The sequence below is a fragment of the Sarcophilus harrisii genome, chromosome 2 (genome assembly GCF_902635505.1).
Source record: "Sarcophilus harrisii chromosome 2, mSarHar1.11, whole genome shotgun sequence".
Lineage (NCBI taxonomy): Eukaryota > Metazoa > Chordata > Mammalia > Dasyuromorphia > Dasyuridae > Sarcophilus > Sarcophilus harrisii.
The window spans coordinates 615,764,450-615,892,147 of record NC_045427.1 but is presented as its reverse complement, the minus strand read 5'-3'; the positions used below and the strand labels follow the sequence as shown (position 1 = coordinate 615,892,147).

General features: G+C 42.8%; 3 protein-coding genes across 5 annotated transcripts; 2 read left to right on the top strand and 1 right to left on the bottom strand.

Annotated features, from left to right (window-relative positions):
* The first annotated feature begins 6,081 nt into the window (after nt 1-6,081).
* On the top strand, nt 6,082-18,638 carry ODF3L1 (outer dense fiber of sperm tails 3 like 1). 2 transcript variants are annotated; one of them, XM_031956559.1, is made up of 5 exons: nt 6,082-6,222; nt 6,362-6,501; nt 6,810-6,920; nt 8,153-8,266; nt 17,857-18,638. In XM_031956559.1, exons 2-5 carry the CDS (start codon nt 6,372-6,374, stop codon nt 18,336-18,338), a joined length of 837 nt encoding a protein of 278 aa, XP_031812419.1. In that variant the 5' UTR covers nt 6,082-6,222; nt 6,362-6,371; the 3' UTR covers nt 18,339-18,638. The 2 variants fall into 2 exon arrangements, with proteins under 2 accessions (XP_031812419.1, XP_003755043.1); XM_003754995.4 differs by having other exon boundaries at nt 6,307-6,501.
* Nucleotides 18,639-34,627: 15,989 nt separating this feature from the next.
* On the top strand, nt 34,628-106,260 carry SGPL1 (sphingosine-1-phosphate lyase 1). 2 transcript variants are annotated; one of them, XM_031956557.1, is made up of 16 exons: nt 34,628-34,696; nt 34,830-35,312; nt 42,068-42,122; nt 61,996-62,161; nt 71,142-71,209; nt 79,817-79,964; nt 82,346-82,425; nt 82,918-83,046; nt 90,341-90,429; nt 91,587-91,692; nt 92,194-92,292; nt 99,584-99,733; nt 101,106-101,344; nt 101,846-101,992; nt 102,781-102,901; nt 103,877-106,260. In XM_031956557.1, exons 3-16 carry the CDS (start codon nt 42,096-42,098, stop codon nt 104,012-104,014), a joined length of 1,707 nt encoding a protein of 568 aa, XP_031812417.1. In that variant the 5' UTR covers nt 34,628-34,696; nt 34,830-35,312; nt 42,068-42,095; the 3' UTR covers nt 104,015-106,260. The 2 variants fall into 2 exon arrangements, with proteins under 2 accessions (XP_031812417.1, XP_012402959.1); XM_012547505.3 differs by lacking the exons at nt 34,628-34,696; nt 34,830-35,312 and adding an exon at nt 40,850-41,023.
* A 2,352-nt stretch (nt 106,261-108,612) lies between these two features.
* PCBD1 (pterin-4 alpha-carbinolamine dehydratase 1) lies at nt 108,613-113,709 on the bottom strand. The gene is made up of 4 exons (XM_031956560.1): nt 113,300-113,709; nt 111,237-111,368; nt 110,252-110,332; nt 108,613-109,201 (listed from the first exon to the last, which is right to left on the bottom strand). Exons 1-4 carry the CDS (start codon nt 113,300-113,302, stop codon nt 109,103-109,105), a joined length of 315 nt encoding a protein of 104 aa, XP_031812420.1. The 5' UTR covers nt 113,303-113,709; the 3' UTR covers nt 108,613-109,102.
* Nucleotides 113,710-127,698: the final 13,989 nt, after the last annotated feature.

The window sequence follows — 127,698 nt, the reverse complement described above, 5'->3', positions numbered from 1 at the left end:
TAGTGAAGTCTATCAAAGTTGATGATAGCACAATTTTTCTGTTACTATGTACAGTGTTCTCCTGGTTCTTCTCACTTCACTTTGCATTCCTTCATGTCTTCCCATGTTTTTCTGAAATTATCCTTGTCATCATTTCTTATAGCACAAAAGTATTCCATTACATTCCTACACCACAACTTGTTCAGCCATTCCTCTAATTGATAGGTAGTCTCTCAATTTCCAGTTCTTTGCCACCACAAAAAGGGTTGCTATAAATATTTATAATAAATATGGGTCCTTTCCCTTTTTCCATTGTTTTCTTAAGGAAACAGATCTAATAGTGGTATTATTGCTGGGTTGAAGAGTATGCAGTTTTATAACCCTTTGAATGTAGTTCCAAATTGTTCTCAAGAATGATTGGACAACTGGTTCACAACTCCATCCACAATGCTCTAGTGTCCCAATTTTTACACATCCCTCCAGAATTTATCATTTCCTTTTCCCGTCATGTTAGCAAATCTGATAGATGTGAGATGGTGCCTCAGAGTTGTTTTAATTTGCATTTCTCTAATTTCTCATGACTATTTTCACATGACTATTGGTAGTTTTGATTTTTCCTTTTCATATCTTTGACCATTTATCAGCTGGGAAATGGCTCTTATTTTATGTATATCTGACTCTTTTTTTTCGGGAGCTGTCCAAGGGAAGAACAAGTTGCATGTTTCAGCTGCAGTGGAACGAAGTCACCGCCACTAGTCACCGCCACTATCCATATCCCTAACCCCAGAGGTTACTCTGACTGCTTTTAGCATGGTGAGTAGGAAGCATCCATCTCAAGATCAGGGCAACAGCAATCAATCACTGCCATCAGCAAATGTCTCTCATGATTGAAAGGAAGGAAAAACATTACTTTCTAGTGTCTCACAATTCTGTTCTCCCACTTCAGAAACTTCCAGGGGATCCCAAGTCCACCACAGAGATCTCTCAGAAACATTGAAGTAGAATGGAAATGTACCATAGAAATTACCGCTATATTTGTGTATATTATAGGCTTGGGGAAAAGGCCTTTAAAGGGTGGAGCTATGCTAATGTGGCAGAGTTATGGCAGAGTCAGATGTTGGTGGAAGGAAATCCTCTCTCAATTTCCATTCCCCAGGGACCAAGCTTTCTATAGATGCTAGGTTCAGCATTGCTGAATGGGTAGGAGGGGGTTCAGTCACTATGTTCCCTGAGCTACATCTGAGTAGATGACAGGCTCCTAGGGCAGAGTCCTCCAATTCTATAAATTGATATTTCTACAATTCTTGTTTTATGCATTTTTTCCTTTTCCTAAATTGCTTCCAAGCTCTTATGAAAATGCATTTACTGCTTTGGAATTGAGAAGGGTATCCATACCTGACAGAGAGGCAGATAGTAAGAGAGATTGAAAGTGTGGATAGAGGGGCCACTCCAAAACATATTGGGAGGGCTAATTATTAAATTATTGAGGTTACTGAATGACTGGAGAGGGTAGCAGGTAGAAAAGCAGATTTGAATTTTGTTTCTTCAGTTCGACACTTAGTTCCTCAGGGGGCTTGAGACAGAGCCTACAGTTTTGCTGTGAGTTAAGATTTTGAATTTCAGAGTCATTGTGAGATTGAGTCTGAGAAGAAAGTTCCAAGCCTCAGTTTTCTAAATGAGACCAGCTTCTGGGAATGACACAGAGGAAGAGGTAGGGGGCAAGGGTGGAGTCTCATGTGGAAACATTTCAAGACAGGACAGGGGCCAGGGAATCTGGTGGAGAAGATGGGGGGTGGGGGGGTTTCCCTCCATCTCCTTCCCTTCCTTTCCCCCAATCCTCCTTTCCTCCTTCATCAGGCTCCCTTCTTTCTTCTTTTTTTCTCTCCTCTCTCTCTCTCTCTCTCTCTCTCCCTCTCTCTCTCGTCTTTCTTCCTTTTTCTTTTCTTCCTTCCTTCCTCCTCCTCTTCCTTCTTCTCTTCTCTCTTCTCTTCCTCCTCTCTTTTCCTTTCCTCTTTCTTTCTCCTTTCTTTTCTTTTTCTCTCTCCTCTTCTCTTTTCTTTTCTTCTCTTTTTTCTCTCCTCTCCCTCTCCTCCCTCCTCTCTCCTTCCTCTTCTCCTTCCTTCCCTCCCTCCTCTCCTTCCTTCCTCTCCTCTTCTCCTCTTCTCTCCTTCCTCCCCTTTCCCCCTCCCTTTCCCTCCTCTCCCCCTCCCTTTCTCCCTCCCTCTCTTTTCTGCCCTTTTTTCTCTTTTTTGTTCTTTCCTCTCCCCCTCTTTCCCCCTGTTTGCTTTCTCTCCCCCGCCTTTCTCTCCCTTTTCCTTCCCCCTTCCCCCCTTTCCCCTTTCCCTCCCTCCCCCTCCTTTTTTCTTTCCCCTGGCCCTTTGTTCTCTTTTTTTCTTTTTTTTTTTTCCCCAATTTTTTTTCTAAAGTTAATTGGGAAGCCAAGGGCCTTCTCCCTGGTAACTGGGGCAAAGGTCCTTTTTTGGGGTTTTTGGTTTTTTTTTTTTTTTTTTTTCAATTTGGTTTCTTTGGTTCCATTTTTTCATTTTCTTTTTTCTTTTCTTTTCTTTTCTTTTTTTTTCTAAGTAATAATGAAGCAGCTTCTCTGTACTGAGTTCCTTTGGGCTTGTTTTCAATTTGGTCTTGGTCCATTCATTTTTTCTTTTTTAAACATTTTAATTAAAGTTTATTGATGCCTTTTCTTTTTATACATGTCATTTACAGTCAAACTACCTCTCCACCCAATAAGCACCCTTGTAACAAAGAAAAATAGTTAAAAGAAAACCAAACCACAAAGCAATCACATCTGATAGAAAATGCAACATTTTGTACTCATGATCCTTCACTTCATCAAGAGAAATACAATTTATTCATTTCTTCTCTGTGGGCAGGAATGGTCATGTCAATGAGTGATTAAGCTGTTTTTAAAGAATCAGGAAAATTCGTTGGTCTGGCAGTGATTTGAATGGCTTCATCTGGTGTTTTATTTTCTTAATGAGAACAAAATTAAGTGTGGTTTGGTTCATGATTCTGTAAAGATGAATTCAAGTCGCAAAATCCAAGTTGGAAAGGGTGGACCTTGGCCATTGTCTAGTTTACCATCTTACCTCTTTCAAGAATCTGGTTTACAGGATTCCTAATGTGGAATCTTAGGTTTTGCTTAAACTCTTTCAATGACAGGGAGCTCACAATCCCATTATGCTTTCTGTTCCCTTGTCAGACAGCTCCATGTGCTAAAGGGGTCTTCCTTGACAGATACTGTCTCCCTGTAACTTTTTCCTTTTTGGTTCTGAGGATTTATTAGAAATCTGAAGGCTAAACAGCTCCCATTCCTTCAACTGATCTTCATGTGGCTCACTGTCCAGGTCCCTCAACAACCTAGTCACCAGTCTTTGCAATAATCCAGCCAGTTTGTCAGCATCCTTCCCCAAACTGAAAGGTATATACCCTCCAGTTGTACCAGGAGAGAGTAAAGCAAGATGTTCTTCTGTGTTTTCTTTATGATAATTTGCCATTTTGGGGGGTTCTAGCAGATTCATGTGATTCAGTCTGTTATGGCTTTCTAGACAGGTTGGGTCAAGTCCCTGGTTTAGGTCTTGTGCTTCCTTTTCTGATAGAAAAGGCAACTAGGTAGGTGGTGCAGTAGATAGGATATTAGTCTTAGTGGCAGAAAGACCTCAGTTCAAATCCTGCTTCTGTGATGACTGCGTTTAGCACCCAGAGTATATTAGAATCAGCCAGAGTCAGAATAAAGGTAAATGCTTGATCTTTATTCTTTGCGGAGATGAAGGGGAATGGCAATATGAAGTGAGAGCAATAGTGACATGAATCTGGCCAGCAGTGCCTCTGTCTCTCACTCCACTCACCAAATCATTTACACAATTTCCTATACAACACATCAAACTTGCACAGAGAATGGGCGGGGCCATTCTTTCTCCAAGTATATATTAATAGAGTATTGTCCAATTGCTAATTAGCCTCAAGTGCTAAGAGGGACCTTAGTGCAACAAGAGCTTCAGCCCTTTACATGCTTCAAACATTTATTGTTTGATGACAGGCTAGTCTCTTAACTGCCATCTATTATAATTTTCTTATCTGTAAAATAATCACTTTCTTCTCCCCTTTCTCCCTCCATTTCTCTCTTTCTCTCTCCCCCCCCCCTCTCTCCCATAATATCTACCTTCTAGAATAGTGTGAGGATAAAAATAAGATAATACATGTAAAGTGCTTTGCTAATTTTAAAGGACTGTAGGAATGCTGTTGCTGATGGGAAGGAAAGGGGTGGGTACTCTTAAAGAGTTCCTTAAGAGAAACAACAGTGAGGGAGCCCTGTGCCAGTCTTGTGCCTCCTCCTGGGGCCCCTCAGTCATCATAGAATTACAGTTTAGAGCTAGGATGGACCTTCCATCTAATCTTATAGATGAGGAGATTAAAACCCAATAGGGCAAAACGGTTCACTAAGGTCCCATAGGCAAGAAGTAGGTTGTTATCCTCATATTTTTTTTTTTCTTTTGCAGTTGAGGAAATTTAAGCAGAGGTTTATGTGATTTATTCAGAGTCACAAAACTAGTGTCTGAGTCAGATCTTCCTGACTCCAGAATTTACCCACTGTGCTTAGTTATTGAATACCAAGTTTATGAAACTTGAGTTTTTCTGAGTTTATGATACGGTTTGGCCAAAGCAGTGTTTGTAGTGGGCAGCCTGTGTGAAGATAGGGAGTCTGAGGAAGAGGCAGATCAGATGGTAGAATAGAAAGAAATCCCTGAATTGGATGTTCAAGATGTGTCTGACTTCTAAAAGGATTGTCAATGCATGAGCTAATGCTGAGTGAAGGGAGTAGAACCAGAACATTGTACATAGTAATAGCAACATTGTATGATGATCAACTCAAGAGTTAGCTCTTCTCAGCAATATAATGTTCTAAGACAATTCCAAAAGACTCAGGATGGAACATGCCATCCATATCCAGAGAAAGAATTATGGAGAACTGTGGAGCAGATCAAAGCAGATTTTTTTTTTTTTTGTTTTTCCTTTCCCTGAGTTTTTCCCTTTTGTTCTGAGTCTTCTTTCACAACATGATTAATGTAGAAATATATTTAATATATATATAATGTGTTTAATATGATTGTATACATGTATAATCTAGATCAGATTGCTTGCCGTCTTGGGAAGGGGGAGGGAAAATACAGAACTCAGAATCTTATAAAAGCGAATGTTGAAAACTATATTTACTTGTAATTGAAAAAAAATAAAAGTATAAAAATAAAAAAAAAAGGATACTCAAATTGATAGCTGTCAAATCAACTAACTTGCTGTGAGATCTTAGGCAATTCATTTCCATTTTCTGTAGCCTGTAAAAATAATGCTAGAATAGACAGTGGATCTCTGATTTCACCTAGGGGAGGGAATGCTTATACCAAATTACAATCCCTCTGTGATTTAGTAGCTAAATCCTAGGGAATTGCCTGAGCACATGGAGGCTCTTTCTTATTCAGAGTCAAAAGGCTAGGGAATGTTTGAGGCTGTATTTGCATTTAGGGCTCTCTGACTCCAAGCCCAGTATTCTCTCCTCAGTATCTTAGGGAAAAATGGAAAAGATCATTAATTAATTAATACCAAGATGGTGACATTAGACTAGACTCTAATGTTGAAAATGTTGCAATTGGATAGGATCTTAAATGTCTCCATTCTACCCCCTTCACTTGTAAACAAAGAACTGCATCCTTGACATATCTCTAGGGTCTCTTTTAGTTCTGCTAATATTCTACAATTCCACTTGCCTGCCTGTCAAACTCTTTCCCCAACCTTATAAGAAGTACATGACCTAGTTTTCTGGTAACATGACTAATCTCCATTCTAACTCCTGGCTATGTACTTGCTGCACCACCATTCCTCCCCTTCACCCCAATTCTGGAACATCATCTCTTCTTTATCTCCTATTCATTTATCCTGGGAGGCATTGATGGTTGAAGAGAGTGGGCTGAATTCAAAGGCTTCTGCAGATGGGGTCTGCACAGGAACCTCCAGGACATTGTCTGGACTCCATGGCAACAGAGAAATAAACACACCTCCAGATTCCAAATTCCAGTCTGATGTCATTCCCCTACAACTTTTGCTGAACTCCAACTGCCATTTTATTTTCTAGAGAGTTGGAGAGCTGGGCTCTGCCCAGGCCCTAATGGATGGGCCAGAGGAATGTAGCTGAGAGAGGCAGAATTTTGAGGGGAGTGAAAGAGAAAGCGATAGGTGTGTGTGTGTGTGTGTGTGTGTGTGTGTGTGTGTTCCCCTTCCATACCACAGACAAATCCAGCTCTCTGCTTGTTTGTTTAGGGCCTGAATTCTGGCTTTAGTCCTTGCTGATTCGTTCCTTCTACCTGTAACACAGGTCCCTCATCATGGGGACCAGAAAACTGACAAAACTGAAGAAAATTGAACTCAGTGATGAGAGTTTCAGGAAGGATTCCTCATCAAGAAACCAGAGGCAGCAAATTTTGCGGACCCCAGTCCTCATGGCCCTGATGAAGAGTGAGTAGAGACATCCATTCCCATTTAAAAGAAGGTTCCAGGGATTTGAAGATTATGTTATATTATAAGGGACAAGGCCAGAAGCCAAAGAAATAAAAATTTAATGGTAATATTTCAGTGATGGGGAAAATATTGATGGAAAGAGTGGGATTTTCTTCTTGGTTCCTTGCTATCATATGACATTGAAAGCTAGTTGCTTCACCGGTGATGGATAAGGATGTTCTTGTTCATTGTACCTAGGAAGATGGGGGTATTTCAGATTGGGTTGGATTGACTTTTCTCCTTGCCTTCTCCTTTCTCCCTGCTAGGTCCTGGGCCTGGGAGGTACCTCCTTCCAACTTGCATAGGCTACCAAGGCCATGATGTCTCCATGCACAGAGCACCAGCCTACACTTTCCACACCAGGCACTCAGACAAGTGTGAGATTCTGGGGAAGAAGTAGGAATGGAGAATGGGAGCAAGAGGGAGGTGGGATGGGGAGGACAAACTATGAGGGACAAGCTGAAACTACTTTTCCTTTCCAGATTTGGTATAACCCTGTTTTCTGGAGAAGAGTATCTTCAATGCTTCTGTAGGATGTGGATATGGGAATAGGGGCTTATAGTGTTTGTGGAGGCTGAGATTGCCCTTCAATAATCCTGGTCCTGAGAAGATGGACTAATGTTTAATAAACAGGAGGCAGTATGATCTGCTGGAAAGAATTGAGGTCAAAAGCTCTGGGTTCAGATTCTGACTGATACTTCTTATCCCTGTGAGAGAGGGCAAATCACCTGACCTTCCTCTGCTTTTAATTTCCTTATTTTAAAATAAAAGAATTGGATTAGTTAATCTCTAAGCTCTTTCAGCTCTAAGTGTGTAATTTTATGTTGCTCTCAGCCTAGTTTTCTCTGGACTGGGAAGATTTTATCATTTAAATCTATCCTGGGAGTGGTAGAATTAAATTTGTTAACTCACACCTTATGGACAAGGCTTTCCAAATGTAAATTCTCCTTCTCCTCCTTCCTCCTTCCCCCCCACCCCCACCCCCCAAACTCAGCCAGAAGGGTTTTTATCCAAGTTTAGGACATAGTGACAAAACTCACTTTTAACAGATTTCATGGTACTCTGGGCTGAATGAGTCATGTCACTATGTCTTTGAGGAGGTCACTAACCCACTTTTTAACTCTGCTGGAGAAATTAGAACAAGGCTGGGGCCCTATCAAGGAAGCCTCACTTAGGATTATGATTTAGTGAAGTATTATTTGCTTACAGATTTTTTTCTATGAATCTGTAATTTCTTTCAAATTAGTTCTCCACTAATCTAAGTTTGTGACATTTATTAATGGTGTATTCTCAGAGGCCTTTTGGTCCTGCCATCTCTCCTTTAGCAAGACATAGAACAATGGAAGAATTCAAACCAAGATAAGTGACTCCTTGTGGTGGCCAATCCTGCCAGGAGCGGGCACAGACATAGCCTGGAAGTCTCGTTGTTACCCCTCATATGCGTCCTGAGTGCCAGCCTATTTGTTCCCCTAAGAACCCTTGAGAAAGGGGTTGCTGCTGTAGGGCAGGGGTGTATGGGCTGTCCATCCTTGTCTGAGGAAGTTACTATTATGAACCAGAGACTGGCTTTCAGTTTGACACACATATTGTTCTTTCATCCCCTCCACAGGTGTTGCTGACACATACAGTCCTGGGCCTTGCTATTACTGGGACCCCGGGCTCACCCGCTTTGGGATGTCGAGCTGCCCCCAGGTTCCAATGGAAGAGCGGATTCCAAACTTACGTAAGATGGTGTTGGGCTGTCACTAGGGACTGGAAGGTGTGGGCTGGTGAAGCTTTCGGTTAGGGTTTTGTAAGAAGAAGAGGATTCAAGAGGGACCTCATGTTGCCATCTTGGCTATGTCCCAGAGTTGGGGGCAGTCTGATTCCCCTCCTCTGGAAGGAGGTGGAGAAATGGGGCATTTGCTGGGTGAGAGAGAAGTAGAGGAAGAGAGAGGACCAGAGGTTGTAGTTCATCCAAGTTTCCCAGAATCATCCAATGCAGGGGAGGTGCTGGGGAGCAAAAAACAGAATCAAAGCAATGGTGTCTGAAGCTGTGGAGGTTAGCACAGAATCAGGGAGCAGCAAGCATCTAGGAAATGACATTTTGTCTTAAATAACTTCTTTTCCTGAGAAGGTGCTCTTATGGGGGCGCTGACACATTGGTTCACCATCCTGCTTCTTTCTTGTCTATTTGCATCCACCGTGCCATGGATGAGAGTGCCAACCCAATGCCCTCTGCACTCTGCTGTGGGCATGTTACAGAATCATGGGAAGCCAGAAATGGCCTGGGAGTACTTTTGGGTAGTGGTGCCATGGCCAGTTTACCGGGCATCCCATCTCTGCAATCTGCTGCATCTGTGCTGATGAAGACTTAAGACTGTAAATGTGCCCATGGAACACTCTCTTGGTTTGTGTGGAGAGTTTCCAAAGCCCATGTCCCAATATCTATATGTCGCCAGTCTTGATGCCATCATTGCAATGTTCATGGATGCCCTAGGGCTGATTCCCTAGTGTCAGTGTAATGTCATCATGGACGTTGCCATAACAACATGGACCCCTTGGGTTCCAAACTCTCTCTCTGAGTATACAGAAGGGAACAAGCATTTGTTAAGTACCTACTATGTGCCAGGCTCTGTACTAATGCATTACATCTATTATCTCAATAGTAGGATAGTATCTTCAACACTTCTGTAGGATGTGGATATGGGAATGGGGGCTTACAGTGTTTGTGGAGGCTGAGATTGCCTTTCAATAATCCTGGTCCTGAAAATATGGACCAATGTCCTCAGGATCTCAGATCTCAGGATCTAGTTGATCCTCACAACAACCCCAGGAGATAGTGATACTATCATTCCCGTTTTTTTGCAGTTGAAGAAACTGAGGCAGATAGCAGCTAAATGAATTGCTCAGGATTTGAGGCAAGATTTGAACTCAGGTTTTCCTGATTGCAAGCCTAGGGTTCTATCCAGTGCTCCTAGGTGCTGCTGCCTCTTGAGGAAATGCCTTTTCCCCACTCATACCCTGATCCTTGGCAGCAGGCGTAGTTCAAGGTTGTCCATGACATAAGGAAAGGGAGAAGGGCTGTGACTAGCGAACTGAGGGGAGAAGCATGCAAGCAGAAAGGGGTGTTTGGGTCGGGAAACTGAGACCGTGTTATTAATTATACTTAGAGGAGAGATCCAAATAGGTTGGGATTAGGAGGAGAGGATCCTCTTTTTCTGGTGACCAGGGTGTGCCCATCAGTCTCCCATGTAGGGGAAGTAGCTGGAAGCTGTTTCTAGCCTGGATTCCTACTTCCCATCATTCCCTAGGGCAACAACTCTACCTCCTTCCTTTTTAACCTCTGAACTTGCCCCTGCTTTTAGAAATGGAAATCCCTAGTGTTTTGGAAACAACTGTTAGCACCCCACCCAGGACTCTTTCCTTGGATCCTTTTGGGTTGGAATAATGCAAACACTGATGGTGTGTCTGTGGTTTGCCTGATGGGATTTTACGGTCAACAATGAAGTGATGTGTTAGGAGGGAAAAAAAGGCTGATCCAACCAGACATTAAGTGTGCTCTGTAGATCACTCTGGAAACACTCACCAAAGAGCCTGTGGTTGTGCCTTGATTTCCCAACATTCTTATCAATTTTGACTATTTTGTTACACTGCTGGGGATGGTTTGTGATGAGTCAGGAATTCACTATGTCTGATTGTGCAATATCATCCCACTGGAGTCGTTCCCAAGGGAACAGGAATGTAAGAATTATGGTAAGGGATCTAAAAGTTGTGATTGCAGATTCCCATGACCTATGATAACATAGATATGACTAGGAGAATAGGGAAGGGCTTGTAAAGTATCATCAATGATGCAACTATCTTAACAGTCACTGGGACACAGTGCCATTGCCCAAGATCTTTGATGTGCATTATATATCTATCAACTGGGCAGTAAAAGATCATTGCTAAAGAGATCCAGTCCAACAGAGGGGGACCCACGGGCACAGAGGGAAATCCGGTCTCCAGAGCCTCTTGTCTGGCTCTTCTTGCTGACATCACAGCCAACTCTGCAGTGTGAGAACCAATTTAGAAACGCTGGTTCACTCTTGAACTCTCTACTTTTATAGATTGCCTGAAGTCAATCTAAGAAACAGAAACTGGTGTCCTTGTCAGGACTAGGAGTAGACTTTCTAGGTCACAGATAATTATCCTGATTTCCTCTTTCTTCCTTTCCAGTCTTGAAGCTCAGTGGCCACACACAAGTTAGACACCAGTACTGACTGGCAAGGGGACTTTAACTGATCTGCTATTCTGGCCTGGGCTGATAGACAGCCCAGCCTCAGGCAGCCTGGTAGACCTCCACACTCAGGGGCTCACCAGACTTATTATGGAGACCCGGTCGTCTTTAGGTGTGAGGCAGCTCAGCAACCCAGAACTCGATCAATCCATCACCCTCAGCACCTGCCCCACTCCCCTCCATTCATCCCAGGGAGTACAGGCAAGGAGCAGTGCTCCAGACCTTTGACTGCCTTATGGTTATAATTATCTTTGGCACAATGAAATTCAAGTTGCACAAGGATAAACAGGAGGAACTCTTAGGATTTATCAACACTTATGACTCAAGGGACATCTAAGAGAATGGCAATAGTATCTACATTTCTGTTTGAATATATACATACACAGAGATATACATATATGTAGGTATATGTGTGTGTGTGTACATACAGAGGGTAGAAAACAGAACCAATGGCAGAAGTGATGAAAAGACCAACCAAGGCTTGAGCTGACTCAAGGTGGAGTGGGCCAGCTTAAGAGAATATTGATTTCTCCCTTCACCGGAGGAAAGCCCTCTTTAGGCAGAGGCTGAATGACCACTTGTCAGGCCTGTTGGGGTGAGGATTCTTTCCCAGGATGGTTGGGGTCTTTTCCAACAGTCTGTGATTCCATTCTTTTTATGGAGAAGGAAGTTTTCCTGCTGGAGAATGATTAGCATTTTATAGCAGGAGTTTCTGAGTTGTAGGTTGCCTGAGGTATATGACCCAAAGACTGGGAGAGTCAGGAAGGTACTGGTTGCTTGTACCTCAGGTTTTGTCCATAACAGACGGTTCTGATCTGGGACGAGTTATCTAGGAGGAGATACATCTTGAGGTCTGAGGAAGAAACTCAAGAAATGCCAAGCAAGACTTTTGATCTTCAGGGATCTATGAGGAACAATAGATATGATAACTCATTTGAGAGATTGATGGGAGAAGAGGAAGGGCTGGACTCAAGACAGACAACCTAGAGAAGAGGGAAGGGGAGGACAGGGGCAAGTTAATCTGGAGTGGAGACTTCAGGGATCCCAGAGAGCTCAAAGGCAGCCTCTGTCCCCTGAGATTATCCAATTTATCACCATGGGCAGAGCCTTGGATTTTCTTTGTCAGGTTAGTGAGGAGTGAATTTAGCCTGATAGGGAATGGCTTGGTTAAGACAAAGGGTCAGCCAGCAATGTATTAGGAAGCCCTCTTAAGACTGAGGTCCATTAGATGAGGTTTGAGGACTTAGGTGGATAATGAAGTCTCCTCTCATGATAACTCCCATGGTAAAAGTCAATCTGGGGCCTGGGGCCAGTCCACATGGACTTCAGAAACTTGTTTGGTTACTGGGGAGGAGACTTGAGAGTCTTTGGGGAAATTCATCCTTGAATGAACAGTTGGATGGTTATAGTAGAAAATCAGCCTTGACGAATAGGGTTTGGTGAGTTAGGTGACCATTCCCTCTCTATGGCAGGCAGATGTATGGGACAGGGGACCAGCAGTATGGGCAAGGTGGCCATTGCTAGGATGGTGTATTGGGCTGTCTGCATCTGTATGAGCACTTCATCAAGTGGTACTGGCAGCAATTCAGCTTGCCCAAAGAGGAATCACCCAGGAAGGACACATGGAAGTTCCTTCTCGAGCACAGTCACCTTGCCGTTGGAAGGAAAGGGCGTGGGAATCACTTTGATTTATTTCTTAGCAGAGAAGGAACAGATTACTTGGGTCTACAATGTGACTGAGACTGTCTCAATGATCTTTGGCTGGTACCTTGATATCAATGCCACAGACAAGTGTTGTACTAAGTGGGCTCAAAAGGCAAGATCTCAAGGGAGAAAATCAGGAGAATTTGCGCCTGGAATACTTCATCTGACCCTGATGATGAGATTAGTGCCTGAAGGGAGGGAGAGAGACACCATTGCACTGGGACTAGAATGAAATTCCAGTCCATATCCATTACCTGCTTCTCCTAATTTCTGAGATTTTAGGAAGAGATGATTGTGGGAGGGATATAATTTTGCACCAAGCTGGATTTGTGGAGTTTTCTAATCTCATCTGAGTCAGGCTTTTAGCCAGTAGAAGATGAGTTTTCTACAAACATTCTGAGTATGATGAATGTCGGGGTATTGGCAAATATTTCAGCAATACTTTAACATTTAATCAGTAACATTCCTGCAGTATTTCTGGATCAAACTGTATAGTATGTTCAGATGATATCCTCCTTGTCTCTTACCAGGAATAGGAGTATGTACCATGGAGATGAGAAGTAATAACCTGCCTACGTCAGCACAACTTATAATTAAAGATAGAAAAGTGTGCATTCTGTCAGGAACTGGTAACATTTGGAAGAGTCTTCCTAAAGCTGGAAGAGCTAGATCTAAAATTCACCACTGGAGGTCCAGAATTAGCAGCATATTGCAGGTGCTGTAAACTTTTGGATACCAGCATCTCTCCTATTTTGATGCCATCTGTAGGCAGAGAGATCCAGGACCTTTGTTCTAAGACCAGCCTTAATATTGCAGCTGCAGAGCAGATTGTGTTGACAGATGTTGAGAGCATGAGAAGTGAGATTTATTCAGGGTATACTCGTATGGTTTCACAATCTAGAATGCTCCAGGGAGGTTTTCCTTTCTGTGTACGCTTCTGTTCCCCTGTATTGTTTCTATTTCTGATTATATCTGGTGCAACGGATCATAGGGTAGTCTGACTGAAGTTTGGGGCTCAGAGAATACTGGAAGGTTTGGTTAGTGATGATTCTGTTGTTAGGACCACCCTAGCTATGCTTTGGGTAGTGCCTCCTGACCTCCTTCCAATTCTTTGAGGTCACAGAACACTGAGACACAGAAACTCTTAATAGGGAACTGAATAGGAAAAAGATTCACTTTTGAAGGAGGCAGTTGTGAAAACCCAGCAACTTTGCCCAAATCCTTCAAGTTTGTATTTTGTGAAAACCCATAATTACGTCAGCACAGCCTTTGATCTCCAAAGGTTGATAAGAAATAATAGACATGATAATTGTCCATTGGAGAGATTGGTAGAAAGAGAAGAGGAAGAGGACTCAAGACCAAGAATGTGACATTGATGTGTCAGAGAGAGAGGAAGGACTGAATTGGGAATCTGTGGTCCTATTAGTTAATGCTGGTGGAGAACAATTATGTTAGTTAAGGCAGGGAACAATTGGCCATCAAACCTGTCCCGGGAGACATGACAATATTACTTAGAGGGGATATCACTTTCGGGAGTTTGCTGCTAACCAGTTTTCTAGAGTCAATCGTTAACTTTTCATTGTGGTCATTTATAACTTGGAAATTGAGAAACGTTACAAATCAAGGCTTAATTTTATTGTTTATTAACTTAGGCTAAAGAAAGTGATGGAGAAAATGTTAATTCAGATCAAACTTAAAAGTGGAACCAGTTGTTAAACATTTACCAGCATACCCCCAGTTATGATCCATACCGATCACAATAATTCATTTTATTTGAAACAGTCTTGTGTCCCTTTGGGGTGTCATGCTCTGGAGATGCTCCTGTTTTTGAGATTTTTCCCTTGAGGGGATCCTTGTAGGTAGAGTAAAGAATATATGTTGGCTTTATTTTGTGGTTTGGATGCTGGCAGGGGAGGGATGGCTGTGCAGCTAAGGAAGGAGTTTTGGTAAATAGTGAGGAGAAATCTGCATGAATGAGAGGAGTTTGGGAGCTTAGAGTCCTGTTCCATTGAGATGAAAATGTCAGTGCATGTGAAAGCTTGGCTTGGGAGCTTAGCCGGTCCATGGGGATGCAATGTGAGTTTGAAGGCGTTTGTGGTTTATCTCTGTAGTAGGTTCTGGTGTTCTCCCGGGATCCTCGCATTGCTGAGTGGTGATTAGAAAGCATGGTTAGGAACCAGCCAAGATGGTGGAATGGCAAAAAGCAGCAGAGCCAAGGTCTAGCCACATAACTATTTCAAAAATATCTTGAAAATTACAACAGACTGAGATTACACCAGAGTGTGATTGAGAAATATGAGGAAAAAAAATCATATATTTTTTCCAGCTCATTATAGGGAAAGCCAAAAAAGTTCTGTGGACACTAGAATTGGAATCAAGCCAGAAGTGACACTGAGGAACATTCTAGCCCTCAAAGACTGAAAGAGGGCTGAGTCTGTATACCAAAATGAGAAGGATCCCCAGATCTGGAATAGAAGGGCTTGGCATTTCAGGGAACAGGAAGACGTATCAAATGGCGGCGGTCATTTACTTTCCAGGGCTAGATCGTAAATTTAGTGTGAACTCTGACTAGTGGGGTTTTGCTGAGGGTGAAAATGGAGAAAAGAGGTCATGGGCTTCTTGACTGATCTAGAAGTGAGTACAGAGGTGAACTGCAGGTTCCAGAGAGGTGCAGGATCTCAAATTCAGCCTAAATCATAGGGGAGCCTTCTGTTTTGTCACTTTGAACATGCAGAAATTTCTAGCTGGGTGATGGAGTCTTCAAAGCAGTCTGGTGGATCTGGAACCAGGGGCAAGTCTGCAGTTGTGTTAGCTCAGATCCAAACCCAGGTCAGGAACTTGCAGAGTTCACAACATGAGAGTGGTGCGCTGAAAGCTTACGGGTCCCCGGCCTGAGTTTTCTCTGAGATTCTGGAATAATACAATATTGATTACCCACAGAAAGCAGCAGGAGCCAAGAAGACACAAAACAGAACTGAGAACAGCCAGTCATTATCTCCAGAAGAGCTCTTGTCTCTCACACAAGTCCAAAGTCAGAAAGTAAGGCTGAAAAGAAACCATTATAATGTTCTGAATGCAGGTCGTTTTGGAGTGAGGTTAGAACAACCCAATCTTTCAGCATTATTGGCAGCTGGATTGGAGATGTGATAATTGATGTGCTGTGTGTGTGAACATGATTGGAATTGGTAACAAGAAAACTTGAATGCAGTTGGCAATGCCCCATATGACCTCGCTGCCATCCAGGCCTAAATTCTATGATAGCTCTGATTTAATCTCAGAAATAGCCACATGTGCCACTTTTCAAGTATGCGCGATAGATTGCTTGCCTGAAATTGCCTGCAATGTCTATAGAATCTTGTTCCTGAAGGCATAAATCAAACTGTGATTTGTCCCGTCAGAAGTTATTTTCAACCAGAGGTTGCATTTCATAGCTAAGTTTGGGAAGATCTTCAGACATATTAGAAATGTGGATGCTCATTACAAGAACCTACCACTTAACAGGTCAGATGACATGGAGAAAACAAATGTGGAGAAGCTCTAGTTTTGTTGTTTTTCTGTGGCAATTTGCAACAGAAATTGATATATATTTATTTGATTTTTTTAAAAAGAAGAATGATGTTCTCCTTGCTACAGGGAAGTTCTCATTTCAGTTGGACCTCTATTCCTTTGCCTTGTCAATGTTCTGAAGCCCTAGTGATTACCTGTCTCAGCACAGAAGACGTACACGTTCCGTGGTCCCAGAATACTCTGCTGTGATCATGAGACTGGAGAAAATGGCAAGGGAAGGGGTAAAGAATAAGGACCAGGTCCACATCCACATCCCATATGCTACACCTTGCAGGCTATAGACCATAGGTGTTGGCTAACCAAGCATTTACGCAGTGAATATTTCTTTATTGTTCCACTTCTCTTGCTGTAAGCCAAACTTTGTATGACAGTGGAAATGACAGCTCCATTTGTGGGGGGTTGCATGGAGAATTATGAGGTCTTCATGTCTTGGATTGTAGATCATATCTTTGATGCAAGTAGGACGAGTGTTTCACGTATTAACACTAGGAGTTTGACTTGAGGTAGTCATGCTGCCTCAGCTTGGTCATTGGTCATTCTAAATGAAATAGCCATTTCAGTAACTGAGCAGGGGTCAAAACTTGGACTGTTATAATCTTTCCTTTTTGGTGCTTTCTTGAAATGACATTTTCCCAATGGGTTTTCCTTGGCTATCAAATTGGAATATGAATTAATAACTCATAAATATCTCATGGTTCAGATCCTTTCCCACCAAGATTGAAATCTTTCCTCCTGGGAAAGTGACTTGCCCAGAGTCGCACAGCTAGGAAGTATTAAGTGTCTGAGGCCAGATTTGAACTCAGGTCCTCCTGACTTCAGGTCTAGTGCTCTATCCATTGCACCACTAGCTGCCTTTCCCCCTTCTGCTATTTTGCTTGACACCTGAAAAGATTACTCATTCACATTTAGTTTAAATGGATTGTCACAGTGAATAAGAAGTCAACAGCATCAGTTTTAAAGCTACCGAGAAGTGGGCCATCTCTTGTTCCCAGGAAGGTCTGAAATCTCAATTTCTCCTACCTGTATTTTTCCTCAGACAACACTGCAGATTCTCTTGGTAGGGGATCCTAACAACTACTGCTCCTTCCTTCCTTCCACAGGGCATTTTTGCCTTAAAGGTAACTGGCGTGGGGGGTCTTTTACAGCCAGTGGATCCTGTAATTCTCACTTGATGCTATTTTAAGTTCCTCAAGATCCTTCTAGCTACCAGATAGATGAAGCCACTGAGAGCTCTTTCATAGACTGGTCAGTAGAGGTGAGATGGTCTGCAGTCTTCTCAGGGTTCCCTCTCACTGGTCCTCCAAAGCCCAGTAATTCTCTTTTTAAATATCTCCCATATAAGGATGTCTTGGAATGCTCCCAGGGATCATTCAAGGAGTGCCAAGGTTAGCAAATTAGTAAGGATTCTCCCATTCAGCGAGAGCCTCGGAGTCTCTCTGCGTTCCTCTTGTCTGGGTTGGAACCATCCTCCCACTTCCTGGGAATGGAGGCAGGGTTAAGGAGAGAGAGATCTTGATCAAGTTGATCTGTGAGTAGCCATGTCCCCCTATCCCCTCAAGGAGACATGTTCTCCCGGGGAAGGCTTTGAGATGACCTGTGCATCATGGTTAGTCAACAGTCCTGTAGCCGGCTGAGATCCTGCTAGGAACTGGGGGTGGGACCAAGCCAAAAGGGGAATCCATTTGTAAAGGTGGTTCGCTGTTGGGTGCCTTGGACTTAAACTCTCATTCCCATTGCGAGCCCTACTGCTTTGTCTGAATGATGTCCCCTTTGACTTCTAGGTGTGTGGTCTACACCAGCGCCCTGTACATACTTCTGGGAGAAGGTTCATCCCCCTGGTGAGCGCCGGTCACCTCAGTACTCTATAGGCTACCGCTATCCATATGGTGTATCTTACCCTAACCCGGCCCCCAACCACTATCCACAGCCCTCCCGGCTGGGGTACGGCACCCCTGTTAACCATTCTGCTCCATGTTATGGTTTTGGTTCTACTTCTGCCCGAGGGGATGTCAACAAGGATTTATACAGAAGCCCTGGCCCGGCAGTCTACGACCTACCGGAGCCATCAGTTTACAAGACTCGGAGCCCCAGCCACACCATGGGCAAACCCTTTGGATTCCCTCGTGACCAGACAAATTACCCAGGTCCTGGTTCCCATAACGCGGAGACAGTCAACGTTAACAAGCCCCAGGCACCTTCCTTCTCCATGGGTGTCAAACATTCATCCCACCTCACTCCACTGGTCGTGGATATAGAGGACTGATCCTGTCCGCACCCCTCCCCTTTTCCATACCACCGTGACTCTTTTCCTCCACCCTCTTCATGATTATAGGGCAGCAGTAGAAGGGGCCTCTGAAGGTGAGCTTGGTTTCTTTTCTCAGGATAATTTTAGAGCCTGCCTTCAAGCTTGCTATGCCCTGGTGCCAGTTTGTTGATGGGCATCTCTCCAGTTATACCCCCTGCCCAATAACCCTCCCCTCAATTAGGTTAAGAAGGATCTCCATTTTCCTCCCCAAAATGTATGCATTTTTTCTTAAATAAAATTGACTTTGGTACAATGGCAGAAATGGTCTCATTTGAGTGCCTAACACACAGAAGACCCTAAATTAGCTGTTGAATTTAAAATTTAAAATTAGATGAATGGATGAACAGATAAAAGGTGAATAAATGAAAAAGTGAGTGAATGAACGGAAGAGATGAGTGAATGGATTTAAATAAGACCAAAGATTTCATGCCATGTTCATGCTTGATTACTGTCTTTCTCCTCCTTGTGCTTCCCCTCATTGATTACATTAGTCTGAAACCAATGTAATTGAAAAGGACTGGAGGGCTTATTGGCAGATTGAGATGGAAGTGCATGTTGAGTTATTGGGCCATATGTAGACCTTGGCAGATGTGCATTTGCATTATGGTGTATGAAGTATGGATGTGAATCTCTGAATGTCTGGCTAGCTTGGGGCAAAGTTCTGAAGTCCTTATTTTCCTTTGTATTCCCTGTGTTTCTCATAAGGGTTTCTTGTCCAGGGAAAAAAGTCATCTGACAAGCTTTTTCCCCTTGAGGCACTACCTACAACCTAGTTTCCATGAGGCGATCCATTCTGAGTATAAGTTTTGGAGTTTGGGAATCTGGGGAGTATTGGGCTGATCCAAAAGAGAGAAAATTCCAGTGGAAGGGGATTTTTGGGAGAGGTAACTAGGACACGAAGTGGGTTTTTTGGAGGCTTCCCAAGGATCTTCCACAGAGTTTCTGAGGGCCAGTTTCATCTGTCCTTCAGGACTTTCCTCAAGTACAACTGTCCTTAACTTGGCCAGTGCTGCCTGAACTAGGGTCTGGCATTGTCTATGGGAATCACCAAGTTTGCCCATTTATTTCCCCAAGAAGTGGTAGCCTGCCTCTTCATGATGGTGTAACCTGGGTCCCAAAGCCGATTATTATAGGACTCCCTTCTCATTGGTGGAGATCAAAGCCTTGCATATGGATGAGGGGTGGGTAGAGTTGGAGAGATGAGAGATTCAGTCTCTCAGCTACAAATCTTCAGGGCAATTTTGCTTGGGGTATTTCTGGATTCATTTGGAGAGAGAAAATGGACAATTCTAATCTTTTCTGGTTTCCTGAAGAGAGAATTAGACTGGGGCTAATATGAAAAAAGGAGTTTCCATACATCCCCACCTGTAGCCTACTACACTGAAACGGGGAATTTCCCCACTCTCTTGGTTGAGCCAAGAAACTAATAAGAGTGTTTCTCTACTCTTGTAAACTTTCTCTTGATTTGTTTTACTAGTAACTTTGTGATAAATAGGTTTGCTACTTTGTGTGTTCATTGTGGAAGTAATATTTGGTGGGAAGTGAGTCTTCCTTTTCTCATGAATAAAGAATGATCAGGAGTTTAGCTTGAACCCCAAAATCACATACACTAGATATTATTTAAGGGATCAGGGAATAAAATCTACTTGGAAGAAGGGAAAGAAGAGGCTGGAGGCATATACTATTGTTTCCTTGTGAGCCATATGGGAAGCCCCATGCTGCATCAATCCTTTGCATTTCTGTTCCTTGACCTCTACTTCATTTCTGGTAGCCCATGGCTCAGTGGCTAGAGCCCTGGATCGAGAGTCAGAAACACCTGGATTTCTATTTGGCCTCAAGACTTTTTATTATTTTTTAAAAATAGCTTTTTATTTTCAAAATACATGCAAAGATAGTTTGCAACACTGACTCTTGCAAAGCTTTATGTTCCAAATTTTTCTCCTTCCCTTTTCCCTCCTTCCTCCCCTAGACAGCAAATAATACAACATAGGTTAAATATGTACGATTCTTCTGAACGTAGTTCCACATTTATTATGCTGCACAAGAAAAATCAGCTCAAAAGGGGAAAAATGAGAAAGAAAAAACAAACAAGGAAACAAAAAGATGAAAATACTATATGTTGTGATCCATATTCAGTCCCCATGATCCTCTCTCTGAATGCAGATGGCTCTAAAGTCTATTGGAATTGGCCTGAATTACCTCGTTGAAAAGAATAAAGTCCATCAGAGTTGATCATCATAATCTTGTTTCACTTAGTATCAATTCTTGTCTTTTAGGTTTTTCTGAAATCAGCCTATTGTTTATTTCTTATGGAATAACATTCCGTTACATTCATATACTATAACTTATTCAGCCATTCTCCAACTGATGGGCATTCAATCAGTTTCCAGTTACTTGCCAATACAAAAAGGGCTGCTGCAAGTATTTTTGCACACAGGGATTTTTTTCCTTTGGGATACCGACTCAGTAGAGACATTGCTGGATAAAAGCGTATGTACAATTTTATAACCCTTTGGACATAATTTCAAATTGTTCTCCAGAGTCGTTGGATGAGTTCATAACTCCACCAACAATGTATTAATGTTCCAGTTTTCCCACATCCCCTCCAACATCATCTTTTTTTGTCACCTTAGTCAATCTGAGAGGTATGAAGTGATACCTTGGAGTTGTCTTAATTTGCATTTCTGTAATCAATAGTGATTGTAGAGCACTTTTTATATAACTAGGAATGGCTTTAATTTCTTCATCTGAAAATTGTCTGTTCATATCCTTTGGCCATTTATCAATTGAGGAATGACTTGTATTCTTAGAAATGTGCATCAATTATCTATATATTTTAGAAATGAGACTGGATGTAAAATTCCTCCCCTCCCCCAATTTTCTGCTTCTCTTCTAATCTTGATTTTATTTGTGCAAAAACTTTAAAATTTAATATAATCAGAATTACCCATTTTGCATTTCATAATATTCTCTAGTTCTTTGGCCATAAATTGCTTCTTTCTTCACAGACCTGAAGGTAGACTATCCTTTGTTCTCCTTATTTGCTTATAGTAACACCCTTTATGTCTATATCATGAACCCATTTCAATTTTATCTTGGTTGAGGGTGTTAGGTATTGGTTAATGCCTAGTTTCTGCCATATTATTTTCCAATTTTCCCAGCAATTTTTGTCAAATAATGAATTCTTATCCCAGAAACTGGACTCTTTGGATTTATCAAACACTAGATTATTAGTCATTGACTATGGTGTCTTGTGAACCTAACCTGTTCCACTGATCAGTAGAATTTCTTAGCCAGTACCAAATGGTTTTGATGACTTGCTGCTTTATAATAGAGTTTTAGGTCTGATATAACTAGGCCACCTCTGTTCGTATTTTTTTCATTAATTTCCTTGAAGTTTTTCATCTTTTGTTCTTCCAGATGAATTTTGTTATTCTAGTTCTATAAAGTAATTTCTTGGCAGTTTGATTGGTATGGCAATGAATAAATAGATTAATTTAGGTAGAATTGTCATTTTTATTATATTAGTTCTGGCCTAAGGTTTTTTGTTAGCTATGTGACCTTGAGCAAGGCACTTAATTGCTCTCTGCCTCAGTTTCCTCATCTACAAAATGGGGAGAACACCTATCTCCCAGGGTTGTTGTAAAATGCTAGGGAATGCTAATTCCCTTCTCCCATTTTAAGGTTCATTCTCCCTCTCCCCCCCATTATCTCTAGCCATCTTGCTAGTTCACTCATCCCTTTCATTGTTTTTCCCTCATTTCTAGTGTCTTTTATGTCTTTATGTCTCTTTTCCTTTTCTCCTTTTCACTTCACTCCCCTGTTTCTATCACTTTTTTTCTCTCTCTCAATTTTCTATCTCCATTTTTGGCACTGTCCTTACCTGCTCCTAGGGAATGGCAGGAACCTGAAAAGAGAACATCTATGGGAGGAAGACATTAGGGTCTGAAGAAAAAGAAAAGATGGTAAAAGCCTTTCTCAGTCCACAAATATAACAAAATACGTGAAAGATTAGGAATCTAATCCCAACAAGTCACTTTCCCCACCACTGATTAGTATGGGAAGCACAGAGCTATGAAAGTTTTATTAGCTAGCTGTGTGACCTTGGAGGAGACATTTTTCTTCATGAGGGTCCTGATTTTTCCATTTGTAAATTAGGTTATTGAACTAGATAGACTCTACATTTTCTTGAAATACTGACTTTTTAAAAATTCAATTTTATTTTTAGTTCCAAATTCTATTCCTTTCTTTTTCTCTTCCCAACTTATTAACAAGGCAAGAATAATCATTTAAAAATATATATAGATATGTAGAATAAATATCCTCATTAGTCATTTTCCAACTAAAAGAAATAGAAGAAAATATGCTTTAATCTGTACTCTGAGTCTAGTAGCTTTCTTTCTGGAAGTGGAAAACATGAGTATAGGAACCGTAGTTAATCATTATATTGAACATAGGTACTAAGTTTTTCAAGATTGATTATGTTTAAAACATTGCTGTTACTGTATAAATTGTTCTCCTGATTCTGCTCACTTTAGTCTGCAGCTATTCATACAAGTCTTCTCAGGCTTTTCTGAAACCACTCCCTCAATTACATTCATATACCATAATCTGTTCCACCATTTCCCACTTGAACTGGAATTCCCTCAGTTTCCAATTCTTTGCTTATAAAAAAGGCTGCTGGAAATATTTTTCTACATATGTTCATCTTTTTTCTTTGATCTTTTTGGAATATAGATTTGGTAATGGTATAGAACTGGTTCAGAGGGTTAATAAATGGTTTAATAACGTTTGGGGCATAGTTCCGGATTTCTCGACTGAATGGTAAGATTGGTTTACAGTTCCACCAGTATACTTATTTTCCCACATTTCCTCTATCAATTTGTCTTCTTTTTTTTTTTTTTTTTGGTCATTTTAGTCAATCTGATGTATGTGAGGTGGTACCTCAGAGCTGTTTTAATTTATATTTTTCTAATTATCAGTGATTTAGAGATTTTTTTTCCTATTTGGCTTTTGATAGCTTTGATTTCTTCCTCTTAAAACTGCCAATTCATATCCTTTGACCATTCAGTTAATTGGGGAATGATCTCAGAGATAAAAACTTTATCAAAGAAAAAAAAAACTGGTTGCCAGGATTTCATTCCCTGATTAATTTTAGCTTCATTGGTTTTGTTTATATAAAATCCTTTTGATTTTTTTGCAATCAAAATTATCCATTTTATGTCATATGAACTTTTGTTTTCTTGTTTGTTCATGAAATGTTCCCTTATTCATAGTCTGAGCAGATAATTTTTGCCATTCTTCATTAATTTGCTTATATCATTCTTTTAAGTCTAATATATATATCCACTTTGAGCTTATTTTGGTGTATGGTAGTATGGTATATTCTATATGGTATTTTGGTATATGGTAGTCTATACCTAGTATATGCCAGACTACTTACCAGTTTTCCCAATTATTTTAGTCAAATAATGAGTTCTTGAACCAACTAGGATCTTTGGGTTTATCAAACATTAAGCTGCTATGCTCATTTACTTCTATATATGGGATACCTAATATATTTTACTGATCAATCTTCATTTCTTATTGATTACCAAATTATTTTGATGATTACATCTTTGTACTATCATTTGAGATCTGGTACTACTAGGCCCCTTTCCTTACTGTCTTTTTCCCATTGACTTCTTGATATTCTTGATTTTTTGTTCCTCCAGAGGAATTTTCTTATGATTCCCTCCACTTAAAAAAACCTTGCCATTTTGGAGCTCAGTTCCATGGGTGCTGCCAAGGAAGAAATAAGGAGGATGGGTCTATTTCTTTGCAGTGATCTTACATGGAGATAAGTTAGCACAAGATTTCCCTAATTTAGATATGAACATGGCTTCTTCTGTGAGATTCCTCTCTATACTAACATTTCTCATCTTTTCTATCTACTTTGATAATTTTCAATCTCTTCTTCAGGTTGAGTCTCTTTCTGTTGTGGGTCAGAGTATTGGTAGAACTGAGGGTGGGGAATGAGGGAACTCCACAGACTCCCACAATGCCAGCTAATATTGTATAAGCAAGAAGTGATAGTACAGACTTGGGGCAGCTGGAGTTAACTTTGTCCTTAAGCAGATTGATCTGGAACTTCAAGGAGAAGAATAAAAGTAAAAATTTTTCCAGGGAGCTCCTCAACCTCTTGGATTGCTGCTTTTTAACCTTCTGGTCAGCCAGCTTTTATTTGTTTTTATCCTCTGGACTGCTTGTAAACCTCCCTGAGAATTGCTACCAGCTGAGGGTATTGGAATAAAAGGAATAATTGCTTAAGCCTTTTTGGCTCTTGAGTGATTCACTGTATCAGATGCAAGATGGCAGCCCCAACATTTCTCAAAACCTACACTCCTCCTTTCTCCCTGGCTTTTTGTATTTATTTGTCTTTCAGGCTTTATGTATTCTTTTCTGAATCCCTCAATGTCCTTTTCATTGTGTGCCTCATATAGCTTCATAAATTTGTTTTTTTCCTATAGATACATGATCCCTAAATCTAGATATCATCCCAATTCCTGGTACTTGGCCCTTACTCATGATATCCCTTATCACTGATACACTCCCTCTTCCTAAGATTCAGTTTCAATTCTTGATACTTCCCCATTTTGGAAACTCTCCCCCTGGTTCTCAGTCCGTATCCTTAGCACTCACCACTATTCCTTAGATTTCTCCATCCCTAACCAGCCCTATTCCTAATACCCAGATCCTCCTCTTCTAATATATCTGTCTGCCACGGTCTCATCTCATCCCTGATAATCTTATTAAATTCCTGGGTCTCATTTACCTGGGTCTGATGTTAACCTGCACTCTTGGTATATAGTCCCTAATCTCTGGTTCTCATCCCTTTTATTTCCTATTGATAATTCTGCTGGGCTTTGCTCTTGGCAGAATCCCCCTGGAACATTATGTTGAGGTCTGGTCATCATTTTTATCTTGATGACAAAGGGATTGGAGAGCATATCATACAAGGACTAGTTGAAATCTGGAGGGCAATAACAGCTATCCTCACATATCTCAAGGGTTGTCAGTGGGGAAGAGAGATCAGATTAGGCTACCTGGGCAGAACTAGAAATAATGGGCAGACATTGCAGAGAAGCACATTTTCACACAATGTGAGGACAATTAGAGCCATCCATATATGGGTCAGGAAACCTCAGGGGAGATAAAGAAGACCATTAATTCTTGGCATATAGCTATGATGATTGTTGCCTTGGGATTACCATTTAGTGACAAGTTGGACCAATTGGCTCTGAAGTGCCACTTCCCTTAGTCTCTTAACTCAGAGTCTGTGATTCTGTCACGTAATCCTGAAGCTGTCTTCCTCTGTCTCCGGCTCTACTTTACATTCTCATTCCTGATATCGAACCCTTAGTACTGCTTCTTTCCAGGCACTGAACACTTGTCCCCTGCCACTGCTATTAGGTCTTTTTTCCAATGCATGTATTAATTTATATTACTATAAATTTGGTGATTTGACTTATATGTTCCCCAGTTCCTCTCCAAAATATCTGAGCTATCCGTGGCCCCATCCACAGCAGTGTTCCCAACTTCTTAGTATTCTGCCAATGAGAGGATCATTTCCCCTCTTCAATTTAAATTGGTTTTTGATCATCAATAATAATGACAGCCATCTAAACATGAAAGAGAAAAAATTAAATCTTACCTAATCTGCTATGTCATTTTACATAATAGAACTAGACAAATGACCATAAAGAATACAAGAAATACATTTCCCATGTTTGTTTCCAAATCCTTCCAAAGTTCATTCATCTTATGACTTTTTTCATAGTAGACAGTTGTAGTCAATATGGGAATAATTCTGGTATTGCTGATCTCTTTTTTTTAAATCACTAAATACAGGTCTTCCTATCTTTTCTGATATTTAACATTTCTTATTTCTAACTATCACATCATTCTGCTGTATTAATATAATATAATTTATCCATATACTGCTCAATCATTGGCCATGTAGGAAAAATCTCAATTTCCTATTCCTATTCTCCATCTAAGTTGTTTTCCTCCCTAGATATAGCCAAAGTCTGTATTGGTTGTGTGTAGTTTTTTTCCCAATCACAAAAAAAGTGAACATATATTTTTGTATAGCCATGAATAAATTTGCATCCCTGTGTTCTTTTCATTTTAAATGATATTTTCAAGGCAAAGTTTTGTAAAGGAATTCCTGGGCCAATTTTGCAATTCTTAATGTATATTGCCCAGCTGCTCTCCAAAATGTTTGAGCAAATCTATGATCCCCCCCAATAGCAGTGTAGTAGAGTTCTTATCTCCCCACAGCTTTGCCCTTAAGAGATAGGATTATTTCCCCTCTTACTTTTGCTATTCAGATGGTTTGGGATAATGAGTTTCTCTCTGCTATCTGGGGACCAAGTGTTCCAATAGGTTGTAAGGTTCTTGAGGGTAAGTTTATTTTATGTATTCCCAGGGCAAGACATAGTACCTTGAACACAACAGGTGCTTAATCAGTGCTTCATGTTGCTGCTGCTCTCTCATGACTGTCTTGCCAAGGTTGCTCCCTGTGGGGGCCACAGATGGGCCTTTTTTAGCTTAGCAGCACATCTCCTCAGTCCGGGTGAATCAGGACCACACTTGCAGAGGCAAGTTCTGACGCGGTCTGTGGTATTTGCCTCCAGCTTCCCTTTTGTTCTTCCTGTGGACTATCAGCTGCAAAACATCATCCTTGGAGCAGGGCTTACTCTTGGTCCTCCTACTCAAATACCAGATTCTAGAATGATGAGCTGGAATCCTGAGCTACTTCTGTTTAGGAACAAATGCTGATGTAGTAGCTTTATTACTTAACAACTGGCATTTTTAAAGAGTTTTGGCCAGTATTCTAAGATAGCCTAAGACTGTAAATAACCTACTTGCTTCCTGGTCAGCCTATTTGTATTTCTAGCAGTATATATGTTCCCAAGAAGCTCCATGAGAGAGAAAGAAGGAAAGGAGAAAAATTTCAACACTGGATATTTTTCTTTAACAAATAAATGCTTCTTGACTTGACTTATTGACTATCCAGGCAAAAAACAAAAGGACAGTCCCCACAAATTAAACAACATAACATATAAAATGTTCATAAAATATGTGATAGAAATGATCTTGAAGAAAGCTTCCTAGGACATTATATCCCACAGTGTCCTAGGCCAAAAAAGCCTATTGTTTATTGGGGGACATTTGTTGCCTGGGATATGTTGCCTTGTTTACTGGTTTACCATATCTATACATTTCCATGGGCAGATTAGGGACCATACATCAATCAAAGAATCATGGTATCTCAGAGGCCATTTAGCTAAGCTATATTTAAATATGAATTTCTTCTAAATACATTCTCCCAATAGGGTCATTCAGCTTCTGCTCTTAAGCCTCCTACTTGTAAGGCTCCAGGAAATCCATTCCATGCTGGAATAACTCTTTACTTGGAGGCCATTTTTCCACATATGGAGCCTAACTCTACCTCATCTACTCCTGGTTCTGCCCTTTTGGACCCAAGAAATATAAGCTCAATCTTTCTTCCAAAAGATAGTTCTTCAAATACATGAAGATAACTATTAATGCTGTCAGAAGTCTTTGGTCCTTTGCCATCTTTTAGGCTGCTTCTGCTTTGTCATTGCCTTCATACATTTTACTGTTCAGAAATGGTATCACACTCGTGTAGTGGTTTGATTGGAACAGAGTTTGGTGGAGCTTTTGCCTCTTTCCTCCTGGATACAGCTTTTCTTAAAACAGAACTAAATTTACATGAGCTATTTTGATGCCAAGTCACCCCATAGACCCATGTCAAAAGCAGCTGGTTCATGTACAAATTGTGTCCTTGGTTTCCCTTGTCCGTTCCATTCCACTCCATTGGAATCAATATGGGAAGCAAGCTATTGCTCACAACTTAATCTGAGTTGTAGCTAACAAATTCCTTCTCTGCATTCATCCTTTTGCTTGGATGTCCCTCTTAATCTTTGAGGAACTAAAACGTCTTAGAATTATAGCTGGAGATGGTTGGAGCTACTCCAGGAGCAATGTAGGTTCTCATCTGTATATTTTAATTTTATAAATCTTTAAAATGAGGAGGGACCAAGTGACTTCCAGCAAATTCCTTCATCTCTGGGGACCTCTAAATGAGACCTTTCCAAATCCCCCCAGCTACTATTCTCCCTTTTTCCCTTACCTAATACTTATTTTATATGTAATTTTACCTATAAATGGCTAGCATTTATATAACCTTTAAGGCTTGCAAAGCCTGAAAGTTTTATATGATTTTATATTTTTCTAACTTAAATATGTATATATGTATTTACATAACCTTTTATAAGCTTAAAATTTTACATAATTTTAAGACTTTGACATTACTTTGCATGTTTTTTTTGACCTTCAAATCCATTCTGTAAAGAAAGTTGCTATTCTCCCAATTTTATAGGTGAAGAAACTGAATCCAAAAAAGGTTTAAAAGATTTGCTCAGTCACACAGCTAGTAGGTGTTTGAGGGAGAATTAGAATTCAAGACTTTCTGATTTCCACATTCTATTCACTGTGGTATTTTCTTCATAGTCTGTCATTTTTACTTCTGTGTCCACAATTCTTAGCAAGTTCATTGGATATAAAAAGTGCTTAATGAACAATTAAAGATTTCTTGATCTCACTTTTCTCTTTTGTAAAAGGAGGGAACTGTCAGAGGTTCTGAGTTCAGAGAATTCAAAAGAAGAAATGCAAACTGTCAATGTTGATACTAAAACATTTCAAAACACTAGTAATAAGAGAAGTTCAAAATTGAACCAACATGGAGGTTTCATGTCAAACCCATAAATTTTAACAAAGAGGATGGACTGTGGGAAATCGAGTCCTACTGATTGAACTGTGAATTGATCTAACCCTTTTGGAGAAAAATTTGGAACTATGTCAGAACAATTATTAAACTCTCCATGACCTTTGATTCAGCAATTACTTTTCCTCTCCCTACTATAGGCATATAATTCAAAGAATTCAACAACAGAAATGAAGGCCTCATATAGTCCATTAATAAGAATGATATTCATAATCGATGTTCTGTGTTTATCTGTAATAGAATCTCCTAGCAACATAGACCTTAGTGGATTGTAAATTAAGTTTGAATCAGCATTGTGATATAGCAGCTAAAACCCTAATGTAATCTTGGTATGCACTAAGAGAGGCTTAGTTCCCAGAAATAAAGAGGTGAGACTCCTGCTGTGCTTTAGAGACCATATTTCAAGTACTGTTTTCATTGTGGATATGATAGCCAATGAAGACATTGACAACCTGGAGGAGATAGGGGGCCAGCAGTCAGGAGAATCAAAGGGATTTGACTCCATGGCCCTTAAGGAGTTATTAAAGGAACTAGGGATGTTTAATTCAGGGAAAAGAGAAGACTCAATAATCTTTTCAATAGATTGCCTCTTCAAACAGAAGTTGGATGTTGCATTAGGGATTCCTTTTTAGATATGAGTTGGTTGAGATGACTGTTGATAGTCTTTAAAGCTAAATTCTGTGGTCTTGTGATTTTGGAAAAAAGACAAGAATGGGAATTTACAAATCTTGACTCTAGAACAGCATACTATTCACTGTGCACCTAGCTATCTGTCTCTCTTTCAATATTATTTGTCTTGCCATTTCTTTGCAGTGAAGATGAGTGACTTACGAGTAAATAAAATGTTTTAAAAATGAGAATTCAGGGACACCTGGGAAGACCTTATGTTAATTAATGCAGAGGGAAGTAAAGAGAACCAGGAGAGCAGCATACATCGATTGCAATAGTATAAATTAAAAGAACATCAAAACAAGTCTGAACTATGACTAACTGTAAAGATGGTTCTTGGTTTCAGCAACCAGATAATGAAACATACCGCCCCTCAGGAGAGAGGTGGAAGATTCTGATAATGGACTATTTATTTTCTATGCTGTTGGTTGGTGTTGCTGTATTGATGGGTTTTGCCCAATGATTTTTTTCTTGGTTCTAGGGGTGGGTTCCATGGAGTTGGTAAAATTGGGCAGTGATTGTAGTACTGAAAATATAAAATGCCTCAATAAATCAACAAAAAGGTGAAGCAAGGAAATTGGGACAGAGGCTCTTAAGGTCTGTTTTTGACTTTGAGACCAAGATCCTCTAAATCTGTGATATTATCCATCCTTTCATTTAGAGGAATATTGTTAAGGAGAGCCACTTTTTTTTCTTCTTTTAAAGAAAGGACTAAGTAAATAAAGGAGGTACAACAGTCATTCTGTTGGGAGAACCATTTTGGTTCTTTTTTTTTTTTTTTTTAACTTTGTTAAGCCAAATGAAAGCCAGAGCCAGAAAAGTCAGCATTTCTGAGGATTAGAGAGCGCTACACCTCTTGTCCAGGAGCTTGGGCTCTCTGCCCTGCTGTCAGACAGGCTGACCTATTTGATTCAGCCCTGAAAGTTGTTGAGAAACCTGTTTCCCTGGGCCTGGCCAAGCTAATCCCTGGGCTAATGGGATAGTAATTACCAACTTTGTTTATTGAGGCCTCATGTTACCTTGGGCCTCCTTTTTATGTTTCATCTGAATAAATACAGGTATTTGAGAAGGGGGGGGATCCTGCGAAGATGGACTCCTCTCAAGACAAGGTTAAAGCATATATTCTGAACCTTCTCTTCCCCACCCCCATCAATACACATAGTATCCTAAAATATTCTTCAGATAGCTTACTAAAATAATGCCCTCTGGAAAACCTAGGTCAGTGATACTCACTGGGACTTGGGAACTATGAGTGGCCATTTGGCTCAGCTTTATGTTTTTGTTATTGTTCAGCCTTTTTAGTTGTGTTCAGCTCTTTCTGTTTTTCTTGGCAGCGATTTGCCATTTTCTCTATCTCATTTTACAGATGAGGAAAACTGAGGCAGAGTTAAGGGACTTGCCCAAGGTCACACAGCTAATAAGTGTCTGAGGCCAGATTTGGGATTCAGGAAGATGAATCTGCCTGACTTCAGGCTCAGCACTCAATCCACTTTGCCACCTAGATGCTTTATAATTCTCTTCAAAATAAATTTTATTTAACAAAACAAATCCATAATATCTTATTTTGGGCTGAAGCCTCAAGACCACTTTCCTTCTGCTATGAGATTCCTCTTCCCCAGATAATCAATAATTAATTATGAGTTTATGAAACACATACTTGGTGCTAGACACCAAGATAAAAATGAAAATAGTCCTTGTCCTCAAAAAAATTCATGTTGTTTAGAGATAGGCAACATGTATAGAAATTAGTATACATAAAATAAAAAGGACATTTTCTTTTAGGATAGGATCAGAAAAAATTAATGTAGAAAGTGGTTCTCAAAGTGCTTTGAAGGACATAAGGGAATTTAAGACAGAGGTAAGGAGGATCTGAATACTAGGCATGGAGCATAAAAACATGGAAATAGGGAATACCATCTGTAAAAATTAGGAATTACACAAATCTAGTCTGGTTTAACGATGTGTGAAAAGTAAAAGAAAGTATTAAAAAGGCTGGAAAAATGTGTTTAGGCTTACTTGTGACGAGTCTTAATGTCAAGTAGAGAATTTATACTTTATCCTTGACTTCTAGGAAGCCAGTGAAGTAGACAGAAATTGATTACAAAGTAAAGCTCTGCAGTAGTTGGAGATCATTGTATGCAATAATAGTAATATTGTAATGATAATCAGCTATGAAAGATTTGGCTACTCTGATCAATACAATGATCCATTACAATTCCAAAGAACTCATGATGAAAAATGCTATCCACTTTCAGAAAGAACACCAATGAACTCTTATTGTACATAGAAGCAGATTTCCTTTCACTTTATTTTTATTGCCTTTCTCCTCTGGTAACATGGCTAATGTGGATGGCTAATATATATATCATGGCTATCATTTCTTGCCTTCTCAATGGGTGGAGGAGGGACTAGATGGAGGAATTGGAGGGTAGGACTAAAGAATTCAGAACTGAAAATAAAAAACAAACAAACAAAAAAGAACAATTAAAGCTTTGTCCATAGCAGAGTAGAATGGAAATTCTTCTTTTGTAGTATCCTGCCTGTTTTATTTTGTAATGTTGTCACTTAGCACATTGTGGGTGCTTAATATATACTGAGTGGAATAGGATCCCTTAGGTAGGAGAGGTTAGATTAAGATAGTGTAGTATAGAAAGGAATAGAAGGAACCCCAAGGGCCTCCCATTTAACATAGCCCTGGCCATCAAAGTTTTTGAAAGCAAAAAACAAAACAAAACAAAACAAAAAACCCAAACCTAAACCAGTCTCTCTACTTCTGGTGAAACTGCCAGTTTCAGGTTGGGCCAATTCTCTCTCTGTCTTTGTCTCTTTATCTCTCTCTCTTTCTCCCTCCTTCCCTCCCTCCCTCTCTCCCTCTCCATTTCTATATCTATATATACACACATACTTTTTTTATGGCTTGTATTGTTGGTACCTGAAAGAAAAATTCTGAAACAGTGAAGAGTTAGCATATTTTTAAAACCTGAAATGTAAAAGAGAAGAAAGAAGGTGAAGGGAGAGAAGGAGATTCCAATTGGCTACAACAAGGTACAGAAAAACCAACTTACCATTAAGAAACACGTGCTTCAAGCTAATTGTACAATATTTCAGAGTCTGATTCTTTTTGTACAGCAAAATAACGTTTTGGTCATGTATACTTATTGTGTATCTAATTTATATTTTAATGTATTTAACATCTACTGGTCATCCTGCCATCTAGGGGAGGGGGTGGGGGGGTAAGAGGTGAAAGGTTGGAACAAGAGGTTTGGCAATTGTTAATGCTGTAAAGTTACCCATGCATATAACCTGTAAATAAAAGGCTATTAAATAATAAAAAAAAAGAAACACGTGCTTAAAAAAAAAGATTAGGATTTATGATAGAGAAGAGCAGATAACTAGACATCTGCAGAGATAGGGTAGAGGTAATATAGATCCCAACTTCTTAAATTGTGATTCAAGAACTCATATGGAATCTTGTAACTGAATGTGGGGGTCATGAAATTATGATTATCAGTAAATGTTTGATTTGTATACCTATTTTATATACCTATATACCTGTAGACATGTAAAAATTTCTTTGCCCCAAAAGGGGTAGCTAAGTGAAAAAAGTTTAGCCTTGCTATAGATGGTACAGTTACATGTAATTACTGTAGAGAAATATCTATGGGAAAGAAAAAGTACAGGCTATTTCTTCACATATATATTATATCTTGTGCTCACTCAGCAAACCGCAGCCATCCAGTAATTACTTAAAGCCAGAATTAAATTCTTTAAGTTCAAAGTTAAACTCTATTTAAGTGACCTCGGAAGCAAGCAAGTCCAGCTCATCCATTCAATTCAAGCTTTTATTGAATATCTGTTATGTGCTATGTCCCGAGCTGTAAAGACAAAATGAAACAACTCCGGCTTCAAGGAACTTATATTTTATTGAGAGGAAACATCTGATATCTATACAAAGTGATTTCCAAGGGGCAGCTGGAAGAAGGGGTCGCCCAGGCAGATTGCTGTTAAGTTAGAGAGAGTTTCTAGAGAGCGGAATTCTATCTAGTCCCGGCTCTGGCTGTAGGATCCTGAAGAGTGGAGTAGGGATGTCAGTAGGATGGGCCGGCATAGGTGGGAATGAGGCCGAAGGGGTATGGTCAGGGAATAGAGTTGTAGGTTAGACAGCCTGAAAAACAATCAGGGACATAGATCTCCCTTCGCAACATACTGCGATTTTTCATAGAGATTTGCCCATCTGAATTGAAATAATTAGCAATGAGACCCAAGAGGCTCAATTATTTCTGTTGAAAAGCCTCAGATCTGAGAAGACATCTTCCTCTTCCTCCATTCCCTTTCCTCCTGTCCTTCCTGCTCCCTCTCCCCACTAAAAGCTAAAATAAATGATCCGAAAGTCAGGCTGGGGCCCAGGAAAATAAGAATGAGAAGTCAGTAGTACCAGAGCTCAGGCTAGGTGTGGTCCACACCTGTTGCTGTGTCCTAGCAACAACTTCTTGGAAAAATCCCACAGGACTTGGGCCAACTAGAGCAGTCTCATAAAGGCTTTGGATTCGGAAAAAAGGGGGAGTGGGGGTGAGAAATCTTATTTAAAAGGCACCAATCAATTTGCTGGGACAGATTTGAGTCCTAGTGGGTGTTTCTTCTCAGACCTAAACCAATAGGATGAGAGAAATCGGGCTGGGTTCAGCCAATCACACAGTTCCTAGATTGGGAATTTAAATGAAAGAGTAGTTTAGAGGTGGAAAGCTCCTCACGTCAATGTTTTGGTCCGTGAGATCTCGGCTTGAAAGGCCAGGTGAGTGTGGCCTTCCTTCCCTGCTCTACAAGTCAGTGTTTGATGACTAACCTGGCTTTGATTTCTCTGGGAGTTCCTTCCCCTTCAACTGTTTGTTTTTGTTTATTATTCAAACGCTGCCTTTCTCTTGTAGGTCTTTTGATGTCTGCTGGTGGACCTTTTGAAGCCCGGGAGGAACGAGGGGACTTCCTCTGGAAAAAACTCAGTTCCCTAAGGATCTGATCATTGTTTGTGGTTGGAGCAACGAATATTGCTGCTTATCCCCCTGGCTCTTCTGAGAAGCCCCCTGCCAAGCCTCAGAATCCCGTGAAGCTTTGCATCCTCATTCTCGTGGGCACAGTCTTGTCTCTTCCTCCCTTTCCCCCCATCTCCACCTCCAGAGACACATCCTTTCCATCTTCCCCATGGACCCGTAGTGTGTCATCTCTCCTAATTGTAGCTTCTGCTGCTTATGTGCTTCCTGGCTCCCTCAGGGAACAGGAACCTTCTCAGCAATTTGTCTCCTTGTGCAGTGTCCCGTGGCAACGGGAACCAGAAACAAGTCACTGGTGGAAGAGCCTGGCAGGACCAGAATATCACCGTGCCCCAACCTTAGGTGATCTTCTTCATCCTCCAGGTGAGTTGGCTTGTAGAGTCCACTCCATCTTTCTGCTCCGTGTGTGCGCCTTTTGTGTGTGTGGGGAAGCTTTCTTTCTTTCCTGGATTTTCTGTATAGTTGTGCTGAGTTAGATACACAGGGGGTTGCCTTCAGTGGGATTAATCAAGGTAAAGCTAACATTTTTTAGCCTGAAATAGTAAGCTCATTATGGTGAAATATCCCTGGGAAAGGACACATTCACTGTTTGCCCTCCCTTATCTCTGGAGTAGCCAGAAAGCATTAGAATTTGCTTGGGAGTAAACAGCCACTGGTATGGGTGGCTATCTCATCTGAGAGGTTCACATTTTGGGTAATGGAAATGCCTTGCAGCTTTCTAGCATTGGGAATTCTGGGTTCAAGTCTCAGCTTGGCTGCTAGCTGAGTTCCTCTGCAAGTGGAAGGGTCTATGCATCCCTATGGTCCCTTCCAGCTCTTAAAAAAATCCACACTGAAATATATATATAGAAGAATTGCACATGTTTAACATATATTGGATTACTTGCCATCTGAGGGATGGAGTGGAGGGAAAGGAGGGTGTAAACATTTGGAACACAAGGTTTTGACAGGGTGAATGTTGAAAACAACCTATGCATATATTTTGAAATAAAAAAAGCCTTTAAAAATTTTAAAAAAGGAAAATATTTACCAAAAATCTTTTGCACTGAAATAAAATACTTCTAAAAATCCAGAATTTTTAATTTTTAAATTTAAAGTTTTTAAAAAGAAAAAAAAGAGACAATCTATTAGGGAATGTATACTCTCTGAGGGTAAGGACTGTTTCATTTTCTTGTTTCTGAATCTACAATGCCTGACCCATAGTGAGCAGCTTAATAAGTTTAATGAATTGAATCCAACAGACTTTTATGTAGCTTGCTCAAGCCTGATGTTACTTTGGAGGTCCATCGGTGCTTCTCAGACTACTCTTTGAAAACTTCTGAGGGAGGATGAAGGAGAACATCTACTGGATGGGGACAAGGGGAAAAGGTAGAAAGATGGAGTTTCTAATATTAGCTTTTCTTCTATTTCTACAAGAAATTGACTTTGTACTGTCATGTCAAGTCTTAAAGTTTCTGGGGCATTGGGAGGTTAAGTGACTTGTCCTGGATGACAAAGGCAAGACTTCTTCAGAGGAGGAAATGGAGATAGAATATATTGAGATATCTGCTGGCCAGTTTGTTGTTTTTATAATGAGTACTTATTTGGTATGTTCTGGATGCTTGGGGTTACCAAAGTCAAAAACAAAACATTTCTGGTCCTCAAGGAGTAATTCTACTGGGGAGAAACACAATGTATACAGCTAAATAAATACAAATTAACTGTAGGGAGGAATGATAAGGACTGGGTTGGATTAGGTAAGGTAGGAGTGAGTAGGGAGACTATCCCAGGCATGGAGAAGATTAGTTTGTTCAAAGGCACAGAGATGGGCAATGGAATCTTGTGGATGGGAAACAAACAACAAAATGGTACCAGAAATAAAGTTTTGTAACTTCTGTCTCAAAATCTAATGGTATGGGTCTCTTTCCTCACTGGAAAGAAAGCTTTCAAGAATCTTTGCCTTCTGTAATTGTCCTTAGGAGCAAAGATTTAAAGTTGGAAGGTACCTCAGAGAACATCTAGTACAAGCCCAGAGTGACTTAAAATAAGAAGTTGTAAAGTATTCTCCTTCTATTGTATAACTTTGCATTTCTTTCTCATATTGACCCCATCCCAGATTTCTAAGGATGGATCAGGCAGAAGATAGGTCACTTCCTGCTCTTCTAGGCCACTTTTCTATCATTTTATCTCCTCTTGATATCAGCTAATCAATTTACAGGCATTTACTAGGTAACTATTATATGTTGGGAATACAAAGATGGGAATGAAATGTGCCCTCTAGGAATTTGCAATCTACAGGGGACTGGACAAAATAAATGTAGTATATACATATTAGCTTATACATAAGAAATATAAGGTGTTTTGGGGGAGACCATAGATTTGGAGCTCATTACCAGTTTGTTGCACAGATGAGGAAATTGAGGCAAATGGAATGAAGTGACTTGCTCAGTGTAATTTAGCTAGTCATCTGAGGCCACATTTGAACTCATAAAGATGAATCTTTCAAGTTTCAACCCATAGTGCTTGGGGCTGAAGGCACCAGACCAAATCAACAAGGAGTGAAGGAAGGATAAAAGATTATTTGTTTTGATAGAAGGGATCGCAGAATTCTTAAGGGAGGTGCCCCTTGCTTTCATGGGTCTATAATCTGGGATGATGCTGGAAGAACAAGAGGGGACTTGCAGTGAATCAGCATCAGCAGGGTAGCTTTTTACTCTCTCCTTATTGCCAAGAGTTGAGAAGGATGCCCTATGGCAGTGACAGAGGAATGGGATTATCTTGGGGGTAAAGCCAGGCCCTGTGAAATTTAATGATTTGTTGTAGCTCCTTCTGCTCCAAGTACTAGGAATAGAGATGATAGCAAAAGGGGAGAGTAGAACACCTGGGTTAAGAAGTTAATTTAGGTAAGTAAGATCAGGGGTAAAGAGAGAGAGATAAGCAGCTGCAGCTAGCTAGCTTGTCCCAAGAGCCAAGTAAGGGATAGCTACACAAACAGTCATCATAAATTAAATTAATGGTTCCTAAGCTAAAACATCTTTACAAAGGAATCAAATTATTTCCTCTGAGTATTATTATTTCAACATAATTCCACAAACTTAAAAAAATATATATATGCAAGGCTCTATCCTCGGTGCTAGAGCTACAAAACCAAAAGAGTTGGTCCTTGCCTGTAAGGCGTTTATAGTCACTCTGAGGAATACAACCTAGACTCGGGTAAATAAATGCAAAGTAATTTCAGGAGGAAGAACGTATATCTGTATTTGTGTCAGCAGAGTAGAGGTGGATTCGGAAAGACCTGTCTGGAGAGCTAAGACTTGGAGGAAAGGAGGGATTCGAAGAGGTGGAGAGTAGGAGGGAGCTCATTCTAGACATGAGGGACAACCTAGATAGAGGCATGAAGTGGGAGGAGGAATGCTGGATTGAAATGAATAGCAACTAGGCCAGTTTAATTGGAATGTGTCATTCACTAAGAAGTGTATAAAGAGTTTGGGACCAGACTGTTCAAAGTCATGTTAAAGAGCTTGCATTTGATCCTTAAGGAAAGAAGGAGCCATTACAGATTCTTGAGGTGATACAGACAGATCTGTGTTTTTGATTTGGCAGCTGTGTGAAGGCTGGATTAGAGAAGGGAGAAACGGGAAGAAAGGGGGCCAATTAGGAGGATACAGCCATTGTCAGGATAAGAATCAGTGATGAAATAAATCATGGGGGTGGTCAGATGAGAGACGGATAAGAGAGGTGCTTTGGAGTTAGAGGTTATAAGACTTGACCACTGATGGGATGTAGGGGAGAGGCAAGATCTGAGAATGATTCTGAATAACTGGAAGATTGGGGTACTAATAATTAAAAATTTTTTTTTCTTGGCAACTCAAGAGAAAACATTTCCTTAAAAATATATAGGTACAACCATATCTTTTAATGTAACATTTCTCCTTTTGACCAATTAGAATAGTTTTCTTTTTTTATTCAATCAAAAGCATATGGGGCTAGGGATGGATGTCAGGGACACTCAAGTTTTAGTTTGCTATAAGCAACTTGTAGCGATATCCCTTAATTCATGATTTAGAGCTGAAAGGGACCTCGGTCAGCAGGCATTTATCAAGTATTCACTATTTGTTGGACATTAGAGCCAGGGACACACAATAAAACATACAAACAACCAAGTTCCCCTCTCCCCAAAACATATTTTCTGTTTTCCAGGCATTTGTGCTCTTTGATTGATCTTGGCTAAGTCAGAACCTTTCCCCCGCCATCATTTTCTTCTTCTGTCCAGTGGCTGGACTTGATGGTAATTAAGCCCTCTCTCAGTTCTATATTAAACAAGAAAATTTAGCCGTATTTTCTCGTATTTCTCTAGAATTCCATTTTTTTGGGTTTGTTTTTGTTTCTCTTTTTGGTTGCCTCTAGTGCAGGGTAGATGTTTTCGAACGTTTCCGAGGCTAGTTTAAAAGTCATTGCCCACGTGTGTAAGATGGTAGTGTGGCGTAGGGCATTCTTACACTCATTCTTGCCGTTTTGGAAGCTGAGGCTCAGAACAGGGAATAGTCTAAATGATGGGGATTAAAAGGGAGGAGGATGGCGGCAATTGTTTTAACATTTTTTTTGGAGGAAGTCGGTTAAATGACTTGCCTAGGGTCACATGTCTGAAAGAGGGTGATAGTCAAAGAGCCACAAGTAATGCCAGCGGTTAATATAATTAACATTACCTAGTGATTTAAGGTTTTCAAGCTCTGAAGGGGGACCCATTACCGGGTTTTTCTGTTGTTCACTTGTGTGGGTAAATGTTTAATCATCAGCTCTGCAAAAACCTTAGGTTAACATTTTCTCCGTGGCTTTGTCTCGACAATCAATCCGGCCCTGGTGTGTGGGGTAGCGATTTCCAAGGTATACAAATGCTCGCCCTGAATATTTAACAACCGGCTCCCTTCTCTCCCTACCTGGCCGGGCCAGGTTTATTTGCGCGAAGCGGAGCAGGAAGGACCCGAGAAGCCCAGCGGAGCTGCTGCGGGCGTCCCCCTCTCCGTAACGTTCCGCTCCCCTCTTTTTCCTGGTGACTCTCCGGACTCCCCCTCCCCTGCCCCATGAACTTTTTTTTAAATTTTTATTTAATAGCCTTTTATTTACAGGTTATATGCATGGGTAACTTTACAGCATTAACAATTGCCAAACCTCTTGTTCCAATTTTTCACCTCTTACCCCCCACCCCCCCCCCCTAGATGGCAGGATGACCAGTAGATGTTAAATACATTAAAATATAAATTAGATACACAATAAGTATACATGGCCAAACCGTTACTTTGCTGTACAAAAAGAATCAGACTCTGAAATATTGTACAATTAGCCTGTGAAGGAAATAAAAAATGCAGGTGGGCATAAATATAGGGATTGGGAATTCAATGCAATGGTTCTTAGTCATCTCCCAGAGTTCTTTCCCTGGGCGGAGCCGGTTCAGTTCGTTGCTGCTCCATTGGAACTGGTTTGGTTGATCTCATTACCTGCCCCATGAACTTAAGCACGTCCCCTGGGACTGGGATGGAAAACCTGGCCCCCGGCCCTCCGACCCAGTTACTGGGCCCTTGTCTGCAGCCCGGCACTGGGCAAAGGGCGCCGCACCTGCAGCCCCTGACTCTGACAGGTCTCACGCTGCAGAGCCCAGCGCCTCACCTGCGTCCAGTAAAAGCCTCCTGGAGTAAGGATGAAGGGGGAGGGTGCATCTCCTTGGCCTGGCCACCAGATGGAGACGTCGCGCCTTCTCGGTTTTCGGGGAGGGTGGGGGCGCTCTGTCTCTGGTCTCCCGGCGCGGTCGTCAGCGTCGCCTGCCGAGCATGCGCAGCGCTGGCAGCTCGGGCCCGAGCGATAAGCGAGGGCTAGGCGGGGCCATGTGCCACTTCCGGGCTGAAAGCGGCGCGAGCCGCCGCGACGGGAGTGGGTGGGGCCAGAGGGAAGGAGGGAGGGGCCGGAGCAGCCTCGGCTCCAATCTCGGCTGCGGCGGCGGTCCCGGGTTCTGGTCCTGCTCCGGGTCCCGGTCCCGGTCCCGGTCCCGGTCCCGGTCCCGGTCGGACCTCCGGAGGAGGGGAGAGGGAAGCCGCTGCGGGGTGAGGAGAGGCGGAGGCGGGCTTGCCCTGAGGGGTCCCTGGGACCTGGGGGTCCTTCTGGGATGCTGGAGGTCCCGCTCTGGTGGTCCGGGGATCCCTCGGTGGGGGTTCCTTGGAGGTCCCTTCAGAAGGTGGGGGGTCCCGGCTTTTATGCTCCAGGGGCTCCTCTGAGAGGTTGGGGTCCCTCCGAGAGGTGGGAGGCTTCGGTCCCTTTGAGGGGTCGGGGAGGGCGGAGGTCCCGCCTCGAAGGGTCGGGTTACCTCTGCTTTGGGAGTCCCTTTGGCAGATCGGGTCCCAGCTTGGGGTCGGGGCGTTTCTCTAGCGGACCCCTCGGGTTTGGGGGTGGTTGGAGGTCGGGGACCCTTCTGTTTGGGGGTTCCTCTGAGGACTTAGGGGCGCTCGGGTCGGGTCTCCCGGAGGGTCAGAGCTCCCTCCGGATGGGGGTCATGTGGAGTGGCGACGGTGGAGCGGACTCTGAGGGGAGCAGACGCTGTCCTGAGCGGGGGTCTCTGAGGGACCAAGCTTATCCCCCAAGGGCAGGGCGGGAGGCGTGCTACCCCCGCGTGGGCCACCGGTGGGCCAGGTTCCCCGAGGGCCCCGGCGGGGCGCGGCGGGACCCCAGTCCGGGCCGGGCAGGGGCCCGGGAGGTGCGGAGCCCGGGGCACGAGGCGGGGTCAGGGATGACTCGGTCCTGGTCGGTTTCAGGGCACCTGGTCAGCTTCAGGTGGGAGAAAGCGGAATTGAGGGTGACACCCCTCCCCCTTGCGGTGCGCCGCCGAGCCGTGGCGGTGGGAGGGAGGAAACTGAACCCTGAAACTGACCAGGGGCCGGTACCCGGGGGGTCCGGTGTGGGAGGGATCCTGTGGGTGGAGCCCGAGGGAGCCCGCGCCTGATTGGCTCAACCAGAGACTGGGGCGGGGCCGGCTCCGAGTCCCCGGGAGTGAAACTTGAGCTTCTCAGAAGGAAGCGAATCCTTTTTGTGTACTCTGAGCTTGCCGGGGTTCGTCAGGCTCTTAGCTAAACCACTTGACTTCTTTTTTACAGCGAGAAGGCACTAAGGAGGAGGAGGGAGATGTTTGACTGGGACCTGCTCAAGATGGTGAGTCTTTTCCTTAGGCAGTTTTTTTCCACGATGGGAATGGAAATGGTTGAAAGAACGGCACGTTTGCAGCATGAATCGGGACACTTGTATCCTTCGGAGACAGGGGAGCGCTTGTGCCTCTTTTCCCTATTGAAGTTACTTCTGGGGAACGGAGGCTCATAGCGAGACAAGAGAGAACCCTTGGGCTTCAAATTTGTCAACTTTCCTTAGAGGAGTTTTACAGTCTTCTTGCTGGTTTTGGTTTTGTTAAATAGTTTTCTTCTTTACTGACTCTTTCCTAGCCAGTTTTTATTTACTGGTTTCTTTTTTACTTCACTGGCTTCAAAGAATTGTTTGCCGTCCTTGGGAACTGGGCAGAATTTAGTCCTGACATTTTCCTCCTGTGAATGATCATTTATTTTCCCCAGTAACAAAACAAATAGTGGTATTCAGATTTGGATGTAGTTGGTCAATGTGGGTGATGTTAGTGACTCTGTCGTTCATATTTACGCTTGCCCTTTTCACAATGATGATTATAGGGAAATTCTGGGTGTTTTCAGTAGGTTTTATCAGTAGTCAAAACCCTTCCTGAAATACAGGTGTCTGTCTGTATGATTATGTGTACACACACAATACACACTGAGTGTAAATATGCATCCTATCCATGTGCACATGCAATGATGTACACATGTTTATATTCACACATGTATACGCAAGATATATAGATACACACACATATGTGTGTATATTTGCTGTTGACCTGGGGATGTCTTTGTTTTACTATCATTGTTATTTAAAAAAGAGTACACTTTGTAAAAACGTCCTTTTCCCCCTTTCTGTGGTTAAACTCCGGAAAAGCTCTGATTTAACATTGTCTCCTCCCCGCTTGATTTTCATGCTTTCTCCCCCCACTTTTTCCCGGTAAGTTCCTTTGTATAGGATATAACTGAGTGACATGTTCATGAATGGACTTGCTACTTTGTGGATTCTTAGGTTTTGTTCATAGACAAATCCAGTATTAATTACTTCCAGAATACTTCAGAAGGAGTGTCAAGAGTTGGTTTGGAAATGGTAGGTGATTACTCGTTATTTCTCCAGCACTGAGTAATGCTGTTTGTGTTTTGGGAATGGAAATGTTTTACCAGTTGTCCTGGTGTGGATTCCCACAGGTGTATCTAAAAGGTAGCACAACTATTACATGAGATAGTCTTGTGGGATAGAAAAGCGATCCTTTTTGTGAATTTTTGTTTAAGGTGGAATGGTAGAGAATCTATAGCCAGTGCCGAGTACAGGGTGTTTTGGGGTGCCACAGGTGTCAGAATTTGGTTCTTTTTAAGAGCTTGATTATCTGCTCTGTGTGTGTGTGTGTGTCCCATATGCTTAGGTGTTTTGTGAGCAGCAGAGAGGTATAGGACATGATTCTTATCTTCCAGGAGCATGTGACCTAGAGTATGTAAGATATGTTTGTGGGAAAAAATTGTTGGACTAAGTGCCGTAGGCAGTCTGAGAAGACTTCATGGAGGTGAAAGCCCATCTGGGCCTTGAAAACATGGCTTTGGCCTCAAGTAACTCAGACCCTGCGGGAGAAGTGAAGGAGCATGCTAAGTGTATGAGAAAGGAGGTCAGACTTAAGGACGCCTGGCCACCTGAGGGAACCGTAAAGGATGGAGACTTTGTGGGGCAGAGATTGGCCTTTGTGATACCCCTAGGCCCAGGGATGGGAAAGGATGGGATGGATGCTGGGGGCAATTTGGTGGGGATGGAGTTTGGCTGCAGTTTGGCCTTAGTCTAGAAAAGTAGTGTGGAGCCCAGCTGTGAAGGTTCTTGATGCAGGACTAGTGATATTTCACTTTTCATGGAAAAGGGCAAGTGGCCCGATAAAGGGCTTTGAGCAGGATGCTGAGACCTGAGTAGAAGGAATCCCCTACTCTGCAGTCTGGGGACCTTGTCTGGAATATCATCTGCATGACCTGGAACAGGCCCCTTACCTGTCCCTGCAGCAGCAAAAGGGGCAAGTGGCCTAGGAAGCCTCCGAGTCCCTTCCACCACTTGATCTGTGGTGGTCTATTGAGAGGTGGGTAGATGCCCTTATGGTTTCATTAAATGACATCTAGTAAGGGTCCAAGGCAGGTTGAAGTTGCATCTGACTGGCTTCAAGTGACCATTAAGCGGAGCACCCTCCATTAGGAGGATCAGAAGGGATGGAGAGGATACTGGCAGTTGGTGGGGGGGGGAACTTCTAGGTGAGGGCAGGAGAATGAAATGTATATTTTTGGAAATGGTCGATATGGAAATTTGTTTTGCTTGAATATGCCCGGTTGTTACAAGGGTTTTGTTTATCCTTCTCCCTCTTCCCCCCAAGGTGGTGGGAGGAAGTGGAAGGGAGAGAAAATAAAAAGCTTGTTAATGGAAAAGAAATGTGATATTGCAATAGCCTATAGCTCTTGCCTACATGGCTTATAACCTGCGGCTTTATTATTATAGCTGTTTTTCCCATATACATGATATTTTCTCTCTCTCACTGGACCATAAACCCCTGCAGAGCAGGAAGCATGTCTTATGCTTCTTCAGGGCTCCCAAGGCACAGAGTGAGCACTTTTGATGCCTCGAGAGATCACTGCAAGGATGGTGGGAGTGGAAGGGAGAACATGCCAGAGAAGGCACCAGCTTTCGGAGGCTACAAGCCCTTAATCAATGGTGCTCCTGTCCTGGTTTTCATTCAGAGGATGGTAGGAAGATAGATTTGTAGCAACAACAAAATTAGTGCTTCTTATGAGATAGATGCTATCATTATCCCATTTTATAGATGAAAGAAATTGAGGCAGACAGAAATCAAGTGATTTGCCTAGAGTCATACATATAGTAAATATATCTGACATCGGATTTTGAATTCAGATCTTGATTTTAGATTAATTTTAAAACTAATCAGTGAATCTAGCTATCTTTTTTTAAAAAATTAAACCAGACATTAAAGAAATGTGCAAAAATGTGTAAACAGTAACACTGTTCTCAGGTTTTTGTTGTTTTTTTTTTTTTTTGTTTAGGAAAATATAGCTATTTTTCATAAAAATATTCCCTGTTAAATGTGGAATAGGTTAAAATTTTCAGTTTTAATTTCTAATACAGAAATATTGATATGATTAGGATTGTGCTAGAACAATCAGGTTAGATTAAAAACTACAAATCAAAGCTTCATTTGTCATTTTGCGGATTGTTTAGATTTAAGGAGGTGATAGAAAAATGCAAATTAAATAAAATCTGTGTGCATACACTTTATTTTCCCTCAAGAGTCCAGTTGTTAAATCTTTTGCTGCACACCCCTATATTATTCTTTGAACATGCCTATAAACTCTAAACTTAGCAAGAATGCAGCAGGGGGCTCGGGGAACCAAGTCATCAACAGACTGGGGACGAATTGTAACGCTAACAACAACGATCGCAAGCATTTATGTAGTGCTTCAAGATCTGCAAAGGGCTTTCCATCTGCTTTCTCAGTTAAGCCTCACTATACCCCTGCAAATACTCCATAGAAACAAAATAAGATTTCAAGAGGGTCTGAGATTAAAAAGTTTGAGAACTGCCAGACATGTTCTTCTTTGTGCAGATCTTGAATCAGGAGGCAGAAGTGTGATTGTGGTGCACTGATTTGTAGATAAGGAGGAGACTAGGGGACTGTAGCGCCTTTCCACTGTGGCAGGGTCTTTGACTACTGGAAATGAGCTCAGATTTCAGAGAAAATGCTTGTACCCCCTAATCCTGCAGATCAGACCTGGACTACTTTTGTGATTGGTTGGTTGGGGCCCTCTACTCCAGACCGAACAATTGTGGGTTGTAGATGTGAAAAATCAATTGTTTCTCAAAGGGAGATTTATGCAGTTAGACAGATAGAAGGTGCAAAAGCTTGGGTGACCCGATTTCTGATCATTTTCTGCTGGAACCTTTATTAAGTCCCGTTTCTGCCACTATAATGCAAATGTAGAGTCGGAAGTGGGGAGGGAGGCTGTGGAGTAGAGCTGAGTCAAAGTGAATACACAGGGCTAAGTGTCATAGAAGGTATGAGTAGTAATTATTCAACTCTGTTAGTATTCTGCATAGTAAATGACCTAAGTTATTTGTTCCAGATTACATAAGAAGTAAATATGAGAACTAAAATCTTGCCTGAGATCCTTAGATTCTACGTCCAGTGCTTGAGTCACACAGGCTTCTTGTGAGACTTTTCTGGGCTAATCAGACAAAAGACAGTTGTTAACTAGAATTAGATTAGGCCTTTGTGACTTGGGCTTGTTGTTCAAGAGAGGGTGCATTTCTTGAGAAACTGGATGCCTTTCCTGGCCGTAGAGATACCATCTTAGGCTTTTTGATCTTGATTTCTGGGCTCAAAGTCTCACTTCTAAAGCTTGAATTTTGTTAACTTGTTTTCTTTTTTGGGAATTCCCTCATTTCCAGGTCCTTTACAGGGCAGGTAGCCAAAGAGTAGGCTAGGAATGGTGGGTAACAAGTGGATTTAGGTTCTGTGTAAAATAGGATGGATTTCCATGTGGTCACTACTGTAGGCCCTCCCTCTCACTAGTGGCTGGTGAACCACTTGTTGGGTATGATGTAGTGGAGATTTGTATCCAGACACAAATTGAGGCAGGTGGCCCCTGAAACCCCAGAGTTTCTTTGGGAATACTGTTTTTGATCCTCAGTACCTTGTCAGCTCAATTGCCTCTCCTGATGGGAGAACTGGAGGGTAGCACAGTAAACTCCTACCAAAGCCTTTCTTTATAGAGAGCTCTGAACTTGCAGAAATTCCCAGGTAACTCTCAATTCTCCATTTGCTGCTTAGCTTGGTTTTGACTCCATAGAATAACATCTCCTCTCCCCCCATTCCCCTTTCCATCCTTTTGTGTGTTGTCTTCTTGCATTAGATTGTAATCTCCTTGAGGACAGAGAGTATTTTTCTTTTGTTTGTATCCCTTCACTTAGCCCATAATAGATACTTAATAGACATTTATTGAATTGAATATGTGTGCACTGAAAAACCAGTTCTGTAATTATTTCTTCTCCTAAGAATTGGCCTTTTTTTTTTTTTTTTTTTTTTTTTTGGATGAGTCTTATTCAAGATGGTGGCAAGAGTTTTCAGAAGGTTAGAAACTCTTACATTTATATTTGAATATATGTTCTAGGTGGGTAACTATCTATATTTGATATTGTTACAATCTAATGGGAGCATCAAGAAGGAAACAGTCATTTTCTTAGAGGTTTTGATGATGGATGAAAGCAGTAGTGTATTCCCAAATTAAAATTTTCCCAAAATAAAATTATGTATAAATAATATATAGAGCAGTAGTGTATTCCCAAAACAAAACATATTTGGCTTTGTAATTTACTGGGAGTTTTTGGTAACATTTGCCTTCCTAATTGTGTTTTGTCTAATTTCATGTTGTATATAGTTTGTATTTCCTCCCAGAATATACTAATTGAAAGTGGGCAAGTCAGGCTGGGATTAAATATTTGCCCCAGAGAGTTGGTTTAAAATTAAGTCCAAATGCCAAAGTATGTAAACATGTAAATTAGAGTTACAGCATTATACATAGAACTTCAGGGTAGAGAGGAATAAAGTCATAAAATGTTATGACAGTGTAGCAGAGTAATTGGGAAAGAAGAAAAGGGTGGAGGTGAAGGTGATTTATTGGAAGTAGCTTAGCAAATATTTATTAACTCTCCTTCCATGTCTAAGGTACAGGGCTGGGTCCAGGGCACATCTGTGGCTTCTGGAGCTTGTCTTGTGTTCAAGGTGGAGGGCACTTATTTCCAGAGAAGTGATTAGGCTGTCAGTGTGACGGAAGGGGGGGTCATCTCTGAGGACAGCAGTGAAGGAGGGAGCTGGCTCTTCCTGAGGAAAAGATCCTGAGAGCATAGATTTAGGGTCAGAGGGTCAGAGGGGAAATTACTTGCATGGATCAGAAGCGGGATCTTTCTTCAGATCCATTAAGCAGCACTAAGGTGGAAAGGTGGCCCAGAGCCTGCTGAGAGTTCTTAGGGTTGGACCATGGACCATGGTTCTTCCCTGGGGCCATGGAAAGGGCCTCAGCTTCCCCTCCCGTGTCCCCTTCCCCGGCCAGATTGCCATTCTTAGAATACTTCTGAGCTGCAGGTGCTGTGGGCCATGACTTGAAGGTTGGGTTCGACTGCAGGTCCTTGTGTGGTTAGCAGAGGTTTCTGTCTGTCGCATCGTGACCTTGGTTTGGCATAAGGACAGAAGACATGTCCTTGCGGTCTTGTAAGAAAGGAGAGCCCAGAAATCTTCGTTTCGGTCTCCTGATTCCTTGTCTCTTCCTCATTTGCCTCACTTCACATCCTACCAGTCGAGAGTCCTTTCCTTCTGGGAAGGAGAGCCTTACTAGGACTAGGTCCAAAACACCCTTTATGAGTTTTTCCTCTTGGAATTGTGGAAAAATGTAAGAATTTCATTAAAATTTTTAAAGCTAGATCGACTTTAATTCTGAAGCGAGATTCCAGAAAGATTTGATTGCTTCTAATGAATGTCAGGAGCTTGGCAAGAGGGATCCCTTATGAGATGTAACGTTTCATACTGGCTGGCTATGTTGTACCGCTGTCAGTAAAGACTGTGAGATTTTGATTTGTGTCCTGAGGCTGCACCACAATGGGGTTGTGACCCTGGGTGCTCCATGCTGTACCAGTGGAGTGCAAGGAGGACCAGGTGCTGCTGCCCGAGTCTGGAGGGGCTGGTGTCTCATAATGACTGCTTGTTTCTGGCTGTAATCGCTTGTGAAGACTAGCCCCATTCCTAGAAAAGGCCATCATCTGCTTTGCTGCCAGGATCCCTGAAGCACCTCTGAGAAAATGAGGATAGTTGCCCGCCTTTAGGTTAGATCTCCTCCCTCTCCTGGCTCACCAAGAGACTTTGTCCTCCGGGAAACTCTTGAACGCATCAGCTCTTGGTCAAGATACTTTTACTCTTCTAAGTTTATCTTAGAGATAGTAATAACTGATAACACTCATTTAGGGACAGAGTAATGACTCTGCTCCTAGAATGTTCCCAGTAGGTAAGAGTTCAGAGTTTAAATCATGTTTTCTGGTGGGTCATCTTGGGATAGAAATCATCTCTTGACAGGAATCTGAGGGTCCAGTCTGCTTAGTGCTGGAGGAGATGGTTCTTCAGGGAATTTTTTAAAAACATTGACCTCTCTCTCATTGAGAATAATTATGGCAAAGTGACTTAAAAGGAATAGACTTTTTGAGACAGAATTGAATTCTTTTGGTAGCTCCAGATCCTGTGAGATTTAGGCAAAAGGAAATACTCCTTTTCACTTTGTAAGAACAGACCGGAGGCCTGCGGCCTTGGGCATCCCCTTGGACTTGTGCCTTGTCTGGACATTTGGGGGCAGGAGAGAAGGGTGTTGGGGCTCCCTCTAGGTGGCTTGCAGGTCCCTGGCGGCTTCCCCAGGAAGGCGATTCAGCTGCTGGTCTGTTTCTTTATCTGTGGGTTGTCGAGCTCTGGTTCTTGTTGATGGTCTGTTGGCATTCTGGGCCTCCTGAGTGGGTAAGAGGGCACAGCTGGAATTCTGCTGGAATCACTGCAGTTATGGAAAGCCCAACACGTGCCCTCATCTGAGGGATAGTTCTGGGAAGAACCGCGGTGCCCGTTTGTCCGGGCTGGGCTGGCTCGAGCTTATCTCTCCTTGCTGAGAAGCAGGCCGGGATGCCTCGGGCCCTGCCCTCAGCCGGCAAGGTTTGTGCCTCCCCTCCGGGTTTGCCTTTTCGTTCTCCATTTCTGTAGGGTTGGACCCAGGAGCTGGGATGGGAGTGCAGAGGCCTGACCTGGGCAGCCCCTCCCAGCTGAGGCTCTGTGCAAGTCCTCGCTGTGAGAGAAGCGCGTGCACCCCCTCGGAGCAGCCATTATGGGCCTGCTCTGCCGGGCCTCTGAGCTCCTGGGGGAGCCCTGGCTCGTGGACCGCCGCCGGTCAGTTTCCTCTCACTGCCGCGCTGTGATTCTCTTGTTTTGGCATTGGGACCATTGGGGCAAGGCCCCAGTTCTGAAGGAGCATTCTCCTTCTAGTCTACTCTCCGGAGGACACCTAGTTATTGGGTTGGGTTGATTCTATGAATTCCCGTCTATTTGCTGATATTATCTAGCTACTTATCTGGTTTTACCAAGATCTGGTCATGACCAGGGTGAGATTTGTTTGCTCACTCATGAAGATAATAGTAAAAGTCACTACCGAGGCAAGCTTATCAATCATTTTTTAGAAATAGCTTCTTTAATCAATAACTCTTTTTATGGATTACATAGGTAGATAATGGATCTCGAATCTGTTGGCCTATTGTTGACCTTTATTTGGAATAGGGCAGGCAGTCTTTGAGTGTCTAGTGTTTTTCAGAGCTTCTTATATCTCTGGCTCATTTTGCAGTCTTTATATGAGAAGCATTTATCTCTAAAATGCTTTGGGTCAGCCAGATTTAGGAGACATAACTTGAGAAAGAACTTTGTTCCTGATCTGGATGGAGCTTTAACTGAGGATCATGGGCAAAGCAGATTTAGAATGATGATTTTTTTTTTTTTTTTGCCTTTATGTTTCCAACCCCCCATTGATCTCTCTCTTCTTTCCCCTACAAAACATGGACTTGTTTTGATAGAATTGAGTTCCTTTATGAAGCTGAGAAGAGAATTAACTCCTACATTGAAGACTGTGCTAGAATAGCCCTTGCTTTGAATAATTGTGATATTTTTTTATTCTAATAGGAAACCTGGCATCTCCTTAGAGATAGGATTTGTTTTTTCATTCAATAGTGACCTATGGATAATAGGCTTTGTAAAGAGTCACTTTCTAAAGGCTATAACTTTGCAATTGAATAAAAAGCTTTGTAGTTGAAGGTCAGCCAAAGACCTAGAACCGGGAGGAAGTCAGAGTGCCCAATGGAAGTCCATTTTCCTCTATAACTTTAGAATTGGAAGGAAAGCTTTGTAGTTATAAAAGTCAGCCAAAGATCTAGGACCGGGAGGAAATCAGAGTGCCCAGTGGAAGTCCATTTTCCTTTGGATCGGCCTATCTTTAAACCATGGCTTTTCATAAAAACAAAACAAAACAATATATTGGAAATGGGATCTTTACAGCCTTCTTTGGTAACACTTTTCAAAATGTTGTCAATTCCTGCCATCTCCAGAAACAGTAAAACTTTTGAGGGCAATTTTGCAAAGGTTTCAGTGTTTAGAAAAGCTAATTTATTTTTAATGTTAGAATTACTTAGTCCTATCTAATTGCTGAGCTAAGAGACCCAGGAGAAGAGGAGCTCAGATTGTTTCCTCCCTACAAGAGACAACAAGTTTCTTCTCTACAAGAGATTCTTTCTATCCTATTTCTTCCCATTGTGTGGGAAACGCCTGTGAATGTTAGTAATTCAAGTAGTTATTTTAGTTCAGATCTCATAAATGAATCTCAGATAACCCTTTCTTTCTTTCTTTCTTTTTTTTTTTTTTTTTTAACTTACACAATTTACTTTCCCTTGATTGATTTTCTTGGTCAGCCAAATCAATAAATGGGAGCACTCAGTGACTATCAGGTGTCAGTGTGCCCTGGGCCTGCCTTTTGGCCCAGCAACAAAGATGCTAATTGAACTTCCATATTACAACCTAATACTATTTGAGGCTTCCTTTCCTGAGGAGTGCTTAGATTCTACTTTCCAGCCTTCCTTATGATAAGGCCCTTCATTCTTATCCATCTTTGTTTTTTCAGTATTCTTTTAGTATTTTCTCCTATAAAGTACATATAATTATATTTGTGACAATGGGGCTGTAGTGACAATTGCAATACTTCTGGCTTAAGTGGAAGTGATATCCAGAGAGAAAATGGAAAAGCATTTGAGAACTCCAGGTCTAGTATCACCCACTGGCAAATGGGGAAATGAGTGTCAGAGGGCAAGGTGTGTGGATGCTTAAAAGCAAAAACCTTTTTCTTCCCTCCCCATTTGTTACTTATCTGGTGTCTGAATCACAGAGCATATCTCTAAAATCTCATTCCTAGCCCTGACTGCCTTTTCTTTCTGAGAGAAGATAAGTCCTTTGGGGAAATTTGTTTTTCTGATTCTTTTTTGTTCATCCTACCCAGGAAAATAATTATGTAGCTGCAGATGGGCTTTTATTTACTTTTGTTTCAAGGTTGTTTTTTTTTTTTTTTTTTTTTTTTTTTTTGCCCCCATTGGCTTTGGCTGGGGCAGGAGGGGGGAAGATAACTAATTATATAGGGTGATTTTATTTCAGGTATGTTTCATCTTGTTTGTGAATGTGGAAGTGAGTTTCTGTTGCCACAGTGAAGTTGTTGACTCAGTGAAGAGAGCCTTACTTAATTATCATAGTTCTCAGAACATAACAGGAACTTAATAAAGATGTTCTGATGGTTCCTGACAATAAATATCTTCCTATTGACTGTGATCAGTAGCTTGTGATTAGGGGAGAGAACATAGATTGCCAGACTAACTTCATTCTAATACTTTGCTTCCTTAGATTCGATTCATTCTGCTTGATTAGGATTATTTGAGACGGAGGGAAGGGAGGAACTCACTAATCTTGATCATTATAATCCAGTCTCTTTTGAGATACAGCCAAAAGTGTTTTTTGCCCCAGTTTTAGATTTGGATTTTGAAGCTACAAAATTTTATGGTTCAATGAAAAATAAAATAGCCTACCTTTAGCTATATTCTTCTAGGATTACAGTGGAGAAAGTCATTGTTAGCTCCTTGGCTGTTTTCCTGAAGAATTTCTCACTTTGCTGGGTAAATTTAATCCTTACCTTGAAGTTCAGTTCTTATTAGGAATGGGTGTTGTATTTTGTCAAAAGCCTTTTCTGCATCTATTGAGATAATTATATGATTTCTATTGGTTTTGTTATTGATATGGTTGATTATGGCAATAGTTTCCTGATATTGAACCAGCCCTGCATTCCTAATTTAATTCTTATTAATCCATGTAGTTTTCATTAGCTTGTCTTGGTCAGTCTTGCAGATCATTTCCCAGAGCAGTCTGTGAGAAGCTGGGTGGAACACGTTTTTGTTTTCCACGGTATTATAGGCTGTAAAGCCAGAGTTTCCAGCTCTTCTTGAAAAGCTCTTGGGACTTGTATTGTGCAATAGTGATAGAGGAAAAAAAAAAAGGAGAAGCAGAGGAGAGTAAAACCTATTCCCTGATAACACATTTTCAGGGTAGAAGGTTTTGATCTTAGGTAGTATCTTGCTAAAGATTAGTTATCAATTGTAACCTATCAGTGGACTTTTATGCGTGTAATACTGATAAATCAGGATTGACACTGACTTTTGTATTTCTCCCATAAACTCAATGGACTTGGTGCCCCTTCTGAATGGCAGGCCAATCAGTCCGTTGGTACATTCAAAGGGTCATAGAAAAACTGGATTAATCATCTACCTTTGAAATAAAGCAGCTCTTTTTGGTCTCTTTTAACCTCGTGTCACTGTGGATGATCATCCCCTTTTGGATCTCACAAGCAGAATGGAACAGGCAGTGGTATGTAATGTTATGTTCCTCTTTCAGACAATAAGGAATCAATATAAGACCTTGTACAGGTAGTTTATTTGCAATCAGACACAAAAAGAACCCAACTTCAGGCCCACATTCAGGTCATCGCCTTCCTTGGTCTGAAAGTAAGTCAGAGGGTTAGGAAGACTCTTTTTAGGGTACGTGGAATGAATTAGATAAATAGAGCATTTTCTCAGCTAGTAGACCTCTGATCTGTCACTGGAAACTGGACTGGAAAATGTAGCAAGCATGTCATCAGCCAAGTCCAAGGGCATGTTCTGATAAGACGCCAGTGTATCATCTACCTTTCTCTGCTAGTGCTAGAGAGCGAGACTCGAAGAGAGTCTCACAGAATGAATGGATGGGGCAGATCCTCCCCCCAACATTTTTTTAGTCCATGGTTAGTTTTGAACATTCATGATCTTCAGTGTTTGTGGCCCATAAAAATCGTTTTTTTTCCTATTTATTTTCTTCTTGACTATTTGAGAGCTAACTCTGCTCCAGAGTGAAACCGAACCCATAGGGAATCATTTTAAAAAGAAAAAAGGACAGTAGAGTAAACCCAGCTTGTGGGCACCTTCCCAGGACTAAGAAATCTAGTGGGCCTGTGGTCTGAAAGTGACCCTTCTGTGGTTAGATTCCATGACGTCTGCCTCTTATGACCCTCTCCTCAGGGTCCTTGGCTTTGGAGCTCCTTTTTCCTTAGAGGGTCTGCATTTGCATTCTCTTCCTAGAATCTGTGCCCTTTGTGACCCACGAGCTACTCGGGGAGCAAGCCAAAGGTAGGAGTGGAGCTGGGAGCCCAGGAACCTCTGGGCCTGCCATCTTGTCCTTCCGCTCTTGGGAGGAAATGGGCCTCAGATGTAATAGAATCTTACCTCTTTTCCAGAGGATTGGTTTCTGTGACACCTCCATAGGAGTTTCTAGATTGGATAGGAGAAATGTTTTTCTTTGATTTTCAGTTTTATTTTGTAAATGTGTGGAGTTGGAAGAAAGAATACCAAAGGGACCATCTTGCCAGCAACCTACACCATCTTTGTTTTGCTTCAGAGAGGGCAGCTGTGTATGATATGAGGTATGCTAGAATTTTCAAGAGAGCAACGCCGGAATCTTAGCTCTGATGTCTACTGACTGTGTGACACTTGGCCAGTTGCTTAACCTCTCTGAGCCTTAGTTTCTGCATTTGTGAAATGGATATAATATGTATATTTACATTATTTGCAAAGTGTGTTCTAAACTTTAAAGTTATATAAATTAATTAGTTATTAGCAAAATGATGATATAATAATGATGATGATGATGACCCAGGCTGTTGTTTTTCCTTCCCTCCTCCCATTTCCAATTAGCTTCCTTTGGTTAGAATTAGAAGAGGCTTCAGAGGTCATTAAATGTGACTTGGACCCAAATGGGAATGACCCCTGTATAGATATACCCTTGAAGATCTCTAGAGTTGGGGATTCATTATCTCATGAAGTAGCCTATTCTTAGTTTGGACCTTTCTAATTATTAAAACATTTTTCTTAGATTTGCCTCTTCAATTTGTATCCATCCATTCTCATCCTGACCTTTGGAGCCACATGGAATAAATGTCATCCTTTACTGTGGCATGTCCTTTCGAGCACTTACAAATGGTCCTGTATCTGTCCCATTTTCTACCCTCCCCAACTTTTTGTCTTCAGATGAAATATCCCTATTTCATTCACTTGATTTTTCTATAGGTTTTCACCATCCTATTTACCTTCCTCTAGATATACTCGAGTTTGTCAGTGATTTAAAAAACTATACTATCTTTGGCTTTTGATTCACTTATGTGTCCTTTCACACTCTTACTTTCAGAAAAATGATCTTTTGAAGCAGATAAAAAAATAGAGATGGGGGAGGGAAGCTAATTCAGCAAAACTCAGCAATATAAATAAGATACCTAACTTATTGAATGCAGCAGGGACATTGCATAATCCTTTACTTGAGCAAAGGAGCAGGATATAGACTTTTTAGCACATCTCTAGGACCAAGATGGCTTTGTGGTGGTTCTTTCATCATTGAGATCATTTTTATTGCTGGCTATGTTTGCTTTCTTCATTCTGCATCAGTTCATGTAAGTCTTCTCCATCTTTTTTTTATTAACTTATGTTCATTGTTCCAACACGTATAGCTGACACCTAACTTAGGGCAATTGGCTTTAGTTTCTAGTTCTTTGCGGCTACGAAAGAATTTGTAGTAAATATTTTGACGTATATGGGGCTTATCTTTCTGATTTTGACTACCTTGGGTTATATGCATTCATCCTCTGGATCATTTTCATAGATAATTCCAGATTGCTTTTCAGAATAGCTGGATCAATTCTCAGTTCCAGCATTAGTGTGCTTGTCTTTCCAGAACTTTTCCAACATTTTCATTATCCTTAAAATATGAACTGAATATCATACTCTATATTTTGTCTAACCAAAGAGTACAAAGACACTTCATTTTAAACATCATAGTTATGTCAGAGTAATCTTCTATCCCTTTACCTTTTGGGTTGTCTTTCCACACTGTTGAATCCTATGAGTTTGTGGTTCACTAAACTGCCAAGGTCTTTGGGAATTATCCTGACTCTTTTCCTTGTGATTACTCTCCTGCCACTGTAGGATTTTAGATTTAGGCCTGAAAGGGACTTGGAAAGATCTTATAGTTCATATAATTTCATTCTCCATTTAAAGTGGAGAAATAGAAGGAAGGAAATAGAGATAATAAGTCTGTAAGTAAGAGAAAGAGAATTATGTTACTATTTGTAGGAAAAAGCTTAACCTAGTACCATGATGTGTGAAGGGAAGGGTCGCCCAAGATACATGACCAGTCTCTCATGGTATTAATTTTCAATACGTAATAGTTTTTGTACTTTAATTTCTGGAATGTCATTACTTTTAAAGTTTAATTAAAAAGATTTCCCAGTTGATGTTTTGCCAGAAGCAGTTTTATTGCCTCTGAATCATGGTATGATTATCTTGTTTGGAAACTGAAAATGTCTCTTGACATCAGAAAGGGTCACAGCACAATTAGGGATAGTTAGGATCTGATGTCAGCTTTGCTCAAGTGTGGATTTGGGCAGAGTGGACGGCCTCTGGGTCTCCTTTCTTGTTCTCCACTGTCATGGACTGGGCTCTTTACACAGGGAGGCTAACGGCAGATTTCTTCTGGTATCACAGAAGTACACTCGGCAGATTGTTGCCCCTCATTACCTTGTACCTGTCATTGTTAGTGACCAGAGGACTCAACTTTCCCTATCGTGTGTACTTCGTTCCAGCCCCTGCTTAGCATGTGACGTCTGCACAGGAGTTTGCCTTTGTCAACAGTCACTGTCACTGCTGCCAGTGTCTAACAAGGACACTGACCTTCAATTACCCTTTCCCCCTAACTCTGTGGGAAATGGGCAAAAATTTATTAGTTTATGGACTTATTGTCCAGGATCCTGACAAAAACCTGTTAACATTTTGAGCATTGTTGGTATTTTTCCCGCTAAAGTTATTTACTGTGTTTGGGGGATGGCAGGGAGGCTGCAGCACTGTGAAGGCTTAGGGTATCCCTGTGAGTGTAAGAAACTTGGGAGCCACCTGCCCACTCCCAGGACTCCACTGCCATCTCGTCCTAATCACCTTGTGGCAAAGTCCCAGTTCTGGTACTTTATTTTCCAGCTGAAAAAAGATGAAGAAGTCTTCTGGAGAAATTCTATACCATGGCCAGTCTTTGAGAAGTTCCCTCTTGGGGTGAAAGACTTTGGCATCTGACTGCGTAGGAGTTCCAGGAGAGGGGCTATGTCATGTAGAGTGTTGCTGGTGCTGTCACTCGGTGCCCCTGAGATATGGGGGGAGGGCCTTCCCTGTGCCTGGGCCTGCTCCATCCAGACCGTGAAATTCCTGCTAGCAAGTGCCACTGGCCTGAAGTTGGGCAAGTTTCATGCCACCCAGTTGCCTGTGGAGTTTGGCATTGCCATCCCAAATCATGCTTCACTACCGAGATGGGCAACATGTTCTTCTTAATGCAAAGACTGAACATATTTTTATTTGATTTATTCAAATTAATTTCTTATTTGGGAAAAAAAGGCATTTTCTCTTAAATATGTCAAACCTTCCTTGATTCCTGTAAAGTCCTTCTCCAGGAGACTTCACTTTGTGTATTGTTTCATACCTCTCTAATGCCCTTATATGATGTTGTATATTATGGTTATTTAAATTTGTGGCTTATCCCAACTGTGAATGAAAATTTTCTCCAAATTTTTATCTCGTGTAACACCTCACATGGTGCTTTGTTATGCAGTGTGTGATATTGCATTTAATAAACCTTTGTTTCATCATTTAAGAAGATTTTGCTCAAGTATAATTTTAATACATCCAGAGGCTCAAAATTGTTTCCTTTGGAATTCCTTTTAGAGAGGAGAAGTGACTTAATGGGGGTTACATAAGATATTCAGTAATACTTCCAGGATTTGAACTCATGTCTCGTGTACACTCAGAGGATTGCCTGATGTGGAAGTGATCTTGTGCTCTTGAGAGGATCTCTGGAAAGAGCTTCAATTATGCTTTCAGTGAAAGAGCCCTCTGCTTTTCTAAGTACAGAGAGACAGGTCACTAACATGTTGTCAACTAGATAACGAATTCTTTTACCTTGGCAACTTGGGGTCCCCTCCCTCTGCTTCATTAGGACTTAGCGTTATATAAACATGGTTAGAAGATACCTCTGAATGGAAGGTCCTCGTCCAGGAAATGACCAGTGGGCACGCTGCTGGAGGAAATGAGCCATTAAAGACCCAAGACCAAGGCGGGTCTTTCTAGAGACAGAGACATGGTTTTCTCTTGCATCCAGGGTGACCAGAAGTATTGCTTCCTGGGATGCCTCTTGCTGTGTGGAATGCATGATGAGCATTTGCAAAGGAAGGCCACCCTGAAGGACGTCTGTTGGTCGAGAGGGAAAAGAGGCCGCAGAAGGACCCTGACCTGTGGAGGCGAAGGCCCTGGATGGGATTCCTGCTCTGCCCCTCGCCCACAGCCGAGGGATTGAACGGTCCCTCAGGTTCCTCACTTAACAATGAAAGAGCTGGTGACTGTCAGTTCTTAGTCTGCAGTGTATCTGCATGGCCTTGCACAGTCTCTCCTGAAGGCCCTGATTACTGTCTTCTTGGAGGAGGGCCACCTCTGCGAGCTGGAACGCGCCGTCTCCCTCTCTACACCTTTCCCTCCCACAGACTTCTCTGCTGAGAGCCATTGCCTTCCGGCCTCCTGTTCTGCAGGCAGCAGGCTCCCTGGAGAACACGGGCCCTCTGATTTTGGCTGCAGGGCCTCCAATAAGGGCTTTGTGTTTGAGGTAAAAGGCTCCGTGTCCCCCTCTCTTACCAGTATCCAGTTGGCTGCCAAGTTTTACTGTCTCAACAACGTTCTTATCTCATCTTTCCTCTTCTCCCAGGGCTGCCCCCTTAGTATTTCAGGCCTGCTTCACCTCTCACCTGAACTGTTTAAAAGATCTCCTGTTTGCCTTCCCTGCTTCTGGCTTCTCCTGTCTCCGGTCCACCCTCCTCACAGCACAAGGAACTCCTGCCTGAAAACTCCCTTCCCTTCCCCTGCCGCTGGCAGCCTCAGCTCAGCGAGATGCATGGAAGCTCAATAGGCCGAGGGGCTTCCTAACTCGCCTCAGCCTCACTTGGCTGCCTCCTGGCTGTCCCTCCTCTGGCCTTAGGATTCCTGAAGGGGCTGGCCTTGTCTCTCCCCTGCTCATGGAGGGCTCCAGGATTGTTGGCGTTGGAAGCCCTTCCCAACCTGACTCTCGGTCATGCCCTGCTGCCCTCCATCTAGTCCCTGGGCCACCAGCCTCCCTTGGGCCTGGAGAAGTTTTGTGCTCCTCATTCTCTCCATGGCCTTTCAGAGTCCTTGGATTCCTCCAGAGGCTCAGGGGCCACCTCTTTTCCAGCTCCTTCTTGATTTCTCCCAGTTATTCCGACTTTTATCTGCGTTCATCGTTTTGTCCACTAACCAGGAGCTTTCATTTTTGTCTTTGTACATGGCCCTTTCCTTTGTTGGATTGGATGGGATTGCTTCCTGCCTCTTCTGTTTGTTGGCCAGGGCCAGGCTTATGTCCCTCATTATGCAGAAGGAAAATGGTCTGAGCCGTGGTCTGAGTCCTTGACTCCTTCCAAGGAGACCATGGCAGGATATGCACTTGGGCTTGAGAGTTAGAGATATGTGTGTACCTGGTCAAAGAATATACTGCTTTAAGCTAGAAGATGTAGTCAAAAAGGTAATTATTAGTGTGTAAGGTTCTCGGGCTCTCATTATCTACATTCCTGTCTATAAGTCATGCCCTACCTGTGTCATTTAAGCTTGTCCTACAGAACGTTGTCAGGCTTCCCATTTGTAGCACCCAAATTGCCCCCGTGTACATGGTGCTTACTAGGTAACAGTGAAATCATTCAAGACCTTGAAAATGGAGACTCCCGGGATGCCTGTGGCTTAGAAGGGGTTAAAAGATTCCATAAGGCTAGGTTACATCAGGCTTCTCTCTGGGGCGTAGACTTACACTGAAGCATCCAAGAGCAGCCTCCTGCATCCCCCAGGGACACTGTCCTGCCAGGCCCACAGAGCCCAATAAAGTGCTAAGCTGAGCAGCCTTGCAAAGCTCTCCATCCCCAAGGACTGATGCTGTTTGTTTATGCTAAATTAGCAAGGGCAGTGATGTTCCCTATCAATAAGCCCAGACATGGGGTCTGAGAAGGATGTTGTGGGTCCTATTGTGTGACCCATTGTGTGACCATGAAAAATTTCCTCTGAAAAAATGAGGACTTTAGACTGGGTGGTCTTGTAACTAATAGGAGACACTCTATTTGCCAAGTTATATTACATCTTGAGTTTTTACAATAGGGACCTTAGTCACCCATCAAGTTTATTTTCTCTCTCCTATCTGTGACAAATAAAAGGCTAGTTGGACAATCATAACTATGGCGTATATGTTATTGATAAAACTTAGTTTAATTGGAAAAAAGTGATAAATTTTGGATTTTGAATTCCTTGTACATTTGAAAACCCAAGTATCTGATACCTGATCTCCACCTGGCATGTGTATTGTTTCCTGCTGTCTGTCCTGATTGTTGGAGAACGAGGGCGGGTAACTAGGTAGAAACCATGATCTTCAGAATGAATTTTCTCTGAAGGGCTTTCCCTCGCTCACAGTCACAAATCTGACTTCTCAGCTCTAGACTTTCCCACCAAAAACAACTTTTTAGCTGTTGGAAGCTGATAATTTAATTTTGTGGCTTTTGTTTTGTGGACGATAGCTTCTTTAGATCCTGTCAAAGAAGGGCTCTGGCAACTGCCTCTGCCGTAGGTAGTTGTGTTTGGTGGCAGCAGGAGGGCGGCCCTGGGGAATGGCCCAGGATAGACACCAGTCTCTTGAGGAGCTTTGTGTTTCCTCTGGAGAGAGCCTTCTCCTTGCTGTGTGCTAATGGTGTCATCCTTTGCCAGAGCCCTCAGAATGAACCTCCTCTTCTCTTCTCTCTTATGGATCGGAAGAGCACTTGTTCTGAGTCTTTGAGGGGCAGCAGCGGGGATATGACATAACTACTTGTTTCCGTATCACAGAGGGTGATTCTCTGTGGCATCCTCATGTGGGAGAGGGATTTGTCTTGTTCCGCTTGGTCCTGGAGGGCAAACCAAGACCAAGGAGAAGCCTTCCGTGTCATGGCAGAGTGCAAAGGGGGCAGATCATGGTTGTTTTAAAGAGCAGCTTTTAATTCATAGGACCTGAAGCTTGGGCTCTGCAGCAGACTTAGTGCTTCTCTAGTCTGACACACAAACAAGCTGTGTCCCCTTGGAATTGCTATCTCAGAAGGAAGTGCCTTTGTTTGAGCGGGAGGTTTTGGAGAAGAGACCACCTGAAGAGAAAGTTCTTGCTCAAGTTGCAGCCAGATGGACCTTAAAGTTCTCTGATGGTGTATCCCCTTCCCTTTTGTTTCTTGGAGGCCACAAGCCTCGGTGACAGCACTGTGCTTCTTTAAGACTCAGTTCAGGTGCTCAGAGACATCCTTTAACTTCTCAGCTGTTAGATTACCTCCCTCCTTTAGTTACCTTGTCTTCATTTATGTGTGCGTATGTTTAGTTCTCCCTTTTGGGGAATTACGTTCCCTAAGCAAAAAAGATGTGAGCAAAAATTAAAACAGTAGGCCAGACTGGCTGAGGTTTGTTAGGTATTTTGGGATAAGAGTGCGGAGATTCTTAATTGTAAAGGAAAATAGTGGTTTGGGAATGAAATAATCCAAGAATACTTAAATACTTCAGGAAAGACTGAATCCTCTTTTTCTTTCTTATAACAGTTCTTTTTCTTGTGTTTTGTTTCCAGAAAGCCATTGAGCCCTATCAGGAAATCCTGGAGGTATACTTGATCAATGCCAAGAACTATGTAAATGGGCACTGCACCAAATATGAGCCATGGCAGTTGATTGCATGGAGTGTGCTGTGGACCTTGCTGATCGTGTGGCTGTATGGGTTCATCTTCCAACCTGAGAGTAAGTGTCCAACGACCTGTTTTTGGGATGAGGAAGGGCCATTCTGGGGTGGTCAGCTCCAAGCTTTGGAGGGACTAGCCTTCCACTGACACTCGTCCTTCTTGTTCTTGATTATATCTGCTGAGGGTTTTAGTGGTGTTTTTATGGCCTACCTTTTAAATATTCATTTCTTTAATTTCTCAAAAAACAAAATCAGGGTCATTATAAACTTCAAGATTCAAGTCTGAGGAGTAACTTGGGCTGTCAAAAAAGTCCCCCCAAATTGGAGTCTTTATGCAGACTTGCTTGGAATGACAGTTCATGACTGCTACTTTATGCAGGTAGGTGGTGAAGTGTGCTAGCCCCAGGAGTCAGGGATTCAAATCTGGTCTTAGACACTCATAACTGGGACACCCTGGACAAGTCTTCTTACCTCCATCTGTCTCAGTTTCCTCAAGAGTAATAGCACCTATGTCCTGAGTTGTTGTGAGGATTCAGTGAAGCAATATTTGTGAAGTGATTTGTAAACCTTGAGGAAGTATTTAAATGTTAGATCATCATTATTATCTTTTTCTGTGACAGGATAGGGATAGGATTATGATTTTGGGCATCTTCTTTGTAACTGACAGTTTCAGAGAGTTACCGAGTAAGTAGAGATTTGACCAAGCTCATACCCCTGGTATCTCTCAGAAGTAGCACTTGAACTCGGGTCACTTCAATTATTTCTAGAAGAAGAATCATGAATCTATAGATCCAGTCCAAATATTGCTCCTCAGCTCTAATCCCATGCTAGTATCTTCCTGCTGGACATCTCCACCTATGTATCTCCTAAGCATCCCAAACACAATGTGCCTAAAATGAATCTTGGCAACTTTCTCCCTTAAACCCATCCCTCTAAAGTCTTCTCCTGTTGAATTTACCTCCAGAGCCCTCTTCATCCTCCCCTAATTCTCCCTTACCCATAACCATGTCTCGTCATCTGCCATAGCTTGTCGATCTATTTCTGCAATAGCTTTCAAATCCATTCTTTTCTTTTCACTGAGACATTCCCTCAGCCCAGGCACTTGGGACCTCCTGCCTGGATTTACTGTATTCCTTTCTTCCAATCTCTTCCTTCGCCTGGCTCTCTGCCATACGCCTCTCAAAATAATCTTCCTGAAATCCAGGTCTGACCATGTTAGTCCCTTGTTCAAGGATCTTCCCTACATTTGTCAGGGATTATGTAGATTGCGTGGCTTAAGACCAGCTCACTTTTCCCAATTTATTTTCCATAACTCACACATTCCTCATTTCAGTCGTTTGGTTCTACTTTATCCAAATGCTGCATTCTTTCTAATATAGTCCAGAAACATCTCTCCTCTTGAGAGCCTTATCTATCTTTGGACTTCATCTGGGTTTAAACATCTGAAGTCTTGGAGCCATGTTGATTTCCTGTCTCCAAAGCCTTTGAACTTAGGACCTTGTGCATTAGATGTAGAACAATTAATCACATTCAGTGTTGAATAATTGAGAATAATCATTTATTATTTCTGTCTTTTCTCTGTAACTGTCCATCGCATCAACTTACCCTAGTGGAGAGAGAAGGGAAAGAAGATGTGTTTGTTTATTATAGAGTTATTCTGTTTTATGTGCTTCAGAACCCCTGGAAAGTGTCTTTTTAAAATTTGGGTGAAAGGGTATAGGTAGTTTAATAATTCTTTGGGCCTAATTCTAAATTGCTCTCCAAAATGGTTGGATCAGTTCACAATTCCACCAACAATGAATGTGTCACAAATTTTCCACCTCCTCTTCTAACATTTGTTACTCTCTCCTGTTAGTATTTTAGCTAATCTGGTAATTTTTTTTCCCCTAGTAAGTTTATTTATTTTTCAGTACACATTATTTTATGAATCATGTTGGGAGAGAAAAATCAGAGCAAAAGAGAAAAACTATGGGAGAGATAAAAAAAAACAGAAAAAAGAAGTGAGCATAGCATATGTTGATTTACATTCAGTCTCCTTAGATATTTTTCTGGATACAGATGGCATTTTCTGCCCAAAGTGTATTGGGATTTCTCCAGAAGAAGAGCTTGGAAGAACCAAGCTGTTCTTGCTGTTACTATATATGATGTATTCCTGATTCTGCTTGTTTTGCTCAGCATCTGTTCATGCAAATCTTTCCAGCCCTTTCTAAAATCAGCTTTTTCATCATTTTTTATAGAACAATAATATTCCATTATCTTCATATGCCACACCTTGTTCAGTCACCCCAACTGATGGCAGCTACTTGTTTTCCAGTTCTTTGCTATCACAAAAAAGGGCTGCCACAAACATTTTTGCACATGTGATTTCTTTTCCCTCCTTTATGATGTCCTTGGGATATAGAACCAGTAATGGCCCTGCTGGATCAAAGGGTATGCACAGTTTTATAGCCCTTTGGGCATAATTCTAAATGGCTCTCTAGAATGGCTGGATCATCTCGCAGCTCTACCAACAATGCATTAGTGTCTTATGATGTCATAGACTCTTTCCCAGAATAATGTTTTTATGTGCATGAAATCAAATATAATACAGAGAACTACAGAGGAAACCAAGCACATGGGAATATACTTGTCTGATGACAGGGTCCCAGGTGAGCATGTCCACAAAAGGACTACATCCAGAATTCTCTTCTATGTCATGTTGTAAATTTACTAATTTGGTCAATGGCTATTTGCAAAGTAGCCTTAACTCCCTCTCTTTGAGCCTGTAGAGTTTACCTTACTCCAGTTTTTCCAACCTCAAAAGTCTTTTCCAGCAGTTCTGTGTTTTGGTGCCTGTCAGCTTAGACTTACCTTCCCGTAACTCTCCAAAGAGACCCCTCCCCGGTGTGTGCCAACGATGGCCTTCTCACCTCAGGCCCTGTCACAGGGCAGCCTCCCTGTTTTAAAAGATCATCTGCTCCACGGCCCTTTATTCAGATGTGTCGGAGCCTTCTTCAGGGTTAAGAAGCCACCTTGGAGAGCTCTGATTCCGAAAAGGAGCTTCTCCTACAGTCGACTTCCAGGGTCAAGCAGAACAAATCTTGTGTCCCTGCAAAAACTCTTCATGTCACTGGAGACATCTCTCATGGGCACGCCGAGCTTTCTCTTTTCCGAGCCAAACATCTCCAGTTTCTTCCTTGAATTGTTACATGGCACAAACTCGCCATCTTGATTCTCCTGCAGATCTGTGTCCTCTTTAACATGTGATGTCATGTCTCTAGTTCTGAAAGCTTACTTTCTCATTAAGATTACATGTTTTTTGCTTTTTGTTTGTTTTTTGGCAGCTGTATCCCACTTAAAACATTGACTTGAAGTCTACTAAAGCCCCCAGATCTTTTCCTGTTGAATTTTCTTCTCTATCTTGAAGTATTTTTTTTAACCCAATTATAAGATTTTGCTCTATGGATGTAGCATAGAGGAGTGAGGGGAGAATATTGGCTCTGGAATGAGGGGGCTTGTATTATTGTGGACACATCACAACATAATTCAGCCTCAGTTTCCTCATCTGTAAAATGAAGGCGAGGTTTCTTCCAGCTTTGTCTCTTTCTGGTCTGTGATCGTATTTACCCCTATTAAATTTCTTTTTCTTTTTTATTTCTGAGGAAATTAGAGCTAAGTGACTTGCCCAGGGTCACCCAGCTAGGAAGTGTTAAGTGTCTGAAGCCAGATTTGAACTCAGGTCCTCCTGACTTCAGCTCCTCCACTGTGCCATCTTAGCTGCCTCATCCCTATTAAATTTCATCCGAAAAGAATCGGCTTAGTGTTCTAAACTGCCAAAATCTTTAAAAATCTGGTCTCTGTTATCCCATATGTGAGCAGTACTGCCATTAGACTGGATTTTAATCTTCTTTATCTTTGTAGCCTCCCTGGGCTTAGGTTTATTACTAGGTGGAATGTACCTAATAATGAACATTTATTAAGTAAATGCTCCCATAACACTTATATAAAGTATCTTATATTGTGATTTGGTGGGGTTTAAAATTTTTCTTTTATGGGGGAAATTAAGTTTAAAAAGTTTACTTTTGGCCTGGGTATGTTTGGGATGGATTTCTATGGGACTGACATTGGGCCTGACTTATGTTAGCACTGGATCACTGCTTAGGCTGAGTCTTGGTGGAGATATGGGTTTCTCCAAGAAGCCAGAAGGTCTATTCCCACGGTGGGTGGGGGGTGGGGAGGCTGGGCCACCTTATCTGAGGCTTATCTCTCAGTGGCCTTGGGCAAGGCCCACTAGTGACCAGCAGCCCTCCACCTCTGAAGGCAATCCATTTTTCATTCCTGTAGAGTCTGTTGTCCACCAAGTCCTCCAGATGCTTTTTACAAAAACTGTTTATTCTTCGCCAAATCCTGTACTTTTACATCAAATTATTAAAGCAAAATCAAGTTTATTAAATTATGTAGTCAGATGCTGGCTGTCATTCAGAGTACTGGTTCTCAGCTTTATGTCATTGCAAATTTGCTACACTGGGAACAGAAGATTAAACGGCTAAGGATTTGGCATATAGTGGATGCTTTAATATTTCAGGATCTATAACATCTCACACCATTATTCATATAAATTCATATGGACTCATAATTTAGACATAAGAGGTGACATCCTGACTTTTCAGATCTTTGGATAGAGAAAGATGTCATGACCAAAAAAAAAAAAAAAAAAAAAAAACGGAAAGAGAGGCTCACAGGGAATAAAATGAACAATTTTGATTATTTAAATTTAAAGTTTTTTAATAGTGTTAATTTTTCCAATATATGTAAAAATAGTTTTTAACATTCACCTCTACAAAATCTTGCTTTCCAAATTTTTTTCCTCCCTTCTTCCACCCCTCCAAAACAGCAAAGAATCCAATATAGATTAAACGTGTAATTCTTCTAAATATATTTCCATATTCCTCATGTTGCACAAGAAAAATCAGATCAAAAGTATATAAAATTGAAAAGATCTGAATAAGGAACTCTAATGCAATTAAAATTAGAAGAAAAATAGCTAACTGGGAGAAAATTTTTGCATTATATTTCTCCGATAAAAGTCTCATAATCAAGATATAAAAGGACCTGCTTACAATTTATAAGACTTAAGAGTCATTCCCCCAATAGATTTATGGTCAAAGAAATATGAATGAAAGTTGTCAAGGAAAGAAATAAAAGCTATCACCAATGCTATGAAAAAATGTTCCATTTCACTATTAATTAAAGAAATGCACATTAAATCAACTTTTAGATTCTACCTCTCACCTGTAAGTTTGACAGAGATGACAAAGGAAGAAAATTATGTTTGAGAGGCTGTAGAAAAATGGGCACATTAGCACCTCATTAGTAGAGCTGGAAGTTGTACTCTCATTCTGGAAAGTCATTTGGAATAGGTTTCCAAAGTGATTAAAACATACATCCTCTTTGAGCCAATTATACTGCTACTAGACTGACAATCTAGGGCAGTGGTTCTCAAAGTATGATCTAGAGAATCCTGGGGATCTCTGAAACCCTTTTAGAGGGTCTACAAATTCAAAAATAGTTTTTATTTCCAATATGGTAAATGTCTATAAATATAACCCAGATAAACAAAAATACTTGGGAGAGATCCTCAATAATTTTTAATAGGATAAAGATACTGAAAACAAAAGTTTGAGAACCACTGATCTAGGGGATCAAAGAAAGAGGAATAAGACCCCTACAGATAAAAATGACTATGTTGGCTCTTTCTGTAGTAGACAAAAGCTAGAAACTTGGGGGATGCCTACCTGTTGCATAACAACTAAACAGATGGGGGCATATGAAAGTAATGGGATATGATTAAGCAAGTATGAAGGGGGCAGTTTCAAAGGAAAAATGGGAGAAGACTTCAGTGAGCTGTTATAGAGTGAAGTGAGCAGAACTAGGAGAATATATAACAACAGTGGGGGGACAAAACAACTTGGAAAGACTTTAGAACAATGCTTAATGGTGTGATCAATCACTAATCCAGAGGCCTGAAGATTAATCATATAGAGAAAGTTGGAGTTAAAGAAAGGAGATATATAGTTTTGCACATGGCTTTAATGCAGGAACTTTGTTTTGCTATTTTGAATTAGGAAGAATTCTTTTTCTTTTTAAAGATTTTAAATTTGTCTAATTTTAAACTTGTCTAATGTTGGAGCAATAGGAGATAAGTATAATTAAAGTCACATAAAATTAAAAAAAGAATAGGGGAAAAAAAGATGTTTCAGGGACTGTAAAGGAAGTGGAAACTTGGATCATAATCTAGCTACTTTTAGGGAAACTGGTCATAGTCCTTGGGACTACCTCGGGGCTTGGCTCAGGGGAGGCGATGTCCACACAGGCCCTAGACTTGGAATTTGGAAGTACTGGGTCTGAATCCTAGCCCAAACATTTACAAGTCAGTCAGCTGCTCTGTGACTCAGTTTCCTGGCCTTTAAAATGAGGGAGTTGGACTTGATGGGATCTCCACGGTCCCTTTGGGTCTTGTTCTGTCACCCTGTGACTCTTCTCTGTGGGGGGCCTTACTTTATCTGTGAAATGAGAGAGCTAGACTAAATAAGGGCTCCTTAAATTTTTGAGTATGGAGGGAAAGTGGCATCACATGAATAGAAATCTCTGTGTAGCATACATTTAATTCCTATTAAATTTTATTTTGTTATAATTACTCCCCAGCCTATTGTCCTGACAATTATATGGAAAAGTAGGCCCCTCTTCATGTGTGCTAGCTAATTAGGTAAGAATATGTTTTGCTTAAAAATAATCTCATGGAGTAAACTTGGGAGCAGACAGGTATCATTTGGGGCTGGATATTTAAGATACTTTCCAGTTGACATTCTTTGGTTTTCATAATGTGATCTGTCTTGCCTTTTCTCATTTTCACCCTTCCTTTCTTTCCTTGCTTTCATCCATTTGCTCTCATCTTTTTTTCCCTATTCCTGTCTCTTTATATATCTTTGCATTTTTAGGAGTACCTAAATACAGTCTCCTTATCTTGTGGACTTCTCCTAATTCTGTAGAGGCAGTTTGTTTATTGGTAAAACAGAAAATCTTGATTAGATGCATATCATGATCTCATATGTCTCTAATACTCTGTGATGCAAATTAATACCACTTTTCCCCATAAATTCTCATTTTTGGTTTTGGTTGTAGCTATCAAGGTATACCTTATAAAGTAAAGTTTTTAAAAGTGGAAAGAGCGAAAAAGCAACTTTCTGCTATTATACAGTGTTGCAAACAGTTTATGGAAATAAATAAATTATAATGATAGCTACTGTTCATGTGTTGTGTTCCCTAAAGACTAAGCAATCAAATATTCTTGAGCACTTGAGCACAACAATCAAATATTTTGGGCATGGTGCTGGAAACTAGTGTGGGTGGTCAAGGAGATCAAGGTCTAGTTGGAATGATAGGACATATTAATGGAAAAAGATACCATATACTTCCTGGGGTTGGTCTTAGTTAAGTGCAAATAAATGCTAGGAAGCACAACTTCTTTCTTTGGGAGTTGGGATGGCCCGGGCAGTTATTAATATAAGCTGTTATTAGAATGATTCCCTCTGAAGTATTAAGCCGAAAACTTCACACTTCATGCCCTCTTCGTGTGATCAGCTAAATGTGTCATCACTCTTTTGGAAGAGGCATTATATCAAGGGCCAGCCAGAAATTCTTGGTGCTCATTAGAGTCCATCACATGTAATGGAAAGAATGATGCTGAAATACTAGTGATGGGACTAGGTTGTGGCGATGTAAACAACAGTGGCTTTAAGAGCTCTCAAGCCAGAGATGGTAAGGGCAACTGGCCAGCTAGCAGAGGATGCCGCACCAGATGCTATTTGACAAATCTATTGCCTGTACCTACTTCTGAGTCACAGTTCAAGCATTTTCAGTAAAGAGGGAGTGGGAATCCTGAGGAGTAGTATTGTTTTCTGTAATCAGGATTCAAGAACCCTTAGGAATAGTATCATGATCCTAAGGGAGCAGGGGTCCTGAGGAGCAGTATCAGTTGTAATCTCAAGGAATTGGGGGCCCTTCCTAAGTAAAGACCAGAGTACAGAACAGGAAAGCAGTGACCATACCCCTCCCCAGATCATGACACCTTGGAAACCCCCAAAACTTCCAATTACTAAGGAAAACTTCCCCAATATCCTAAAATCAGGGGATATAAAATAGAAATTGAAAAATCTCTTGATCACCACTTGAAAGAGATCTAAAAATGAAATTTCCCAAGAATATTCCCAAGAATATTAGAGTTATCTAGAACAAAAAGAAAATATATAGTCCAAAAACCCTATTCACATACCATGGATTACAGAAAATTTAGCAGTTAACATGTTAAAGGAGTAGGGAGCCTTGGAATATGATATTCTAGAAGGCAAAAAGTTGGAATTATAATCAAGAATAATCTACCTAACAAAACTGAGTTTTCCTTCAAGGGAAAGATATTTAATCAAATGGAGGATTTTCAAGCATTCCTGATGAAAGCCCAGAGCTGAATAGAAAATTAACTTTTAAATGTAAGACTCAAGAGAATCCTAAAAAGGTGAACATGAAAGGGAAATTACAAGGAACTTAATAAGGTTAAGACATTGACCTGTGGAGAAGCAGAGACATGTGGGCTTCTGTAGTGTCCTCTATGGGATTGGTGGGACTCCGTGATTATTAAAGAGCACTCAGGGCCTGAAATCACTGCAAGCTTTTGCTGTTGAGAACAAGAGAGCAGATTCTGTCTAAAAAGATCATGATTGGAATCTTCTTGTTGAGGTAAATGGACATTTGGGGATCCTGGGAAGTAAAATTCTGGATCCATGGGCAGGAGAAACTATCAGAAGCTGTAGAGCACAAGTGTCAAATTGTGGCCTCCATATGATTTAGAAAACCTCAAATTCACATTATCTATGCTATATTTTTAAACTTATGTCAAATATCTTTCAACTCCATTTTAATCTGGTTGTGCTGCTTGTGAGGATTGATATCTGAGTGGAGGGTTTGAAAGCTGCTGAATAATGGGCTGTTTTGTGCTTCTTTCAGGTTTATATTCAAGGGCCAAAAAGAAGTTTTTTAGAATCATCAGAAAAATCCCTATTATTGGTACTAAGGTAAGTGGAATCTTTTAATGTCCTTTTAAAATATTTTTTATTATTTTTTTCTCACCATAGATTTCCCTAGGAATCCTTCCCATCTAAAGACAAAAAAAGGTTAGAAAATCACATAACTGACCAATACATTAAGATAGTATAAAAATATTGCGAACCTCTCACCTCTATAAGGAGTGGGTTGTGGATTTCTTCTTCTATAACTCTTTTCTCCATATTTGTTTTTTAATTATTTGAAACATTGACAGTTTTTTGAGGTTAATCTTTTCATTTACATTGTACACTGCTAGTTGTACTTAATGGGAGTTATAATTTGCAATTAATTGGATTATGCATTATTCAAAAATGAAGCAGTTTTGTGTAAGCAATACAAAATGCAATTAATGAAATGCATGTAAACTTATTGAAGGTTTTGATGTTCCCCTTCCCCCACTCATTTGTTCATCTGAATTTGCCTATGTCAAGTCGGGAAGGAGATAATGTGTTACTGCCTATTCTATTGCCTACAGTTAATTTTAAAAAAGCTTTTTTTAAAATAGACCTTAAAATGGATCAGAGGAAGACTGTTTCAGATGGAGACTTTGCCAGGGCAAAAAGAAAAGACTTGTTATTGTGTTCAGATGAAAATTTGATGTGATTAAATGGCATGAATGTGGTTGTAGTAATTTTAAAATAGGACAGGGGTTGTGGTACAGAAAGTAATCAAGTACACAGCAGAATTAGAGGGAAAGGTTGAGTAGCATTAGCTTTGTGAATAATTACAAGAAATAGATGTGTAACAATAATAGAAATGGAATGCCTTTTAGCTGTGTGGATGAAAGATTTCAATAAAAACATTCTTAGCAGAGCAACCCTGTCAACAAAAGTTTAGACAGTGAAAGAAAATGGAAATGAAATGGATTTTTATTGCAAGGGTTACTTTGTTTGATTGCTTTAAAAATCAAGTTCCCTTGCATAATGTTAAAGTTAAGGGAGAGGTGGCCAGTTCTGATGAGGACACAGAACCTAAATATCCTGATCTTTGAGGAAAACAGCCAAAGAATGTTGATACTCTGATAAACAAATTCTTAATGTGAGGAAGCAGGTTATTATGTTGAATATATGAACACATTATGCTGAATAATGGGTTGCTTATGTTCTAAAAACGAGATAATTCACCAGGGATTTATAGCATCTAAGGATCTTGTTGATGCTTATTGTAAAGAGGTGATGCAGAAGGGGATTCAAAATGAAAACTAATGTTTTTTTTTAATTAGTCTCAAAATCCTTCTGTTTTGAGAGGCTATAATTATCCTTTGCTTCCAGTTTTTTAGAAAGCATGGATGACCAGAAAGTATTTTTAAATTGATTTTTCAAGTTATTTTAACCCAGTGTTTGAAAAATAATTTAAAGATGGTAACATTGCTTTTAAAGCATTACTGATTTTTAGATAATGCCCCAGATCATTCAACTATACTTGGCGTTAATGGGAAAATGTGAGCATGCATGTAAATTTGATGAGATGTGGATAAAACTCTCTGCTTCTCCCACCATTATATCTAAAAATTTGGAAAGACAGAAGACAGTTCAGTCTATGCTGCTAAAATATTTTCAGTGATAATAATAATAATAATAATAATAATAATGTATTTGTCACATCGTCACTGAAGGCTTATCTTTAGATATGATATTCAGTAAGTTTCTAGCTTTTTAAAATTTTTACTTGTTATAACTACTCTATTACTGTATAATAAAGATGAATCAGAAATATGTTTTCTCATCCTTTCCTGTTCTATTCCATTATTAGATTTAAAAACTTTTTAATCCTATTCTATTGGGCTGGAACAAATCATCATATTTGAGATACGATTATAACTTCAAGAAGGAAAACTACCACTTTACTGGATTTATCACATACACTACTTGGGATCTTGCTGTATGTTGTTTTCTTGGCTCTACTTACTTTGCTCCAAATCAATTCATGTAAATTTTCCCATACTTCTCTGTATTTATCACATTTGTCATTTTTAAAAACTCCTAAGGAACCTACTTTAAGTTCCTTCTTCTGAATAGTTTCCATGTTGTTGCCCTGTATGTCTCGTTCCATGGCTTTCTCCCTCTATTGAACCCCTGGATGCTTTGAGATGAGATGGGTGGTCTTTCTGAACCCCAGACCCTTGTAGATCATATGACCCATTGTATGGTCCCCATCTGATCTCTTTTGTTTTGGTTCCTTCCTCTGCCTCTTCCCCTACAGTCACCCTGTAGCCTCTTATCTTTCAGGGAAACTGTAGGAATTATTTCCTTCTTGTTGTCAAATCTTGACTTGATTGGGGTATATTGTCTATTCTCCCCTAATTTCCTTTTCTCCTCTTCTCCTTCAGATGTCCCTTTCTTCTACAGTGGAGTCTCACAAAAGCTTTGATTCACCATTGGGCAAGATGTGAGCCGTATGTTTCAGGCCCATTTCTCCATCCTAACTTCTGTTTCTGTAAATGCTTTTATCTTTTATCCTGGAGTGCTTTTTTTTTTAAAAAAAATATTTATTTTTAAATTACATGTAAAAGTTATTTTTGACATTTGTTGTTTAGTTTTCCCTTAAATTTTGAGTTCCAAATTCTATCCCTGTCTTTCTCCCTCTCTTGCCTTTGAGATAGTAAGCAATCTGATATAAGTTATACATATGTATACCCTCCCTCCCTCTGTCTCTTTCCATCCCTGTCTTTATTTTTTTTCTTTCTCAATAAACCTTTTGTTTTGGATGGAGACAGCTGAAATTTCTTTATATTTGGCAAATAATTTCTGTTTTGGAGAGGTTTGAGAGGTTGAGGGGATCAGAGAAAACATTTAGTTTTCAATCTTGTTGCTCACATGACCAAAAGGCAGCCACTTACTTTTTAATTGAATGTTCACGTTTAAAGCTATTTAAAGGTTAGGCTCAGATTGGTTGCATTTTGAAGTCCTTTGTTCATTGGGACTGATTATTCCCATTTCTGTTTTGGTTTTTGGTGGGTGAAGTATTTGAGTTAATTTTCCTGGAGATCTTCATCATAATAAGATGTATAATTTATTATTTTTGTCATTGCAATTTTTTTGGGGTCATACATTGACATTTATTATTTAAGTTCAAGGACAGGTTGGAAGGGAGTGGGGGGATATTCAGTATGAAGAATCAAAGATGGACGGGGAGGAGGGAGACCAGAGCGGCTCCTCTGTGTCTGCTCTAGATGAGGTCGATCCTGTTTTCTGAGCCTTGATCCAGAGCACATGATGAAGCACACGATAAGGTGGAGTTCCAGGGGATCCAGTCTTAGGAAGAGATTGGCCGGGGGGGGGGGGGGGGGGAGGCGACCAAAGGTAGCCATCCAGCCAAAGGTGGGGCCAGGTTTGGACCTGCAGCCCCTTGTCCTAAAGCAGAAAGTACCTCGTGCATTTCGGCTCTTAGGAGACATGCCTTTGAATCCTCCCATTGCCTCTCTAACTTCTTGTCCTTTGCTTCTGGTTTCCTTGAATGTGCCTCCAACTGGGCTGCCAGCTCAAGAGCTGTTCTGTCCCCCATTTCAGTGATCTGATCGGTGAAAGCTGAAGAGCTGCTTAGGCCTGTTTTAAAGTCCTTTTGGGTAGCACGGATTTTTACTGCGTATCCTTCCTTTCCAGACACTTGAAGCTGGTCTCTTTGTTCGTAGACTTGGCTGGTGGCTTGCTGGGCGGCAACAGGACCATGCTGGAGAACGTGTTCTGGCACAGTCTGTCGTGTCTGTGGTCTTTGGTGGCCGGGGTCGCCTCAGCTGTCTCCAACACTGCATCATTTAGAGTGGGGAAAGGCGGAAGGAGAAAGAATGGAGGGAATGATGGGGAAAGGGATAGGAGAGGGGAGGGAAAGGACTGGAATAGTTAAATTTAACCACTGTGTGTCTTGAAATTTTGAAGTGTAGGGTTTTTTCCCCCTCCTAGCATTGATCTGTGAATCCTTTTGCTTGGCATTGTTTTTCTGTGTTCAGAAATTCTGGGTAGTTTTCTTGTATTATGTTTTACATTATAATGTTGAGATTTTTTGCTTTTCATGATTTTTGTTCTTCTGGAATCTGTATAATCCTTAAGTTTTTCTTTGCATCTTATCTTTGAGATCGATAAGTTTTTCTTAGATCTCTCTCTTCTTCCAGATTCACCTCGACTTCTTTGTGTTTGCATTCTCAATAAATTATTCTCTCTTTTGTCTTTTTGTGAGTCTTGCCAATGTGAGTTCAAGTTTTTCTATTTTGTCAGTTATTTCTGCTCTGCAGGTCATAAATTCTGCTCTCATAATTCTCTTTTTAATGATTCAGGAACATAATGCTGTTGTTTTGTGCTCTATCTGATTGATTAATTTTTCTTATTCTTGGAATATTCATAAATGCCTGGACTTTTGGCTGATTTGATAACTATATTCCCTTTTGATACTAATATCTTTTCTGTTGACATCAGCTTTCAAAGTCTTTAACTGGATTTTCTTCCTGAGACATTTGGCCTTCTTAGTCTTTTCCCTTCTTTTTCCATACTGCTCACTTTCTGACTTGTTCCCTTTTCAGTTTGATTTTTCTGGGTATTGAAATTTATAGCTTTCTTGAGCTTTTACTCTCTCCCTCAAGTGACTTCTGAGATGACAGAAACAGACCCAATTGGATGTCAGGCTCCTTCCCTTAGTTTACCCATAGCCATATACATGTGTTCTTCCCCAGTCCTCTCTGGTCCTCCTTTCTCAGACTGAGTTGCATTACATCACAGAATTTCTTGAACAAGTTTCTGCCTTTTGGTTTTCCCCAGCCCTGGTAGAAGGGAGGGGTAAGTATGTGTTTTTTGGGCAGGCCTACGGATTGGGTTACCCAAATGGTAGCTGGGGCAGGAGAATGGTGCTGAGTGATTTAGAGTTAGGGGTTAGATTTTTCTGCTATTAGTTCATTGCACTATTAGTTCCTTAGTTAGTGTTCTTAGTGTTTCAGACCACGGAGACAGCTGAATGTTATCTCTTGTGTAGAATTCCTATTTTGGAGACATTTTAGAGGTCGTGAAAATCAGAGAAAACATCATTTCTCCATTTTGTTAGTCACAAGATCTGGAAATCTGTGTCCTTTTTTCTCATCATATTTCCTTGTCTCCATCTTTTTCCTTTAGTTTTTATATCTTTAAAAAAAAGTTAAGGGACAGCTAGATAGTGTAGTGCTCTTTCTACTACAGGAGGAAGTTAGGAGGACCTGAGTTCAAATGTGATCTCAGAATTTAACAGTTATGAGCTGACATTTAACCCCCATTGTCATAACCAAAAATAAATACATTTTTTAAAAAAAAGTTAGGCAGGAAGCACTTTATGATTTGGCACCCATAGTGTTGGCCACTCATGTTTGACCAATTTGGATATATTGAGGCAAATTATTTGAATATTATTGCAGAAGAATCCAGTGACCCAGTCAGGGCTAAAAGCAATAAGAGCCTTTGTTTCAACTATTCAAAGAAAGGCCATGTGGCCTATCTGGAGACCCCAAGGGAATGTAGAAGCAGAAGCAGAGGCAACAAAGAAAGGTACTAGGGAAGCACGAACCCCGACCCCATGCCCCCTACACTCACTCGGGTTGGGGCTGACACCTCCAAAGTGGGGCAGGGAAGGAGCGAGAAAGCAAGGGATACTGCCAAGGACGTTGCCAGGGAGTGTTGGGGCAGTGGGTGGGGCATTAGGTAGGGCACTAGGTAGGGTGCTGAGTTTTAGAATTTGGGATCAGAGTTAGGAGTTGGAAAGCCCGAGTAAAAATTTAGTCTCAGCCGCCTTTGGCATGTTCCCCGGCTCCTCCCCATGATTGCCTCAGTTTCCCCATCTGTAGAATAGAGATTCCTTACATGGCTGTTGTGAGATAAGGTCTGAAAGTGCTCGGCACAAGGCTGGGCAGTGGAGGGTGCTTGCCCAGGTCTTCCCTTCTCTCCTGCTCGTCTGCCTGCCGGCTTTCCTTGGGTCTCATGGGTTCTGTGCTTGTGGCTGAGGGGCGGGCCCTGGGCAAGCATCAGATCCCAGGGGTTTGCAGGGCCAGTAAGCGGGGCGGGGTCCCCGGGTCTGTGCCAAAAGGTGTTTTCTGAATAGGACAGGCTGGTCCTCAGCTAGGAGGGGAGGATGATGTTTGTCTCTTGTTCTCAAAGGCGCCGGGACACCGCAACAAGCCAGGGAAATGGGCTGGGAGATAAGCAGCCGGCTCTTTGCCCTCTGGCCCGCAGCCAGATATATTCAGTCCGTGTTGGCCTTTGTACCTTCTGGATGGCCTTTGATTTTTTACAGGTAGAGGTAAACAGGGTCCGTCCCAGGAAAAAGAGGAACCCAACAAGCTAGTTTGCAGCCGTCCTTGTCTTCCTGTCCTCAGGGACAGCCTTTCTCACCTCTCCTTCCCATCTATGAAAAGGAGTCTGGGTTCATCCATTCTCTGTCTGCTTTCAGCTCTAAACTTCTGGAATTCTAATGAGTCTTTCAGGGCCCTGAAAGGCCCCAGTGGGCCCAAGGAGGGGTAGGATGAAGGCCCAGGGAGGATCGTGATCCACCTGAGCTCCCACAGCATGGCACGGTGGGTTCTGGGGCACAGCCCACTAGGCCCAGCTCAGGGAGGACAGGGGGTGCTGGGGGGCTGCCTCAGACCAACTGGGCTCGGAGCGGCCATTGGTTTTTCTGTGGGCTGGAGGGAGCCTGGCATTTGGCGCTGCTTCTAACCCCACTTCCATCTTGTTGTAGAGATTGTCACTGATTCTCTCTCATTCTCACCCCCTGCTGCAGACCCTCCTGGCTGGGCTCCCTCATGGGCGGCCCACTTAGGTCTGCTCTCTCTGTCCCATTCACCACCCGGGTGCCACCATGTCACCGCCCTGCTCCCCAGAGCTCCATGGCTTCTCTGTGCTTTCAGGGCCAGACTGTTGTGGTTGGTGTTTCAGTCTTTCTGCCATCTGGCTCTACCTCGTCTCTCCCTTCCTGCCCCCTTGATCCTGGCCTGGGGCCTTTGCACAGGCTGAACCCATGCCCCAAAGGGGCTCCTTCATCTTTGCTTCTTAGAGGCCTGAGCAGCTCAGTCTCTGAGACGGTCCTGATTCCCCCCCTGCTGCGGCCCTGCCCCAGCAAGATTCCCTTCTATCTTGGGTGTGCTCACACGTGTGCCTTTTGTCTCCTTGGTAGAACAAACCCTTCTTGGGGACACTTGGCTTGGTAGGCCTAGTGCCTGGTCAGGGACACTTGATTAACCTTGGGGATTCAGGGCCTCAGCTTCCACGTCTGTAAGAGGAGGGGATTGGGCCAGATGATCCCTAGGGACTCTGTCCCCTGCAAATGCTCGCATTCCACTGCACAGGCACAGAACGGGGCTGGGAAGAAGGGACGGGCAGAATAAAAATTTCTCCTTTTAACATCTAGGAAGAAGTTATGGTCGAAGGAAGAGGACAGGATCTGGTTCCTCAGTTTGTTAAGATGATAGTGCAGCTTGCACAGGGCATGGCATTAGAAGGAAAATGGTGCTTGAGAATGGTGGGAGGGCAGTGAGAGGATGGGTAGAGGAAGCAGACTAAAGGGACTCTCCTAGGCAGCTGGGGAGTCTGAGTCAGGGGTTAGGGAAAGGGGTAGTTTGTTAGTCATGATAGGAAAGTACCATTTGACTGGGACTCCCCCTCTAAGTGATCCTGGGCTGATGCAGGAAGGGTCCACATGTTTTCTTGCAAACACTGGAGAAGCAAAAGGAGTGTGGCCTTGCTGCGCACTTCCCTGGGGGACCCTGAGCACACCTCTCAGCAGCTTGATCCTCTGAGGCAGGGTCCCGTAGGTGGCCTGTTTGAAGGCCCTGTTGAGTGACAAACCTGATCCTCAGGCGCCTGAGAAAAGCAGTCAGGCAGTGACTGGGGCCTGGCAGAATTCCCATGGGGTGCCTATTCCTCTATCTCTTCTCAAGGTGGCAGAGGAGGCTGCCTAGTCAGATACTGAGTGTAACCTATGCTGGGCTTCTGATTGGACCCACAACCCCCCAAAAAGCTGAGGGCTTCGGGCCTGCCCGCCCTGAGCAGCGCCGCCTTTCTTGGGAGTAGAGACGCTTGGTGGAAATAGAGGCTCGTGATGTGCCCGATTGCCTCAGGTCCCGGTAGCTGTAGATGTCAGGGGCAGGAGGGTTCCCTGGTGGGGTGCACGCTGAGCCCCTGAATAAAGGGGAGCTGTTCGCTCTCCTGGGCCGGCTTAGCCCTTGCCACCCACCCGCGCCCCACATAGAGCAGAAACTGCCCTTGTGAAAGGCTTTTGGTGCTGTCGTTGAGGGAAAGCGGTTGCCTAAGCTGGGACCTTCCCGTCACCACATAAGCCCATTTCCTGGGTGGTCTTCCTTGTTCTGTTGCTGACTCTTCTGTTGTCCAGGCTGTGGTGAAACAGCTTCAAGGAGTGCTGAACCTCAGCAAGTAGCGAGTCCCAGGGGGCATGGGGGCGGAGGGGCTACCTTTGTCCTTACATGGCCTTGTGTGTCTCGGGGCTTCTGAAAGGAAGCAGAGTCTGACCACTTGCCACTTCCCTTTTGTGAAAGCCTGGGCCTGGCCCCTAGGAAAGCATTTTTTATCCTGACACTAGTGGCTGATTGCGTTTCCCCTCCTTCTCGGCAGATCCAGGAGAAATTTAACAAGGCCAGGGAAGACATTGTCAAGAACCTGACGTTCCTGAAAGTGGACAGTGACTATGTGAGAAACCTGCCGGCTGAAGGTTTAAGCACATCGGACATCCTGGAGAGGCTCAAGGACTACAGCTCCCTGGGTATGCGTCTGTGTGTAAGCATGAGACCCATTTCCTCTAAATGGCTGCTACCTATGTTCACAAGTCAAAGAGAGTCACAGAGCTGGAACCCATTAGTTTTAATTTGAGTTTCCTTTTTCTCAATGATTTGGATCAAATATTTCCAACTTGCATTTCCCCCATCTGAATTGCATTTAAATTTAGACTCCAATAACAAATAATTAAGATTTAAAATCTTACGGACCATTACAATTCATGTGGGCATGTGTAAAGTAGAATTTTAAAAAATTAATATAAAAATTAAAAATTAATCAGTATATTTCAAGAGTACCTGATAGTATAGATTATAAAATATACAATTAGACATAGTGCTTATGGTTCTTAAAGCAGGGTTTGATGACTAAGAAATAAAAGTGATTTTTTAGTGGCATGGGACCTGCTCCCCTTTTTGTACCTTTTCAAACTATTTATTTCTTAGTGTTGTATTACCCTTATGAGTGCCAATATAACCGTGCTCCCTGCTCCTCATCTTCTCACCCCACACGCTCGAAGCAGGGCAGAAGAACAGGAATCAGAACCTGAGCCACCTTGCTTGAAATATTACTGAATCTTAGTTTAAAGACTGCCATTGCATAAAAGCAATGTACTCTGGGAGGAAGTGAGCTAGCAGGCTGGGCTTAGGCAGATTCATCTTGAGCAGCACAGATCCTTCCATTGCTCTGCCAGGGTCGTCTTAACAATGAACACTGGCTGCTGATGGGCCATGTTTATTTGGGTGGCAGATGCTGTAGCGATGTGGACATGCACATTCTCCTATTACCTTTTACACTGGGATGGATATATCGCTTGTTTTTGCATCCCCTCATTTCCAAACGTCTCTCTCCTCCTTCCCCTGGCCAAGGAGCTTCCCATATTAAAAACAACTACAAGCAACAAAGGGGGAGGGGAAGCCTGACAGTCCATTGCACTGGACTGAGCTGTAGCTCTTCTCTTCTACCAGAGTGGGGGAGATGTATCCTTCTGTCTTTGTAGGGCTTGGCTGGGTCCAAATGATGCAGCCTTTAATGCTTTTCACAGTCTCTGCGGGACAACTTCTGCCCTTTTTTAGTATTTGTGTTTCTGGATGTGCTGTGAGACTGTTAATGGTTGGAACTGGCCCACGTAGGTAGCCGGGGCTCCCAGCCTGTTCAGGGGGAGTCCGATCTTAGACAACCCCCCACCCTGCTCTCCAACGCTTCCAGGGATTTCCTCCATGTCGAGTTGAATGGCCTCGTCTCAGCCTTTACTCTTCCTTGGCCTTTCTGTGGCCTCGAAACTGCTGACTAACTTCTCCTGGATACCTGCTCTTCTAGTTCTTCTGGACACTTCTGTCTCGTGGCCCACTTCTCTGCCATGCCCACCATATACTCAGGCCCTGTTCTGGCCCTCTTGCCTCTTTTTGTCTTTCTCTTGGTGATCTCGTCAGCTCCCGTGGGCTCCATTGTCCCATCTGGCTGCCTCTTGGACGTTTCAAACCCCAAATATCCAAAACGGAACCCGTCACTATCCCACCCAATCAGCCCCCTTGGGTTCCCTGTGGCTGTTGAGGGCACCACCCTCCTGGCACCCACCCAGCTCACAGCCTCACAGTTGCCCTTGATCTTTGCTCCGACCCCCTCCCACACCCGGTCAGACACCACACCTCCTCACCGGCTTTCACGGCATCGTTCACACGGCCACCATCTTGGTTAAGGCTGGAGTCCCCCTGCCCACAGCTTCCAAAGGGACTTTCCTGAGTCACCTCCCCCTGTAAATCCCAGGGATTCTCTTTTGCCTTGAGGATCAAAAACCCTTCTGTTTGACTGCCAATGCTCTTTCCAGCCTGGCTCCTTCCCTGGCCCCCTCCCCTTCTGGGAACCACAGCTCCTGCTCGGCCTGCTGTTTCCTGGACCGGACATTCTGTCTCCTGTCTCCGTGCCTTTGTCCTCGGGCCCCAGTGCTCACAACGCCCCCTCCTCGTGTCTGCCTTTGGACTTCCTCGGCCCTTGTACAGCCGCAGCGTGTGCTTAGTAGCGCTTGTGTGTGTGTGTTTTGCTGTCTTCGTCAGAGCTCCAGCTCCTTGAGGGCAGGGACCATTTCTGCTCTTGTGTCGTAGCGCGTGGCCCTTGGCCTGGCCCATAAGTGCTTGATTAACGCCAATTGATTGATGGTTTTCTGTTGAATTAGTTCATGTTTCAATTCGGTGCAACCTGCCATTCAGGTCACAGCTGTTCTTTCCTCATACTAGGCTAGGTCTCTTCCGGGATGGTTTTTTTTCCTCCCCTGCTTTTATTGGAATCAAACCCGCTTCCCTTATGTGTTATATAAATGCTTGATGAGGCGCCCAATGACACTGACTTGTGGCTGGGGGCTTGTTCTTTCAGGAAATTCGCACTGGGAAGAAGGGAAAGTCTCTGGGACAGTGTACAGTGATGATGAAAAACTCACTGAGCTTCTTGTGAAGGTAAATGATGTCTACGTCAGGGGAGATACTAACACAGCAAATGTTGTGGGCCACGTATCCCATTTCAAGGAGAACAGAATTGGGAAACATTCAATACTGAGCTCCTGAATCCTGAGGAGTCTTTGTCGGGGTCAGCAGTGATCAAGTTAGCGATCGGTACCTTAGAAAGGAAGAAGGGGGTAATTATATGACGGCATCGATGGATATTAGGGAGTGGAGGGGCATGCTTTGGTGTTGCTGGTGAGCTTGAAAGTGAGTGGTTTGAAGAAGACTGAAAGAGTGTGAAAGCCCAGCTACATTTTCCTCAGATTCTATTTTGTACAAGTTGGAAAACAGATTCTTCAGGATGAATTTCCCTTCTTTGAACAGTACCTTGGGAGCCTCGTGGAACCAAATGGATGCTCAGGCCTGCCTGGCCATTCTGAGACGGGATCAGCATCCTTCCAGAAATGGTCCCCTTTGCCTTTTGTGCTGAGTTGCATTTCTTTACAGGTTTATGGAGACTTTGCATGGAGCAACCCATTGCACCCAGATGTCTTTCCAGGGATTCGGAAGATGGAGGCAGAGATTGTGAGGATAGCTTGCACCCTCTTTAATGGTGGACCAGAGGCTTGTGGCAGCGTAAGTAACTACCCCTCTTGACTTGGTGTCCAAGGCTAGCCTAGATTTCTTTTAGGATTTGCTCAGAGAAGTTACTTTGGTGTTAGGGGTGGAGGGCAAGGTATCTATCCCTCACCCTGAGAGGGGAGCATTGCGTGGCTGCCCCGTCTCTGGGCTGAAGCAGCGTGGAGAGTGGGCTGCCCTTGAGATCGGGAGACTGGAGACGGACTTGTGGCTGGCTCACCAACTTTGTGGATCTGGCCGTGTACTCTAATTCTCTCTGATGTTTTCCTGCCTCCCTTTTCAGCTGGGATGAGGAGGGCCTTTTGGAAGCCTCAAGACCCCCCTTCTTTCCAGTGATGCTGGCTGCTGGGAGCCAAAGCTGGTGAGACCATGCCCCTTCCAGATGATCCAGTTCAGAACCCTGAGTAGGAAAATGCCCAGTGAGCCTCCCCAAGACCTTTCTAAGCATCCACACTGAATGTTTAATTTTTGAGGGAATGCCATTATCTTCCCGGGTTCCTGCTGTCCTGGAGACAAAAGAGTGAAGCCGTGAATTTCTTGTCAGAGCCCCCAGGTTATTCAAAGGTAGAGTAAGCTTCTTGAAGGCAGGGTTTTTTTTTTCTTGTTATTTCCAGCTCCTGACACAGTATTTTGTCCCTGGGAGACATTTGAGAAATAAAAACATGTTGGATCGTATTGTATACATTCCAGTTCATCATTTTTTTTTTTAAATCCAGCCTTAGGACTTTAATTTTTTTCCTTAAAAATGATTTTTTAAAATCTGACTTTTAAAAAACGACATATAGGTGTTTTTTTTTTTTTTTTTATGAAAAGAACAAACATTCCAGGCTAAAAGCTTTTTTATGAGGAATTTATTCATGACTTTGGTCTTAGTGTGATAGCATGAATTTCTGAGCTTAGAAGAATGCTTCCAAACCAGTGATTGTGTTTGGGGGGAAACGGAAACCTTCTTTACCATTCTCCCCCAGCCCTACTACCACGGGGTAAGGAGAAACCATTCTCTGGGCTTTCTGTTCGGGGGGAGTCCTGGGAGAAGTGAGGACCTTCCTCAGAATTGGTGGTTTAGCTTGGTCTCTCCATCTGCTCCTCTCCTCTCTGCAGGAATGGAGGGTACGCTAAGCTTCTCCCAGGGCTTTTCTGCCTAGAGGGCTGGATGTTTGTGTCTCTGCTTGACTTCCAGCAGGTTTCTCCTGGTCTCCTCTGCCCCTTCAGCCCCACCATTTTCCAGTTTCCCGTTGTGGGCTGTCTTGCCCTGTAAGCTCTTTGAGGGCAGGGACTGTCTTCTGCTTCATTGTGTTTCCAATGCCTGGGGATGGGCCTGGTACCTAGTTAGGAGCTTAATGTTTATTGAATTGAATTTTCCAGATTGCTTTGGTTATTGCTGTTTTTTTGGTCTAACTTTAAACTGCATGAATTGGATATGAGAGGACATTTCAGGCTTAGATTTATGTGGATTGGATTAGCAGTCCCTGCCTCTCTTTTACCTCCCAGCAAACACAAGTTTTGTCATGTTGAAATGTCTGTCCATAAAGCTGCTAGAACTGTACCTTAGTGATGATTGTCAGTAATGAAGATACGCACGTTTTCCAAAGACTTTATTTTAGGAACACAAACAAGAATTTTGTCCACTTTATAGGGTTGGAACTATGAACATTCTGTATTCAGATTTATTATTATTATTCAGAGGAATATGATACTATATAGACACTCACATATGCTGTAGGAAGGAAGGAAGTGAGCATTTATTAAGTGCTTACTATGCCTCAGGCACTGAGCTATTTAATATTATTTCACAACAATCCTGGGAAGTAAGTGCTCTTATTCCCCTTTTATAGTTGAGGAAATTGAGGTTAACTGACTTTGAGGGTCTTACAGCTAGTAAGTATCTGATGCCACACTTAAACTTGGGTCTTCTTGGTTCCTTTCCACTCCACCTAGCTGCCTCTCTAGGTAAATAATGTTTGTGGGAGAAAAAATAAAAGGAAATTTCTCTTGACTCCTTCTTGCATCTAGGGATCATAGGGATCATTTGAAGAATTTAAGGTATAGTCTAGAGATAAATTGAAGGAGTATTGGTTTTTTTTTTTTTTTTTTTTTTGTTCAGCTAGAGAAACTGAGACAAGCCTGGTGGGTTACTTAAAACCTGTAAGAGTTTTGAATAAAGTGGGAGTCACTGAGTAGAAAATTGTCAGTTGAAGCAGAGTGTGTGTAAAAGCTCCATCTCTAGGGGTGCAGATTACGGCCTATCCTGGCCCCCTCCTCCAAAACTCGCCCATGCCCTCCGAACCAAGACCCTGGGCCACCCGCCTTCTCAGGGACCTCCTGCAGCTTTCTCACGCCAGCCTCCCTATGTTCCATTGCTCTGGGGGTGACTCTTTAGTTCTTTGGCCACAGAGATTCTCCCTCCTTATTTTCATGAGGATTTTCTAGAGATGAGTAAGTAGGGTTGATGTGTTTCTGTGCCCTTTTTCTCAGGAATATTAATATCCATGTTTTTTCCTCAAGAGTTTATCATCTTTCTCCCAATTACTCCTTTGGCATAAGGACATGACTTCGGCCTCAAGCCCGAATCTTTGTGTCCGTTTGGTCTGGTCCCACTGTCCTTCCTGTCTTGAGTGTTCCTCCTACTTCCTCATACCATAAAACAGTACAAAGATGGTGACTCCACTATCCTTGTGGGAGAAAATAACTTTTCATAGCAATGTCACAGGTATTTTTCATTTTTCATTTATTTCCTGGTCTACTCATTTCATCCTTAAATATATTCTCAAGATCATTGGGTTTCTTGCCATGTTTTCTTATAAACTTATTTTCCCCTCTACTGTTTCTCATTATTTTATAAGCTGCTAATATAAATAATTTTTAATCATCTTCCTTCTTCAGCTGATTTTAAAATGATTTTCTCTTCTAAATTGTGTTGCCTTTGGTTGTCATGTCTTTGCTGGGTCAGGGAAGAGTATTTACTGGATGAAGTAGTTTCTAGACTCTTGGCTTCCTGGTTATGATTAAATGGGTTTAATTCTCTAAAGACTTGTCAGCTCTTTTCTGGCTCCAATTCTCCAATTCTGTGTTTTTAGGAAATGATTGCCGGCAGCTTTAGTGTATTTTCTTTCATTTCCCATTTTTCAGGAGTGCTGCTGCTTATTTTTTGAATCTTCTTTTAGGTTACAGTGGTAGGAAATGAACTATCATTTCATGTAGTATTGTGTCTGGGGCCAGTAATCGCTGCTGGTACTTCACTTGATTTCTCTGATAAGCACATGGCTCATCATCAGACCAAATGAGCTTGTAGGGACCTGTTGATGTGCATGTGGGCCTCACTTCTAAAGCGGGGGCTCCTTCCTCCCAGCTGGCAGGGTGCAGTTTCTCTTTTAAGAGCTTAAGAACTAGTTGTACCTAGTGGTGGGAATTTCTGAACGCACTTGTTTTAAATTCCCTTGCCAGTGTTTGGGACCTGCCAGCCGTGGACAACCACGCTGTTGGGAATCAGTCAAGAAGAAAAGATGTTTCGGATTAGATAGCAAAACAAGACTGGCCCTTTAGACTTTTGTACTGAGGCGATCCAGGGACCAGATGACACATGCGGATTTTATATTTGAGACTATTGGTTCCAGTGTTTTGTTTTTTTCCTTGTAACCAGAGGAAAATAACATTAGCAGTGCTTGTAGATGAGCCAGGCAGTTTTGTAGGTGGGGCTCTTTCCCCTCCTAATACTTCAGAGTGAAGTGACCAGCTGGAATTGTGTGCGTCTGCATTTTGTGCTGGTTTGTAGCTGGGGAGGGGGGAGACATGGGAGGGGGTTGGCTTTGAATGAGTGATGACCTTTACCCTAACAGTGCACTCAGTTGTGCAGTCCGTCCCGACCCAGGCTGGAGAAGCTTCTGTGGGGGATTCCTGATTCTGAAAACCCGCAATCGTGGGGGCGATGAGACACGCGTGGCCAGGGTTCTTCCCTCCGAGCTTGCCGCCTTTCACAGCAGCTCCCCTTGTCCCATCTGGGCCCCTTCTCATCTCCCTCTCCCGGCCTCTTGGCGCCTTCCTGGTCCCCTCTCACCTGTCTCTCCTTCCCTCCATAGGATGAGCCTTTTGGGGAACGCCATGGTCAGTGACTAGAGGAGTCATTCGGCCTGTCTGGACTCACTTTGTGTCAGTGTCAGTTTGTCCACAATGGGGAGGGGGATGCGGTGACATGCAAGTGAGGTGGACTTAGCTGAGGGCAGCCTTACTTTGTCCTCTGGAGCCACCGGGTCTGGGGACCTACAGATTAGGACAAATGGGGACAGCTCCAGGTGGAGTGGGAGGCCGTGGCCTTTTAAACCAAGGTCTTTAACTGGTTGTCAGCTTGACTGAGGTAACGTCCAATTGGAGATTTAGCCTGGTCCAAAAAACAGCCAGCCTAGTTGGCGTCCCAGAGACCCTTGGGAAATTATAATTTTTGATTCAGAGTACTCAGGGCCAGAATGTTCCGGTGGAGCCAAATAGTCATAATCAGCATGAAGAAAGGGGATGAGGATTGATTAAGAGGCCCTTACAGTATCAGGGAGAAAAGAGGCTCTGAGAACTGCTCTGATGCATGGAAGAGCAGATGATTAGCAGTGAGGATGGGGCGTTGTGTTCTCCAGCCTCAGTGGGACACTTACTGTTACACAGAATTCCCTTTCTTAATCACTAATTGATTCACTCTTGAGCTCTCTGCATTGGTGCTTCTAAACTTTCTTTTATTGAGTCCCCATAGTTGCTTTTGCGTTTTTCTCTTTCAGCAGATGGTCTTGCTTCTTACCTCACTCAGGAATTGAAAATACCCACTATCAGCTCCCTCTTTTACCCTAATCTCTTTATTTTTTAAATTTTGTCTTTGTTTTTACATCAGATTTCTAAATAGATTCCCCCAACTACTCAATAGCCTTTTTCCTAGAAGTCTTCTCCTCTGCTCTTTTGTCCCATTCCTTCCTTCTCCGCCCAGCTAGCTCCTCTCTCTGCTTAATTCTGGAGATTGTCTCATCAGTCATATTCCTTTCTCATCTTCTGTCTCCCTATCTCTTGGTTTCTTCCTGGTTCTCGCCTCCTTATGTATTCTGGTGCTGATCTCTCCAGTCCACTGAACGTGCTCTCTCCAGGATTATGAGTTATTAAACTGTTTATGTGTATATTATGATTAAACCCAAACTTGGGTTTTGTGGCTTCCCTTTCCTCTGTGATGGTTTCTTCCCTGTGTTCATTGCTCATTTAGGATGATTCTCTCTCCTTGTTCTCTTCCTATCTGACTGTCTCCTTCTTTTTCCTCCTTGCCTGCTGCTCACACATTATTGACTTTCTTACATCCCAGAGGATGACTCAGTGAGCCTTCTTGCTTTCCCTTCCACTGGACATTCTGTCTCCCATCTCCACTTTCCCCCGGCTGCTCCCAGTGCCTGGAATGCCTTCCCTCACTTCTGCCTCGTGGAGGCTCTTCAAGATTCATTGCAAACCCAGACATGTTTCATCCTGCCTCGGTGTTACGTCAGTGCTACGGGAGGAGTTTATCTCAGGGCACACGTGCCGATTTGAGATCCTAGTTTCGAGTTTTCTTTTTATAGGACCAGGTTGGACATGTGATTCTGGTGACTAGTGATTTGGGGAAGTGGTTTTGCTTAGCTCACGGTCCAGACCTTTGTACAAAGATTGAATTGGAGGAGGTAGAGAAGGGGCTGGTGATTCACTCATCCTCTTGTTTCTTCAGAACTGACTCCTGGAATGACATTCTGAGATTCCACCTGACCACAGGCTACATACCCTGGGGCCTTGCCATAGGACTTGGGGACTTATCTCTGACTCCATTTGCAAATACTTTGTTTTCTTTTGATGTAGGTGGTCAAGGGAACTCTCCTAGTTAGTTCCACTCTCCTAGTTAAGGGTAGGAGAGCCACATGTCTTACAAGGACTTTCCAAGTACCAGTGGCTAGTTTCTCTCTGGAAGGCCTTCAGAATAGCCCTTTGCCCCGGCAGCTTGGGAGCTGAGAGGTCCTTTCTTGGTAGAGTTACCTTCTTTGGAATCCAGTCAGATCTACCAATTACCCCAATCTCACTGAAGCCGAGGGTGCCGAGTTTTCCATCAATGCATAAAAGAAGTTGTTTCTGTTAACATATGTTGTGTAACACATGGATAAGACATATCATCTGTGCATGTTTGACATGATCTGAAAAAAAAAGTATGCTTAGAAATTGTATATCCCCCAAATATCTGCTAAATAGATTGGGGTTTCACTTTGGGGCCCTGGCAGCAGAGGGCTCATGTTTATGAACTTTCTATCGGCACTGCTCCATTGAAGATCAAGGAATCTCTTTACCTTTAGGTTAGAGAGTCATTTCTTTGGAATGGTTGGCTGGCAGTACTGGCTGGAATCCAGGGAATTCTTGAAATAAGCTCCGAGTCAAGTTCTCTCTAGTCTATTTATGGCAAAATTACAGAGAAATATTTAGGGTCCTTCATTACCATGACTCGTATGGTTCCTGTTTTAGATTAAGAGGATATAGAAACCCTTTCCTGACCCAGTGGGCACTACTTCTGTAGTCCCTTCTCTCACTTCAACTCAAGCTGGGCATTCTGTGTCATCTGGAACACTGGCCTCTGAGGTCATTTTTCTTAATATTTATCAGAAGTTACTAAGAGTTTCCTACTTTTTTTTTTATTTTAGCAGGATCTTCTTTTTTTCTCAATAGGTGAGATAGGTTGGTTTCCACTGTAGCATGTCATGATTCATACATTTGTAAATACATGCTTGCATCCACACAAGTACATAGTCTGTACAGGTGTGTCTTTAGGATAATGATCCACTTTCTTGTTGCCATTTAACAGCTATAAAACTTTATTTGCAGCACCCCGTGGAATATTTGTTGCAGGTATTCGCCATATTTTACAGATGAGGAAATGGCTCAAGAGAGGGGCACATCAGAGTGATTGGCCCTGGGCACAGAGCTGGTGCTCACATGAGCCAGGTTTTTAACCCAGAGCTCCTGATCCCTTCAGTCCAATATTCTTTCTGCTCAATGGGGGATGTGGCTACATGACTGGATTTGGGTTTGATTTATTGGTCACTTCTAGCCTCCATATGAGAAGAAAGAGAATATTTTCAGGCAGGTCCAAGCTATTGAAAAACAAAAGTAAGAATTGGCATCTCAGTGGCTTTTGCATCTTGTGGGAAGGTTATCTTTGGCTGATAAAAACTTGCCAGTTCCACAGGGCAGAACAGCCAATGCGTTCTGGAAGCTCCTTTCAGTGGCCTCTCCAGCTAATGTCTCCTCTTCCTTTTAGGTGACTTCAGGGGGGACAGAGAGCATCCTGATGGCCTGCAAAGCCTATCGAGACCTAGCTTATGAAAAGGGCATCAAATATCCAGAAATGTATGTATTTGCTTCCCAGCCTTGATATGTTTCCCCTGCTAGGGTGCCAGGTGGCGAGAACCCCTGAGTAGGCCCAGTGAGCTCTTCTGGTACCCGGGGCCATTCTCATCCTCCAGCAGGAGCAGGCCAGCCAGGAACCCGATCTAATATTCTTTAGAGTTCCTTGCCATGTTGTCTATACCCGAGGCTCTTATGGGTCTAGATCTCACCCGTAAAATGGCAAGAGGAGTTTTTGGGAAGTTTGATTTCTTGTTTGATTATAAGCTTTCAGTTCTTTGAGGAGAGCTTTTTTTTCTTCTTGTTTTGCCTTAGGACAAGTGGCCCTGGTTTACTCCACAACAATCCATCCTTTTGTCTCTGGCCTTTCTTAGAGCTTTGACCTGCTGCCACCCAGTGGATTGACCCTTTTTAGCATTTATTTTTCCCCACTTGCTAGTATCTGAAGCAGGACCAGTTACCATGATTCCCCCCTCACCAGTGGTACTTGAGCATCAGTTGGTGCTGTCCCTTCCCTTCATTGGGTGTGTGTGCATCTTTTGGCCTTGGATGCCTCAGAGTCACAGCTTGGTGGCTTGTCCTAAGGGAAACTCATGGTTATTTCTAAGATAGAAGATAATGAGAATTAATTCAGATAAGTTTGAAAAAGACCTGAACTTGACTGGTTTCCTCTGTTAATACTGTTTGAAATTGATCCCATTTGGCTGAAAAAATATTAACCAAAAGGAGACTAATTTCTCATTTCAATTTTTATTAGACTTTGGTTCATGGATCAGCCATGATGGGTTTACTTTTTAGTTCTTTTAACACTGTCACTAGAGTGTTATTTCCAGAATAATGAGGAAGGGGATTTAAAAAGAAAAATAGACTGACTTCTAATTGTTTAAGATGGTCATTAGTTCTGTTTGTCAGTTCACTCTCTTCCCTTTGCTTTGCATTGATCTAATTTTTCTTGTCCCCTTCAATGTAGAGAATAGAGTTCTGGACTTAGAACCAAGAAAACCTGGGTGTTTCATCCTGCCTCAAACCTTTATTAGTTGTGTTCCTCTGGGCAAATCCTTGATCCTTCCTGGGCCTCAGTTGCTTCATCTGAAAATGAAGGGTTTGACCTTGACCTCTGAGGTCCCATCCAGTTCTAAACATTTCCTTCTGCCTTTCAGTGTGGCCCCCGTCAGCGTCCATGCCGCCTTTGAGAAGGCGGCCCATTATTTTGGGATGAAGCTGGTCCGTGTTCCATTGAATAAGAATATGGAGGTGAATGTCAAGGTAAGTGTCCTTGTCAGAGCTCTTTGCTTCCATCTTGCCTTGTATCGCATCCATGTGGCTCATTTTATTCACTGTCACACGCAAATGAGAAGTGGTGGGTTATGAGGGATAGCGTCCTCAAGGACCTGGGTTCAGGTCCTTGTGACCCGGGCTGGCTTGGATTCAGGTCCAGTTCTCTGCCCTCTCCCTGTCCAAATAGACCCTCCATATTATTTTTCAGTGATCATAGCTGTGAAACCACCTCACGGACTCAGATGTGTCTCCTCATGGAGGGAATTCTTAGTGGGGAGCGCAGAGCCGGGGCTGCCGGTCTCAGGCCCAGGATTCGGAGGGCAGCAGGGGGAGGGCTGCCTGAGACATCTGCCCACCAGCCGACACACTCTCCTCCAGGAAGGGGAGCAGCAGTTGAGGGCAGAGAGTAGGAGCAGGAGTGGGGGGCTCTGGAGCCTTTGGCCCTCGGGTAGGTCTGCTCACCTTCCCTGCTTCTCCTCAAACTTCCAGGCAATGAGAAGATCCATTTCCAGCAATACTGCAATGCTTGTCTGCTCGGTGCCTCAGTTTCCCCACGGCGTGATAGATCCTGTACCTGAGGTGGCCAAGGTATGGTGGGAGTGGGGGACTGTTAGAAGTGACGTGGAGGGTCTTCAGGGGGACTGAAGTCACCTTGGTTGGACATGACGGAGAAAAGGATTGAGCCAGTACCAGAGGGACATGGCCTCTGGGGAGCTGGATTTACATTCTAGAAAGCCCCTGGTGGGGAGGGGGCCTGGCCGCCTTTTGGGAAAGGTGGGCGGGTGAGGGGTTCCATCCTGGTCACACAAAGCGTCCCCTCTTCCTCGCTGGCTAAGGTGGCGAGACCTTTAGTTCCAGGCCGAGCCAGAGCCGCTCTATTCCTGCCATAAACGTACCAAGGACAGGCTTGTATTTTGCTGTTTTAATTAAGTATTGTGTTGGATTTGGCTTCTGGTGGGTGGAGTATCAGGAAGAAGTCTAGCCTGGCTCCCTCCCTGAACCTTCCCGCCCAGATAAGGAAAGAACGAAGCTGGGTTCTGATCTCCCATTGGGAAGTCTGGGGAAGAGCCACAGGGAGCCATTGTTCTGTCTCAGGGTGGCTTAGACAGATAGAGAGGGCCTGGGACAGGGCCTCACAGCACAGGGGCTGACTCCCGTGTGCCTTGTTCTGAAGCCAAGGGCTCAGAGCTGGCCTCCAGCCGAGAACGGAGGAGTGGGGGGAGCGGCCGGGGCAGGAGTCCAGACTCACTCTCTCTGCACCTGCAGAGCTGCCCGGGGACTAATGGCCGAGTCCAGCCGCAGTGCCTGGAAACTCCCGACTAGGACAAGCTGACGTTGCCAGCCCTGGGGTAGGAACTGGCAAAGCCCAGAGGCGGAGAGCAGAGTCCCCTGCACCCCCGCCCCAGTCTGAGTGTGAAAGCAAGAGACGGGAGAGGACAGAATCTCAGATCAGACATTTCCCTAAAAGTGCAGAAGTCCAAAGTCAAGAAGCTCAGGCAGGAAGAGAGAGGAAGCAGAAAGATTTCCAGCAGGGAGAGCTATGATGGTGGGAATCTCAAGGTGGAAATGCAGAAGAATGAATCCAAAGCAATTACAACAAAGCCTCAAAGAAAAATCCAACTTAGACACAAGTCCAATCAGCATTCCTAGAAGAGTTAAAGCATGAGGTTCTTTTGTTTTTAAAGAACTAAAAATAATTTACAAAACTAAATGAGAGTGGCGGAGGAAAAAATGGGAAAAGAAATGAGAGATATTAAAGAAAGGTATAAAAAGGGAATTATTAGCTTGAAAAAAAGTAGCACATACTCAAGGAAGCAAATCCTTAAAAATTAAAAGAAGCTGATGACTACATAAAACATCTAGAAATATTAAAACAAAGTTAAATAACACAAAATAGAAGAAACTGTTAGATTTTTTCATAACAAAAACAATAGACCTGGAAAAAAGATTAAGCAGAGCTAATTTAGGAATTATTAGATTGGGGGCAGCTAGATGGCACAGTAGATAGAACACCAGCCCTGGAGTCAGAAATTTGGCCTCAGACACTTAACACTTATAGCTTTGTGATCCTGGTTGAGTAACTTAGCCCCAATTGATTTGTGTTTCTTCTCCCCGCCCCCCTGCCCCTCCGCACCAACAAAAAAAAAAAAAGGAAAGAAAAGGAATTATTAGACTATTTGAAACAGTGGGCAAAGTAGAAATTGAAAGACTATATCAGTTACTTCCTTAAAGAAACCCCCAAATTAAAACATCCAGGAATATTACAAGCAAACAGCAAACTTAAATAATGAGAAGCCACAGTTAAGATCACTTAAGATTTAGTAGCTGCCACTATGAAGGAGTGGAGAGATTAGAACATGATATTTTAGAAAGCAAAGAATAGTCTTATAACCAAGAATTATTCTTGGTATAATTTTATAGTTGGGAAAAATGGATTGTTAATAAAATAGATGATTTCAAAATGTTCTCAATAAAAACAAAAGTAGAATGGAGTAGAAAATTTGATATAAATCTCGAAGCATAAAATAAGCATGAATGAATAATCATAAGAGTCTAAACAGAGTTAAGCTGTTTATTCTAATACGGGGGCACGATACATGTAGTCCCTCAGAACTATTCTCATCACAGAGGGATTTTTATTAGAGGACCTAGGAGTAATTCTTTTAGTTTTATTGCTATTAAAAGGAATAGAAAGGATGAGGGAAGAGGAGGATAGTGGGAGAAGAGGGAGTAGTAGGGAAAGGAAGAATGGGGAAAATTAGACCACAAAAATGGGTCTTTAAGCAGAAGTCTGGTCAGCAAGGAAGAGGGAGTTGAATAGGGGAACATTTGAACTTCATTCTCATTTGAACAAGTTAAAAACCAGAAGAAAATACATAAACACAGAGTTGGATATACAAATGTGTTTTGTTCAACTGGGAAACAGGAAGGAGGGGGATTAAGGAAAGAGGGACAACAGAGAAGGTAGATTAGAATAGTTTGTCAGAAGCAAAATGAACTCTTTAAGAGTAGGTGAGAAATAGAAGGAAAAGAGAATAGGAAGGAGGGAAATGCATAATTAACAACCATAATTGTGAATTAATGAAGAACAGGTTAGAAACCAAAATCTCTAAATATGTTGCTTACAAGAAACACACTTGAATAAGAAAGATATACAAAGAGTGAAAAAAAGGAGCTGGTGCAAAAAGTTGCTGGTACAGTAAAAAAGTAAAAAACTTAAGAAGCAAGCTAGCAAACATGATTTCCAATTAAGCAACAGCAGAATAGACTTAAAAGAGATGAATAACATTTTTCTGAAAGGCATCATAAACAATGAATGAATATCAGTATTAAACATAATTTATCAACTAACACAGCATCTGAATTTTTAAAGGAAAAATTACAGGGACAAATAGATAATTCACCCCTCTCAGGCCTAGGTAAATCTATCCATGAAATAACAAAAATTGAAGGACCTGAATAGAATTTCAGAAAAGCTAGTCATAATAGACCTCTGGAAAAAATCTAATGGCAGTAGAAAATAGGCAACCTATTTATCAGTGTGCATGACACCTTCACAAAAATAACAATGTACTAAGGCATAAAAATCCAACAAACAAATGCAGAAATATTAAGTGTTGCTTTTACTAACTTTAATGAATTAAAATTGCATTCAATAAAGGGACATTGAAGCAAAGATAAAAAATTAAATGGAACTAAATAACAATCCTAAATAATGGGTGGCTCAAAGAACAAATCATAGAAACATTTAGTGATTTCATTAACGATAATGGAAATAACAAGATAACATACCAAAATATTTGGGAGGCAGCCAGAGCTCTTAGGAGAAAATTTAGAGAAATAGGTTTTTTCATCAGTCAAAGAAAAAGAACAGACCAATGAATTTGGATATGCAACTAAAAAAAAAAAAGAGAAAACCAACAGATTAAAAACAATGACAAGTACCAAAATAGAAATGAATATTTACAAAAAAAACTTCCCAGATTAACAAAAAAAGGAAATGGGGTATTTAAGTAATGCTATTGTAGAAAAAGAAGTTGTATAAGCTATACATGAAGTTCCAAAGAGAAGACTTCCAGGACCAGCTGGATTTACAAGTGAATTCTATAGAACATTTATAATATACTAATTTCAGTATTATATAAACTGAAAAAAGAAGGAAAAGATTCTTGCTAAATTCCTTCTGGACACAGATATGGTCTTGATGCCTAAACCAGAGAGAATAAAAACAGAAAAAGAAAACTATAGACCAATATCCCTAATGAGTGGTGATGCAAAATTTTTAAATAAAATATTAGTAAGGAGATTATTGGAACATATCAAAAAATTACACCGTGATTAAGTTGGATTTATACCAAGAATGCAGAGCTGGTCCAATATTAGGAAAACTATAAGCCCAAATGGCCTTATTAATTAAAAACAACAAAAATCATATGATCACATCAAAAGATGCCCAAAAAAGTTTTTGAAAAGATTAAGCATGCTTTCCTATTTTTAAACCCCATCCCCACCCCAGAAAGTGTAAGGACAAATGGCGCTTTCGTTAATAGAAGAGTACTATCTATATAAGACCAAGAGTCAGTATTATCTGTAATGGGAATAAGCTGCAGGCCTTTTTGAATAAGATCAAGAGTAAAACACGGCTGTTCATTTTCATCATCCATGATTCCATATGGTACTGAAAACGCTGACTATAGCAATAGGGTGGGAGCAAGAAATTGAAGGAATAAGCATAGGCGAAGGGAGAACAGTTATTACTTTTTGCAGATGACATGATATTTTCCTTGGAGAACTCTAGAGAGCTTAAAGACTAATTAAAAAATTAACAACTTCAGCAAAGTCTAAGGATATAAAATAAGCCCACAAAATAATCAGCATTTCTGCATATTAGTAACAAAATCCATCAGGAAGCAATAGAAAGAGAAATCCCATTTAAAATAACAACAGCCAGCATTAATGTCTCGGGATCTACCTACCAAGAAACACTGAGGAACTCTGATCGGTACAAATAAAGGTAGCTTAAAATGATTGGTTGAAATAATAATTGTCCATGGGCAGGCCAAGGCAATAGAGTAAAAATAATACTACTCCATTTTCCTATACTATATTTTCTTACTCAATGCCATACCGATAAAACTACCAAAAGGATTTCACTTTTTTGAGCTAAAAAAAAATAACAATTTATCTGGAGGAACAAAAGGTCAAGAAAGTTAGAGGAATTAATGAAAAACAATTTGAATGGAAGATCTTAGACTTTATATAACAATAATTGTCAGAGTAGTTTGGTGCTAAGAAATAGAGAGGTTGATCATTGGAACAGTTTAAGGACACAATAATCCCTGTGTGGGCAGTTAGATGGCACAGTGGTTAGAATAGGTGTAGAGTCAGGTAGACCCGAGTTCAAATCCAGCCATAGATCCCATTTATGGGCTCCTAGGCGAGTTACTTAACCTCTGTTTGCCTCAGTTTCCTCATCTATAAAGTGGGGATAATAACTCATTTACTTCCCACAATTGTTTGAGGATAAAATGATTTTATTTAATTAAAATGAGTAATTTAACCAAAATACTGGCCTTGTAAGTCAGCTATGAAGATACAACTTCTTCCTAGGACACATCAGGAAGAAGGCATTACACCCCACCATCAACGCCCAAAGCTGATATTCTCTTTAAATTACTTCCTGCACTTGTTGAAAAATTCTTTGCAAAATTTAATTTATATACTATCTCAGTATTAAATTTTTTTTCACAAAAACTTATTACATAATATTAATGTTACAAGACATATTTACATATGCATCCCTATTTTTTTATCCTATCAAGATAATTCTTTTTGTCAGACATATTTCTATATTTGTAGGGCAATTGGGTGGGAGATAAATCATAAGCAGAGAACTTTCAATTCGAATGTTACTCTCATCAGAGGATGTACTTCACGCATGAGCTGTCCCTTCTCTAGGGTTAAAAGCAGACGCTATTCCAGGACGACTGAACCAAGCCACCCTAACCTCCACTCGCCCTGGAGTTTACTATGACCAATGTTCAGAAATTTGTGGATCCAACCACAGCTTCATGCCTATTGTACTAGAGATATTAACCTTAAAATATTATAATAATTGTAAAGTGCTCAGCACAGTGTCTGGTACCTCATACATGCTGTATAAATATTAGCTATTGTTATTTTACAAAAGCAGATAAACACAGAACTCTAGTGTTTAAAAAAACTATTGGACTTCTTTTTATCAGTTCTATATTTGGATGCAGATAAGAAAACTGAGGGACTCGGGGTAGATAGATATGCATTTTTTTCCTTTTGTTTTTTTGTCTTTTTAAAAAACTTGGCTTATGTCAAAATTTGTTTTCCATGAGTATATATATTTATAATGGAAAAAAAAAACATTGGGTAGGAATTCACTATCTGACAAAAAATTGTTGGGAAAACTATAAAGCAACTGGGCAGAAACTAGGTATAGGTCAACATCTTGCACTGTTTACCAAGCCAAATTCTAAATGAGTACATGATTTATACATAAAGCCTGACATTATGAAATAGAGGAATATTGAAGAGAAATTGCTTGTCAGATCTCTGAATAGAGCAAGATTTGTTGACCAAATGAGATAGAGACCAAATGATTACATAAAATTAAAGTTTTTGTACAAATAAAACCAATGCATCTCAAATTAGAAGAGAAGTGGGAAAATGGGGACTTTTTTGGGCAAGTTTCTCTGATAATTCATTTTTCAAATATATAAGGAACCAAATCAAACTGATAAGAATTAGAGCTGTTTTTCAATTGGTATTTTGATCAAAGAATATAAATAGGCACTTTTCAGAGGAAGAAAGAAAAGTTATAATTAGCTATATGAAAACTGCCCCAATCCCTAATTATCAGAGAAATGCAAATTAAAATAATTCCCATCAAATTGGCAAAGTTGACAAAAATGCTGGAGCCATATATGCAATAATATTCACAGCAGCTTTTTTGTATTGACAAAAGAATTGGAAAGGGAGAGGATGTAATTGGAGAATGACTGATCAAGTTCATATATGAAGGTGAGGAAATACTATTGTTCTGGGAGAAATGAGGAAGGGCAGTTTCAAAGAAACTTGGGAAGACTTGTATCAACTGATATAAAGTGAAGTGAGTAGAATCAGGAGCACAATTTGTACAGTAACAACAATATTGAAAAGAAAATCAAGGATGAAGTATCTTGGACCAATAAAATCACCATCCACAGTTCCAGATATCCCATGAGGAAACATTTTGTCCACCTCCAGATACAGAGCTGGTGGACTCAGAGTGTAGATTGAAGTATATATAATATGTATAGATATGTACACACACACACACACATACACACAAGAGTGAAACATGCCCGATACAATCCTTATGTATACTGACACATGCATATATATATATATGTATGTATTTATGTATATATTTATATTTTGGACAAGGCTAATGTAGGAAATTGTCTTGCCATTGTCTTGCCTGACTATACACATTTGTGAGGGGTTTTGTTTTTCTTGCTTTCTCAATGAATGGGGTAAGAGGGAGAGAAATTTGGAACTGAAAATGAAATAAAATTGAATACGAATATTTTTAACAGTTAGCTACTGAAGATATTATTTTGTGGTTAAATAGAATTAAAGGATGAATGAGGTATAATAAAAAGGAAGATTTTGTTTTCTTAAATAACATGCCATTGTTGAAACACTGGAGAGATCCCGGGAGCATCACCGATTTTCGTTTCTTTTTGCATAAAGCATAAATACAGAATAACTTTGTGCTGAGCCTACCTTTCTTGCTGTGTTCCATCACTGGATTTGTCTTGGAGGCATTAACGATTTCTCCTGTACCTTTGTTCTCTTGGTATAGCTGGCTGTGAAGTATAAAATTCCTCTCCACGTCGATGCCTGTTTGGGGGGCTTTCTCATCGTCTTCATGCAGAAGGCAGGATATCCACTGGATCACCTGTTTGATTTCCGGGTAAAAGGCGTCACTAGCATCTCAGCAGACACTCACAAGGTGAGACAAGATGGAGAGAGAAAAATGTCAGCTAAGATACCACTTGACTCTTAGTTGACGTCTGTTGTGACTAGAAGCAAATATGATTCTGGATTATTTCGTATCTCTGAGCAGTCTCCCATTCTGGAAATCTGACTCTTGGTTCTTAGCTCCCAGCAAGGCAGTAGGTCCAGGCAAAAGGAATTCCTTGCATGGTTAAATGGAATGGCTGGAGGTAGTTAATTAGGATTCATTACTTTGCTGATCCGGTTTTTGCTTTTTTGTGACAGTAGGAATCTTGAGCTAAAGTCTATGATCATAAATTGAGTATTGAGACATAAAGTCTATGATCATAAATGATTTCTAGCATAAAAGGTGTCTCCATGCTTTTTGTAGGAAAAAGCTGTTTCTTATGTCCCTGAAATCTTGAGATGATGGGGGTAGGACTGGATATAGAAGTGGGGGGCTGCCAGCCCTGGGAAGTTAAATTCCCTTGCTGCCCGTTTGAAATGGATATCCTGACTGGGGACCCTTGGGGGAGTGTGGTTAAGGGGGCCAAAGACGGGATTAGGTGCAGTCCGCCTTGCTGGCATTTGAATGGCTTCGGCTGCATTTTTGGAATGTCACTTAAACAGCCAAGTCGTGTTTTTTGATGTGTGAACGCTTAACAGTGAATTTTTAATCCCAGCCTGCTGCTTCCTTGTCACCTAACAAGCTTCTCTAGACTTTCCCACCGCCCAGTCAGGGTCTGCTCAGAGGATGGATCAAACGAGGGAGGCAGATTGGCTGGAAGCATATGGATTCTCAGCCAGACACGAGGGATTATGGGATTTTTTGCTCTGTGGCCTTCCTGTTCTCCAAAGATTGAGATCAGGATCATTCCTTCACAGATGAAATACTAGACAAAAAAAGTCAACTTCTTGGCAGGAGGGGACTGTGTGTGTGGAACAAGCTGTAAGCTTTTGCTGCCAGCATTTGGTCCCATACTTTCCTGCTTTCTTGTGAGAATTTATGGTAATTTTTAGTAAGGATCAACCTCAGAGTTCAGTCCCACTTTTCATGTCACAGCCGAGGATGCTGGGGTCACGTCTGTCTCTAAGAGGCTGGGACTTACTCACCCAGGACACTTTTGACTCCAAGTCCTGGCCTCTTTATCACCCTCCATTCTGATTACATGTGAGTGACATTTTCTTAAAAAGAAAGATCACCTTTGTCATCAGCGGAATTCTGAGGGAACGTTACGCCACAGGAGGTACCCGGCGTCTTTACTGAACGGAGCCTTGGCCCGGCGGCACGAGAGCTTGGGACGCAGCGGCCTCCGCAGCCCCCGGGCTGGCGGGGCCCCGGCTTTGTTTTCCTGGGCTCATTTGCTGCCCTTGTGCTCTCTCCCCAGTACGGGTACGCTCCCAAAGGCTCGTCGGTGCTGATGTACAGCAGCAAGGAGTATCGGCGCTACCAGTTCTTCGTGGCCCCCGACTGGCAGGGCGGGATCTACGCTTCTCCCAGCATAGCAGGGTCGCGGCCTGGAGGCATCATCGCGGCCTGCTGGGCCACCTTGATGCACATGGGGGAAAATCGCTATGTGGAAGCCACCAAGAGTATCATCAGAACTGCCCGCTTCCTCAAGTCAGAGTACGTCCATCCCCAGGGCTCGCGCGTCCGGCTCTCTGCCCTCTCGCCTTCTGTGCCCCAAGAACCTCTGACCCGAAGGGCCGCCCTTTGACCTCGGGCCTCTTTGCCCAGGAGTAGGCCGTCAGCTTGGCGATGCCCCGATATCCTGCTGACCTGGATGCCCACCCTAGATTTTGGCAGTGGCTCCTGCCCCTGACACTCTCCCCATCAGGCTGAGGGGCTAGCTCCTCTCCCCCTGAGGTCTGAGGCAGACCAAGTATACACTATCCATTCAGTTTTGGCTCGGACTTGATGGTAGCGTAGGGGAGACAACATAGAATGGAGTCAGGTGTAGGTGTGGCCCCTCCTCCTGCGGGCGTCCTGGAAGCTTTCATTCCCCATGGGCCCTGGAAGCCCTAAGTTTTTATTGAGTGCTTTCAGTGTGCAGGATATTGCTTAAAGTGGATGCTAAAAGGCCCATGTGTGACTAAAGATCTTTCTTTTTGTTTTTCTTTTCTGAAGGTTAGAAAAAATCAAAGGCATCTTTGTTTTTGGGAACCCTCAGGTGTCAGTCATTGCCTTAGGCTCTCACGACTTTGACATTTTTCGACTCTCTAATCTCATGACAGCCAAGGGTTGGAACTTGAATATTTTGCAATTCCCATCAAGGTAAGTCTGCTGCTGGTGAGGGGTTCTCTCCAGGATTGCCCAGGGAAGTCATGGGAGTTTGGCTATGGGCCAGGAGAGCCAAAGCCTCAGGCATTTCTAGGATCTTCTAATGTCCATATTGGCTGGATGGGAGAATGTAATGGTCAACTCGCTCTCTGAGAATCCTGGGAGATAATCTAGTCTATTCCTTTTTTTTTTTTTTTTTTTTTTTTTTTTGAACAGATGAGGAACTGAGGTTTTGAGAGATTATAATTTGCTCACAGTAGAGATTTTAATTGTTCACATTGAAGTTCATAATCAGATATCTGAGTCTGGTTTTTTTTTTTTTGTTTGTTTTGTTTTGTTTTTTGTTTGTTTGTTTGTTTTTGCTCACCCCCAAACTACCTTGGAAGGTCTGGATCTCCTCAACTTAAAGAAACTTGGGCTCTTTCAGAGCGAATTGCGGTGCAAATTTATAGCCATATTTTAAAGTTTGTGACTAATTCCTGCTTCTTTGGAATGTCTCTCAGTTTGTTCACAAATAAAGATGGCATGGCTCCTGGTGGTTTCAGAACCCAAATTAATCTGGAATAAAGGCAACAAAGCATTTTGGGAGTGACTTTTTTCTCCTCATCCTAGATACTTCTTGGCCCTACCTGGGAGTCATAGTGTTGACTTATACACTAATACTTAGGAGACCAGTGACATGAATAACCTGGCTGATCCCATAACCTTACTTCAGGAAAGAATGCAGAAGAGACGAGTGGATTGCTTAATAATTCTCTTTCTCTTGTTTTCTTCCCCCTCAGTATCCACATCTGCCTCACTCTGCTTCACACGCGTCCTAAGGTCTCCATGTTGTTTCTGAAGGACATCCGGGAGTCCGTCACTCAGATCATGAAGAATCCGAAAGCCAGGACAACGGGCATGGTAGGAGCCGTTTTTCTCCATTTTGGAGGAGGTAGTAGGCCATGGGTGACATGCGATCATAGGATTTAGAGAAGAGAGAGTCTTGCAACCTCATCCTCAACAGCCTCATTTGGAAACTTACTCCAAAAAATGACTTTGGTTTTGGTCACATGGACAATAAGTCCCAGAACTAGAATACAGACCTATGTCTTTTGAAATGTTTCTTTGAAGTGGGAAAAGGAACAGCTCAAATGTTCTTTGTGAAAGTTTTTCTGTTTCTTTCTAGGGAATTGTGGAAAGGCTTAAATTAAGAGAGGAAAATTCCTGGGGCTGGCGGGGAAATAGGAGACGGCAATGGTGAATTAGGATTTAATTCAGAACTGTTGATTGCAGCTTCCTTTTCTTTTCTTTTCTTTTTTTGTATTTTTATTTATTTTGTTAAATGTTTTCCAATTAGATTTTTTTGCATATTATATTTATTTAATATTTTCTCCAGTTACATTCAAAACATTATTTTTGCATTTGTTTTTAAGATTTTTGAGTTCTAGATTCTCTCCCTTATCCCCACCCACAATTAAGAAATCACTTGTGAAGTCATGCAAAACATTTCCATAAAAGTCAAGTGAAAACATAGATTTCCCACCCCTAATGAAATAAAAACCCTCAAGAAAAACTAAGTTAAAAGAAAGAGAGAGAGAAAGGGAGAATGCTTCAATCTGTATTCAGACACAATCAGTTCCTTCTCTGGAAATGGATGATTTTTCACCATAAGTCCTTCAGAGTAGTCATGGATCATTATTCTGCTGAGAATAGCAGAGAATCGTACACAGCTGGTCATCCCAGAACATTGCTATCGCTGCAGTACATTTCACTTTGATCATGGAGGATTTTTCAGGATTTTTTATTTTCTTCTTTAGAGCATCCTGTTAATCATTTCCAGAGCTTTTTCCTTTTCTTTGCAGCAACAGTAATGTCCATTCTTGTTTGACTTTCCAGGGTGCCATTTACGGGATGTCCCAGACTGTCCCTGACAGGAAGATGGTAGCAGAACTGACAGAGGCTTTCTTGGACAGTCTTTACACCACAGATGCCCATCAGGGCAGTCAAAAAAATGGTTCTCCCAAACCCCACTGATCCTGTGTCCGGGGACACCTTCCAGCTGTGGTCCTGGACTGATCTCCAGAGGAAGCCGGCCACTCTGAGCTGTGGTGGTTATTCACATTCCACTTCAAGAGCAACGTCAAAATGTCTGCGTTTGAGGGATTCATTCCTTTACTTTTCTTGAAGCCCCAGCGTTGCTTTTAATTTGAAGATAACTGAAGGCTTTCTTCTTGTAATGATCGTGTCCCTGTTTTAATTCTTCCCCCCCCCCCCCCCGCCCCCAGCTTTTTATTAGTTCTCTCCCTTTCCTGTAATCATTGTATGGCTATTCCGACCTCTCCTGGTTCCTTAGGGAAGCGAGGGTGGCTGTGGAGCAGGAGGCCAGCTTCTTGGCCTTCCCTCCCAGCAGCCGCCACTTTTCTCTTTCTTTGTCTTAAGTAGGAACCTTCACCCTCCTTCCTCTGAACTGATTTGGGCTTCTATTTCAACAAGCCCCAGGAGCAGGCAACTGGACCCACTTGTGATGATCGTGACTGATTGCTTTTTATTTCCTAGAAGGCCATTGGGCGAGCCATCCATTGTTCTAGTGCGGTCAGGTTGGATCAGTCCGTTTCTTTCAACAGAGAGTGGCTCGGCTCGGTCTTGCCGTCCCACCAAAGGGAAGATTGAACTGGACTTAACCGCTTCTGCATCAGAAATCCCCCTTTGAGTCTGTGTTTTGCTCCATCCTTGGGACTGCTACTCATTTACTGTGATGGGTTGGGGTCCTCCTTAGATTGGATAAAGAAAAGGCTTACCAAGGTACTATGGAGTTTCTTCCCTGAACTGAAGAAGGTCTTGAGACCTTGCTGCAATCTGAAGCTAGACTCTACCATATTGGAGTGGGATGGAGATCCAGTTTGGGGGTTAAAAAAAGCACTGAAATGTGTTCTCTGTGTCTACCTTTATCTTTTTTTCCAAGCCATTCTGTAGCATAAAACTGGTAAATGAGTTGTAATCCTGGCTACTTGAAGGCACATTTTAAAGGCATTCACCAATTTGCCTTGACTTATTCTGGCTGTTTTTGAGGAGGAAGTGGGATCCCCACTGCAGGCCTAGTTAATGCCCTAAACCTTGCTTAACTCCCCATGGTACTTAAAGCGGCTCAGGGCAACATCCTGGTCCCTGCAATTCTTGGTAGGTCGGTATCTCAGGTGGTGTGGGGTGCCCGCACAGTTCCTGCGCCCACCCCCGCGCTCTAGTGCCCTGCTCTGCTCGAGCCATCCCACTTCCTGATTTCTTAGTAGCGTGCCTTTCTCTGCCATAAGCAAGCAGCTCCTCCAGACCCCAGGCCCTCGGTGAAATGCATCTACTGACGCTGGTGTGGGAATTGTTGCAACATTTTCCTGTGGGCCATCCCCTCCTCCGGGGTCCTGGGAAGGTCCAGCTTGTCCACTGGCACAGACTTGGCAGATCCTGTGACCTTGCAATGCTGTGAATTTGTAGTTCCACACTGCCGGTGAGGAAGTGGAGTCCTATTTTGTCTTGCTTATTTAAGGTACAGAGTGGCGGGATTGCCAGGTGCCCTTAATTATGTGGTGGGATGGCACTTCTGGCTCTTGTGATTGGTTTTGCCCTGTTTACTATACATTTTGCCCCAAGGGATTTGGGAAGGGGAAAAAGTCCCTTGGAGCTGAGAATCTCACCCTTCGTTTTCTTTATCAACCATTTCTCTAACCCATTTAATTACTTGATGCACGGCCCCGCTTTGTGACGGAGCCAGGAGTCTGGAAAAGACAGGCACTGTACTTGCGTCTCAAGTGCTACGGGGGCTGTGGCGCCCTGGAACTGGGCAGCAGGCATCCTGCCCTGCCAGGGGCTGCAGGGAGGGGGGGCACAGAGCTTTGGGGGTCTCTGCAGAGCAAGCCCCCAGGCTCTTCTTCCCTCATGACTCTTCTCCGAGAGACTGAGGGCCACAAGGTCGTCAGTCCTGACTTAGCCTTCATTCCAGGTCTCCTTCCTTCTCTCTTCCTACTTAGGTGTAACTGTATTGTGATGGTGTGTGTGAGCCGGTCAGTGGCCCAGGACAGTGGCCCAGGACAGTGGCTCTGTCCATGGTTCATTTCTTTTTTCTCTTGCTGGTAAAGAACTGTACTATCAACTCACTCTTAATACTGTTTTCAGCCTCAATAATTGGAAAATTGACGGTACTGTCCCCTGTTCCCTCCCCATCTGCCCTCCGATCTTTCTACCAAGCTGCAGCAGTAACCTGTAAAACAATTAAACTCCTAAAACCTTCATCTCTGTGGAACACTGGAGTCCTTTGCGCCCTCGACACAGGGATCAGGAGAATCCAGGTTGGGAGGTGGGACCCACAGGTGGGCTGCAGGGGAGGGGGGTGGCCTTCTCTCAGAACACAGGGAAGGGAGGAATCAAGGAGGGCTTGTACTAGAGAGGGGCCAGTCAGGAGGGAAGAAGCAGATGTAGGAGATGTTGTGAAGGTAAAATCGACAAGACTGGCCATGGTGGGTGGGGAGACTTAATAAAAGGGACTTTAGAAATTTGGAGAGGGTTTGGGGGTGGATGGGAGAGAGACTAAGTTGAGTTTGAGGTCTACTGCAATCCAGTTTGAGATAACTGAAAGGCAATTTAGGGCTGGATAAATAAAATCTGAGAATCCTCAGCCTAGAGGTGGTGATTGGACCCATGGGAGCTGATGAGATCACTTCGGGGAGTAGGATAGAGGGAGAAAGAGCTTTAGCAGGCGCCTTTTGGCCTCCTTAATCAGCCAGTCCTAACTTCTCTAAGCAACCTAACTTTCCATGCCCTCACCTTGATTTGAATACTTCTCTGCCTCCTTATCTTGAAATTCCACAGTGATTAAACACTTCCTCTCTCCCTTCCCCCATCTAGTCTCCTCTCCAAGCCTGTGATTCCTATTGATTAATTCTAGGGTAAGCCTCTTTGTTTCCAAGTCCTGTTGTCTCTCAGCAGTTGCCTTTCTAGAATAGAACTGTTTTAAGGTCGCATCCGTCCAGAGGGCCTGCTCGCTGGGCATTTCCCCCTGCCCTCGCCCATAAGCTGGACTTCCAGGGAGGTTTAGGAGGGACAGTGGTGAAGCAGGTGTGACTCAGTCCGCTGTGTAGTCAGGAAATGACCCTCAGCGGGCCATGGCTGTGGGAAGGCGGGCACAATCTGCAGAGACATCAGGAAGCACCGCGTGACTTCTGAAGCTCTCCTTCCCCTTGCTCCCCACCAGGGAATTGTTGCTGTTCAGTTATTTCAGTCCTGTCCAGCTCTTGGTGACCCCGTTTGGAGTTTTCTTGGCGCAGATATTAGAGCCGGTTGCCGGGCCCTTCTCCAGCTCATTTACAGGGTTAAGTGACTTGCCCAGAGTCACACAGCTGGTCAGCGTCAGGGCTAGCTGCCCTGGGCAGGCCAGAAACTATGGGGGCAGAGCCTAGCAGCTCCCTTTCCTCCTCCTCTTGGGCTATCTCTCCTTGGGCTCTGGAGGGGGAAGCCCCTTCAGGGTGCTTGGATTTGTGAGCCAGACTTTGGAAAAGGCTAGTTAGTGTTCGGGGAGTGGGGCATGGAAAGTGTTCTCCAGAGAAAGGGCACTGGCACTGGGCGTGGATGTAACTGGCTGCTCAGGTGGAAAAAAATGACTCCGCCCGCCTCAGTTAATTGCTCTTTTCTCCCTGGCTCCCGTCCACTTTCCCACGACATCATCTCTAGGTAAACTGAGGGGCCTGAGAGCCAGTCCTTTAGACCAGAGCTTCTTAAACTTGCAACCCCTTCTTGCCTGAGACATTTTATGCAATCCTGGCTATATAGGTATATAAAATAGGTATACAAATTAAAAGTTGTTAATAATGAATCATAATTTTGTGATCCTACTACATCATCTCTAGGTAAACTGAGCCATCTGAGAGTCAGTCTTTTAGGCCAGAGCTTCTTAAACTTTTTCCACTTGCAACCCCTTCTTGCCTGAGACATTTTATGCAGTCTTGGGTGTATAGGTATATAAAATAGGTATACAAATCAAAATTTGTTAATAATGAATCATAACTTTGTGACCCTCACTTTGTTTTGGGGTCTCACATGGGGTCCTGAGCCACAGAATAAGAAACTTTGCTTTAGAGGAGCCATGTACAGGGCCCCAGAAATTTGAAGACCCCAATCCTCGGCTAGCACAGCCACCTCTCTTTACAGATGAGCAATCTGAAGCTTGGCCATGGAAAATGAACTCTCAGATTCCCGAGATGGTGGAGAGGAGGGATTCTAAGTCAGGACTCCGAGTCCTCACAGCCTGGCTGAACCCCCGTCTCCCCATCTGCCTGGCATAGGGCAAGTTAGAGTGGGCTGATTGGAGCTGAGGACTGGGCATAGGGAGCCATTGCGCCTGGGGAAGATGTCTGAGTGACACTCGCCACAGAGCCAAAGATCCCAGGATAGCTTGGGAAGAATAGCACCTGTAGCAGTTGATACTGATAGAGGGATTCATCAAGCTCTTCTCCAAGGCCCTGCCTCCAGACTGATGGCTTTCAGACTGTTTCTGCTTCCACTGATGAGAATATGGACTGGAAGAGACTCTTGGAGGAGGTTATATAAAACCAAGCATCGACCTTACCTCCAGAGAGAGAAACGGCAAGTCCATTTACAGGTAGCTTTATTTGGGGTTTGAGGTCACATTTGTTCATTACAATTGTGTTTTTGTTTCTCCATGTTTCAGTGGATGGGACATTGTTAGCAGCCTCCTAGTTATATTTCAGTAAATTATGGTGAAATGTTAAACAGACCAGCAGGAAGAAATCATCACTTCACTCTTGGACTCACAGGATATGAGAAGGGAAGAAATCTTGGCTGTCTCTCAGCCCAACTCTCTAGATGCCAGAAATTTGGCACAATTTCTGCACAAAACCCGCAGGAGGCGAGGGAACGGGCAAAAATGACAGGGTCTAGTGCTGAAAACGGGAACATTTCATGGTCCACACACTGCCCCTCCCTGTGTCCATTCCCACCTACCCTCCTACAACCACCGAGTCTGATCCATTCACTGTATAGAGTTTCCTGTGTCATCCCTCCCTCCCCCAACCCCTATCTTCCCCGAGCAGCGAGTGGAAGGGACGGCGAGGAGACGCTTTAAGCCAGAGACAGGGCCACCTGTTCAATGAAACTGGCCAGGTCAATGTCCCTTTCCGACAGGCCGGCACACTCGTGGGTACTCAGGGTGATGTGGACCTGAAAAACAAAGCCAGAGGCTGGAGACTGACTTGTTTTAAGTCCGAGTTACTGCAGGTCCTACCTGTCTGCACGCAGCATTCCTTGGGCTCCAAGCAAACTCAGTATAAAAGGTGATAGCCCACCCGCCTGCCTGCCCGCCCGCCCCTTTGGGACCGGTTTGCTTGAGTCACCTGCTTTTAACTTGTTTAAAAAAAAGGAACAAATCTTTTGTCATCTTTGCTCTGATTCTGAATGAACATCACGCGGACCGTTTTAACTATTTCCACTATGATGATGGCAGCAGGGGCTCCTTAAGTGTCAGTCACTCTGTGCTACCCCACAGGCAGCTGCTGGACAGAGATCCATCCAACCCCAACGTGGCTGCCAATTGTCTACAGGAAACAAGGAGTGGATGCAAATAAATTGGAGAAGTCGAGGGGCTGGGGGAGAAAAAGATCAGAACTGAAAAAAATCTCCGCATTGTATGTACTCCATCGAAGCCTCTTAGGAAGACCTGCAGTTGGGCTGAATGCCATTTCTACGGCTTCCTAATTTGGCGGTCTCATTTTGTCAACCAGTCAGTATTGAGGGAAATACTAGCTTTGGAGTCAAGGCCTGGGTTTGAGTCAAAAAGCGTTAAACACCTACTATGTGCCAGGTACTGTGCTGGATGCTGGAAGTACAAGAATAATTTATAGGCTAGTGAGCTACCTCTCGATATCCCTGGGCAGCTCTAAGATGATAAATGTTGAGCTGTATTAGTGGAAGGCATTTTCACACCTGGAGTATCCTATAAGCCTATGAAATTGGGTCCAGATTAAAAAAAACTTGAGCACCTACTATGCGCCCAGAATGGAGCTATCTGAAATCAGTTTTTAAAAGACAGCTCTTCTTTCTCAAAGTTCAGGCTAGTTAGGAAGATAAGCACAGGAAGCAATATAAAAGCAGAGACCCAAATTTTGAGTGAAGTAGCTGGTGAAGCAGGGAGAGCCACGGGGGAAGGAAAGCTCTAAGGGCTAGGGAGGCCATCCAGGCTTTGGGGGCTGGCGGGGGGGCACCCCAGCTCACCTTGTTGTACACGTTGAACCATTCCGGGTGGTGGTCCAGTTTTTCAGCCTGCAGCGCGACTCTTGTCATGAACCCAAAGGCCTGGGGGAGGGAGGAAGAAGCTAGTCTTGTGGCCAGGGCATGGGGAGGAGCAGAGAGCTGGGCAGGTAAGGGTTACCTCCTCAAGGCAGGAGATGGTCTGGGTAACCCAGCTCTAAGGCGCCTTTGGCTCTAAAACTTGGCTTTAACACCTTAGCTTTCCTCTTGTCTAGTGAAGAGGAAACATCATCAACTGTGGTAAACACATGGAAAACTGGGAGAGAGTAATGAATAGCCTAGGTTGTCCCTCAGTGACCGCCAACTGGGTGGTTGGAGTCAGGAAGGTGAATTGGAATCAGTTTCAGACATTTATGAGCTAAGTGACTCTGGGTGAGTCACAACCTCTGCCTGCTTCGGTTTCCCCCCATACCTGTTAGCTCTTTCTTCTCCCTTCCCCAGTTCTCCCAATTAGATACACAGACCCACCTACTCTCTCCCTGTCTACCCTCATCCCTTCTCCCCTTTCATCTTAAGGCTTTGCTAAATTATTTGTAAAGTTTCTTTCAATTCTGAAGTTCTCATTAAATCTTTTGGCTCAAACTGCCTCAGTTTTCTAATTTGTTAAGTGGGGATAATAATAGAACCTACCTCACAAGGCTATCATGAGAATCAACTAAGTGTTTGCACATCTTAAAGGGCTCTTTAAATGCTAGCTGCTTTTCTTATTAGATGCTGGATTACCCAGTGTCCTTTGAGTCACTGTAGGAGCAAGGCAATTAAGCCTGTTTTTTCCCCATCAGTCTTATGTGGGGAGCAACTTCCTCATCCAAGTGGATTAGCAAAGGTCTCCCCAAAAGGCCTCCCATGCGAGGAAGGGGGGCTCCTCAGCTTCTGAATAAACACTCCTTAAAATGAATTCAGGTATCACCCCAGAATGCTCTCTCTGGCCAGGCCCCCGGAGCCATACCCGGTTGAAATCCTTGAAATGGAACTGCTTGAAGATGGCATCTCGGCCCTCCAGCTCATTCCAGCCCACGGCCCGCAGGTTCGGCAGCAGCTGTTCTCTCTCCTCAGCACTCAGTCTATGTACTTTTCCAGCCTGAGAGGAAAAACGGGTACCGTGTTTCCATTTGATTTCTCTGGACCTTAGTTTCCCCATCTGTAGTGGGGGGAGGTAGACTAAATGGGTCCCAATCAAGTGAGGAGAGGGTCTGATTCATGATCACCCACCCTCTCCCACCGATGGGTCTCCATCATAGGAGACTTTAGATCTTAGATCATCCAGTTCAAGCTCTCCCTCACACACCCTCTGTTTTAGAGATGGAACTGAGACTCACAGAGGGACTTGGAATAGGAACCACTTTAGGAGGCCCAGGAGAGGGCCAGGGATCAGGAGGATTTGAGCTGAAGTCCAGCTTTGGGTGCTATGACCCTGGGGGGCCCTTAGGAAGAGGAGGACCAGTGATGACCACAGAAGGCAGGGTTTGGGATGACCTTGGAGGATTTACAGACAGGAGAAGTCATTTCCTCTCCACCACAACAGGGCCTGTGCCCTGCCAGTCTGTATCCCCCACAGTGCCTTGCTGGTGATCAGTAAATGTTGGCTGAATTGAATTATCCTTCTCTCCCCTCTCCTCCTCCTCTCCCTATTGGACAGCTGCTGAGATGGTGGAACACCACGGTGGGAGGAAAGATTCAGAGTAAACACAGCTCTAGAAACCATCACCCCTGGCCTTTCAGACTGGCTGATAAGCTCCGAACGAGTATCTTGGCAACCAGACATCAGGCAGAGCCTTAATATCTGCTGTCTGGTCCTTTGGCAGCTGGAGGATGAGGGTTGGAGGGGGTGGGGAGGCAGGGCTCAGGGCTGGCTCTGGAGGAGGGGCTCTCCACCTCTTGGCTCACCCCCACCAGATGCCCAGATCCAGTAGCCTCCCAACACAAACACCTTTCTGACCTCCGGGTCAAAGGATTTAGAAATGACGACATTTGCAGAGAATCATGGGGAGATTCACCTTGTCCAGCATTCTGGGCTGAGAGAGGCTGGAGGAAAAATGACCCCTCCCCAATTCTCCCCATTAGATACACAGACCTACCCTCTCTCTCCTTGTCTACTCCCATCCCTTCTCTTCCATTTTAAAGGTTTAGAATTGAAAGGAGCCTTAGAGATAAGTTCTGATTAAATCCTTGGGCTCAAACTGAGCGTGCAAATGCCTGTTTGCAAGGCTGGCCCCTTCTGCGGGCGTGGACTTCTTCCTGTCTCCCCCCCTGCCCATATTACTCATCTGGCTCTGAGCTGGAACATGGCGGGGATGAGGGGAAGGCTGATCCCAGTGTGGAGACACCATTCCCCACCAGTGACAGGTTCACCCCTAACCCACCCAGGCAAACATCTCACAGTTGCCTCTTCCTGCACCGGTGGCTGCCCACCTTCTCCAGGGGTCTAGAGATACTGACCCCGCCTCTCTCAAACTCATGCCTCTGGAGTCCACGTCCCCAAATGTAGCCTTTGGGATCACAGATTTCCAAGAGGGAGGGACCTCGTTTTTAATCCATTTTACAGATGAGGAAACTGAGACCCAGAGAGAAGCTGAGATATTCAAGGTCGAAGAAGGGATTTGAATCCTGGACCTCTGCCTTTTTCCTTATTCTGGGTTGTCAGCTTGCCCTATGGATCCGCCTGCCATCCCGACCCCAGGGACGCGGCTGCTGATCAGGGAAGGGTCTGGGACGGGCTCTGCCGTCATCCCCCTCGGACAGGCTCGCGAGGGAGGAAATGGGGCTTCGGTCCCCGGGCTTCTCTCTGTCTCCTGCGGGCTTTTGGTCCCTTTCGCAGCCCTGCTTGTCCCGCTTCTTCCCCTTCCCAGGAGCTGGCTGCAGGAAGCAAGCTGTTGATTAACCCAAGGACGGGGCCGTTTGCCTCCTCTCCCAGCGCTGGGTGGGAGCACGTGAACCCCGTGGCTCGGCCAAGCCTGGCTTTGGGCAGCCCCCTCCCCGCCGCCCCGACCCTCGCCAGCGCGGGACCCTTACCATGTCAGCGGTGGGTGCGGGAGAGACCCCCGAAGACCTCGCAGAGACAGGAGGGAGGGAGGGAGGGAGGGAGGGAGGGAGGGAGTCTCCACCAGCTCGAGACCAGAGCTCCCGGACTGCTCCGCTCGGAGGGGGAGTGGCAAAGGGCTTAAACCCACCCCCCGCCGGCCGCGGTCTGGCTCCTCTCCTGTCCTAGCCGGCCAGGGCCAGCTCCCCGGGGCGGGAGGGGAGGGACGGACCCTGGGGGTGGGGAGAGGACTGCAAGCCTCACCAGGGAGCCAGCTTTAACGTGCTCCCCCTGGAAAAGCCTCTCGTTCCCCAGCTCTCCCTGAGAACCAGCCCTGGACAATGATCTCTCCCACCCCGAGCCCCTCCTTTCCTGCTCCGAGCTTCCAGGAAAGCTTCTCCCTAAGTCTAGGGAAGAAAAAGGGAGCAGCGGTGGAAGCCGGCGCGGCCGCTGCCCTCTCCAGGTTAATGATTACCGGAGGAGGGCTCTCTGCTAGGAGAGACGCGGCCTGCGTTCGCGGCCCACTCCTTCCCAGAGCCAGGAGGGGCCCCCCGGCTCGGGCCTCGTCCTGGAAACTTGTCCAGAGTCACACGGCAAGGGGCTGGCTCGTTCCCACTTAAACCAGGCACCCTCCGCCCCCCCTGGCGAGGGTCACTCCACCCCTCCCTGGATTCGCAATCCCAAACCAGGTACGGAAGGCCGGTGTGAGGCTGGACGAGTCACTTACCCTGTGAGCTTCGAGTTCTTCTCTGTGGAAAAGGCTCATCCTGCTCCCTCCTCTTCCTCGTGGGACATTGGGAGCAAAGTGCCAGAGCTCTGTGAACCATGAGCATGACGCCTTCTATTTCCTTGTAGGACTGCGGGGATTCAGTGAGCCGGGCCTCGTGTTCTGTCAGCTGCGACCGCTTTGCAAATATCTGCTATTTTGGATTTCTCCTCCATTGACCCACGTCTGAAGCGAAGCCTGTTGGGAGTGTGTATAGTGTCATCTCCCTCCTCAGGCCCAACTGAATGGGATTGGAACCCCAAGACACCCCAAAGGAATCCCCATTGTAACATCCCCAATAGGCTGTCCTTCAGCCCCTGGTGGAAAACCTTCAATGAGATGATGGAGCATCTGCTCCCTCTCAGGCGGTGTAATCCACCATGGACAGCTCTCTTTCCCTGGTCAGCCCTTAATTGCCTTCTTTCCTTTCCTACCCTGTTGCTCTTGGGGTTGTCCTGGGGACCCAAGACCTCTCTTCCCCACAACAGCCCTGCAAAGACTTGAATTCTATCATGTTCTACCTTCTCTCCAATTCCTTCCAGAAGAAAGAGCCCCATTTTCTTCAGTGGATGATCATGTGGAATGGTCTTGAGGTCCTTTCCCACCCTGTTGCTCTTGGGGTTGCCCTGGGGACCCAAGATCCCTCTTCCTCACAATACCCCTGCAAAGATTTGAATTCTATCACGTTCTACCTTCTCTCCAATTCCTTTTAGAAGAAAGAGCCCCATTTTCATCAGTGGATGATCACCTTTCTCCTTACGGTGATGAGTCACAATCATAAGTGGCATTTATATGGTACCTTAGAGTATTCAAAGTGCTTTTCAAAAACTATCTCATTTGATTCTCACAACTACCCTGGGAGCCGGGGGGTATTATTATCCCCATGCAGAGTTGAGAAAGCTAATGGCTTGCCCAGGGTCACACAGCTCCTAAGTAAATGAGATGAGATTTGACCTTAGGTTTTTCTGCTTCTAGCGCCAGCATTCTGTCCCCTGTAGCAAAGTGCCACGATTATCACTTCCTCTTTTCCCTTGTGCCTAGGAACCTGAGCTGCAGGAATTGGCCTTCTACCTTTTCCTGCCATCTTGTAGGACTGAGAAAGGCTCATGGGCAGTTTCTAGGGCACTCCAGAGAGCCAGTGTGTTTCCTGGAGCCAGGAACTGGGACTAAGGGTAGGCAAGGGGCTGCTGTCCAGGGTTCAGTACTGTGGTGAGGTTGGGCAAGAAGGCAGCAAAGAACCTATTCCCGTGTAGCTTTAGAAGAACTGCATATTTTGTTCACTTGAGTAATCCTGCCTTCTCCTCACTCCTTAGGTCCCTACTGATGACATATTGCTGACATGTTCTAGAGAAGCTTTAAAACCTACTGGGGCCAATAACACTATTTTTTAAATTTTGAGGTGGGATGTGATGTCTCTTGTCCTGACTTTTTGGGCGGGAATCCATAGGACTGAGCTCTGCTAGCCCTGAACTTGCAATATGGTACCGTGATATTGTCATCAATGTAATGTCTTCTGGAAGTTTTAGAATGGAAGGGGGCTTTATAGGTGAACTAGTACAATCCCTGTCTTTTTAAAGATGAGTAAACTGAGGCTTAGAGAAGTGAAATGCCCTTGTTTAGGGTCACACAGTCAGTAATTGGCAAAACTGGGATTCAGTCCCAGACCCTCTGGTTTCACACTTGGGGATCCTTCTATTTACCTCACACTGCATTTTTTGAGTCTATCACTTGTCATTTGTTAATACAGTCTCCATTACTCAATGAAACGAGCCATCTCTCTCCCCAAGCCCCAATAGATTTAAGTACTGAATCTAACTCACTTCCCAAGGCTTTTGATTTTTCCACTTGGCCTTTTCCCGTATTAAAACTTCTCCTGGGATCATTCTGGATGCCTTCAACATTTCAACTTTCCTTAAACCCACATCACTCTGGCTCTCACAGATTGGCCCCACTGGGCCACTCTTTGGGCCTCATGGTTTCAGAGTGAATGTAAATAGTAATTGTTGCTGTTTTGGCCCCAAACCTGGAGGATCTTCCCCTTCTAGATTAATTGTTTTTTCTGACCAGGTAAAAGAGGCCATTCTCAGTAAAACTGAGATCTTGTTAAAGACCTTAGCTTAGCCCAAATCTCCCATTGTATCCAGGGCAGCTCCTGTCATCCTGATCTTGGCGTTTTGGTGGCTCACAAGCTCAATTAGGACCAACAATGTGACACAGCGATTCCTTTCTTTTTTTCCAAGGCAGTCAGAGACTAACTGACTTGCTGAAGGGTCACACACTCCGAAAGTGTGTGAAGTGGAATTTGAACTCGGCTCTTCCTGACTCCAGTCCCAGCTCTCTGTACACTGTGGTACCACCTAGCTGGGCTTGGAGACAATCCAAGGTTAAATGGAGTGGAGGAAACTCAAGAATATTAGACTTTTGAAATTAGAAGGAACTTCCAAAATGAACTAGTTCAGCCTTCTACCCCATTAGGATCTTCTCTAGAGAGAGATGGGCTCCATTGGTCTCAGTTACATCCCTGAAACCCAGTGTCTGGAGTTCGGCTAGTCAGAAGCTATTGTCTTTACTCTGCTCAGACCACATTCTGGTGGCAGCATTTTGGAAAGGGCCCGGACAAGCTGGAGCCTGCCCACAGGAGCCAGACCTCCTGAGAGCATTTCAGAGCAAGACTGGCTGGTGGGCTCTGGGCTTCCCTCTCTATTGGAGAAGAGAAAATTCAGAAAAGACATGAAAATCCTATCCAAATATTCAGAGATTTTGGCCCAATAACTGGAAGGTCTTCCCACTACTGAGCCTAGAGAATAGTACAGTGAAAAGGCAACAGGATGTTGGACAATAAGCAGCCTGTCTCTCCTTGAATAGCTCTAAGGTTGCAATCCTAGATGTATAACTGGGAGCATGTCACTGGCTGTCACTTCCCTTATCAGTACAATGAAGAGACTGGACTAGTGGACTTCTAAAGTTCCTGCCAGGTTTACAAAAGATATGTAATGCTAAAATGGTCCATACGGCCCTTTCCAGCTCCAAATTCTGTGAATAATGTCATTTATTGTCATGATAAGTAGTGAGCTCTCTTTTCTTGGAAGTGCTCAAAAATGACAATCATGTGGTAGAGAAGGTTCTCGCCCTTGGTGGGAGGTTGGGCTGGTTGGCCTTAAGGGTCCCTTTTCACTTCAAAATTCTAATTTTCTTGAGTATTTTTCACTTTCTCCTCCACTCCATATAAGTTGGCATCATCTCTCTCATGTAGGTAGCCCTAGGGATGGAGCACTGGAAGTCACTCAGAAAACTAAAGGTTCAAATCATTCCTCATACACATGATTTTTGTGACACTGGCCATGTCACTTAATCACTGCCTGCCTTAGTTTCCCCAACTGTAAAACGGGTAGCATGATAGCACCCGTCCTCCCAAAAGCTCTAATATTTATAAAGTGTTTAACGTGGTGACTTGCATACAGCAGGTATGAATGCTTGTTTCCTTCCTTCCAGTTGAAAACTTCTAGGGGGGAGGATTCTTTATTCTTTCCAAGTTTTGCCCAGTTTGGTGTTCTAAATGGGGTTTGCTCAATCAATGCTGTTGACTAATGGAACACATGGGGCTGTCCAATAGATACCCAACAATCCATCTGTGCTTACCGTCTTGCAACTCTTCCTTTTACCACAAGAGGGCAAAGTTGGCCAAGGAAACATAAGGATTTCCTTCAGACAGACAAGATCTTGTCTTCCTTACCAAGGGCCAGAGAGAAGTGTCTGGGGAAGCCCCATTTTCTTCTCTGTAGCCCAAAGTCCAGTCTGAGTCGCTGAAGGCTAATGGGTTTGTTTTACTAAGGGTCATTGCTCCATAACATATAGAGCTGGAAGGGACTTGAACTGCCCTAATCTTCTTATTTTACAGGCAGGGAAACTGAGGCACAGGTTGTCACACTGAGGACTCTAGGAAGGATTCAAACTCAGTTTCTCTGTTACAGATTCAGGGATTTCCTTGCCTTGTCTCTCCTAGACTTTTCCTTCTATTTAAACTCTCTGTCCTGGATTTGGAGTTCCAGAACATGGCTTTTGAATTTTGAGCTCAGTGTATTACATCACTGTGCAAAAGTGGCCATTATCACTTGTTTTCTGCTTGCTTTGGTTTCCTCATACGTAAAATGGGAATAATAATAGCACTTAACGGGACGATAATAATTATAAAGCACTTGGCATAGTGTCTGGCGCTTAGTAAGTGCTATATAAATGTTGACTATTATTATTAATTGCCTCAGAGTCCCACTCTTTCTTTAAGATGCAGCTCAGGTACCATCCATGAAAGTTTCCCTTTCCCCCCAACTTCTAATAACCTATCTCCCAACTAACTACCTTGAGTCTAACATCCTCCAAGAAGCTTTCCCTGATCCTCCAACTTCTAATAGCCTGTCTCCCAGCTACCTTGAGTCTAGCATCCTTCATGAAGATTTCCCTGATTCCCCAACATCTAGCAACCTGTCTCCCAACTACCTTGTATCTAGTCCATTCATGAAAATTCTCAGATCCCCCACCTTCTAATAGCCTGTCTCCCCACTACCTTGTGTCTAACTCCTTTGTATGCATTTGTACTTATTCATTATGATTTATGCTGCCTAGATTTTAAATGTACTTTTCTCCCCTATCAGAACGTAAGCTCTTTGAGCATAGAAATAGTTTCATCTCGGTCCTGTTATCCTCAAGGGCCTTGCACAGTGCCTGGCATATAAAGGATTTTAATAATAAGTGGGAGATATAGGACATGCACAAGAACAATACACATTCTGATACATGCACAAGAACAATACACAAATCACTTAATCTCATTCAACCTCAATTTCCTCATTTGTAAGTTAGTCTCAGTGACTTCTCAGGTTTCTTCCAGCTCTAAACGTACAATCCTTTGATCCTAAGGCAGTATGTGATCAGTGCTATGAGAAGGAAAGGTCTGACAACATGCTGGAAGAGCTCAAGAGTCAGGTTTGCTAGTCCCAGCTTGGCAGGGGTTGGGATTGGGAAGGCTTCATGGAAGAGGTGATCTTAAAGGCTGGGTAGGCTTTCACTAAATAGAGATGGGAGGATAATGATGGTGGTAGTAGAGGGAAGAGTACTGAGTGTTTTACAGGGGAAGGGGAGAATGTGGACCGAGATACAAATGCCAGATTGTGCCAGCAGGCATGAAGACCGGTATGGATGGGGTACTACAGTGTATGCAGGGACCAAGTGAAAGGCAAGGTGATAGATTGGGGCCAGAGGATGGAGAGCCCCGAATGCCAAATTAAAGAGCTTGTTTATAATTCTGTAAGTCCTCATGATTTTTGGAGAGAGATAGGATTATGATATGACCTTAGCAGTGGTATGACTTCAGGATTAGGAATCTTGAGATTATAGGTTAACAGAATAGGTTTCATCCTTCTTCTTGAAGGGATCCCTCTTCCTTTCAATTTTATATTTATATCTCTAGCATCTGGCACATATGAGACATTTAATAAATGGTTTTTTGGGGGTTGATGATGACCTGTGTAGGAGAGGTCAAAGAAAGAGACTAGAGGCAGGGAGCCCAGTCAGAAAGCTTTTCTAATAGTGGAGATGAGAATGATGGGGCTGGACCAGGGAAGATTGGGAATGAAAGGATGCTTGAAGAGATATTAGGGAGGGAAAGGGATGATCTGATAAGAGACTAATATGGAGGGTGAAGGAGAAGAAGGAGTCCCAGATAAAAGAGGTGATAGTGCTAATAGAGGCCCGAGAACTTGAGAGGAGGATCAGGTTTTGGAAGGAAATGATTAGTAGAAAAGATATGGGAGGCAATTGGAAATGGATAGTCAGGGAAGAGACTGGAGCTGAAGATACAAATTTGGGAGTCTCCAAGTAGAGGCAGAAGACGTAGGAAGGTATAGTTTTTTTCTGGTGAGGCAATTGGATCACAGAGCTAATAACTATCAAGTGTCTGAGGTCGGATTTGAACTCAGGTCCTCTGTATTGGTGCTCTCTCCTTCGTGTCACCGAGCTGCCTCTGTTCCCCTTTTTTGATAGCTCTAATTACGCTGAAGTTTTTCCTTGCCTCAAGCCTAAATCTGTTTCTTACCACTTTTATCCATTATTCTTAATTTTGGGCTATGGGGCAAGGCAGAACAAGCCCCTTCCTTGTTTGGTGTGATACCCTTTAAGTGTTTATCCCTCACCGAGGCTGTTTTCTCCATTAAATACTCTCTGTGTAATCAACCAGTCTTAATGGGGATGCAATCAAGAGTATTTGTGTTCTAATCTTCCTTCTGCTACTACTAGTTCTTGATCAAATCATTTTACTTTTGTGATCTCAGTTTACCCTTTCATTCAGTCATTTTTCTATCATCTCTGACTCTTCATGACCCCATTTGGGAATTATCTTCCAGATACTGGAGTGGTTTGCCATTTCCTTCTTCAGCTCATTTTACAGTTGAGGAAACTGAGGAAAACAGGGTTAAGTGATTTGCTCAGAGTCAGTAAATATCTGGGGCCAGATTTGAACTTATTAACTGATTGCTAAGGTCTTTTCTCTAAAACTGTAACCTGTGCTTCTGATGACTGTCTGGCTTATTGCTGTTCTTTCTTAAATGTGATGCCTGGAATTAAACAAGCTTTTTCAGAAGCAGTCTGCCTAAGTTAGAATAGAGCAGGGCTGTCATCTCCCCAGTCTGAGACTCAGTGCCACTCAGTGCAACCCAAGATTGAATTAGCCTCCTTGGTTGCCATGTTACACACTTGACTCTTATTGAACTTGCTCTCCACTAACCCCCCCAAATCTTCTGGGAGCAATCCTCTGTCTAGCTGTGCTTCCTTGGTTTTGTATCTATGACTTTGCTTTTTTTTGATCCTGATTATAACATTTTATATTTATTCCTATTAAAATTCTTCTTAGGTTCGGTCCAATGTTCTACCTTGTTAAAGATAATAATAACAATGACAAAGATTTGTATGATGCTTTCTATGAGTCAGGCACTATGCCAAACACTTTACAAACATGAGATTATCTGACCCTTACAACATCCCTGGGAGAGAGGTGCTGTTATTCCCATTTTATAGATGAGGAAATTCAGTCACACAAAGTTAAAATGATTTTCTTGAAATTGCTCATTAGAGTCTGAGCCTGAATTTAAACTCAGGTCTTCCTGATTCCAGACCCTGTGTTTATCCACTATCTAGCAACTTCACCAAAAGTTCCTCTTGCATTCTGAGTCTGTTGCACAAAACATTAACTATCCCCCTCAGTCTTGTGTCATCTGCAAATCTGACGAGTTTGTTGTTTGTGTCTTTATCCAAGTCATTGCTGCAACATGACCGACAGCACAGGACCAAGGACAGTTACCTAAGGCAGGTATGTGTCCTTCTGGCTCTGCCCTTTCACTAGTTTTGAATCTGCCTGATTGTACTGGTGCTTGGCTCAGATCAATCAATCAACTAACCAACCAACCAACAAGTATTTATTAAGCATTTACTCCGTGCCAGACAGCGTATTAGTGCTAGGGATGCGAAGACAAAAACCTATTTTCAAGAAGCTTATATTCTTGTCCCATAGCTCTGTAGTCTTTGAAGACTTTAACAAAATGTAGTCTGAACTTAACAAATATCAAATAAAATGAGAAATTCCATATAAAAAGTAGCAAAAAGAAGATTGTATATGCAACTACGCGTTTCTGTTGCATATAGCTTGATTTTCCTTTTAAGTATAAAAGAAATTCTACTTCTAACTGTCATAGATGTTCTGATGTGATCCCTTCTGTTCTGCATACTTCATAATCCTCTTTTTGCTTTTCTATCCATAGCCTTTCTCCATCTAACCTTTCTCCCTTCCATATTTGAAAAAAAGAAAAACAAAACCCTTGCAGCAAATATGTTTATTCAAGCAAAACACATTTTTTACATTGGCCATGTCCAAAAAATATATGTCTCACTCTGCATCTTGATTCCATCATCTCAGGATGTATTCATCTTTGGTACTCTGGAATCATGCTCAGTTATTGAGTTGATCATATTTCTTAAGTCTTTCAATTTTTTGTGAGTTTACAATGTTGTTGTTTTTGTATAAATTATCCTCCTGGCTCTGCTCCCTTTACTTTGTATCAGAATTCTCCCAGATTTCTCTGAAACCATCCCTTTCATCATTTCTTATGGCACAATGACCTTCCATTACATTAATATATTACATTTTGCTCAACCATTATTCTCCAGCAGAAGGGACATAACCCTCCCCATGTAGTTTCTAGATTTTTCCACTCCAAAAAGAGCTGCTATAAATACCTTTTGTATTTATGCATTCACTTCCTGTCTCTCTCTGATTCTCTTTGAAATATAGACTTAGTAGGGTCAAAGGGGATGCACAGTTTAGTGACTTTTTGGACAAAGTAGGTAGTTTGTGTTCTAAGAAGGGAAATGATGTACGTGTATAACTATTGTAACTATTTGTAAGACACACATGAAATCCACCTGCCCATCTTGCCCATGATTTATAGCCTAATAGGTTGCCAAATGTTGGGTAAAATCCAGGTAGGCTATATCTGTAGCATCCCTCAGCTCTGTTAGGCTACTAATCCTTTCAAAAGACACAAAGTAGTTAAACTGGCACGACTGTTCCTTGATGAAGCTGAGCTATGTTTTTGAGATCACTGCTATCTTCTGTTCTTTATCTAACCTATCTAGATATTCTACATAATCCAGATATTTCTACATTTCTAGATTCATCCCTTTAACTATAAACATCTTGCGTTTTGCCGGGAGTTGCTTGTGCATGAGCCTGCAATTGTAGATCTCAGTCCCCACTTTTTTTTTGAGAAACAGGACAATATTTGCCCTCCTTTAGATGGATTGCATCCATTACCCAATTCTCTATAGGTGCCAGTGAATTGGCAATCCCTTCTACCCATTTCTGTATCAGAAAATAGAGTTTGTCTGAGTTTGGTAACTTGAACTCATCAAAAGCAGTTCAGGGCTTTCTTAATTTCTCCTTGCTCCTCTTGGGAATCAATACCTTATTAGCCATGATAATTCTGGCCTTTCTAGTTCAAAGATCATCCTTTTTATGAGAAAAAACTGGGGACGCTAGATGGCATAGTGGATAGAGCACCAGCCCTGGAATCTGGAGGAGGCAAGAATTTGCCTTATCTTTAATTAATCCTTATTAGCTGTTTAATCCTGGGCAAGTCACTTAACCCCAACTGCTTCACAAAAGAAAAACAGAAAAAAATAACTTCAGCTAATGCTGAGAAGTTCAGCCTTCTCCCCCTGGTTTTCTTCAAGACTCAGCTCCAAGCCCATCTTCTGTGGCAAGATTTTCTGGTTTCTCAAGCTGCTAGTGCATCCTCCTTCTCTTCCTCCTTCTCTCTCTGTCTCTGTCTCTTTCTCTGTCTCTGTCTCTCCCCTATCTACCTATCTGTCTGTCTGTCTATCTATCTATCTATCCATCTATCTACCTATGAAGGTAGGAACTTTTTTTTTAAATTAACCCTTGCATCTTCAAAGTTTAGCACAATGCTTAAGACACATGGTAAGTACTGAATTTTAGATGCTTGTTGATCAACTGACTCTCATGTGCTATCATCATCTCATTCACCCCAGGCAGTAGTCCTGTCCTTTCCTTTCTCCTCTTTTCCCCTTCAATCAATCACTCAATCAGGATTTATTAAGAAGCCACCATGTTCCAGGCACTGAGCTGGGTGTTGGGAATACGGAGTTAACAAATACAGAGTAGAAAAATAAGAAGCTTATGTATATCTATACCTTATATCTGTAAGGCCATATGAAGTCAATCTATGACAATTTTATTAAGCTGTAGCTATTTCATTGAGCTGGGTCTACTCCAGAGTTGGTGAGGGAGGTGAGGTATCAGGGAAGGAACCCTGGCAACACTAAGGTGTTTCATGGTACTTACTGGGGAGGCGATAGTACCGAGGACTGAGCTCCCAACGAGAGCCAAATGGCTGCAGAAGCTGTGGGGCCAAACAGGCGAGAGTCCCAGTTATCTCACCCTTTTTAAGCCAACTCATGCCATTAACTTCTTCCTCTTGCTAATTAATCACCACTTCTCTTGATGGGTCCTGACTATTAAACAATTTTCATTAGTGCCCAGGATCCCTAGGCTCCCCGGGTCCAGTCTGAGTCCATCCATCTTCATTAGTGGCCTCTGGCATTGGGCAGAGCTGGCAGAGGGGCCTGGCTCCCTCCAACCTGGGCCCTGCTGAGCTGGGTGGGGTCCTTATCTACACAGACCCTTCCCACATCCCCCAAGATCTTGACAGGACATTGGAGACAAGTGCCTTTGTGAGGCAGATGCCTAATAGCTCTCATGGAAAGCCCAGCAGGAGAGCCCAGGAGATCAATATTTATTGATGTCAGAAGCCAGTTTCTACAAACTGCCAACAATCTAGGAACATAAAGGACCCTCTCCTCTGTAAGCCATTCACAAGCATATGATTTCAGAGCTGGAACATCAGGGCGTGTTGAGTCCAAGCTCTTCATTTGACATTCGAAAAACTGAAAGGGCAAGTGTTGAATCTGTGAGATTAGAAATCAGATCTGACCCGTGGGCTGGTGCTTTGTCCATCCCATCACACTGGCCGACTCTCTGTTGGCCAAGGTCAGTCTTAGAAAAAGGGAGCTAAGCTTCTGTTTTTTTTAAAAAAATAAACCCTTTTATTTTCAAAACACATGCATAGATGGTTTTCAACATTCACCCTTGAAAAACCTTTGTCCCAAATTTTTTTCTCCCACCCTTCTCCCCATTCCCTCCCCTAGAAGACAATTAATCCAATATGTGTTAAACATGTGCAATTCTTCTATACATATTTCCACATTTATCATGCTCCACAAGAAAAATAAAATCAAAAAGAAAAAAAAAGAGGAAGAAAACCAAATACAAGCAAACAACAAAAAAGTTAAAATACTCTGTTGTGATCCACATTCAGTCACCCCACGACTCTCTATGGATGCAGATGGCTCTCTCCATCCCAAGTGTATTAGAATTGGCCTGAATCACCTGGTAATCTGCTGAAAAGAGCCACCTCCATCAGAATTGATCATCACATAATCTTGTTGCTGTGTACTATGTTCTACTCATTTTACTTAGCATCAGTTCACGTAAGTCTCTCTAAGCTTTCTGAAATTATCCTGCTGATTGTTTCTTATAGAACAACAATATTCCACAACATTCATATACCACAATTTATTCAGCCATTCTCCAACTGATGGGCATCCACTCAGTTTCCAGTTCCTTACCACTACAAAAAGGGCTGCCACAAACATTTTTGCATATGAGGGTCCTTTCCTCTGTTTTATGATCTCTTTGAGACACAGACCCAACAGAGACACTGCTAGATCAAAGGGTATTGGACTTCTGGTTTTAATCCCTGATAAACTCTATCTGTTTACCTTTCTTTGTATCCCCAGGCACTCAGCACTGTGCCTGGTACATAGTAAGTGCTTAATAAATGTTTATTGACCATTGACTATAAAATGGCTCTAATAATAGCACCTGCCTCCCAAGGTTGTTGTGAAGATCAAATAAGATAAAAAGTACAGATTTGCAAACCTTCAGAGTGGGGTGTTGGAGAGGAGGAGAATTGGGTGCAAGTCTGAATCAGAGTTGGAATCTGTCCTTAAGACCCCTTCTGGATTAATGGAAAGGAAGAAAAATGAGACTGACTTCTAACCCCTTTGCTCTTGGACTCCCCTAACGAATTAAGCTTCTGTGTTTCACTTCTGTTTTGACATCCCCTTCCTTTCCCAGTCTATCATTTCTCAGCCACAGAGCCACCCGGTCCTCCCAGGGAAGATTCAGTGGAGAAGTACATCAAAGGTCCCTGGAATCCGGCACTGTAAAAGCATTATGAACAGCCTCCAATATTAATAATAATCCCCACTCCTAACAAAAATAATAACATTCCTAGTCCAGGCACTGAAACCAGCTCTGTCAGCAGGACTGCTGTTGCTAGCTGGTCACACTCCCAGCTCCTGCTGCTAATGATACTGAGCATTTATAGGGGACTTGGCCTAGGCAGAGAAGCTACTAATTAGTTCATTAGAACGGTTTGCTGGGGAAAGCTCTTTTGGGGTGCTTTGGAGAGGAGGCCCAGAGCAGGGCCCAAGCCCTGAGGAGGCCACCCAGCAGATTCAGGGTGGAGCTCGGCTGGGAACAGAATGTACTCCCGGTTCTCAGCTCGGCTCCCATTGTGGCTCTGGGTAATCGCCAGCTGTCAATCTCCCAGTGGGCCTGTGGCAAGGGTGGCCCTTCCTGGAGGCCACACAGAGAGGCCACGGACCGGGCTAAGGAGGGGACCCATAGGGAAGCCCAGATTTCCCATGCTCTGTGAGTAGGGTAGCAACCAGAGATTCCATGTTCTGACCACGGCTCTCTATAACTCCTTGTCCATGTTTATTTAACTCAGTGGTCCTCAAAGTGTAGTCCAAAGAATGTTTGGAGTCTCTGAAGCCCTTTTAGAGGGTCTACAAATTCAAAATTATTTTTTATTTCTAATATAGTAAATAGTTATAAATATAACCCATGTGAACAAAAACTCTTTGAACGGATCCTCGATAGTTTTTTTTTTTAACAACATGAAGATACTGAGAACAAAAGTTTGAGAACCACTGAAACTGAATTGAATTGAATTCTGGACAAATCACTTCTCCCCCACCTATGTTTCTTCCTGGGTAAGATTTAAAAATTGGGAGAAAGGAACAACAATTCATTAAGTACCTACTATGTGCTAAACACTTTACAAATAATGATCTCAATAATCCTGGTGCTGTTATCACTCCGATTTTGCAGATGATGAAATAGAGGCAGACAGAGCTTAGTGACTTGCTCAAATTTTGACTCAAGACCTCCTGACTCTACATTTAGGGCCCTATCTATTGTGCCACCTCCCTGGGCTGTCGGATTCCTTCCATTTGTAAATCTCTCTAGTACTACTTCTCTAAGAGAAGGGACACAATGCTTACTTTGGAACTTCTCACCCAGAAGGACAAGCTCATTAAAAAAGATAGACCTGCCTCTGACCCTAGTTACCCTACATAGATTTGTGGATTATGTACCCTCGTCTTTTTTGGTCACTCTGGATCAGAGGCTTTTTTGAGGATAGTAGCTAAGTGACAAGATGCATTGAATACTGGGCCTGGACTCAGGAGGTCAAATCCTCCTAGCTGTGTGACCCTGGGCAGAGTATTTCACTCTGTTTGCCTCAGTTTCCTCATCTGTAAAATAAACTGGAGAAGGAAATGGTCAACTCTGCCAGTATCTTTGTCAAGAAAACCGCACATGGGATCATAAAGAGTCAGGACAACTTAAGAATGACTGAACAACAAGGGTAGTGACTGTGACTCCAATTCCCTTTCAATCCCTTTCAACAGGAGATGACTCTGCTTTCAGGAGGTGCCCAGGAAAGACTCTCAGATCTATAAGAGAAAATCATCTCTCTCCCTCCCATCCCCAGCGGAGAATGGAGGTTTTCCCATGGCTGGTGCATTTTTCTTGTGAGTGGGGCTGGGTAATATCTTCTGGAGTGAACGAAAGTGCCCAAGATCAGAAGTCAGAGAAGGGGACTGGCGAGTGCTCGGCTTTGCCTGACCCAGTTGGGGATCCTTGAACCAGTC

Excerpts from the sequence above, each read along its gene's own strand:
- ODF3L1 (XM_031956559.1), top strand. The coding sequence starts at position 6,372 with ATGGGGACCAGAAAACTGACAAAACTGAAGAAAATTGAACTCAGTGAT. Across the intron at positions 6,502-6,809 it reads CCTCATGGCCCTGATGAAGA|GTCCTGGGCCTGGGAGGTAC; the intron begins GTGAGTAGAGAC and ends TCTCCCTGCTAG. Across the intron at positions 6,921-8,152 it reads CACCAGGCACTCAGACAAGT|GTGTTGCTGACACATACAGT; the intron begins GTGAGATTCTGG and ends TCCCCTCCACAG.
- SGPL1 (XM_031956557.1), top strand. The coding sequence starts at position 42,096 with ATGTTTGACTGGGACCTGCTCAAGATG. Across the intron at positions 62,162-71,141 it reads GTTCATCTTCCAACCTGAGA|GTTTATATTCAAGGGCCAAA; the intron begins GTAAGTGTCCAA and ends TGCTTCTTTCAG. Across the intron at positions 92,293-99,583 it reads CTGTACCTGAGGTGGCCAAG|CTGGCTGTGAAGTATAAAAT; the intron begins GTATGGTGGGAG and ends CTCTTGGTATAG.
- PCBD1 (XM_031956560.1), bottom strand. Across the intron at positions 110,333-111,236 it reads ATTTCAAGGATTTCAACCGG|GCCTTTGGGTTCATGACAAG; the intron begins GTATGGCTCCGG and ends TCCCTCCCCCAG. Across the intron at positions 109,202-110,251 it reads GGTTCAACGTGTACAACAAG|GTCCACATCACCCTGAGTAC; the intron begins GTGAGCTGGGGT and ends TTTGTTTTTCAG.